This window comes from Natrix helvetica (assembly GCF_964273705.1).
Source record: "Natrix helvetica genome assembly, chromosome: 4".
In the NCBI taxonomy this organism is placed as follows: Eukaryota; Metazoa; Chordata; class Lepidosauria; order Squamata; family Natricidae; genus Natrix; species Natrix helvetica.
Window position 1 is genome coordinate 62,911,959 of NC_138550.1, and position 128,623 is coordinate 63,040,581.

At 41.1% G+C, this 128,623-nt stretch overlaps 1 protein-coding gene across 4 annotated transcripts; it reads right to left on the reverse strand.

The window, feature by feature from the left end:
- Positions 1-3,093: 3,093 nt before the first annotated feature.
- Positions 3,094-106,357, reverse strand: SYTL5 (synaptotagmin like 5). Of its 4 annotated transcripts, none has more exons than XM_081950236.1 (17): positions 106,191-106,357; positions 91,128-91,472; positions 59,265-59,477; positions 53,178-53,293; positions 50,779-50,914; positions 49,399-49,546; positions 48,901-49,030; positions 47,560-47,666; positions 45,554-45,646; positions 38,667-38,732; positions 36,527-36,705; positions 34,674-34,776; positions 26,226-26,387; positions 21,188-21,296; positions 19,534-19,669; positions 4,809-5,014; positions 3,094-3,768 (listed from the first exon to the last, which is right to left on the reverse strand). In XM_081950236.1, exons 2-17 carry the CDS (start codon positions 91,244-91,246, stop codon positions 3,626-3,628), a joined length of 2,166 nt encoding a protein of 721 aa, XP_081806362.1. In that variant the 5' UTR covers positions 91,247-91,472; positions 106,191-106,357; the 3' UTR covers positions 3,094-3,625. The 4 variants fall into 4 exon arrangements, with proteins under 4 accessions (XP_081806362.1, XP_081806363.1, XP_081806361.1 ...); XM_081950237.1 differs by lacking the exon at positions 106,191-106,357 and adding an exon at positions 103,132-103,151; XM_081950235.1 differs by lacking the exon at positions 106,191-106,357 and adding an exon at positions 102,195-102,272.
- Between the last annotated feature and the right edge of the window lie 22,266 nt (positions 106,358-128,623).

Here is a 128,623-nt window from a genome sequence, read left to right on the forward strand (position 1 = left end):
TTCCACAGACACCATTTCTTTTGTATAAGGCTTACACTTAACAAATGGGGCCCAAAAAAACACCTCCTGGCAAGGCAGCCTCGGCACCCATTTCTTCCACATCCAGTCCAACAACCCAACAGACAAAAATTTCATCATTCTTACAACAAGAAGGTACTGGAGAGAGTTCAAAGGACTTATCTGTTACCCAAATGTTCCAGGCTCTTACGAAGGGACAAGATGAATTGAAAAAAAGGGTGGCAGACTTTAAAGAACAGCTCAGAGATGTACAGCAGCAAACAACAGAAAATAAACAGAGAGTTGGTGTGCAGGAGGAGGTCGTGGTTGGGCTGAGGGAGGAGGTGAAGGCAATTCAGAAGGGGAATAGATAATTGGAAAATTTCATGGTAAGGATGGAACTTGAAAGAATGTCCCTTTTTCTCAGATTCCAGAACCTACCGGAGACAGAAGATGAAGATCTTAAGGATACTATGTGTACAATCTTAGCAGAATATATTAAGAGAGATAAAGAACAGTTGCGGTGGGATATGGATGTGGTTTATAGAATCAATTCAGAATATGCCAGAACACATAATGTACCAAGGGAAGTACATGTTAAATTTCTTAGGAAGACCACGAGGGATGTGGTTTTGGAGGCCCAAAGGGGGGGGGACCACTAAAATATAAAGATAAAGACATTGCCATTCTTAAACAAATTCCGAAAAAAAATAAGAGATAAGAGGAGGAAGTATTCCTCCTTATCAAAGAAATTATATAACAAAGGAGTTTGGTTTAGATGGTTATTGCCAGAAGGAATGTTGATCTTCTGGGAGAGAAACAGAATTAGAATCAATACAGTTGTGGAGGCAGAGGCCATCATGAAAAAACATAGTGCCCTCCTAGAGGACGAAATCATAAGAGGTAGTGAAAAAGGTGACAATACACAAGATATGAGGGAGGGAGGGGCTGTGGCTCAGCCAGAGGACAGGGGGGAGGGAGCAATATTGAAAAGACTCAGGTCACAAAAATAAATGTATTTGAAATATCATTGTAATTGTTGATATATTAGAAAGTGGCAAAAGAGATGATTGAACATATGGTTGATACAATGTATAACAAGATGCCGTTTTTTGCTTATCTTTTATCTTTTGTTTTTCTCTCTGTAAAAGTTGTGAGATTTGGAGAGATTTCTACTTTCAGCACGATGTAGCTGCCACATTTTTTTGTATATCCACCTACCCTTTCCTATAAATGTTTAAAAACCAATAAAATTCTTTAAAAAAAGAAAACTTCCAGTGTTGGAGCATTTACAACTTCTGGAGACAAGACGCTCCACTGATTAATTGTTCTGTCAGGAAATTTGAGGGACTCCTACAAAAATGAGTGGGTCAATCTAGTTTCCAAAGAGCCAAAAGGCACAACAAGAAACAATGGATAGAAATTAACCAAAGAGAGAAGCAACCTAGGACTAAGAAGAAATTTTCTAAGGGTGAGACCAATCAACCAATGGAATAGCTTGCCTTCAGAAGTTGTGGGTGCTCCATCACTCACAAGCAACACAGTTACAAGATAACTTGAAATCTTTACAGTCTAATACTGTAAGCTAACTCTTAAATGCTGAAAATGCAGGATCAAAATACATAAACATAGAAACAGCATTGTAACCCTATTCCAAATTAATAAAATTAATTCTGATAATTAGAATGTGTATTTAAAAGACATAAGAACTCTTGACAAGAAACACCTGCTCTGTAGTAACATTTAAAAAACTCCTTCCTTGGCCTAATCCTGTCAAGAACAAGGAGAGATTCAACCTAGAAATAAGGAGAGAATTTTCTGACAGTGAGAACAATCAACCAATGGAACAGCTTGCCTTCAGAACTTGTGGATGCTTCATCACTGGAGGCTTTCACGAAGAGATTGGACTGCCATTTGTCAGAAATGGTGTAGGGTCTCCTGCTTGGGCGGGGATTGGACTAGACCTACAAGTCTCTTCCAACTCTGTTAATCTGTATGATCTGTAAATTTCTATTGTTTCTGTCCTGACTGCATTCCTGAAATTTTGTTATTGCAATTAAGTATTCACCTGTCAAATGGTTTTTGGCTGTCTATTAACTGAAGGGAGAGAGAAGTAGAAGAAAACCTCTTTCACTTTAATGCCCCCCCCTGAGTTTTAAAGGGCTAGAATTTTTTTGTTGAGGAAATGGCTATGTGGTTATTCCTTCTTTTTCTTTTCTTTTCCTTTGGTTAATTACACATGAGCAGGAATGTCTGAGGTATGTGTGAGCTACTGGAATTGTTAGGCAAGCAGGCAGGGAGCCTTGAGTATTTGGCTGGTTTGCAGAACTCCACAAAAAGTTAACAAATGGTTCTCTTGAACTGGTACAAACCGGCTGAATCCTACCACTGCCTCTAACCCATGCCCTTTTGTTTATGAGCAGGTAACTTGAGACTCTCTAATTCTTTATTTTAAAACTTATTAGGAACCGCTTGAAAAAATTAGGGACATAATTACTCCTTAGAGCAGTGATGGCGAACCTTTTTTGGCTTGCGTGCCACAAGTGGGAGGAGCGCAGGGGGGTTGTGTGCGGGCATGCCACACCCATAATGCAATGCACGACCCCCCAGTGCGCATGCGCGCACAACAGGCATGACCCCCCATTTTTACATGCTTTTTCCACCCTCCCCAGGCTTCAGAGACTTCATAGGATCCTAGGGAGGGCGAAAAGAGCCTCCCCCACCCCCCCCCAGAGGCCCTCCGGAGGCTTCAGGGACCGTCCGGAGGCTTCCCTAAAGCCTTTGGAATGCTTAAAATGACCCTCCGAGCAAACCGGAAGTGACTTTCGGTTTGCTCGGAGGGTCATTTTAAGCATTCCGAAGGCTTCAGGGATTGTCCGGAGGCTTCCCTAATGCCTTCAGAGCGTTTAAAATGACCCTCCGAGCAAACTAGAAGTCACTTCCGGTTTGCTCGGAGGGTCGTTTTGAGCGCTCTGAAGACTTCAGGAACCGTCCGGACAGTCCCTGAAACCTCTGGAGGGCCTCCGGGGGGGGCAGGGGAGGCTCTTTTCACCCTCCCCAGGCTCTTATAAAGCCTCTGGAGCCTGGGGAGGGCGAAAAAAATGGCTTTTAAAAATGGTGAACTCAGCACCTCGCGTGCCCTGACAAATGGTTCCGCGTGCCACCTGAGGCACGTGTGCCATAGGTTCGCCATCACTGCCTTAGAGCATGCCTCCAATCCTGGCAATCACTTCCCAAGCTCATTAGACATATTTGAAATGGGATATAATGAACTAGCTTCAATGACTTTTCATTCATTCTGAGAATTTTTTTTGAAATAAGAAAGAAAAATCTTTGACCAATATTCTGTAGAGAGTATTAAATGGCCTCATTCTAACAACTCAGCAAATTGTGTTTTGGAAATGACTTTACTGATTTAGCCTGGGTAAATTAATACAAGAGCTACAGCATGGATTTAGGAAAGTGCTGAATGCATTCATAATCCATTTCAGAAAATTTAAATTCAGAGTAAAAATGAACTTCCTTATGTTTAGATGTGCAAATCATGACAGGACACCATTCTCCATTACATCTTATTACAATTTAAAATCACATTACTGTAGTGTCAGTTTTATGCAAACTATACTCCTCAGATACTGTGTTTCCCCATGCTGGATCTCAGCATTAATACACCTTCTACAGAATCCCCAGGACAATCAATCATTTTTTGCCAAAGAAGTTGCTCTTCTCCTTGAGAATCCATCCAGTCAACTTCTTTGCCATTGCTTATACCTGGAAAATTGCAAAGCATGGTGGTCAGCTGATCTTTTTTTCTTTTACATCAGAGGTTCATAACACATGATACTCCAGATTCACAAGAACTACAGCAACTTTTATCAAACTGTCATCTGTAGCTCTGGTTTCTACCATTGGTACAGTGTAAAATTTACGATTTAATTAAAAATGAGCAATGAGCAACTTAGACTGGAACAAAAGCAACAAAATATGAAACACGTAATAACTTAATGATATCTACATTACAAACTGGAAGCTGTTGCCCTTAAAAATAATTCCTAGACAATTCTTACAAGAATAGTGGGATGGAGAAAAATAAATCTAAAAACCCATTTGACTCTGGACATCTTTTTTGTATTAATTATAGGACAAGAACTTAGCAGTCCTTTTTATTGGGAATTCTAATCCGATTGATTTGCTTCTTTTATTATTATTTTACTATTTATTTATTCTTTTTAGCTTTGCATTTAGATCAACATCAGAATGAGTTATCATAAATATTTGTAATTCATACACAGAAAACATTTTCTGGGTCAGCAATCCAAAACTTTGCAAAATACCTGATTTTTCCTATCTGTTTTTTCCTATCATTTAAAAAATGATGAGAGTGGGGATTTATTGATATTTTTATCATTAGATTTCTATGCTGTCTTCCATTCAGACGCTCAAGGCAGCATATATACTAAGTTTTCACTTATTTTCCTCCATAGCAGAGTTGGATTGAGAATAAGTGAATGGTCCAAAGATCAAGCAGGGTCTAAAACCCGAGTCTTCTCCCTCCTAATCCAGCATCTTATGCATGGAGGGGTACATTTAAATTCCGAAAAGCCTTGCATTTACATTTCCCACATTTTTACAATATCTTTTCTGGAAGATATGGAATGTTTTTACTATGAGCCAAAGGCTGCAAGATAAAGAGCTAAACAGGCCTCTCAAGTACTGATATCCATTTCTAAATATAAGGTGTATTCTAAATATTTAATCTGCTACTCCATTTCAATTCCATTCTATCAAAGGGTAGGTCTACCCACACCTACCACTTCCAATACTCAAGCGAACACCACCCAGGAAAATGTTGCTGGTGAGAGATTCGTGGCCCCAAACAGTGAGTTCTACACAGACATTGTGTATATCTCTAGGGTTCAAGCCACTAAAACTGAACATATGATTCCAGTGGGGATTAACACTCTTTTTTATTACATGGGTTTTACACTTTGAAGATTTGTTGTCAGGAAGCAAGTATCTATGAGAGAAAAATAAGGAGAAAAAAAATAAGAATATAGAGGTTTGTTATGAATGTTATAATAATTATAATTGAGAAGATACTGATGCATCACTCAACAGCTATTTGTAATCTATACTCTTTCCCTCAAAGTAATAAACTATAAAAAAGATTTATCATAAGAGTTGGCCACTGCAAGATTCATTGAGCCCTTCTTATTTGGAAATTTTTTACTTTCTTAAATCAAAACTCTGACATGGAACAATATTATGATTTACAAATAATACATAGTCATGGAAACTTATTTTTAAATTATGATATTAGCATGTAGTAGGAGGTGAATTATGAATTTGGACCAGGAAAGCAAATACAAGATGATGTTAGCTGAGATTAAGAGATACAATACTATATCCTGATATATGAACTATTATTTTTCCATTTAAAATAAGGTACAAGGAAGTAAAGGTGCAAAAGTTCTAAAACTTGCTATATGATGTCCACGGGACATTTTTGAGAAACAAATAGAAGATAATATAAGTGATTAGCTGAATACCCATGCACTGTGCAAAAATATGTGATTAGACTTGATAATCAATACTTACAGCTTGAAAAATAATTATTACTTACAATCTCTCCCTCAGGCTTGCCCCACAGAATTCTCCCCTATCCTATCCCCCACTCTCCCTCAGGCTTGCCCAATAGAATCCTCCCCTATCCTACCCCCTTATCCCCCTCAGCCTTGTATGAAGTTTCCAAAGGATGACCTAATTAATTTACGAGCCTCGAGACAAAGTTCAAAAGAAATCCATTCATTTATTAGGATCAACATTTTGGCATGCTCTTCTGTGGAGCTGAAACTGATTTCCACTCAATTGTGTTTGAACTTTACCCCCTGTATCCTCTCCCTTCTGTCTGTGTCGAAAATCACATCCCTCAACAAGGTGCTAGGCAGGCTATGAACATGCACATTTCATACACCAGCTGTAGGAATATGAGACCTGACTCTGGCCAAAGGTATGCATGGAATTCTACTCCCTTTCCTCCCCCCTTTTCCTATGTCGACTTGATAGTAGTCATGGAAACACTTTACAAGTTGACATCCATCTCCTCTCACTTCCCCAAAACGACCTGTGTGAAACAAAACAATTTGAGTACAAGTGTACAATGTAACTTAGGGATGCATCCCTCCCCCAGGCTTGCTTGATTTTCTGCATGGAATTTTGCTATAAGGCAATCAGCCTGGATATTTCTACTTTTTATCCAAAATGCCTCTGATAAGCAGTAGCCCTTCCACTTGATTAAGTATTGGAGTTGTCTCCTTGAATCAACGACTCTTTGAACTTCATAATGGGTTTGGCCCCCTATGACCACAGGGCCCGTGGGCTCCCAGGGTAGTAGTCTCAGGGTGGATCCCATCACAGGTTTTAAGAGGCTACTATGAAACGCCAGGTGTATCTTCCTCAACAATCAAGGCAGTTTCAATTGCACTGTGACTGAGTTGATAGTCTTTACTATGGGGAATGGTCCCATAAATGTTGGGCCCCAGTTTCTTGCTAGGCAGTTTTAATTTCAAATATTTTGTGGAGAGGTAAACCTTTTCTCCCACCTGGAATGGCCGTTGTGGAGCCCGGTGTTTATCTGCATGTTTCTTATAGGTTTGTGCCACTTTAGCGAGTGCTTTCTTGACATTTTTCCAGGTTGCTTTTAGCATCAACATCCAATCAGTCAAGCTGACTGAGGAGGGAGGATCCGTTGGATACTCAGGCATTGGGACGAAGTCCATGCCACTCACTACTTTGAATGGCATGAGTCCTGCGCTACTGTGTACAGCATTATTGTATGCTACTTCAGCAAAAGATAAAAGGTCTGCCAATTGGACTGCTGATAGTTCACGTAACACCTCAGGTACTGCTCTACCATGGCGTTCAATCTCTCTGCTGCTCCATTGGTGCTCGGACGAAAAGCTGAACTAAGACCTTGAGATGATCCAATGGATGCAGGAACTCCTCCCAGAACTTAGCCATGAACTGGACCCCCCTGTCTGAAATAATTCTTCGAGGTACTCCATGCAGTTGGTAGATATGCTTAACAAACAGTTTAGCCAGCTTGTAAGCTGAGGGTAGTCCGCTGCAGGATATGAAGTGTGCCTGTTTGGAGAACAGGTCTATTACAATCCAAATCACTGTGTTTGACCCACTTTTTGGCAAATCTACTGTAAAGTCCATTGCGATCTCCTCCCACGGCCTCATTAGCTCTGCTACTGTTTGCAGCAGTCCGAGGGGTTTTCCCGGTCGTCTCTTCATTGTGGTGCAGATGGTGCAACTTTTCACATAACTATCCACATCTTTCTTTATGCCAGGCCACCAGAATTGCCTCTGGGCTAAGTGTAAAGTCTTTAGGAACCCAAAGTGCCTGCTGGTTTGGCATCATGGCTCCTCTGGAGAATTAGGGTACATAGGGATTCTGGGACATAAAGTTTTGTCCCCTTCCATGCAAGGTCATCTCTTTTGTTCAAGATGTGTTGGTTGTTTTGGAACCAGGGGTCTGCTAGCAGTTTGGTTTTGAGTCTTGTGGTTAGGTCGCTTGTGGTCTTGCCAGTCACGGTGTTGCCGCCTGGTGGTCACTTGGGCAGCTGTTTGAGTAGAGGGAAAGATGGCATCCACTATGTGCTCCCGTTCGCATTTGTACTGAGACATACAAAAGAGGATGCCAGATAGAAAGTTCCTCCCCCCTGGAATGTGCTTTAAAACAAAATCAAAATGGTTAAAGTACTGAGCCCATTGGACTTGCTTGGGTGATAGTTTTCGTGGGGCCCTAAGCATCTCCAGATTTTTGTGGTCAGTCCAGACTTCGAACAGTTTGTGGCCCTTTTCCAACAGGTGTCTCCAGGTTAGCAGTGCCCATCTCACTGCGAAAGCCTCCTTTTCCCACATGGCCCATTGTCTCTCTGTGTCTGTGAGCTTGTGGGAGGTGTAGGCGCAGGGTTGTAAGTTTCCTTGGTAGTTTCTTTGAGTAGCACCGCTCCTACTGCCACGTTGTTGGCTCTGCCTGGATCATGAAGGGTTGCTCGAGGTCAGGATGCTTCAGCACCGGCTCCGTTGCAAACATTTCTTTTAGTGTTTCGAATGCCTCTTGGCAGGTTAGTTTCCACTGTAGGGGTTTTCCTGGATGAGGTTTTGTTCCTGGGTTCCCTGTCTTCAGGAGGTCTGTCAGGGGTTTGGCAATCTTTGCAAAGATTTGTGAATTGTCTGTAGAAGTTTGCAAACCCCAGGAAGCTTTGTAGCTGTCTGCGGGTGCGAGGGGGTTGCCAGCCTAGGACGGCTTGTACTTTGGCTGGGTACATCTGTATTCCCTCATTTGACACTCGGTAACCCAGGTAGTCTAACCGTGCACGGTGGAATTCACATTTTGATACCTTGACATACAGGTTGGCTGCCAGAATTTTTTCCAGCACTTGGCAGACCAGGGGTATGTGGTTGTCCATGGTCTCAGTGTAGATAAGGATGTCATCCAGGTAGACCAGGATGCCCTTGTAGTGGTGCTCATGCAACACGTTTATTAACTGCATGAATACAGCTGGGGGCCCCTGCAGTCCGAAAAGCATTACTTTGAATTGAAAGCTCCCTAGGGGGCAGTTGAATGCTGTTTTTCACTCATCTCCTACTCTGATACATACTCAGTAGTATGCTTCTCTGAGGTCAAGTTTGCTGAAGACTTTTCCCTTGGCCAGGTGTGATAGCATGTCCTTCATGAGGGGGAGCGAGTATAGGTTGTGTATGCACACCCCATTTATCCCTCAAAAGTCCACACACAATCTCATAGTTCCATGTTTTTTTTCTTTGAAGAGGACTGGTGCCGCAACCAGTGGCTTGGCTGGCTCAATGAACCCCCTTGCTAGGTTTTTGTCTATGTATTGCGCATCTCTTGCATTTCCTGGGGTGTCATGGAGTACAGTTTGGGCTTGGGTAGTTTTGCCCCGGGGATGATTTTGATGGCACAGTCTGTTTCCCAGTGAGGAGGCAGATCATTGCACTCAGCCTCGCTGAATACTTCTGCGAGGTCCTGATATTCCATCAGAATCAATTCAGCCTCTGGGGTTTTGTCGGATGTGGTTGCCAGTTGTTCTTGTGGTCTCTTTTTTGGGGGGGGGGTTCCTGTGTGGGTGGTGTTTCTGCTAGCTGGTGTGGGAGGGTTTGGGGGCCCCTTGATATCCTAGGTCTATGGGTACCCCCTTGCCACCAGATGGCCGGTCTCCATTTGTCTAGCCAGGAAAGTCTCAGTATGACTGCGTCTGTCATTTTGATGGCTATTATGAATCAAATTACTTCCCAGTGATCTGCTAGCTCTAGCCTCACTGGTTTGGTCAGGTGGGAGGCATAGGCTCCTCCCATTAGGGACCCATCACCAGATTTGGTGGGCCAGTCTTTTTGCTCTGATCCCCAGCTTCAGGAGTGTGGTTAGGTTGATCAAGCCCTCATGCAGCCTGAGTCTATTAGCGCTTGAAAATCCCCCTGGTTTCCTGTTTTTGGGTCTGTGAGGTGTATTGGAAAAAGGAAAGGGTGAATTGATTCACTCACCATTGGGTCATTTTCTTCCTCGTTCTCACTGTCATATAATTCAGGCGACTGATTGCCTGGGGTTCCACCACTTTCACCTGAGGAGGAAAGGGCCTCTGCAGCCTGGAGGGCTTTCTCGGATGTGTTGGTGGTCTGTTTGGGGCTTCGTTCTGGTCATGCCCTGAGCAGTGGGTCTAGTTTTGGTTTTGGGGCTGGGGTTGGGCATGCAGCTGCCATGTGGCTCATCCCCCCGCATCTGTAGCATTTCAGTGGACTTCGAGGAAGGGCTGGTCTCAGGGCCTGTTGTGGTGCTGTGGTTCCCCATCGGCTGGGTGGTTTCAGGTCAGGTTGATTTCTCTCTTTTGTCTCCGGTTGCTTCTCATCTCGTTGGCGCACAGCCCGCTGTCGACTTTTGTTGCTATTTGGGCAATTTGCTTGTCCAGACTTGTTCTAAAAAAATTCCCCAGCAGCTGCTCTGGTAAAGGGGGTAGCCTTCCCATGACCTCCTAAATTCATGGATGTGGTCTTTGATGGGGCAGCCCCTCTGCTTTAGGTTGCTGAGTTCCTCTTCTGCATGTGGGTCCTCCTCCACCTCCTCAAATCTGTCCTCTAGCAGTTGCAGGAGGTCATCTATGTCTTGCAGTTGGGGGGCTCTCCTCTTGTGGAGGGCTGCTAACCATTCCCTTGCTTCTCCCTCTAGCCCCTCTGCGATGGTATTCACCATGGCCCTGGAGGATGCGTAGAGGTGCCTATAATATACTTGGTGGATATCAGCTGAAGCAAGGAATAGAGCTAGCTGATATGAGTCCCCATCAAACTTTCCCCTGAATTGGGGTGGGTCATTGAGCCCTACTCCTCCAACATCCTGTCGGCCTCTGTATGCTTGCGCCTGATATTCGGAGGGAGGGAGGGGTTTCCCTGTCTTGGGCAGCCTGCCTGCTGTGTGGGAGATGCACTGATTGCAATTTCGGGCTCTTTGCCCTTCTATTGGGTGGAAGAGGGGGTCTGCACTCCAGTCTGCGTCTCCTCCCCTCAACAGGATCAGATATCCCTCCCCTCTCTTTTGGGTGGCATGATGGCTCCTCATCAGCAAGGGTGGTCCGGTCAAAATCCTCCCTCTGTTGCTCTATTGCACTATCCAGGGATTCCATCTGGGGCTTTGGGAGCCTGGTTTGTGCCTAGTCCCACCTCCAGTCCACCTTGCCAGCTTGCTTGAGACCCTTCCCTGTATCTGGGGGCTAGGGTAAGGGAACTCTACTTCAGCTGCCTTAGAGGCTAATTTCCACCAGTACTCATCCTTTCTTGCTTCTGCTGCTGGGAAAGACATCGTAGCTTGGCTGTCTGGAGCTTTGATGTCTGGAGCTAGCTGCATACCTCCAGCTGCAATCAGTCTCTCTCTTCAGCCATGGTTGCCTGATTTTCCCTCCAAGCATCCCAAATATTGGGGGAGTGCTTTGGGAGCCTGGGATTCAAGAAACCCAGAAATCTTGATAGATTTTAAAAGTCAGTTTTGACTCTCTGTGAAGTTTCCAAAGGATGACCTAATTAATTTATGAGTCTTGAGACAAAGTTCAAAAGAAATCCATTCATTTATTAGGATCAACATTTTGGCATGTTCTTCTGTGGAGCTGAAACTGATTTCCACTTATTTGTGTTTGAACTTTACCCCTTGTATCCCCTCCCTTCTGTCTAGGTCATAAATCACATCCACCAATAAGATGCTAGGCAGGCTATGAACATGTGCATTTCACACACCAGCTGTAGGAATATGAGACCTGACTCTAGCCAATGGTATGCATAGAATTCTACTCCCTTTCCTCCCCCCTTTTGCTATGTCAACTTGATAGTAGTCATGGAAACGCTTTACAAGTTGACATCTTACCCCACAGAATCCTCCCCTATCCTATCGCCCTTCTCTCCCTCAGGCTTGCCCCACAGAAACCTTTCTTATCTTATCCCCTTCTCTCCCTCAAGCTTGCCCAATAGAAGCCTCTCCTCTCCTCTCCCCTTTTCTCCCTCAGCCTTGCTGACATAATCCTCCCCTATCCTATCCCCTTCTCTCCCTCAGCCTTGCCCCACAGAAACCTTTCCTATATTATCCCCTTCTCTCCCTCAAGCTTGCCCAACAGATGCTTCCTGTATCCTATCCCCTTCTCTCCCTCAGGCTTGCTACACAGAAACGTCTCCTATCCTATCTCCCCCTCTGGCTAACCCCACAGGATCCTATCCTATCCCCCTTCTCTCCCTCAGGCTTGTCCTACAGAATCCTCCCCTACCCTATCCCCATTTTCTACGTCAGGCTTGCCCCACAGAAACCTTTCCAATCCTATCCCCTTCTCTGTCTCAGGCTTGCCCCACAGAAACATCTCTAATCCCCTTCTCTCCCTCAGCATTGCCCCTCAGAAGCCTATCCTATCCTGGAGATGACTGGAAGTGCCACAGCAAGACACACTGGAAATTGTGGACTCTGATGAGTTCCGTGAAAATCTAGGCTAACAAACCATTGCTGTCTTGTAGGGATGGTGAAGAAGGAGCTGCATCTCGAGTGGCCAAGATCCTCGGAGGTCAGAGACAAGCTTTCCAAACCAGCGGCAATGGTGGCAGACATTGCAAAATGTCTGCCATGAAGCTGGGGCAACTGGACTAAGTATTGGTGCAGGAGTATTGTCTGGACAAAGTTATGAGATTGGGTAAGAAGATTTAATAACCTACTGATACAATCACTTAGAATTTGGAACTGGAAGATAATTTTTTGAGTTGAAAACAGTATTAACAGATAAATTGGGAACTTCTCGGAAAGGAAAGAGGTAAAAAAAACAGTGGTTTAAACTATCAAAACCCAAAGAGAACTGTTTGCTGTAAGCATTTTGGAGGCGGAAATGAAAAAAGGATTGGATAATCCATTGGCATAAAAACTTTGAACTCGGGATTTTGGAAGATTTTGTTTTTTAATAGTGGCTAAATTGATAATTGGAAACCTCACGGAAAGAACAGGTGGGGAAAACAGTGCTTAAAATACCATGACTGAGGGGACTTACTTTGTTTCAATGTGTTCATCTTAATTAAATTGGAGGTGGAAAATAAGAAAAATAACATTAAAAAAGAAGTTTTGTCTCCCCTTGGTTATTACTTTTATTTTTTGGGATTTAAAATAACACTTTTAAAATAAACTGGAGTGAAAGAATGGAGGAATGGCGCCATCTAGTGGAAGGAAGAAAATGTTACTTCGTAGAAACAAAGAAAGTGAAACTAAATACCCAACTTTGATGGGAAGTGGAATGGTGAGAACTTTTAAGGAGGGTTTGTTTTGTGCAGGCTGTTTGGTTTTGTCCCTCTGCAGCTGTGGAAGAAAGGGGGAATTTTCTTTTTTGTTGGAGCTGAACTGGAATATTTGAATTGGACTAGAATTGGTAAATAAGAAGAAATTGTGGACTTTAAATTGTAACAAACTGAGATATAACTTAAGAGGGAAAAACTGTAAATTGTAAACTGGGCATTATGGAGAGTTGGGAATTTGAAGAAATATGTGAGATTACAAAAACATGCGTAAATCACTAAAGTTGAAAAGAGACAATAACCTAGATATTAAGGAGAAACAAGAAATAAGCATGGAAGAAGGAGGGAATGAAAGTGGAAATATAGAAAAAGTAATAGAAGGAAAGGAAAATAAAAAACAGATAAATGATTCCACGGGGTTTCACAGGGCACAGGAAAAATGGAAAAGGATGAGCATGTCCCAACAAAGAAAGGAAACGGGAGTAAAAAATAAGGGAAGGGAAATGAGCAGATAGGCATAGAGAAGAGAGAAGAGAGAAGAAAGAAGAAAGGGGGCATACCACAAAAAAAGTATAATAATAAAATGAAAAGGGGAAATAGGATGAGGAGACAAAATAAAACACTAATGAGGGCACACTGAATGGCACAGCACAGAGCAATAAAAAAGATCTGGAAGGAAGGATACACAAATATTAAAAAGAAAAAAAGTAATCTAGAGATTGGGATAAAAAGCTCACTAGAAAGAAGGGGAAAGGATAAGGGAAGAATAAAATTGACAAGAGAGAGAAAGAAGATATAAATACACACACACACACACACAAACACATATACATACAAACAAACAAACACACACACACACACACACACACACACACATACATCCTACACCCCAAAATACAATTCACTATGGAAATAGAAGCAAACAACCAACTTCCCTTTCTGGAGGTCCTAAACAACAAAAAACCCAATGGCTTCCTAGGACACACCAACTTCTGGAAAAAAACACACACCAACCGCTACTTAAACGCACAATCCCATCACCACCCTCCACAGACCAACTCTGTAGCCAAGACCCTCATCTCCAGAACCAAATGTCTAGCTGACAAAGACCACCTGAAAACTGAACTACACACTCTCACAAATGTATTAATCTCCAACGGATTTCAAAGAAAAACAATTACCAACCTAATCCAAAGGGAGACTCCCCGCAAGAACCGAGACACAGAACAGGACAATGGCATCACCCTCCTCCCTTGCATCAAAGGCACCAAAGATAAAATCAGCAAAATTCTCCACAAACACAATATCAAGACAGCCTTCAACACTGACCAAAAAATAGCCAACATCTTAAGAAACCCCAAAGACAAAATCCAGCTAGAAAACCAAGGAGTCTACGAAATGCCATGCAAAATCTGTCCTGCAACCTACATAGGACAAACTAACAGGAGAATAAATGCACGCACCACAGAACACAAGAATGCAGTAAGAAAAAAAGAAAAAAACTTCCTCCCTTTTCCAGCACCTTAAAGCTACAGGACATGAAATTAATTTTGAAGGAACCAAATTAATCTCCAAAACTGAACACTTCAACAAGAGTATAATTATGGAAGCTATCGAAATAGAGAAACACCCCCACAACATGAATAAACGTGATGATACCTCCCACCTAGCCAGACATTTTGAAAACAGCCCTAGTTAACAAATGAGCCCCACCCACCACCCAGGCCGTTACAACACAAAACAACAATGGACACATAGCCAGCACCAGCACCAATCAGCACCAATCTACCAATCATGATACAACCACATATATATGAAATATGATATATATGTGTGTATATATATATATATATATATATATATATATATATGTGTGTGTGTGTGTGTGTGTGTGTGTGTGTGTGTGTGTGTGTGTTTGTGTTACATATATGTTAAATATATATATTTGTTTTCGTAGATTTTCACGGGTGTAGGTATGCTGGTTTTGTTGTATTCGGGTCTTTTCCCGTGTAAGGTTGAGATTGTCTTTGCAAAGACAATCTCAACCTTACATGGGAAAAGACCCGAATACAACAAAACCAGCATATATATATATATATATATATATATATATATATATATATATATATATATATATATATATATATAGCGCCATACCCTTACTGGGATTTGAACCTAGCTGATGAGAGCTAATTAGCTCGAAATAGATCTATACTAGTCTCCCTTTATTTATTTATCAGTACAAATACAACACAAATATAAAAAGGCAACATAAAAAATAAAAATATGGTTTTCTGCCTGCATGGTCTTCTGTGATAAGCCGAAGGACAGAAAGAGGGAGTAGTGACCTTCCTCCCATATTTAGGCACACCAGGGGTTGTAACACAAATATATATACTTACACCTTATACTTATACCAACCTTACATGGGAAAAGACCCGAATACAACAAAACCAGCATACCTACACCCGTGAAAATCTACGAAAACAAATATAAATATATATATTCATAGATTTTCACGGGTGTAGGTATGCTGGTTTTGTTGTATTCTAGTCTTTTCCCATGTAGGATTGAGATTGTCTTGGCAACATTTTGGCAAGATCTCACTTGCCATCTTCAGGCTGCTGTCGGCTAGGCTTAAAATGCGATCGGAGCTGCCGTCTTTCTGTAAATCTTGGTGGGAGGGGATGGGGTGCTGGCATTCACAACATGAACAACACGAATAAACGTGATGATACCTCCCGCCTACCAAACATCTGGAAACCAGCCCTAGTCAACAAATGAACACCACCCACCACCCAGGCCATTACAATACAAAACAACAATGCACACACAGCCAGCACCAATCAGCACCAATCTACCAATCATGATACAACCATACAACCAATCATTCCACTTACTGAAACAAAGCCATGTAAACTAAACAAAACCATGTAAACTAAATGGAGAGAATTGAAAGGAGAAAGGCAGAGAAAAGGAGGACGAGAGGGGTTAGGAAAGAGGGAAAGAGGAGGGAGAGAAAGAGTAGGAGAGAGAGAAGGAATGGAAAGAGGAGAAGAAGAGAGGAAGGGTAATTAGAGAAGAGAGGATGGTAGAGGGAAGAAAGGTGGTAGAGAGGAGGAGAGAGGGGGAGGAGATAGGGTGGCGGTGAAATAGGGGATAATATGGTGTGTGGAAAGTCGAAGAGCAAATGACAGTTGTTGTGGGTTGATGGTAAGAGGAATCAATATAATATTGGATAATGCAAAATAGTGATTATGGTATACTTGTGGTCACATATATGAAAATAAAAATAAAAAAACTTTTTTTTTTAAAAAAACTATCCTATCCTATCCCCCTTCCCTCCCACAGCCTTGCCCCACTGAAGCCTTTCCTATCCTATCGCCCTTCTCTCTCTCAGGTTTGCCCCACAGAATCCTCCCCTATCCCCTTCTCTCCCTCACGCTTGCCCCACAGAGACCTCTCCTATCTTATCCCCATTCTCTCCCTCTGCCTTCCCCACAGAAGCCTATCCAATCCTATCCCCCCTCTCTCCCTCAGGAATGCCCCATAGAATCCTCCCCTATCCTATCCCCTCTCCTAAAGGCTTGCCCCATAGAAACCTATGCTATCCTATCCCCCTTCTCTCCTTCTGGCTTGCCCCACAGAACCGTCTCCTATCCTATCACCCTTCTCTCCCTCAGGTTTGCTCCACAGAATCATCCCCTATCCCCTTCTCTCTCTCAGGCTTGCCCCACAGACACCTCTCCTATCCTACCCCCCTTCTCTGCCTCAGTCATGTCCCACAGAAACCCCTCCTATCCTATTCCCTTCTCTCCCCCAGGCTTGCTCCACATAAACCCCTCCTATCATATCCCCTTCTCTCCCTTTGCCTTGCCTGACAGGAGCCTCTCTTATCCTATCCCCTCCCTCTGGCTAGCTCCACAGAATCCTCCCCTATCCTATCACCTTCTTTCCCTCAGGCTTACCACACAGAGGCCTATCCTATCCCCTTCTCTCCCTCAGCCTTGTCCCCCAGAAACATCTCCTATCCTATCCCCTTTTCTCCCTCAGTCTTGTCCCACAGAATCCTCCCCTATCCTATCCCCTTCTCTCCCCCAGGCTTGCCCCACAGAAGCCCATCCTATCCTACCCCCTTCTCTCCCTCAGCCTTGCCTGATAGGAGCCTCTCTTATCTATCCCCCTTCTCTCACTCAAGTTTCCTCCACAGAATCCTCCCTTACCCCTTTCTCTCCTTCTTGCTTGCCTCACAGAATCCTCCCCTATCCTATCCCCTTATCTCCCTCAGGCTTACCACACAGAGGCCTATCCTATCCCCTACTCTCCTTCAGGCTTGCCTCACAGAATCCTCCCCTATCCTATCTCTTTCTCTCCCTAAGGCTTACCCCACAGAAACATCTGCTATCCTGTCCCCTCCCTCTGGGTAGCTCCACAGAATCCTCCCCTATCATATCCTCTTCTCTCCCCCAGGCTTACCACACAGAGGCCTATCCTATCCCCTTCTCTCATTCAGGCTTGCCTCACAGAATTGTCTCTTCTCCTATCCCCCTTTTCTCCCTCAGGCTTACCCCATAGAATCATCCATTATCCTATCCCCCTCTCTCCCTCAGGCTTCTTTCCAAATTCCCAGCCAGCAGGCCAGATGAATCATGTGCTGGCCACAACCACATCCAAGTGGCAGTTGGAACAGAGTTATTTTCAGGTTTGGAGGGGGAGTAGAACATCAAACTCCTTAGCATCAGAGTGTGTTAATAATAATATAAAAATATTAATACTTTGATGGTCATTTTCAAAAATCCTTTCAAAGTGAGCACCTAGAAGCCAAGGGGAACATACGTGCCACATTTCAAGTTTGTAGGCCTTTTGGTTCTGGAAATTTCGTGATGCAGTGTAAGTGGTTTTTGCTTTTATATATATAGATTACTAGCTGGGCTGGGTTTCAACCGGTACGGACAGGTATGGCTGTACCGGATGATGAAATTTAGTACCTGTACCCGTTGGTCAGGAGGCCCCGTACCGGAATGCTCCTTCCCGTCCTTCACTCTTTCACTTGCCCCGCCCATCTGCACCACGCTGCCAAAAAGTTCTCAGAAGACGAAAGAACTGGTAAGTGGCTGGGGGGGAGGATGTTGGGGAAGAGGAAAGAGGCAGAAGGGCTGCTAGAAGAGTGTGTGTGTGTGCAAAGGCTGTGGGTTTTAAAAAAACGTCTGAGTGAATCCAGGAAGAGGGAAGAGGCAGAGGGGATGGAAGATACTATAAGAACACATACTTCCAACCCCTCTGCCTTTTACCTCTTCCTGGATTCACTCAGACGTTTTTAAAATTCACAGCCTGTGCACACGCACACACTTCCAACCCCTCTGCTACTTCCCTCTTCCTGGATTCACTCAGACGTTTTTAAAACTCACAGCCTGTGCACACTCACACACTTCCAGCCCCTCTGCCTCTTCCCTCTTCCTGCATTCACTCAGATGTTTTTAAAACTCACAGCCTGTGCACAGCACACACTCTTCCACTCTTTTAAAAACGTCTGAGTGAATCCAGGAAGAGGGAAGAGGCAGAGGGGCTTGAAGTGTGTGTGTATGCACAGATTGTGAGTTTTAAAAATGTCTGAGTGAATCCAGGAAGAGGGAACAGGCACAGGGGCTGGAAGTGTGTGCGTGTGCACAGACTGTGAGTTTTAAAAGCATCTGAGTGAATCCAAGAAGAGGGAAGAGGCAGAGGGGCTGGAAGTGTGTGTGCTGTGCACATGCTGTGAGTCTTAAAAATTTCTGAGTCAATCCAGGAAGAGGGAAGAGGCAGAGGGGCTGGAAGTGTGTGTGCTGTGCACAGGCTGTGGGTTTTAAAAACGTCTTGTGTGTGCACAGGCTTTTGAGTTTTTAAAACTTCGAGTGAATCCAGGAAGAGGGAAGAGGGAAGCGGCAGAGGGGCTGGAAGTGTGTGTGTAAGGTGGTCAGTAATGTTGAAGACTGGCAAGGACAGCCATATTTCCTCTGTAAGTAGCTGTTTAGTTGTTTTATTGTACTTATTTTATTCTTATTTAAGTAGTAAGTGCACAAAATAATAAATTTCCTTTTTTATATCTTCTTTTTGTAGGTTATTCTTTGGGGCAAAGAATTCAGTGACATCGACCTGGCCACTCCCACCAGTCACATGACTGTCAAGCTATTCCCACCCGGTCACATAACTGCCAAGCCACTTCCACTCAGTCACATGACTGCCAAGCTACTCCCACCTGGTCACATGATCACCAAGCCATCCCGCAAAACAGGTCACACCTACAGAATAGGTTCTAAATTTTTTTGAAACCCACCACTGATTACTAGGGCAATTGGGACCAAAATTCCACTGCTAAGCAATGTGATCATAAAGTGTGACATGACATTACTGGCTCACTTAGCAACAGTAATTCTCAGTTGCTGTCATTAAACAGCAATCTTATTAAGCAGGGCTAATGATATCCCTGCCAGCTTTCCCATTGTCTTTGCTTGTGGAAACATCAGAAATCACAGTCACGTGTCTGCAGAGATGCTATGACAGCCAGAACTTTTTAGGACCTGTCATAACAACCCCCCCCCCTTTATTTGGTATCATAATTTTGAACAATCACTGAACCATTGGTCATAATGCAGGGACTACCAGTATTCAATACAGAAATACTATATGTCTACTAGCATACATAGCCAAAGACAGAATGGAGAAAATCACCCTTTCACAAACGTATCTGAAGTGCCTCCTGATTTCACTGCCATTAAATTCTTGGCTTCCTTGATGACAATTTCCAATATGCCTCCTGGTGGCTCACGTGAGGTTGATTTCTTTTCTTTCTTTGAACTCTTCTTTTCTTTAAAAGAAGGAAAACAAGCATGGAGGAATATCTGAATATATGAAGCTTCCATATTTTGCACTGTATGTTGTCCTAAGGTTAAAAATCAATACATATCAAACCATGCCTCTTAAACCACAAATATCTCTGTCCTATACAAGAAACAACATTTTATACGATGCAACCGTATGTACATTATTTGTCCCTCAATGATTTCATATAATTTTTAAAAATGTAACTTTTTAGAAACACATATGCTCATTAAAATATTTTTACTTAACATACCCCAGACTAATACAATGAAATTTAAGTGAAGATAAATGATTTGAAGAAAAAAATAGCTTCTGTAATTTCTAATATGGACAGAAACCATGAAAAGGAGTTGTTTGAAAACTCTGCACAGACCACATAAAAGCCTGCATTTTGAGGTCTTGAGGGTTATATTACATAACATGAGCGCTATTTCATTCTTGCATGAGTATCTAGAGTGGATTTATGTTCCAAACCAGATGCAACTTCAATATATATTTATGGCCCAAGACCAATCGCAATGGAAGACCAGTATATTATCCAATAACTATAAAAGAAAAATTTTAAATTGCAAATACTGTAAATCATAAAACAATTAGCAGTTTATAGTTAATAGCATGAATTAGGAATAGTATGAAGCCGTTTCTAACAGCTATGGCTATTGAGGAAATTTTGCAACCTTCTTAGAATTTTTTGAGTGGTTACCTAAGAGAAGGATAATGACCCCCTGGTCACAATGGCAATTAGAGTTATTAATAGTTGGACCTATTAAACTTGAGTTACATTTTTGGGACAGGAAAGTGATGCTTTTCTGTTTCTACAACATTCTATTTATTATATTTTAACTATGGATAGATGTCATAAAAATAATAAAAAGCAAAAAAGGTACACAATAAATCCTATCTCACAGAAGGTTTATTTAAAAAATGGTCAACACATCCCCAAATCTCTAACTTATCCTGACATCATTTTTTCTCCTTCCATTCAACTATGTCTGAAAAGTAGATTGCCTATGAATCTCAGAAAACTTCTCCCTGTTTCTCAAGCCTCTGCTGAATTTGGGTGGGCACAGCTGATCCACTTATCAGCTGTTCGCATGAATCAGTCAATCACACCAAAACCTGGTCACCCTAAGATATGCAGACACATGGGAATTTTGAGTAGAAATAATTGGCAGGCTTTTGCAGCATTTTGCATATAATGAAAATCTCAAGTCTTGTTACCCAACAAGATGACATTATAAGAAAATGCTGTTTAATAGGCAGCTAATGAATTTACAGCAAATCCTGCCCTTGCTTCCAAAAATGTATTAATAAAAATGAGTAACATAGAAAGATGAAATGATTTGTAGTTTCAAATTCTTTTAAAAAGTAGTAAACCAACTTGAACAGCAACAAATGCAATATTTTGCAGCATTGGATTTTTGTTCCTAATGCCTGCAGAAGATCAGGAATTAAAACAATTCAAGAAAACATTGCTGGATGCATCAACAGGATTTTTTAAAACCTTGAATCGCTCCTAGAGGAAGTGTTAGGTTTCTTTCAGGTGGGGTGTACCGTAAAGCAACAATTATTTCTCCTTTATACTGCAGCCCAATATCAGTGGCAATCTCCATCTAAAACAAGAAAGTAAAATAGAAGAAAGTCTTGTTTAATAAATATTCACCTTCACTTTTAGAACATGTTGCACATTATTTTAAGGTAAACTAATTACAGGCAGAACAATCTAAAAGACAAGTATACAGATGAAGATGAGCTTCAAATGACCAAACCCCTACCTCCTATACTCTATGAGCTTCCAGAAAAGAAGTAGGTAGGGTTTTTTATCTCTTTAAAATTGTCATAAAATTGACTTCAAGTCATTCAAAGTAAAGTTTTTCAACAGTTCTTTTATTGTGTTATTCAAAAAAAAAGCAAGGCAAGTGTGCAATTAAGCATGTGTGTGTGTGTGTGTGTGTGTACAGCTCAAATCCCTCTGCAACTCAGACTAACACAAGCACAACCAGGCCCCCACCCAAACAGAACACGCCCCCATCCAATCAGAGCACAGCCAAACTCCCATCCAATCAGAGCACAGCCAAGCCCCCTACCAATCAGAATACACCTCCACCCAATCAGAATGCAGCCAAGCTCCCACCCAATCAGCACAAACCCCCACTGGCAGTTAAAAAGAGGAACCGGCTGGGATCTCACATTGCTCCTGGAAGCACCAAGCCAGAAGCACCAAGCCGGAAGCAGCAGCCTGAAGATGATGAATGAGACTTCATCGAAACGTCGTGAAGATACTTCCAATTCTACGCGGGAGAAAACCCGAACAACCAAAGACATACATACAAACACCCGCGAAAACCTCAGAAAACACACACACACACACACACACACACACACACACACATATATATATATATATATATATATATATATATATTTGTGTTACAACCCCAAATACCAATGATCTTACTACAATAAGTTATGCCCAACAAGGCTATTCAAATAACTGTGCCCAACAAGGCTATTCAAGTTGCTGTAAGTATTGCTGCCCAACTAGGCTACTCATTCACACAATACTCACATACACTCTCAAAACAGGTGATCAGGCTGGATCAGGCTAGGAAGCAGACTCAGGGTGTCCCCTGCTCCAACAAGAGTCATCTCAAACTTCAGGATCTGGCTTCATTGCAGTCTTCTCTTTATACTTAATTTATTTACTCAAAATCCATTTGTATGGTATATCTTGCCCCAGCCACATTATGAACTTTATACCCTCACTGTTCGTTCCAAGACTCCCCCTGCATTCCCTAGGCCCACTAATGCATTGCCTGGTATCACCAACAATAAATCACTCATACATGCACCCAAAATCTCTCTTTATCAATAGTATAGGCATTCCAGCAGCATGAGTTTCCTAGTGAGTTCATGAACTGGCTAACTGGTTGCATAACAGAAGTTCATTAAAAAATCATATCATAGGCCTTCTCTATGCAGGCCTTTTATATTCCCAACTAATATCATATTTGTAATATATTTATAACATATAAAATAAAATACATAAAATATATAACAAAATGCCCAGTTCCTAGGTGTTTTTTTTAAAACAAAGTTTTATTGGTTTTTTTAGTGTTTTACAAAAGGAAAAGGTATGGGGAAAGTTACAAATTTTGGCAGCCGCAAACTGCGGTGTGTATACCCCCCCTCCAGACTCATGTTATACATTTGCATAGCATTCAAATATTACATTATAGCATATAGTCAGTGTGATAAATTCATTAATAATTTCAATCAGTTTATATCATGTGGATTTTCTTACTTATTTGTGTGATCTGAGCTTTCTTGATGTCGCCCCGTCTCCCCCCATTGGCAGCGCTCCGGCCCCTCCCATGTCTTGTGCATCTACTGGAATATCTTCTGGTTTTTCTAGGAGTAGTTTATTTTTTTCCATAAAGGCCTGCGCCTCTATGGGTGTATTAATTCTGACTCTTGTCTCCTCCCAGAATATTAACATACCTTCAGGCAGCAACCAACGAAACCACACCCCTTTCTGGTATAATTTATTCGCCAATTGCGAATAAAATTTTCTTTTCTCCCTCACTTTCTTGGGGATCTGTTTCAGTATGGTTATCTCCTTATCTTTGTATATCAGGGCTTGTCTCCTTTGTGTATTCAGAATTTCATCTCTTGTGCTTTTCCTAAGAAATTTAATATGCACCTCCCTGGGGACATTGTGTGTTCTAGCATATGCAGAGTTCACCCTATAAGCCAGGTCTATTTCCCACCCCATCTGTTGTTTTTCTTTCTGGATATACTCAGCCAAAATATTTGTCATGATGTCCCTTATGTTTTCATCATTTGTCTCCATCACATTTTGAAACCTAAGATAAAAAGACATTCTCTCAAACTCTATTTTCATTTGTTGGGTGTCAAGTTCTTTGTTTCCCTTTTGCACGCCTTCCACCCCCCCCTCATTTCAGCCGCCCCCTGCTCCAAAAGATCCAGTCTCTGTGAGTTCTTATTAATATTTTCGTAGTTCCCTCTAATTTCTTCTTTCATCTCCTTCAGTTGTTTCTTAATTTCCTCTTGTCCTTGTAGAAGTTGCTGGAACATTTGATGAAACTCCAAGTCCGTAGTTTTAACTTGTTTAAGGGCTGTCAATGTTGTTTGAGTACTCGGACTTGAGGTTGTAGATGTAGGGGCAGAGGCAACAAAGCCAGACTTTCCAGGAGGTGGTCTTTTAGATGTCATTGTTGGTAATAAAGGGTCCAGTCAGTATAGAGAGGAATCAATCAGAGTGGTAGAGCAGCCAAGAGAGTCCGGGGGGTAGAAAGACCAGGCACAAGGGAACTCTCTAATCACCCTGGCAGGGAACAGATGTTTTTCACTCCAGAGAGTTCAGAAACAAACAATCCACAAGAGAGTTTTCCAAATAACACGGAGACAAAGACCGGAAGCCTGAAGCTAAAAGGTGGAGTCAAGTTCAATTTTCATGAAGACAACGGAAGTGTGCCATCTTGCCCTGCCAACTTCGGGCACTGAGGCAACAAATAAAGTTTTCAAAATTCCAAGTTCCCAAAGCTTCCAGATCGCATTGTCTTAAAACCTGAAGGTTTAAATCTGAAGATCCATTTAGTTGGAGTGTGACCTCCTTGGTTTGGCTCTCCCCCTCCTCCTTCCCTTGGGGCTACGAGCACTTTTGTTTCTAGCCTCTTGTCCAAGGGGGGGGAAAATCCCCCTCCCCTCCAGCCACACCTCTCCAAATTAACAAAAGTTCCAATAAGCACAACTGACGATTTTTAAAGTTGGTAAAGGGTATGAAGAGAGTCTACACCTCACCGCATCGCTGCTGCAGCCTTCAGCATTCTTTTTTTCTTCCAGACAGCCTCACAGCGAAGATGCTACGCACCTCCCCTTCGCGCTCCCCGGTGCCTGGAGCGAAGCGAGAGCCCCCCGCCGGCCGCCGCCGATGCAGGGGTCCTCCCGCCGCACCGCTCCTTCGGCAGAATGCCTCTCCAGGGCGTCCTGTGCCCCCCAAGGGGTGGGGAGCCCACCAGGGATCCGCGGGGCAGGCAGTCTCTGCCCGTCGCCGTCAGCCGCCGGAACCGGAAGCCCAGTTCCTAGGTGTTTTGTCTCTCTCTTAAGACAGCTTCAACCACTGCAAAGCTTCTTCCAATCTGTCCATCATGTGCCATCTGTTTGTCTACTAGCTGAAGTAGAGAAGAAAAGTGACCAACTTTTTCATTGCAACAGGAGGATGCTTTTAAGACAGGCTTTCTTTGTAGGTGGCCATAAGGAATGCTAAGTTTAATAAAGAGTTTGGATCATTGCAAAAGTGGAGCTTTCCTGCAAAACCACTGCTAGTTCTTTAATTAGGGTAGAAATGGGAATTAAGGGGTCTTGTGACATTCAGCATTGTTCTGATATTTATGTAATTAATAGTATACCTTGTCACTTAACTCTAAGCTGTATGCAGACCTCAATAATATCATGATGGCTTTGCTATTCCTCAGTTTTTCTATCAAATTTATCACACTACTGTATTTTCAAATTTTAACAAAACAAGGTAAATCAGAAATAACTCAAGCATTAGGCTGGAGAGGAAACCAAGAAAAGGAACAAAGATGAATACATATTAGAACAATTAAATATACAGTGGTATCAAGTTTTTAAAAAATGAAACCACAACTACATAGAGCCACATATGTTTGGAGAAGGCCAGATGTTTCAAGAAAGAGATGTAATTCATATAACTAACTATGACATTTACCTGGCTTGAGTGGATGAATCCAGGTTCTAAAAAATTGTTATGATTGTTATGACAAATCACAAAGTAATTCTGAAAGTTAAGAATATTTTTTAAAATTTCTGTACTATCTTGTAAATCAAAGATGGGCAATAAATAGCCTTCCATTTCCCCTTCACCCCAGCCAGCATGACTGATGATGAGCAATTGTGTGATTTTACTTTCACAATATCCGGAGAATGATAAGTGAGCTAGAGGTCTTCCCCAAAAATAGATTTACTTGTCTTCACGTGTAGATGCCTTTTGTCAACAGTAACAGACTAAAATATGTGTTACAGGAATAATCCATTCCTTTTGGACTATAGATGCACAAAAGATAAAAAGAACAGATTTCACATATTTGATTGCAAATGGAATGATAAAACATGTGGTTTGTTGAAGAGAAGCAAACTGATCTTTCCAAGCTGCAGGAAAACACTGGCATCTGTAGTTTGATACAGACTTTTTGGGATACAACCTTTGTGGGATATACAATACTTCCTCAGTAGTTTTATTGTTGTGATGGCTTTAATTTCAAAACTCAAAGAACATTATACAGTGGATCCATCTTTCAGCTAAGTTGCCTTCAACTTCACAAAGCAAATGAAGTTATTTCCCCCCAGTTGCCTATTTGTACAGCTTGCTGTTTACAAACAAAATGCTGTCTAGTGTAAAGAAAAACCTAGGTTGTTGTCAATTCTTTTTGTTGCATGAATTCTAACTTCTTCATACATTTGCATGCTACTTCTCTAAACCAACAGGACCTTCTCACCTTGGGTTGAAGCATGAAGCATTCATCAATTTGATTTTCAAAGTTCCAGGAGTCCAGAGGAATCTCTACTTCTCCCAGAAAACTGTTACGCCCAAATCTGTCATAATGCCAGACAGAAAGTTGTAGAGTACGAGTCTCAAGCTCCGTGTGGCTAATGACATACTATTGAGTGGGGATAAAAAAGGAGCATATTGTTAAGGAAAATATTTTTAGGAACCAGTAAGTGAGAGTATGGAACTTCTAAGTATATCCAAAGGTATTAACAGATAATAAATGATGCAATATTTTCCCTTCCTGCTAATGCAATTCAAATTATGAAGGTGAAATGCATAAAATAGTAGTAACTGTGAGAGGGATCTTGGAGTTCTAGTGGACAACCATTTAAATATGAGCCAGCAGTGTGCAGCAGCTGCCAAAAAAGCCAACACAGTTCTAGGCTGCATCAACAGAGGGATAGAATCAAGATCACGTGAAGTGTTAATACCACTTTATAATGCCTTGGTAAGGCCACACTTGGAATACTGCATTCAGTTCTGGTCGCCACGATGTAAAAAAGATGTGGAGACTCTAGAAAGAGTGCAGAGAAGAGAACAAAGAGGATTAGGGGACTGGAGACTAAAACATATGAAGAACGGTTGCAGGAACTATGTATGTCTAGCTTAAGAGAAAGAAGGACTAGGGGAGACATGATAGCAGTGTTCCAATATCTCAGGGGTTGCCACAAAGAAGAGGGAGTCAAGCTATTCTCCAAGGCACCTGTGGACAGAACAAGAAGCAATGGGTGGAAACTAATTAAGGAGAGAAGCAACTTAGAACTGAGGAGAAATTTCCTGACAGTTAGAACAATTAATCAGTGGAACAGCTTGCCTCCAGAAGTTGTGAATGCCCCAACACTGGAAGTCTTTAAGAAGATGTTGGATAGCCATTTGTCTGGAACGGTATAGGGTTTCCTGCCTAGGCAGGGGGTTGGACTAGAAGACCTCCAAGGTCCCTTCCAACTCTACTATTGTATTGTATTGTAAATGCAATTTTTCTCCTGTAAATGTTATATGTCTTAAACTATAGTTCTTCCATCTCCTCCTGTATGTATATTGACTTTACTCATTATTAAAATAAACATTATTCATTATTAAAATAAACATTACTCATTATTAAAATAGAAAATGAAATGGTGATACTAAATTCTCCAAAAATGATAAAAGTATTTTTTATTAAGAAAGTTACTCTTTAAATTCCACAAGTGTTTCACATTTTTTTATCTTTCTTGAATTATATAATTTAAAACCCTTTAAAAAAAACAAGGCAAATAAATAAATAAATGAGAAGTCCTTGGTGCTCTCTGAGCCCAGAGAGAACCAAGAACTCTTCATTTCAACCCCAAGCTACAAATAATCTCCTTTAAATAAATGAATGGGAAGAAAATGCCCAGGAAATGCATGGGAGTGTCAGCTTAATGTCTACATTAGGCAAGATTCTCTAACAAATTATAAAGGAACATACAGACCAACCCTTTGTCCAAGCAGGAGACCCTACACCAGTGATGGTGAACCTTTTCGGCACTGAGTGCCCAAACTGGAATGTGTGCGGATGTGAGACCACCGGAGCACCGGAAACTTGAAGACCAGCCAGCTGGTCTTCATGTACTTGTTTTTGGCCATTTGTGGCCATTTTGGGAGGCTGTTTTGTGGGCCATTTTTGACCTGAAAAATGGCCAGAAAAACAACCTGAAAATGGCCTGTTTTTTGGCCATATTCAGGCCTGTTTTTTGGCCGTATTCAGGCCATTTTCTGGCCCCTGTGAAGACCAGCCGGAAACCAGAAGAGCAGCTGGCAACAGATTGTGTGCCATCACGGCCCTACACCATTTCTGACAGATGGCAGTCTACTCTCTTCTTGAAAGCCTCCAGTGATGAAGCTCCCACAACTTCCGAATGCAACTTCATGTCGGGGAGCACTTGGATATGCATACTGCAATTAGCAATATGGTTTTGTTGCAAACAAAAATTAGTGTGGTTTTGTTGCAAACAATTTGTACCAATGAACCATATTTCCTTCTTTAATAATAGAACTGCAGCTCAGTAGATTTATTTATTTATTTATTTATTTATTTATTTGACTTATCAGTCGCCCCCCTCTCCGCAAAGGGACTCGGGGCGACGTACAATCAAAACAAATATACAGATGTGGCATGGAGGAGGTGACATCAATGCTTAATAAATAAGATTCCAATAAAAAGCCACTAAGTTAAAATAAATAACAATAAATTAAAACAGTTAAAATAATTTAAAACTCCAAAATTTACATTTACCATAATTAAAATTGCCAGGGAGGTTAGAAAGTTCTAGTTTAAGCCAGGCCGGCTAGTTGGAACAGGTGGGTCTTGAGTTTCGTGCGGAAGGAGCGGAGATCGGTCGTTATCCTGATGTCTGGGGGGAGGTCATTCCAGAGGGCTGGGCCCATCACAGAGAAGGCCCTACTCCTGGGCGCCGCCCTCTGACACTGTCTGGTGGACGGCACCCGGAGGAGTCCCTCTCTGTGAGAGCGAATTGGTCGCAGGGATGTATGGGGCAGAATGCGATCCCGCAAATAGCTAGGTCCTGTGCCACGGAGCGCTTTAAAGATGGTAACTAACACCCAACGAACATTGGGAATGTTCTCAGGTTCTCAGCAAAGCCTTTGACAGAGTTCCTCATGGTATATATTTTTCTTAATAAAGAGACCACCCATAGTTGTTTTGGAATTGGATGACACAAAAATTTAAATAAGTAAATAATGGAAAATATGTAGTAGAAGATACTACTATTAGATGGGCTCAGTTGGCTGAACAGTCTCATTTCATTTTGGAGAGAAGAATCAAGTGGAATGCCAAAGTGATTGTTTTTGACTGCATGCAATTCAAAATGTTTATCAATGACTGAGATGATGGAACTGGATGACACAAGGTTTTGTGGATGATGCAAATATTGGAGAATGGCTTTAGATGAAACAGAAAATTCAAAAGTATCTAGACAAAGTGGATTGAAACAAATAGCCATATGGCACATGGATGAGTGATATCAAGGAAACTCAGGACTGAAGGCTAGAATGGGAAGTTGAAAAACATTCCTGAGAAAAGTAGGAGCAGATCACTTACATGCACAAACCAAAAACTAGTTGGATATGTCCAAAGAGTAATCAGAAACACAGATCAACTCAAGGACATCTTTGCCACTGTGTTAATTGGTTTGCTTAGCTGTGCTGAGATTTACTGCGCAGGTCACAGTTCTTATCTGCAAGTGATTTAGTGCGCCTGTTCATTCACATTCCTTAACTTTCTCTTCTGATCTTCCGTTCGCCTGCCAAGAAGGTGGGCAACATAGCTCTTGCCAAAATGTAAGATTTAGATAGCAAGTTTTGTATTTTTATTTTCTTTTATATTAAAAATGTTTTTATTAGATCTTGCTTCAGGTTTATTTTCGCTTTTTCAAAAGTATGCTACAAGGAATGCCAAGATCCTCACCTCCTTAATTCAGGGCGGAACCTCCCCCCTAACAATCTTTACCATGCAGGTACTGTGCAGCCAGTGGTGTGATTCAGCCAGTTCGCACCAGTTCAAGAGAACCATTTGTTAAATCTTTGTGGAGTTCTGCGAACCAGCTAAATAGTCAAGGCTGCCTGCCTTCCTGCCTAACGATTCCAGTAGCTCACACACATCTCAGACATTCCTGCTCACTTGTAATTAACCAAAGGAAGGGAAAAGAAAAAGAAGAAATAACTGCATAGCCATTTCCTCAGCAGGAAAATTCTAGCCCCTTTAAAACTCAGGGGGGGAAATAAAGTAGAAGAGAGGGTTTTTCTTCTTCTTCCATCAGCTAATAGCTCTGGGTGGGCAGCCAAGAACCATTTAACAGATGAATATTTAGTTGCGATAACAAAACCACAGGAATGCAATCAGCACAGAAACAATAGAAATTTACAGATCATACAGATTAACAGTGTTGGAAGGGACCTTGTAGGTCATCTAGTCCAATCCCTGCCCAAGCAAGAGACTTACACCACTTCTGACAAATGGCAGTCCAATCTCTTTGTGAAAGTCTCCAGTGATAAAGCTCCCACAATTTCCAAAAGCAAACTGTTCCATTGGTTGATTGTTCTGTCAGAAAATTCTTCCTTATTTCTAGGTTGAATCGCTCCTTGTTCTTGACAAGATTAGGCCATGGAAGGAGTTTCAAAAATGTTAATACAGAGCAGGAATTTTTTGTCAGAGTTCTTATGTCTTTTTAAATACATGTTCTAATTAGCAAAATTGATTTTATTAATTTGGAATAGGGTTGCAATGCTGTTTCTATGTTCATGTATTTTGATCCTGCATTTTCAGCATTTAAGACAGTGGTGGGTTATGACCATTATGCCCCGGTACAGGCGTACCGGTGCCTGCTGGGAGCACTGGGTACCGTTCCGGTACAGTGCTCCAGAGGGCCCACCTGCCCGCCTGCGCTCCTTACCGGTATTTGAGCTCTTTGGGGCTTCCGCGCATGTGCAGGGAGCATACGGCGCCTGTGCGACTCTCCGTCGAGCAGCTGGAGTGTCACGCTGGCATTGCAGAGTGTCGCAGGTAGTAAATATGCATGCACGTGCTGTGTGCGCATGTGCATGCATTGCACGTGTTCATGCCGGACCCCGTTGCACCATATTGGTTGCACCGGGATCCGGAACACACCACTGTTTTAAGAGTTAGCTTACAGTATTAGACTGTAAAGATTTCAAGTTATCTTGTAACTGTGTTGCTTGTGAGTGATGGAGCCCCTACAACTTCTGAAGGCAAGCTATTCCATTGGTTGATTGGTCTCACCCTTAGAAAATTTCTTCTTAGTCCTAGGTTGCTTCTCTTTTTGGTTAGTTTCCACCCATTGTTTCTTTTTAAAAAAAATCTAAATAATTTTTTTATTTTATTTTTAATTTTCAAAACAAACACAACACATCCTTCTTTACATACTGTAGAAAGTGTATCAGTTGGTTACAAAAAGGCTTACGTGCATCTCTTCCACAGTCAACAAATATAATTCATATTAACTCAGATAGTTATACATGTTACCGTCATCATACCTCCATTTTCATTTGACTATAATTGTTTAAATGTCCTTCATCATAAAATATACCAAGATTTAATACATAACCCCATACTGGCATTTCATTTACTATTTCTAAAATCCTCCAATAACACTGAATCCTTATGTCCTATTCTAGCTAAACATCCATAATATTTAATAACAAAGTTTTCTAATCCTTCTTTCCAAATCACTGTTTACAATTTACATCCAATTTCCTTATGTTGTACCCATATATATATATTATTTACTTTATTTACTTATCAGTACAAATACCACACACACACACACACACACACAAACATACACACACATACATACACACACATACATACATACATACATACATACATTATTATCATTATCCCTCCTTTATTTAACTATATCCTGTATCATAATATTTCCCCCCTAATATTCAAGACTTAACTGAATCTAACTTAATTCTTTTTTATTAACCTTTACATATGATCCAAAAGGATTTCTAATCTTCCTTTCCTGGGTACCATTCAATATTCATATCCAATTATTACTTATCATAACACTACACATTGTATACATTATTATCATTATCAATTATTTATTTATCTATATCTATTGTCACTAAATTTCACTAAGTTTCACTAGCTTTAAATTATACGCTTCCATCTGTCAACCTGTATCTTTCCAGTAGCAAAACAGTCTCATATCTTCTGCCGTTTGTGGTTTCAGTCCTCTAATCATCTCCTTAATCAACTTTGTATGTACTCCTCTTAGCAACTCTTTGCTTATAAAATCTCTCATGTAATTTTGATGCCCTTCTTCTGTTTCCTTAATCAGCTTATCTTTGATTGTCGGTAGTGGTATCAATGATATTGTTAATAAAATTTCTCTCTTTAAATCCATAAATTCTTTTGTTTTTTCTTCTTCTGTATCTTGCCATGTGGGGTAGATTTCCCCTCCATTTAATTCCTCTTTCAGTATTCCACTCTTTCCATTTTCAGAGAAAAACCAATCACCATAAATATCAGCAATTTTAATTTCTTTATATTCATTTTCCTCTTTGATTTTTAGGATTTTAACCACCACCACTTGATAAACATCTTCAACTTCTTCATCATATTTTGCTGTTAGATGCACTAAGTCTTCCAACTTTTTCTCTATTCTCTCATGTGTGTTTGATAATTTTTGTACTTCTGAGAATATCTTTTGCAGACTTAAAACTTCTTTTCTCCAGTACAAAATGTTTTATAGATGGCACCTGGCACCAACAAGGTTAGCTAAAATCTCAACAAATACCTCCCCAAAATGTTGGAAATGCGAATCGATACATGGAACATATAACCATTTATAGTGGACCTGTGAGGAGGCTAAAATTTTTTGGAAAAAGATCAAAAATTGGCTGGAGGCAATAACGGGGGTTAAAATAGAATGGAAACCTGAATTTTTTTTATTAGGAATAATATCTGCGAAATGCAAAAAAGAAATCCAGTATTTAATACTACATATAATTACGGCGGCAAAGATTGCTTTTGCCCAGAAATAGAAAAGCAAACTAACTCCAAGCGAAGATGAAATAATACGAAAGGTTATGGACTGTGCTGAAATGGACAAACTAACTAAAGAAATTCAGGGAAAAGAAGAATCAGAATTCTACCAGATAAGGGATAAATGGTATAGATGGATGGAGGAAAGAAACAAGAATCAATGAAGGAATATAACAAAACTCAAAAATAATAGTTATGAGTAAAATAAGAGAGTTATGAATGGTGAAATCCAAATGAAATACAATAGAAGGGGAAATAATATAAGGTGAGCGGTATCGATTGATAATTGCTATTAGAAAGAACAGGAAGCTCCTGTTTGTATTGCATTACGTCTAAGTTTTGTGTATGTGTATTTTACATGTTTGTTAATAAAATTGAAAAAATTGAAAAAATATAAAAATAAAACTTCTTTCTGCTGCTGAAATTGTGCCATTATCTCCAGCTAACAAACACTGCTGCTCTAGCTTAGAAGGTTTTAACAAGATTAAGCATAGATTCACAATAACGTTTCATTTTCACCTTTCTCTGGTTAAAGATATACTTCAAAGGGACATCTGTATGCTTTTCTTCTTATCACTATCTATAAACAAGCAGTGAGACCTTGAAGTGCCAAGCCAGGATAATCAGTGAGAAAAATAAAAGTACTTCGTTTCCAATACACAAACCTCCAGCCTCCAAGTAGCAGTTATTGTTGCAATGTTGCAAATTTTCTTTGTTTCTTTTTGTATCTTTTTTGTATTTCAAGTTAAAAAAAAGTCCGTTTCTTGAATGAGTTAGAAGAACACCCACAGTAATAAAAGAGGAGAATTTTTGTCCACAGTAAAAGAAATAAAAATAGAAGAAAACTTAATCCATTCGTCTTAAAAGGCTTGCATAAATTCCATCTGTGAAGATAGCATTTAAAAAGAAAGATAACCCACTTTCCAAAACCATTCCAAATTTAATTCCGCTGCTTATTTCTTCTGTTCTCCAATTTAAATTAATTTTAAGCTTTTTATAGGCAGTCTCTTTTAAAACGGTAAAAATTCCTCACCAGCTGGAAACACTTTCTCTTTCCGTATCCTTCTGTTTTGGAGCCGCCCTGACTTCATCAGCCTAATGGCTGGATTTTTTGTCACCAACTTGAAGAACTTCTCTTGGATCGATCAGGGACTTTGCGATGTCCCTGAGATCATCAAGATGTATTCTTCCTGTTCACTGTCTCTGCGGGACAGTTTAGGTCCGTTTGGACCACCCAATGGCAAAAGTATTGACTGCGATCTCAGAGCATTGAGATTGCATGTCGTCTAGTCGCGACACTGGCTCCTTAATCCCCATCCATTGTTTCTTGTCATGCCTTTTGGTGCTTTGGAAAATAGATTGACTCCCTCATTTTTTTAGGAGTCTCTCAAATTTCCTGGCACAACAATTAATCAGTGGAACTTGTCTCCAGAAGTTGTAAATATTCTAACACTGGCAGTTTTAAAGAAGAGATTAGATAATCATTTGTCTGAAGTGATGTAGGGTTTCCTGCCTAAGCAGGGGGTTGGACTAGAAGACCTTCAAGGTCCCTTCCAACTCTGTTATTCTATTCTAGTCTAAATATTGGAACAGTGCTATTTATTGTGAGTTGGACTAAGGAGAAATTGCCTAAGGGAAATAAAGTTGGCCATGTCCACCCAGTCACATGACCACCCAGCCGGTCATTAGGGCAGAGAACTAGTTGTTAAATTATTTGAATCTCACCACAGGTGCAGCATATAATAATTTAAACCAGCCAACCAGCCAACCAATAATTTTTCATTTTGATCATAAATAAAATATTTAATAAATATGATGTTGTCCCACTTCTTACCTTACCTTAAGCATTTCATTGAATTCTGGATCAGTGCTATTACTTTTGATTTTTGTCTTTCTTTTGCTCTGGCGAGACTTGTCTGGCAGAAGATATGCTTTGACATAACTACAGAATAAATGATAGATAATTTATCAATTTTGCTAAAAGTTACAATATTGGTATACAAATATAGATGTCCATATACAGAAAATTCTTATGTATAACACTGTCAAAATGAAATCACAGACATCAGAAAAGTTATACTTTATACTATTCTTGCTCCCTCATGTGTTGTGACACATCAGATGTTTTTGTTTGTTTTATGTAGCAAGAGTGTATATATACACACACACACTCCCCAAAAGTTATTTGTTACCTAATTCCATGTGCTAACACCAGAAATATGCAGGCAGAAATCTATTGAAAGACAGAATTCCATACAGACAATGCAAAGTAGAGGCTGGAGAACTGTTACTCTTCAAAGATTCGATTCACTACAAACTAACATTAGAGAAGCTCTGTGAGGTCCAGCCTATTCTTTGTCCCACACTGACCAACTACATGTAGCTGGGAAAGTTATAATTCCAGACTGGAGAGTGATGATTTTTTCCATTATTGCTTCTCAAGACCCTTGAGAAAGATTTTAACAGATTAACATATGACAGTCCAGTCTTTTCTTGAAAGCTTCCAGGGATGAAGCTCCCACAACTTCTCAAGGCAAGCTGTTCCATTGGTTTATTGCTCCCACTGTCAGAAAATTTCTCCTTATTTTCAGGTTGAATCTCTCCTTGTTCAGTTTCCACCCATTATTAAGATGAGGCATGCAGTCCATTTTTCAGAATGTAATAAATTACAATTGCTAAATGTAGCTTGCAGAAGCCTGTTGGCTGGAACTTTAGGGCTTGAGGAAAGTTTCTGCCTTACTACTCAGCCTTTTATTCCTTGTCCTCATTTCTTCCTACCATTTGTCCTTAGGCAGGTACAAGAGGCTTCCTTGTACCCAGAATTACTTTCACTTATAGTAAACAAGGAAGGAAGGAAACAATTACACCACAAAAGAATCATAAGAATTTTTCTTTCATTCTCCAGTCTTACTGCACTGAGATAAATCTCTTCCTGAAGAGCCTTCTATTATTTGCAAGAGAATGTGGAAGAAAAGCTATAATCCTCTCATTTTCCCCATCATTTACTTTTTGGGCAGGAGAAGAGAGAAAAATCCAGCTTCTTCCTTAAATTGATTATGTTTTTTCAGTTATAATTGTAGAGAAAAACAAAAGAACAAAACAATTATTCAACTCTGGTTACTTTTTATTGTTACTGAATCACACTACTACACATGCCAGAACAAAATTGCAGAGAATTATGGTCAGCTGACAAGCAGAACTTAAATTTGCATTTTCTAATTGGAAAGTCTTTAGGATTAAAAAAAGAGAAGTAAGAATGCCAGCACAAGGCATTTAGTGGTAAACATGGGTTTTTCATTTCACCAAAATTAAGTCTTTTCTCCCAGGCATTGTAGCACTGAAGTTATGAAACTGGAAAAATATTCATACCAGTTCACCAATCTCCAGATTGATTAATTTTATTATTAAACTTCTATGCTGCCCATCTCATCAAGCCAATTCTAGATTTCACCAACTGAAGCAACTGTAGTTTCTCAAACTTTTCAAGGACTAAAGATGATATGGCTCTTATCTCACATAAAGTAAAGCTTCAATAAGAAGATGGGAGAAACTCATGCTGTCTTTCACTTTTTTCAAACTCCAATCCAAATGTGAGCGTTTGATATTCTGTGGAAGGCAAATCTAACATGCAAACATAACTAGGATAGTAAATAAATAAATAGAAATTTAGTTAAAAAATGAGATTTGCTTACGGATCTGTTCTTTGTTTCTTTTCATCAGCAATGGCCAAGTTCTTGCATTTTTTTACAAGTATGTTAAGAGCTCCTGTTTTATAGCTGTAGCTAATTTGCAGACAAATTTCACCACTAATATTCACATTTCCATAGTCCCCAGTTTCACTGTAAATACTCATTGTACTGTTAATGCTGGTCTGAAAAAAAGAGGGTGATAAAATTGGTTGGTGGCAAAATTCAATCTCAATATCGCATTGAAGAAACGTACTTATTTTATTTTATTTTATTTGTTCAAATAGCTTAAATTGTCTTACTCAGTTCTCACATATATGCACATCTGTAAAATTAAGCTCAGAGATTATCCTAAACTCATCTGGTAAACCCATGGATGGAGACTTCAGTGCCTAATTTAATATTTTAACTCCAAAATAATTATTTATGTTTTTAATTAACTTCCTTAACTGATATATGTTGTGGTATATCTTACCTTCAGCAAAACATTTGAACAAGTACAGTTAATCCTCGATTCAACAACAATCTGTTTAGTAACTGGTATGACAGTGCTGAAAAAAATGATTTATGACTGATCTTCAAACTTACAACACTGCAATCTCCTCAACCATCTAATCAAAATTCAGGCACTTGGAAATCTTATTGTATTTACAACAGGCAGGATTCTAGCATCACATGACCACATTTTGCAACTATCTTAGCCAGATTCTGACAAGCAAAGTCAATTTGGGATTCTATATTTGTTTAAGCAGCAGTGGCAAAAAAGGTTGTAAAATCAGATGCAATTTATTTAACAACTGACTTGCTTGGTGATGCTAGTTCTGGTCCCAATTGTGGTAATAAGATGAGGACTACCTGTATCCATGACATGCAAATTAGCACACTGTGATCTGGATGGCACTCATGAGAATGAAATATATAGCTGACCTGAAAATCAGTAATGACCCCTAATCAAATTAAATGGTATCAAGTGATACCAAAAGGATCAGTCCCGAATCCCCTACAATTCAAAATTTTCACTAATTATTTGGATTAAGAAGTGGGAGGAATATTTATCGTATTTCAAAATGATACAAAAATGGGTGAAATAGCTAACAGCAAGAAGATTATATTATATTATATTATATTATATTATATTATATTATATTATATTATATTATATTATATTATATTATATTATATTATATTATAAATAACTCTGAAGATTGGAGAAATGAACTGAATATAACAGAACAAAATGTAAAAGAGAACAGTGTGATGATCTTCATTTCAGACACATAAATCAAATGCAGGATTATAGGAAGGAAGATACCTGACTTATCAAAAATCATTGCAATAAAAGATTTATTATCACTAGTTGATTGGAAATGATAGTTGTATAATAGAGTGGCAAATTGGGCAAGTGCAATGCTATGTACTTGCATCCACAGAAATATCATTTGCAACTCACAGGAAGTGATTGTTGCCTTCTACTTCAACAATCTCAGTCTGAACATCACACTTTAATAAGGATTTAGAGAAGCTGTAGCTGACCAATAAAAGTGCAATGAAGATAGTCAGGGAATTAGAAACAAACCTCATAAAGAGAAATTGAAAAACTTTTGTTTAGCTTTGAGAAAATACGGTTAAAGGAGGATATATAGCACCCTTCAAATACCTGAATAGATGCCACACATCACAAGGGTCCTACCATTCCAGAATGTAGGATACAGAATAATAGACTTAAGTGACAGGAACACAGATTTTGTTTGCATAATAGGAGGGAGGGAAAGCTTACAGTTTGATATTACTCAGAGAGTTAGTTAGATCCCCTTCACATTTTCACACAAAGGCTAGACAGTCTGAAGCTTTAATTCAATGAATAGGAGGTTGAACTTGAAAGCTTAAATGGTCTATTATAATCTATGATTCTATGTTCTCCTCCATTCAAATAATCTGAATAGATAGAAAAATTACTTCTCCATATATATTTCTATTACAAAATAAGAATTCTCACGTTTAAGGGTATGGTGATGTTACTGTTAGCCAGTGACTTAATGGAGGAATTATCAATTGACAGACATTTATTTTTGCTATTTATATATGTAGAAATGAAGCAGGAACAGATATGAGCTGTTGCATGCATCAAAAAAGTAAGAGAACGTACAGTATCACCATCTGCTTCTGGAACATTTAAGTAGTTCCATTTCTTTTCAGAATTTGAAGGAGAATTCTTTATGAGGGAGGCAAAAGGCAGAAGAAAGAAGAGCATTATGTTAGTACCAATAGGGATATAGAAATTCAACAAACATTTTGAGAAAGTAAAATGGATAAAGAAAAGATGTGACACTAGAAATATAACAACCAAACACCGTATGGAGAAAAGTGATTAGTAAATAACTCCCATTTATAGAGATAGACATACAAGAAATTATGTTATCTCTCCAATGATGAATTTAACCTTAGGCTGAGCACTTATTTTCCTTTTGCAGTATTATAGAAATATTCGGATAAAAACATTTTGTTATCACAAGGCAGATGTTTATCTGCCCACATACCAGCACTTTGTAGCTAATGTATTATAAACAACCATTTAAAATCCCTTAGAATATAAGATACTTAAATGCTGTAAATACTATATCAATTACACCACCTGCTAGTTGCCAACAAATAATTTACTTGCCAACCATCAAGTGAAATTTTGGTGTAGTAGTTAAGGTACTTGACTGGAAGGTGGGAAATTGAATTTTAGTCCTTCCAGAAGCGTGAAAACTAACTATCTGACTTTGGACTGGACGTTCTTTCTCAATGTAACCAACTTCATAGGTGGCTGTTGTGAGGAAAAGAGGAAGCAGAACTATATACACTGCCTTGAGGAATGTATAAAGGAGGGATATTTAATAATAATGACAACAACTTAATAGTGCTACCTTGAATGTTAAACTATTATTTGCTTAATATGTGAAATGTACAATCTTCTTTCTAGCACAAAAGGAAATTAATGATTGGGTCCTGATTTCATCCCCTTGATGAACTAGGCTCTACCCTATGTCTTCCTGAAACATGGGACTAATTCTTAGAAACTTCAACAACATAACTGAAACATCTTGTAATCCCCAGTTATAAATAAGCAAGCAAAAACTCTGTGGCAGCAGGACTACCAGTGCCTGCACCAACAAGTCACTCGCCAGCTGATCACTCTCTTGGACAGTCCTCCGGGAAGGAAACAGAGCATCATGCAGTGGAGACAGCGACTGGAGCGACAGGCGAGGAGGCAGCTGTGGCAGCGGGGCTTCTGGAGACAGTGCTGAACAGCTGCTCACCAGTTGATCACTCCCTTGCATGGGCCTCTAGTCGGGTTGCGCAAGGCCCTGAAGCATGCCCTCGGTTGCTGTTGCTGGATGTGAGAGGAGACCGCCACCGTCGTCTATTGGATGTTGGTTGCCTGGCGGGAGTGTCTGGTCAGCCAGAGGGTGTGGTCCCTGGACTATAAAGTACTCTGGGAGGTGAGCGCTGACTTTGCAAAGGACTGTGTTTCCTACTCATTGTGTACCAAGGCTGTGGCCTACTTTTAAGGATTAAAGTCTGGGTTACTAAATTTCTCAGTTGCCTGAGCGTGTTTGCTTTGGTTCTAACCCAGTCTGGCCTTGGACTTTTGAGGGAAAGTCAGTGCTCTTCATTTCCAATTGTTCCCATTGTTGTCTTCCACAGCCGTTAGGGTTGACCAGATAGGAGGAAGGAAACCAGTGCAATGGCTGAAGGTACGGTGGCTGAGGTGGAGCCTGATGTGGTGGAGGATGTGCGGCAGGGCCCCATATGGCCACCAGGGTATTGGCCCCATTGCAGGCTTCATTTGACAGGAACCCTGACCACATGGCCTTGTTTCTGAGTCAAGCCATTAGCCATTTAAAGTGGTATGCCCAGTTGTACCCCTCACAGTGGGTAATGGTGATGGCCATGATGGTGGTGTTGGAAGATGAGGCTGCTGAGTGGATAGCAGACTTTCACAGTGAGCATGCCTGGGAGTTGGAGAATGAGGGTCTTTTCATGGAGGCACTACGAGTCTGGTTTAAGGATGGGTCCCACGTGCAATGGGCAGAAGGAGAGCTCCTATAGTTATAGCAGAGGGGCCAGTCAGTGGTGGAGTGTGTCTGGGAGTTCCAGCAGGTCACTGGTAAATGAGAGCCTGTCTGGAAAGGTTGTTGATCTGTCAGTTCAGGTTGGGGTTGGACCACGATCTCCGCTAGGCCTGTGTTTACCGGGGTATTCTGCATCAGCTGCAAGAGTGGTTTCAGACAGTCATTGACTTGGATGCTGGGTTATGGGAGTTCTGTCCCAAGGGGGACATGGCCCTTGGGCCCCAGAAGGCTTCTGACAGAATAAGAACTCGGCCTGTCCCTAGCACCCCGGTCTCTACGGTGAGGCATGTTTGACCACTCCTATGCTGTTTCTGGTGTAACCAACTGGGACACTGTGCAGCTGAGTGCACATGCCTTTGTCACAGTAACTGAAGTCACCATCCAGCAGCTCTGGTAAGACCACAATGCCTCCCCGACAGACCCCTGAAAGGTCCTGGGGAGCACACCAGGCAGAGTCCTTGGTGATGTCCTCAGAGGAGGGAGAAGCAACGGTAGTGGGGAAGTTCCAGGCAGTGCTCTATGACAGTGAGGATGACAGTGATGGCTCAGAGGAACCAATGGTAAGTGACCCCATCCATCCATTCATCACTCCCATCACTATAGTGAGCCCCCAATCAGCACAGCATTGGAGGTATGGTGCACTGATAGACTCAGGGTGTACCCGGTGTCTTATCAGCCAAGTTATGGTTACTGCGTTAGGGATTTGAGTGAGAGAGATGGCCAAGCCTGTTAGGTTTGAGCAGGTGGATGGCTCGTTGCTGGGGGGGGGGTGTCTCCAGCTACCCACCTCATGCAGCCAGTACGGTTGGAGGTGGGAGAGCATTCGGAGGTAATTAGATTCATTATGGTGGCAACGATGACTGAGTCCATTATTCTGGGATTGGCATGACTGGATATGTGGGGCCCAACGATATGGTGGGAAGGTCGGTACAGGAAGTTGAGGATAAAAGTTGGGCCCAGGCTTCTCCCTATGAGCAGGCTCAGAAAGAGGCAGAGAGTGGGCTGGGGGGGGAGGCCTGGGGAGGTCCTGGTGGAGGCCCCTTCCCCCTTCCCCCAGGTCTACACAGACTTGGCAGAGGTCTTCAGTGAGAAGGAGTGTGAGACCCTACCCCCACACCATCCTACTGATTGTGCAATCGAACTGATACCCAGAGCCAAACAGCCTAAGCCAAAGATGTATTCGATGACACTGAAGAAGATGGGGGAACTTTGATGGTACATTGACAAGAACTTGGCTAGGGTGTTCATCCAACTGGCCCAGTTGTGAGTGGGTGCTCTGGAGCTGTTCAGAGAGAAGAAAGATGGGACCCTGCACTTATGTGTTGATTCCCATGAAATTAACAGGGTTTGTGTGGAAAATATGTACCCCATGCCTCTCATGAAAGATATGCTTGCCAATTTGGCGAAGGGGCATTTTTTTACCAAGTTAGATCTGCAGGAGGCTTGCTACCAAGCCGCATTAGACCAGGGGACGAGTGGAAGATGGCGTTCAATTGCTCATTGGGGAGCTACCAATTCTGGGTGATGCCCTTTGGGCTACAAGGGGCCCCAGCTGTATTCATGCAACTAATTAACTATGTGTTACATGAACACCTGTACTGAGGGGCCCTTGTGTATCTTAACGACATACTCATCTATACCACTACTATGGAGGAACACACCTGGTTGGTGTGGCAGGCGTTGAGGAAATTGCTGGTGGCAAAGTTATGTGTAAAACTCTCCAAATATGAGTTTCACTGAACTCGTCTGGACTATTTGGGCAACACTGGGGTGGAAATGGATCCATATAATGTTCAAGCTGTGTTGGAGTGGCAGGCACCCAAAATACACAGACAATTGTAGAACTTCCTTGGCTTCGCCAATTTGTATCAGCAATTCATCCTGTCATTTGCCAGGGTGGCATTGCTGTTCACTGACCTACTCGAATGAAGCCCACTTTAATGAAACCTTGACCTGGACAACCACTCCAGTGGATGATGAACTGCCAACAAACCTTTGAAATGCTAAAGCCCTATTTGCTAGGGAGCCAATCCTGAAACACCCCAACTCTGGGCAACTGTTTGTTATCCAGGCTGATGCCAGCGACGTGGCCATGGGAACCGTCCTGTTGCAGAGAAACAAATAAGGTCAGATGCAGCCTTGTGCACATACCTCATGCAAGCTCACTGACACAGAACACAATTGGGCAATATGGGAGAAGGAGACGTTTGCTGTGTGATTGGCATTGCTGATGTGGCAGCATCTTTTGGAGGGGGCCAAAGAACCATTCAAGATCTGGACAGACCACAAAAACCTCAAGGCACTCCAAACGCCATATTGATTGTCTCCGAAGCGGGTCCAGTGAGCACAGTACTTCCAAGGTTCCATTTTACTCTGAAGTACATCCTGGTAGGTAAGAACTTTCTGGCAGATGCCCTGTCATGGATGCCCTAGTATAAAAGCTGCAGGCAAGAAGTAATACATGCCATTGTACTCCCTTCCCAACAAGCAGCACAGGTGATGGTTGGAGGCCCAATTGATGGCTTGACACATGATTTACGGACCACATTACTGACTGACCCATGACTCCAAGAGAACCAACAACTACGCATTCAAAGGGATGGCTTCGCATGGAAGGGCAGAAAACTATACGTACCACTTGCCCTGAGGCCCAGGGTACTGCGGTGGTGTCATGACACCAAGTAAGTCAGCCATTTTGGGTTCCTTAAAACCCTAGATCTCACCAGGCACCAGTTCTCATGGCTGGGTATGAAGTCTGAAATAGAGAGTTATGTAAAAAGCTGTCTGGTCTGTGCAACCATGAAACCACGGCCAGGGAAACCCCTAGGTATCTTACAGCATGTGGCTGATCCCTCCCACCCTTGGGAGGAGATCGCCATGGACTTCATTGTAGAATTGCCAGAGAGTAACAGACACACCGTGATATGGACAATCACTGACCTTTTCTCCAAACAGGCCCATTTTGTGCCATGTTCCGCATTGCCTTCAGTGTGAAGGCTAGCAAAGTGTTTATCAGACATGTTTACCATCTCCATGGGGTTTTGCAACACATCATTTCGGACAGGGAGTGCAGTTCACTGCTAAGTTCTTGTGAGATTTCATACACCTGATTGGGTATATGAAGGCCTAAACACAGCGTTTTGCCCCAGTACAAATGGTGTAGCAGAAAGAACGAATGTCATGGTGGAAGAGTATCTTAGGTGTTATCACATCTATTAACAGAAGAATTGGGCAAACTTACTTCCATTTGCGGAGGTGGCCTACAATAACACGTGCACAGCAGTGACGTGCGGTGAGGTTTATGGCTGGTGAGGCACTGATGTCACCACAATTAGATTTACGGGGGGGGGGTGCAACTTCCAACAAAACGCAGCAACCGGAGAAAAGCAGCGAGGGGCGAGGAAGCTCAAGAAGCCTCAAAAAGTCCTGCCTAATAGTAGAGGGCGCTTTTTTGAGGGTTTTTTAAACAGTTAAGCAGAGTCATCAGCAGCTAGCTCAGCCTCGCCTCAGCTGTCGCCTGAGAGGCTGAGCTCGCTAAAGCCTCACAGCAAGCTCTCGTATGTTTTTTTTTCTTTTCATGATGATAGGTGAGGCTGTGCCTCAGTTACCTCACCTGACTGCATGTCACTGGCGCACAGTAGTACTGGTTTCACTCCTTTTCGGTGGTTCATGGGATGGAATTCGTACCCATTCATGAGTGGCACCAACACCCTCCTTTCCCCAGTAATCCAAGTGAATAGGCGAACAAGATACCGTGAGTGTGGAGCATTGTAAAGATGGCACTGCGCAAGGAAGCCGAGACCCATAAGGTTCAGGCGTACAAAAAATGGGGTTTCCACAAGCCTTTTCAGGTGGGTGACGAGGTGTATCTCTCAACTAAATATCTCAAATTGAAAGTGCCTTGCAAGAAACTGTGCCTGAAATACCTAGGGCCTTTCCCAATTGTATGGGTAATCAATTTCATAATTGTGGAATTGAAACTTCCACCTTTCCTGGAGAAGGTGCACCCTGTGTCCCACAGCAGCCTCCTGAAACCTGTGGAAGACTCCAATATCTGGACCCTTCCCCAGACGCCGGCTCCTGTAGGGTGGTGGTGGTATGAAATAAACTGAGTGTTAGATTTGCACCTTCGTAGGGGTAAACTGCAGTACTTAGTATGGTGAAACAGCTGCTTGGCAGCACTGAACAGCTGCTTGGAAGCTATTCGCTCCCTGCATGGGCCTCCAGTCAGGCCCCAAAGCATGCCACCGGTTGTGAGGTAGTGCCGCTGCTGCCGGATGTGAGATGAGGCCACCACTGCGGTCTACCGGATGTTGGTTGACTGGCGGGCATGTCCAGCTGGCCAGAGGGTGTGGTCCCTAGACTATAAAGTGCACTGAGTGGTGAGATCTCCCAGCACTGATTTGCAAGGGACTGTGTTTCAACTCATCATGTACCAAGGTTCCAACCTGCTTTGAAGGATTAAAGTCTTGGTTTCAGAGTTTCTAGGTTGCCTGAGTGTGTTTGCTTTGGTCCTAATCCAGTCCGGCCTTGGATCTTTGAGGTATTGGCTATATCCTTGCATCCATCAAACTAAGTGCAGTAAGCATAATAGTTGTATCTTGCTTAAATGGATTAGCTACCCTGGTCCCTCTAAGCTGCCAACATTCTGTGTTTATTAGAAGCTAGCAGGACCGACAATCATTCATGCTTTTGTTGAACAAAATTTAAAGTCTCTAAAAATCCAAATAATGGAAATGCCTTTTAATGTATCAGTACTAAAACAAGAGAACTGAAGCTAAAAATCAGCTGTGGAATGAAATACAACACAATAAAATATATTAGACAGGGACATGGTCCAAGTATCAAAAATCTAATATTCTGTAGGAAGAAACAGTAGAAGAAAGTCATGCATATGTATTTAATGGGGACTTACTGTAGAAAAGCCACTTGACAAATTACTTTGCCTTTTGGAAAAGCCAGAGGCTATAATGTCATCTATATCCTCTTCTGCTTCATTCAGATAGTCCTAATGGAAAAACAAGGCATATATCCACAATTAAGGAATAAAACAATATTTTATTAGGAAAGGGTTGAGTGGAGAACTAAACAGGAAAAACATTATCTTCTGTTGCTTTTTAAATAAAACCATTTATTCAGTATCTCATCCTGTTTCACCTTTTGTCTTTAACAGCATTTTAGTGTCTGAAATATCTCCAGTTATTGTGAACATCTAGCCTACCATACTTACCGTATTTTTCACAGTATAAGACACACCTTTTTTCCTCAAAAAAGAGGCTGAAAATCTGGGTGCGTCTTATACACCGAATACAGTATTTTTTTGCCTCTGGAAGCCCCGCCCCTTCACCAAAACGGCCATGCATACGCTTATGGAGGCTTTCAGAGAGCTCCTGGGGGCTGGGGAGGGCAGAAATGAGCAAAAATGGGCTGTTTTTTGCCCCCCAGCCCCCAGCAGCACTCTATAAGCCTCCATAAGGCTATGCATGCAATTTTTATGACAAAAGATGGCCCTATTTTCACGACAAATGGGACGTTTTTTGCTCGCTTCTCCCCCTCCAGAGCACTCTGCAAGCCCCCCCAAGGCTATTCATGCCTTTTTAAAAAAATGGGCCCTTTTTCGCAAAAAACGGGCTGTTTTGGGGAGGTTTGCAGAGTGCAAAAACTTTTTTCTCCTTTTGGAAAGCTCTTTAACTGATTGATGAGAATTACATTGATCAAGTGCTATGTCAGCAGAAACAAAGTGTTAGGTGCTGCAGATTGTCAGCGATTTCCTTCTCCAGCACATGGATAAATACACCTGGAAACATCTACCTGCCTACCTACTCTCTCTGTCTCCCTACTTATCTACTGTATTTCTCTCTCTCTTCCCCCTCTATCTACCTATGTACCTATCTACTCACTCTCTCTCTCTCACTACCTACCTACTGTATTTCTCTATCTCTCTATCTCTCTTTATTTTTCTCTCTCTCTCTCCCTTTATCTACCTACCTACCTACCTACCTACCTACCTACCTACCTACCTCTCTCTCTCTCTCTCCTCTCTCTCTCTCTCTCTCTCTCTCTCTCTCTCTCTCTCCCTACTTACCTACTGCAGTTCTCTCTCTTTCTCTCCCTCTCTATCCCTCTATCTACCTACCTACTTTTTTTCAATTTGCCTCTTCAAAACCTTGGTGCATCTTATACTCCGGTGCATCTTATATTCTGAAAAATACGGGAACAATAGCAGCTGAAACTCTACCTTATAATTACAAATTACACCTAAAAAGGTTTCATTACACACAGGCATTCAAACTGTGTCCCATAGTGTGGCTGATCCTTTCATAAACCAAGCTGAGGCTGTACAAAGATGGAAAAGTGAAGAAAAATACAACCCTCTGTCTGCTAAGACTGAAAGCCCCATGCAACTGCTTTTGTGGTTGTTAGACATGGAGAAGTTGCCAGTGATTGAGCTCCATTTTGTATTAAAATTATGTATTAAACTGTGTTCTGTTAAGCAGCTGCCAACTGCAACCCTTCACTTCAAAAGATAAAGCATGTGTTGACAGTCGTGCTTGGTGGAGATCTCTGGCTGGGCCAAGGGCTGAAGTTTGGGAGATTTCAGTAGAATCAGACTGTGTCATCCTGCTTTATCCTGCATGTAAATTAAATAAGGAAATGCAATCTGCTTTGTAATTGGATGCCTGGGGCCATTCATGATATTTCAGTCTAACTATTATACAAGGTTCTTGCAAGGTTACATTTGTAGTTATCTTCATTTATACCCACTACATTTTTTAAAATTTTATTATATATGTACTTTTGATATAAACTGTGACATATATATGAATTACTGGAATTAGTCAAATGAGAAGTTTATTATTACTGGTAAAATAAAAGAGACAAAATATTCTAATTTGTAAGTTTTGTATCTTTCCAGCTCACCACTTCATGGTCCAGTGCTCCAGGTACAGATTTACTTCTTAAGCTTAAAGTATCTTCATTTCCTTCTGAAAAGGATCCACTGAGATCTCTCTCTGATCTACTACGATCTGCAAAATATAAGGAAAAGCCATATATAGTATATTAGCAATCTATATAGAAGATATTATACCAAAGATGCTTTTTCAAGAGGCAATTTAACTTTCTTGTTTTTCTTTGAAGATGTTTTGCTTCTCATCCAAGAAGATTCTTCAGTTCTGACTGGATAGTGGGGAATGGAAGGATTTTCCCCATCATTCAGTCAGAGCTGAAGAAGCTTCTTGGATGAAAAGTGAAACATCTTCATAGAAAAACAAGAAAGTCGAGTTGCCTCTTGAAAAAGCCCATTTGGGACAACATGACTTGGATGTCTGAGAATCTCCATAGACAGAAGATATTGCAGTATATTTTAACTTATTTGTGTGTGAGATGGACTATTTATCTATTTTCCCACAACTTCTTGTTTTTATCCATCAATTTCCACTTTACCTGAAACCTACAGAAAGGATAAAATTTTTTAAAAAATAGATTACAGGAAGAAATTCAATGGTGATTTCATTTTTCTCACTCTTTGGAAAATCAAACAGGTAGAAGGAAAATGTATTTCATGCAAGATGAGTCTCTAATACATCTATCTAGTCTGTTGTTAGTAAGTGAACCGATTATAAAGGTGTATCTTTCATCCAATTGTTAATGCATATAAATGTGTTGAATAAAATTTAGGGAAGAAATGATCAGCAAAAACGAAAGTTTACAGATGTTTATACCTCATCTTTGTTTTAAGAATAATTATGACAGATACATAGAGATTTTTTCATTAAAGGGGAAGAACCATAGTTCTTACAATAAAGTGTGCATTTTTATGCAAAAGGTGCCATTTAGCCCTCTTCATCTTCAGTTCAGTTATATATAAAAGAATCAGGCAGCAGGTGACCTATGCCTGAAGAGGCACTGGAAATCAAACAATACTACACTAGGATCCAGATCAGAATTGCAAAAAGTGTACCCTATCATTATCCTTTGATGGTTTCTGCAATCACGACAGAATAGGTAAGCCAAAAATGTGGTCCATGTACTGTAGACTCCCTCCCTATCCTCAGTCAAACCGCATCTGTCAATAAAATCCTGAATTGATAGAAATTCTGCATCTCTGAACTAGAATGACCACAGTTGTCTGACCTGGTAGAAGGTTAATTCTTAGCAATTCTAACAACAATTAAAAAAAAAACATTTCCCAAGGGAAAAAACCATGGGAGGAAAAAACAATTCAATAGTACATCAAAGTATCAGTAACTGAAAGCTCACCAGATGTTAAAGATGTCCTAGAAATCGCCACAGAAGGTGTTCTAGAACTTTTCCTATGATGCCTTTTTGACAAATCTGCAAGGATACTTTCACTGATAGACATAACAATGTTGTTTTCTATTTCAGAATCCTGCTCACATAAAACAATATATATTTCATGTGTCACACATATAAGAAAACTTTTTAACATATGAAAACACACTAGTTACAGTCTAGGAAGCAAATCCCACCCAAATTCAAGCCAATAATTCTAACTTTTAATTGTTTGTTCAAATATTTCAGAATTTACTTTAAGCGTGATTTGTTGAACATAAAAAATAATCCAGAAGCAATTTTAGGAGTGTACACAAATATATTAAGACTAGCAATCCAATCTCAATTTGCTTTCTCTACCAATACTTAAAAGACTAGAGCAAAACAAGTAAACCTGAATTCTAGATTTGCCTGTATGAAGCAATTATTTATCAAACCAATCCATTTTTGCACCAGTCAACATACCCTGCTGTAGTCAATAGTCATGCTGTGCACACTCAGTGCTGGTGACCTTGGATGGAGTGGAGTAGAAGCATTGCTTTGATTTTCAGCATTTTTCATGTTGCCAGTTATGTGTTCAAGAAGATGACTATCTGAGGGAAAGGTGTTCCCCCTGGAGAAATTGCACTAAATTAACCTTCTAATTTATACAGCATAAATAAAAAAGGAAAAACTACATATCAGAAATGATGTTCCATCAGTAATTCGAATCTCAGACAAATACTTTAGTAGCAGGAGGACATTTTAATATTTCATCACCTGAATAGCAGTCCTAACACCATTTTGCTGATCTACCTATATCCAAAATCAAAGAGAACAAGCTCATTAAAACTTGCAATCTAGCATCTTACACATGTTTCAAAGTGCAGTATCCATGGTTAGGCAAAAAATAAAAATAAAGAAAAACAAGTTTCTAAAGTCACATAATAGATACTTGTAGAAAATCTTGGGAACTGTTTTTAACAAAGCCTTACTTAGAGCTACTGTGTTTCCCTGAAAATATGACAGGGTCTTATTTTTCTTTTCACCCACAAAATATGGTTTGGGCCTTATTATCAGGGGAGGGCTTATTGTTTTGGGGTTGCCAGGTGGCTGCTCTCTCGCGAGTGGGCTCCCAAAGAGCCGGGCACAGCCTCAGGGGCAAACGGCTGTGTTGCACTGTCACAGCTGCGCAGCCATGAAGTGACCACGCTCACGAGCAGCCATGAAGCGACCATGCTCACGAGCAGCCAACCAGCAAACCCCCTTTCCAGCCGGGCACAGTGCCATTCACTGACTAGGGGTATCGCCAACCGCATGAGTGCCTGTTTGCCACCACCCGGCTACCATGGCTTGGTGCCTTCGAAATGCCAGTGAATGGCGCTCTGCATGGCTGGAGAGGGGGGTTGCGCAAGTGGCTGATCTCTGCTCTCATAGTTAAGTTTTCTTGCTACCTATGATTTCAAGATTTAATTGCAGCTATCTCAGTATAAGTAAGACCATTATTGCCAACATGGAAGAATAAGATTAATATTTTTTTTCCAGAGAGTGAACTTCAAAACTTGTATATCAGCCAATTGGAAGAAACTATTTGTAAACTGAACAGTTTATATGACAAAAATGAGAAATGCTAGATGAGAAAAAGTTAGTGTTAATATTACTGAAAACACTTTTTAAGTAAAATTTTACTTTCAGCCATGTAAATAAAATGAAGATGACTATACATTTTTATGGAAAAGATTTAAATGCTTACAACTGAACTATACTTAAGATTTGTAATAATTTTTCATTCATAATAAAATAAAACTTTACTTTGTATTTTGGAATTATAGGAATATTTTACCATTTGATGAAATGATACTTTACCCTATTTTCCTAGGCCCAGTGAGAACTAATTTTGTCCCACTTGTAAATGAAGCTAACATATCTTGCTTTGATGTATCCTCTAATGTTTTTGGAGAATGATCTTTGAATCTGCCTTCTAAGAGTTCAGGGGAAGAATCTTAAAATGAAAGAAACAGGTTATGTTAACAACATGCCTACAAGCTGAAGAAATGATATTAAGTCAGTTATTTCACAAATGTTACATATTCCCTGAATAAGCTAGGACCACTGAAAGCAAAAGCATTCACAATTTGATATGTTTTTATTAGATATAGAGATAGATATATACCATATTTCTGGTTTATGTATGTTGTAATATTTTGACCAACCAACATAAATGAAAAAGTAGGAGATGGGTGTGGGAAATAATTGCAAGAAAAGAGAGCTATAGAGTTTAGGTACTGACCTACTCCCCATAGAATCATTTCATCATATGTCTATCAATAGAAGGCCAGAATATATATATATATCATAATATCAATCCCAAGCCATTGAAGCTTTAAACACAGTGGTGGGATTCAAATAAGTTAACAACCGGTTTGCCCAGGATCAGGTTGGCTGTTGTGCAGTGGTAAAATTCATTTTTTTTACTACCGGTTCTGTGGGCACTGCTTGGTCGCCATGACAGGGGAAGGATACTGCAAAATCTCCATTCCCACCTCACTCCAGAGGAAGGATACTGCAAAATCCTCATTCTCGGGGGAAGGATATTGCAAAAATCTTCATTCCCACCCCACTCTGGGACCAGTCAAAGGTTGTATTTGCTGGTTGTCTGAACTACTCATAATTTCCACTACCAGTTCTCCAGAACCTGTCAGAACCTGCTGAATTTCACCCCTGCTGTTGTGAGAGGTATGGCCCATCCCCACCCTCCAGCTCTGCTTACATGCGGAAAGAGCCTCCCATGTCAGCCAACCTGACCCTGGGCAAGCCGGTTGCTAAATTTCCACCCTTTGCCAAAAGGCTGTTTCTTAGGGTGCTTGTCTGCATGTTGGTCTTATGGCTGTTTCAGTCTTCTGGATGGGACTCTTTTAAGAGGTGAGGTTTCCGAGGAAGGGGGAGGGGGTTACCATAGAGACAAGGAGTTGATGCTCCCAAGAGCTCGTGTGGGAAGATGAAGAATTTGGGGGAAGTGGAGGGAGGGATTCCCTCTCCCCAAGGAGCTGTGTGTAGGAGGTGTTGGTCAGTCTGCAGGCAAAAGAGAGAGGGGTAAGGAATTAAGTTGGCAGCATGATTGAAGCTGGGCCCAATGTAGGGGAGACTGTAGGGTTAGTTTGCAGGCAAATTATTACCCACCCCTGGCTATCAAAGTGGATCTTGGGCACTGTGATGTGCTGCAATGGAGAAATGGACAACAGAATGGCTGGCACGACAGGAGGAGGAGGAGCAGGGAGAAGAAAGAGGGAAAGTAGTCTTCTCCTTTCCTCATGCCGGCCATTCCATTGCCCATTTCTCCATTGCAGCTCTGCGCAGTGCTCAGGATCCACTTTGATAACAGGGAGTGGGTGGTAGGTAATTTAACAACTGGTTTGCCTGAACTGATGTGAACTGGCTGAATCCCACCACTGTTTAAACATTATTAACAAATATGTTGTGCTAGACTCAAAAGTTAATCAGAAATCAAAGAGAAGTTAAGCATGCTTCATGTAACACAGGAAGAGTATAATCATTGATAAATATTTATTTTTGGTACCAATAGCTCTGTGTGATTATTTTAAGGTAGACTTATTCAATCTGATGCCTTCCAGATACATTAGAGCTACACCTTGCAGAATTCCCAGGCAATTCCAGTTGGGAATTATAGTCCCAACACATCTTGAACACATCAGATTGGGTAAAGATACTGCAATGTATATAAGAAACTATATTGTATGGATAACTTTATAAAGTGTACTGTCTTTGGTGAAATCTTCCTGGGTAAATGACATCAAAGAGTCTTACCATGTAAGATAGAAAGTTAGCTCATTCTATATTAAGCCTGACTATATAATTTGTTTTGACTGGCAACAGTTTTCCAAGATGTTGTGAAATATCTTCCCAGGTCTACATTTGCAAAGTTATATAGCACTTGGTTTGAAGCATCTTATTTTTACCAATAACCTGATGAGATAAGAGACTAGCATTCATTATAGTTTACTGAACTAATAATATATTTGGAACTCTCTAGATTAACTATGTTGCAAAAATGCAAAGAATAATTCAGAAAGCAGCAATACTTTAAACAGTTTGGGGCAGCTGTGGTCCTCCAAAGTTGCTCAATTATTCTCCCCGTATGCAATTTCCCACTGGCCATACAAGCTGGAGCTGTTGGGAGCCTGTAATTCAGCAAAGCCGCCATATGTTTATTTGGAAGTACATACTTTGCTTTCCTATTTTTTTACCTGGAGCTTTGCGAAGAATAGACTGCCGAACAATATCAGTTCCAAGGAGCTTGGACTGCTTGAAGCGTTTTGCTCTCTCTTCAAAGAACCATTCACCTGTTACTACCCTAAGCTGCCTGTATTAAAAAAGAAAGCAGTGAAATCACTCTAACCATTACTTCGCATTAACAGAATAACAGAGTTGGAAGGGATCTTGGAAGTCTTCTAGTTCAACTAGAAGAGGAGATCCTATACCAATTTAGAGAAGTGACTGTCTAGCACCTTCTTAAAAGCCTCCAGTGATGGAGCACCCACAATTTCTGAAGTCAAGCCATTCTACTGGTTAAGTCTTCTTACTGTTAGGATAACCACTTAGTCCTCTGGTTATCTCACCTATCCAAGACATTTTTGAATATTGCTTTAGAAATTACTAATTTCTATTGCTTTAGAAATTACTAAGACAATCCCCAATTTTTTGAAACAATACATCAAAATTTGTGCCATTCATTACACTAAACTACAATGTTTCATTACACGAAACTACAATTACACTAAACTACAATGTTACAAGTCCACTTTAAAAAGTAATTAATACTTGTTAATTATATGCAAATTATATGCATAAGTATATGCAAATATATGCAATTAAAACTTAAGAGTAAATAAAGGAAAGGATGTAGAAGAGTAGGCAGAGCTGGGTGTGTGTGTGAGTTAAACATGTTATCATCTTAGAGTCTTTACGCTGCTACCAATGATCCAAGTTTAGCGCCCCCCCCCCCTTGATTTCCTTTAATTCTTTTTTTTTTAAACAAAGTTTTATTGGTTGTTTTGAAAAATAACAAGGAAAAGGGGTGGTGGAAAGGTTACAAATTTTGGCAGTTGCGATGTGCGGTAGGTGCCCCCTCCCTCCATACTCATAGTATACATTTACACAAAATTCATTACAAAATAGCAATATATAGTCAGCATATGAGTTCAATTAATAATTTCGATCAATTTATATCAGCAAGGTTTTTTTTTTGTTCATTTTTGAGATCTGAGTTTTCTTGGTATTGCCCCATCTCCCCCCGCCAGCAGAGCTCCGGCCCCTCCCGTGTCCTGTATGTCTGTTGTAGGGTCATCTGATTTATCTAGGAGTGCTTTATTTTTTTCCATAAAGGCCTGCGCCTCTATGGGTGTATTAATTCTGACCCTTGTGTCTTTCCAGAATATTAGCATCCCTTCAGGTATCAACCATCTGAACCACACCCCCTTCTGTTATAGTTTCTTCACTAATTGCGAATAGCCTTTACTTTTCTCCCTCATTTTCTTGGGGAACTGTTTCAGAATGGTTATTTCCCTATCTTGATATTTCAAAACTTGCCCCCTTTGTGCACTCAGAATTTCATCTCTTGTAGCTTTTCTAAGAAATTTAATGTGGACCTCCCTGGGTACATTGTGTATTCTGGCATATGCTGAGTTCACCCTATATACCAAATCTAGTTCCCACCCCATCTGTTGTTTCTCTTTCTGAATATATTCAGCCAAAATGTTTGTCATGATGTCTCTTATATCTTCATCATCTGTCTCTACCACATTTTGAAATCTAAGGTAAAAGGACATTCTCTCAAATTCTATTTTCATCTGTTGGGTCTCAAGTTCTTTGTTCCCCTTCTGCACCCCTTCCATCCCCTCCCTCATCTTAGCCGTTCCCCCCTCCAAAAGATCTAGTCTCTGTGAGTTCTTGTTGATTTGGGCCTGGTTCTCTTTAATTTCTTCTTTCATCTCTTTTAATTGTCTTTTTATTTCCTCTTGTCCCTGCAGAAGTTGTTGAAACATTTGTTGAAATTCAGTCTCCGTAGTTCTAGGTTGCATCAAAGCTGTTATCGTTGATTGTGTACTGGGACTGGATGATGTAGATGTCGGGGCAGAGGCAGCAAAGCCAGGCTTCCCAGGAGGTGGTTTTTTACGTGACATTGTTTGTGAAATAAAGAGTTCAGTCAATGCAGAGAATGATCAGTCAGAGAGGCAGAGCAGCCAGGAGAGTCCAGGAGATTGAAGGTCCAGGCAGAGGGTGATTTTTCTAGTTAAACTGGCAATAAGGTGAGGTTTTTCACACCATGGAGTCCAAAGAATAACAAACAACAAGAGATTTGTCTGAGTAGCACGGAGACAAAGACCGGATGCCTGAAGTTTCAAAGGTGGAGCCAATTTTCACAGTTCATAAAGACAACGGAAGTGTGCCATCTTGCCCTGCCAGCTTCGGGTTTAGAGGCATAACAAAGTTTTCAAAGTTCAAAGTTTCCAGGATTTCCAGATCCTCATTGCATTATAAGGTTAAATCCAAAATTTGCTTTTAGTAAGAGCATGACATCATTGGTTGGCTCTCTCCCTCCTCCTCCCCCTTGGGCTGAGAGCAAAATTGTTTCCAGCCGCCTGTCCGAGAGGGGGGGAAATCCCCCTCCCTCCAGCCGCGCTTCTCCAAGCCAAGCCGAAAAAGAGTTTTTGAACTGCTGGCAACTTCTCCAAGTTAGAAAAGGGAATGGAAGGGAGTTTTCGCCTCACCGCACCGCAGCCGCATCCTTCTGCTCGCTTATTCTCTGCACAGCCTCGCAGCGAAGACGCCGGAGCGTCTCCCCATCATGCTCCCCAGTGCCTGGAGCGAGGCGGGGCCCCCCCACTGGCCGCCGCCGATCCAGGGGATCCCCTGCAGTGCCGCCCCTCCGGCAGGAGCCTCTACGGGGCGTCCTGTGCCCCGCAAGGAGTGGGGAGCCCACCGGGGAAGCGCGGGGCGAGCAAAGCTTGCCAGTCGCCATCAGCCGCCGGAACCGGAAGTCGATTTCCTTTAATTCTTATCTAGTGCCAATTTAGTGCTGACTGTTAGTTACTAGATTCTTGTTTACTGGCTTCAATAAATCTTCTGTGCTGCAACTTAATGTATGGTCCTCCTCCTTTGTAGTGTGGAGCCTTCTTGGAACTGTTGAAATACAGTCTGCTCAATGGTTCCGAGTAGGCTCCACACCAATTTGCACCACTCAGGTGACCCTGAGGACACAGATAAACTTCCAGGTGACTTTAAGAACCCACTAAAAATGCAAATGACCAGCTGTCTGCAAGGAGTATAAATCCTTCCATTCCCCACCATCCAGTCAGAGCTGAAGAAGCTTCTTGGATGAGAAGCAAATTGTCTTCAAAGAAAAAACCAGAAAGTCCAGTTGCCTCTTGAAAAAAGCACTTTTGGGACAAAACTTTGCTAGTATGTTTCAGTCACCAGCATCCCCAGCTTGTGCAAGTGGGGCTGCCAGTGCTGGCACCTGCTACTCACATACACACAACCGCCCACCTCTCACAGTTGTGAATAGGCCATGGCCCAGTAGTAGGCCATGACCCACAGGTTGGGAACCCCTGGCCTTATAAGAATCCCATATATATCAGTTGCTCATCTATTGCCTGAATTATGAAGGCCCATTGGCCATAGTACTAGTTCTAAGCTTTAGGGATTCTTGGGAAGAAACACTTTCCTCTATCTTGCATCTATGTCCTTTGCTTATTTTTCTATGCTAAGGAAGTGTACAGGAAAAATGTCAAGTGCAAGGACCCAGAACACTATAAGCTGATCAGAGTTCCTTCTTTATTGTTGCCTACCTATTTACAAGAATCTCACCAGATTATTTACATTCTCTTGGGAACATAGAGATAAATAAATTATTCAGAAATTCTTGGAGGTCTCTGTCACTTCCTTTCCTGCAAGGTCTCTAAACCCACCAGTCCTTTCTTCCATCACTCTAGCTGGAGATTCCATTACATCAAGTTAGGAATATTCCCTCATCTTTTCTCTTGAATCCTAGCATGCACTTTCAGAAAAATGGGGCAGCAGAATAAATAGCAAGGAGCAGTAGCAACAGAGCCAAGAGGCTGTGCCCACTAATGCCAAACTTTGAGCTGAGCTCCACTAGGCAACAATTGCTTTCTATGGATTTTATTTATCCAAATTTATATCTTACTGTGAAAGGACCTTAGTGTCAGTCCTATCAGATAGCTAAAAGAAACCAGAGGTTCAAATACCAATACCAATACTATGTCAAGCAATAAAGCCTTCAGGTCACGAATATAAACAAACTAAGGTTTCAAATGGGTTATTTAAACTAAATTAAGAGGAAGTGGTTAATCAAATTTGTGACTACAAGGGGTCCTGTCAGTCTGAACAAGTAGCCAAATAAACCCATTAAAATTAAACTGTTGCCTTCAGGGTTCTTGTAAAGCTCATCATACACTGTTATTAAACGATTCCTATGAAGCTGGAAATTAGTCTCTGAATAGAAGTTGGCAATATTTTTTTTCCCTGTTGATTGCCGCAAATCAGCTAATGAATGGGTGGCATTTTTTTTCTTTTAAAGCCTTCCCTCCCTCCCATGCACCAGGCTGTAAAAAAAGGGAGATCTTTCCAGAGATCTGATTCCTTGCAATGAATTTTTGGAATTAGACCAAGAACACAAGTGACCCAAGAAAATAAAAAGCAGTGGGTTGTGGTCATGTTGACTTTATCAGCCTTTGGTAAATGACTACTCTGAAATCATCAACTGGCCACTCTTGATTTAAGAAAGATCCCTTCAAGAAAACACTATAGCAGGGAAATTAATATTTGTGACTATGGCTATTATAAAGCATGTAATATATATCCTGAATAATGACTAATCCATCCAAGCTGCTGACTACTCAAATATATCTCATGTATTTTTATGGAATAAGGAAACCCTCTAGTATAATTAGGTTTATTTAATAAATAGGGAGAGACATGTGAAAAGCCAGTGTTTCAATTTGTTTGCATACAAAGTCTGTTTTGTTGAAACCTTAAGCTGTTTATTTGTAGCAAAAACAAAACAGACTTAATAAAGAACTTAATCTAGAAACCTTTTATAGGTGTAGGATAAAAATAAACAGAATCACTGTGATGATGAAACATCGGTATTACCTTCACTCAACCTACTACTGCTTATACTAAATGAAGGGAGTTTTATTTGACTTAGCTAGCATTTTAGAACTGTGCACAGCCTCTGAAAGGGACACTTCACCTGTTAGTTCCTGAAATGTTTTTTTCCTCAAAACATTGAAGCAGCTGGAAAATATCCCTAATTCTCTGCACGTGCATGAAGAAACATTTCTTTGGAACTGCCCTGTACATGTATGGAAGTACACCTGCAAGGGCAACAATCTTGGAAGAAGTCACAAGAGCCTTTCCAAGGACACAGATCCTTTCCCACTTCAAAGCAGCTGCCTCATTTGCTTTGACAGTTATTGCTTCACATAACTGGGTCAGCTACAATTGCACACATAACAGGGAGCTGGGAGTTAATACAGTTTAAATGTAGACCTCCACATATTACATTTGAGCCTGAAATCTTGATTGCTTCATTTAATGTCCACAATCCCAGCTCTCCAGTTGCAGTTATTAAGGGACTGTGCAGGTTCTTAAATGGACTATCAGGGAAAGGCCTGGATCTTCTGAGCCTGTGTACGTTATAAGTGAGACTTGATCTTTGATAATATGCTACACTATTTCTTTTGTCATTATCTTCATGTTCTGTTAAAAGATATTTAAAAGTGTTTCCATTGTTTTATATTAAAATATACAATAATGCTAATAATAAATAGATAATATCAAAACATAATTTTATTTGTGCACACTCCAAACTTTGAGATTTTTTTTATTCTAGAGATCTGCTACATCAACCATCCACATGTCATCTGAATACATTAAGAAAGCATGACATGCTTTGCTTTTTCCTGGTGCCGGGAGCCATTATGCTCTTATACAAGGTATTCTTACAGATAACCAAATGTTCTCAGTACTACCACTGCAGTCTGTTAAGAGGTTCTGAGTCATCACACCCACAACAATTCTTGAGTCCTTAAAGCAAGGTAATGTTTATTAGCAAGTCACTGGACATTTTTCACTTCAGTGCTGTTAACTAGGAAAAGTCTGACCTCAGATGAATGTCTTGGTTCAACAAATTAAGCCCCAAATGTCTTTATTCTTCATATCATTTCTAGCCTATTATTGATAATTATACTTTCTGACAAAAGTAAGAGATCAGAAAAATGAATCTGGTATTAGAAAGCAAGACTTACGCAATTTTATCACACACTGTGCACTTCCAACTGCCATCAGTTCCTAAAACATGACATTTGTTACAAACTCTCAGGCCACATATTTGGCAGTGGTCACCTCTGTCAAAAATTAAGCCCAAATTTTTCTGACAGCGAGTGCAGACCTTGCTGTTATCTTGCTGGTGATGCCGTCCACCTTTACGTTTCACTTCCAATAACTCATTCTTTAGTTTTCTAGAAAAGAAAAGAAAAATCCAGAAGTCCACAAAAAGATCTTGAAATATATGAATTTGCTGTTTCATTAATAGTCAAAGGGCTTATGCAAGACACAATTTGAGAATGGCATCAAAAACTAATGTGTACCTAATATTTTTAACCCTTTGCTTCCAGAGAACATAAAATATTCTATAGGGTGATTTTCTTTTTTACATAGCAGCTTTGCAATCAAAAGGGAAGACACACAAATCCCACTAAAGAATCCATCTAGCTTGCAGGTCTTCTGAGAAATGAAATGCTGGTATACCGGTATAAGGTATCAGACTGGTAGGGAGGAGACCCACGTTCTAGTTCATGGTTAATCATGGAAATTTCCTGGATCACTTTGGTCCATTCTCTGAGCCCAATATATCTGTTGTGGAGGAAAATAAGAGGAAGGAGTTCCATATATGCTACTTGAGATCCTAAATTAAAGTTGGGATGTGTGTATCATGTCACTTCAGTGTCAACTCGTGGAACTAGTGTCTGGCATTTTCTTGGGAGCATTTTCAGAAGTGGTTTGTCATTGCCTTCTTCAATGGGGTGTGAGAGAGTACAGGTAGTCCTCAACTTGCGACCACAATTGAGCCCAAAGTTTTGTTACTAAGTAAAACATTTATTAAGTGAATTTTGCCCTATTGTACGAACTTTTTTGCCACAGTTGTTTAGTGAATCACTGCAGTTGTTAAATAAGTAACATGATTGCTAAGTGAATCTGGCTTCCCCATTCACTTTGCTTGTAAGAAGGTCACAAAAGGTGATCACAGGATCCTGAGACACTACAACCACCATAAATATGAGTCAGTTGCCAAGTGTCTGGATTTTGATCACATGACCATGGGGATGCTGTAATGGTCGTAAGTGTGAAAAACAGTCTTAAGATTTTTTTCAATTGTAACTTTGAACAGTCACTAAATACACTGTTGTAAGTCGAGGACTACCTGTAATTGGCCCAAGTCACTTGGTTGTGTTTTGGATTTTTTGCCTAAGGCAAAAGTAAAACTCTTGTTCCCCTGGTCTCTAGCCTGCTACCTTAACCATTATAACTGGCTCTTACAAGTAAAATAGGCTGTCCAAATGAAAGAGATGATCATGCTAGATGATAATTTCAGTCCAGACTATTTGTTCTGTCATGGATACTATAAAATATTTTATCCATTATAAAACAAGCTCTGCTCAAAAGTAGTTATGGGCAAAGGGATGAAGCAAATGGATGTGGGACATGAAATCATATTAACATGGGTGGGACATGTATCATAATTTGATATCTTATAGCAAGAGACAAACTTTGTTCAATTTGAGTCAATAATCCAAGTGTGATATACTAACATTTCATTGCGTTAGTTAGAGCTCACTCCTGAATCCCAGAATATAGTTTTAGCCAAACACCCTGATATTCTGTCTCCACAAAGCAATTATGCAGATTCTGTAGAGATGCAGTTGTTAAGCATATACAGCAATTTGTGGCTCACAAAACACTTGTACAGTATGACACACATTTCCTCCAGAGATGGCAAATTCAGAAGATTAAACTTATGGTATTATGAGCTATACAAAAGCATTATACTTGCTGCAAAATGATAAGCAAACCTTCAGAAGAAAAATGCTAAAATACCCATTCTGTTATTTTTTTGGCACTATCTCTTTTAAGTCAAAACTGCTTTTTCATTCTATCTAATCTAATTCTGACATTCTAGCTTGGCACTAGCTACAAAAATAATCTTTTTTAAAGTTTATTTATACATTTTCACTTAACATACAGTACATAAGTGTTTTGTGAATAGTATATTGTCTGGGTCAATTTGCTTACGTAATAATACTTTTTCAGCTCCTAATTTCTATCTCTATTATCCAACAATTTATAAATCAAGTCCCATGTTCGAAAGTACTCTATCTTCTTTTTCTTTTATCTTTAATGTCAATCTGTCCATTTCTGCACAATCTAATATTTTTTTTAATTGCATCTTCTTCTCATGGTATTTCCTCATTTTTCCAATACTGTGCAAATACAATTCTTGCTGCTGTCAAAACATGTAGTATTAGATACAAATTCCCCTTATCATACTTTTCTGGTACTATACCTAACAAAAATATTTCTGGTTTATAATCTATATACAGCTTTAACATTTTTCTAAGCATGTATGTATTTTTGTCCAATATTTCCTTGCTTTCATACATGTCTACTACATGTGGTGGTATGTGCCCGGTGTCTGATTACATTTCCAACATTTGGCGGACATGTTTTTAAACATCTTTGCTAATCTTGCCGATGGTAAGTGCCACTTATAAAACATTTTGTATAGGTTTTCTTTATAGGTAGTTGCCATTGTCAACTTAGTTTCTCTACCAGTTTTTGCCATTTATCTAATTCTATAGTATATCCAAAAAATGTTGCCCATACTATCATTGTCTTACACCTGTTCATCTTCCATTTTTTTCCAAAAACTTTTTTATTTATTTTTAATTTTCAAAACAAACATAAAAATCCTCCTTCTTTACATCCTGTAGAAAGTATATCAGTTGGTTACAAAAGGTTTTTGTGCATCTCTTCTCTTCATCAAGTATAATTCATATTAACTCTAGTATCTTAACTCAAATGTTTATACATATTACCATCATCATAGCTCCACTTTTATTTGACTATAATTGTTTAAACGTCCTTCATCATAAAATATAGCAAAATTTAATACATAACCACATACTGGCATTTCCTTTACTTATTTATAAAATCCTTCATTAACACTAAATCCTTATATCCTATTCTAGCTAAACATCCATAATATTTAATAACAAAGTTTTCTCATCCTCCTTTCCAAATCGCTGTTTACAATTTATATCCAATTTCCTTATATTATACCCATACATATATATAGATTATTATTATTATTATCCTTTCTTTATTTGGCTATATCCTATATCATAACATTTTCCCCCTAATAATCAAAACTTAACTATGTCTAGTTTAGTTCTTTTTTATTGTTGTTATTATTATTGACCTTTATATATAATCCAAAAGGATTTCTAGCTTTCCCTTCACGAGTATCATTCAATATCCATATCCAATTATTGCTTATCATAACACTACACATTGTATACAGTATTATCATTATCAATTTTTTATTTAACTATACCTATTATCACTAAATTTCACTAGGTTTAGCTAGTAATTTTAAAGTATACTTTTCCATCTATCAACCTGTATCTTTCCAATAACAAAACAATTTTATGTCCTTTGCCATTTGTGGTATCAATCTTCTAAGCTTCTTCTTAATCAGCTTTGTATGGACTAGTCCTAGCAACTCCTTGCTTGTAAGATTTCTCATATACAGTAATCCTGATGCCCTCTTTCTGCTTCTTTATTCCACTTGTCTTTAATTGTCAGCAGTGTTATCCATATTTTTGATGAGTTTCATAGTCCATAAATTCTTTACTTTTTTCTTCTTCTTCTTCTATATCTTGCCCTTTGAAATAGATTTCCTTTCCATTTATTTCCTCTTTCAGTATTCCATTCTTTGCATTTTCAAAACCAAACCAATTACCATAGATGTCAGCAAGTTTAATTGCTTTATATTCATTTTCCACTTCAATTCTTTGGATTTTAATCCCCTCATTTTGCATTTGGTGAACCTCATCAAATTTTCCATCACGTTTTTCTGTTAGCTGTTCCAAAAATTCCAGTTTTTGTTCAATTCTCTCATATGTATTTGTTAGTTTTAGTAATTCTGAAAATATCGTCTGCAAATTTACAATCTCTCTATTTTCTTGCCATTCTGCCATCTTAAACAAAAGTGCTCTCGCTTGGAAGGTTTTTTTAAGTTAAAACATGGATTTACAAAAGCTGTTTTTTCTCCTCTTCTCTGGTTGAAAACACGCTTCAAAGGGACATTTGGCTTACCCCTATCGCTCTGTAACGAGCCATCAAAACAAATCGTGAAGAAAGGGAAAAGTTCCGCGTGAATACACAAAACTCCAATCAACAAAACCACCCAGCACGTAGCCCTTTTAAAATATTTCTTTTTTTATATCTGTTTTATATTTCAAATTAGAAAAAGAGGTCGAGTCTTTAAATGAATTAAAAAAAATACTCACAGCAATGAAAGAGGAAAGCTTTGGTCTATAAATCACAGAGAGTCACAGAAAAAAAGAGGTAGAAAAAGAAGACTTAATCCGCCCATTTTAAAAAGCTTGTAGGGATTCCATCCATGAAGATAGCATATTAAAAAATGGGATAGCCACTGTCCAGAACCGTTGCAAGTTTAATTTTGCCACTTGATTCTTCTATTCTTCAATTTAAATCAATTTTTAAGTTTTTATAGGCAGTCTCTTTTAAAACAATGAAGATTCCTCACCAGCTGGAAACACTTTCACTTTCCATTCCTTCCGTTTTGGGGCCGCCCTGACTTCATCAGCCTTGGCTGGATTTTTTGTCACTGGCTTGAAGAAATTTCTTTTGCTTCTTTCGGGGATTTTGCTATATCCCCGAGTTCAGCAAGACATATTCTTCCCGTTCACTGTCTGGACAGTTTGGGCCCCCCACAGTGGCAAAAGTGTCGATTGCAATCTCAGAGCATTGAGACCGCACATCGTGTCGTTGCGACTTCAGCCCCGCCCCTCCTTCATCTTCTATTTTTAAGCTTAACAAAAAGTTATAGTTTCTTTATTAACTTTTCATCTGCCCCTAACATTATTTGATCAAATATTGTTTGCTCTTTGTAGACGTCATATGCTTTAACATCTTTCTCGTATCTTGATTGTATTTGCATATGTGGCAACCATGATAAATCCACACCTTGATTTTGCAATTCTTCTTCAGTTTTAAGTTCCCCATCCGCATTGAAAATATCTTTATATGTTAAGATTTTTTTCTCAGTTTTACTACATTTGGATGTGTAAATGCTTCCATTGTTGAGAGCCAAACTGGTATTTTCATATAACTTTTTGCTTTCACCTTTTCCCATACTAACAGTACAGCATTTCTTATATAATGTCTTTCAAAATATCTATGAGTCCTATTTTTATCATATCATAAAAAAGCATGTGATCCTAATTGGAGGTCCTGACCTTCCAGAAAAAGTAATCTTCTGTGTCTAAGAGTTTTCCATTCTCTCACCCATGTTAATACAGAAGCTTGATAATAAAGCTCCCAAACTGGTAGTCCAAAGGCCCCATTGTTTTTAGATTCTTGCAACATTTTCAGTCTTATTCTTGCTTTTTTCCCTTGCGAAACAAATTTAAGAATTGTTGTGTTTTTATGGGGATCATTTGGAATAAAAAAGTAGCTTCGATAAAATGTTCATTTTTATAGTTGCAATTCTTCCTACCATTGATAATTGCAAATTTTTCCATTTCTCCAAATCTGCTTTCTGTCAGGCCTGTAATTATATTCTTTTTAGGATCTTTGGCCTGCCACACTTTCTTATAATTTTCTATGCTGTTTCAATAGTGTAGTAGTTGGGAGGGGGGAATAGAAAGGAGTAGGATTGTAGAATGGATTGTTGACATTCTTTTGTAGAAGCCAAGGTCATCTTTTGTCTCAGCACCTCGACACCTGGCCGGAAGAAGATGGGTGTACATGCCAGCGTGGAAGATGATGATTGGAACATGTGATGGATTTGTGGGTGGGGGAGAGATCATGAACTTTAAACTGGGTGAACTTACAGGATGTAATTCAGAGTTGAAATTTCCATAGCTGTACTAACATGCCTGTGGAATAAATTGCACCATTAAGGATGTTTTGCCTTGGACAATGATTTATTTCTGCATGGTATTTAGAACCCTAACATTATTTCAACTCTCTACTTTAAAAATATTTCACTAGCTCCCTCCCCCTATCAAGGGGGAAGGGCTGGTGATGGAAGATCTGGTGATGTGGGTCTCGGCATTCCCAATGCTGACCCGGACAGCGTAAATATCAGCGAAGAATAAATGAGAAGCTTTTGGTGATAAGAAGAGGAGTACGGAACTTCAAAGGCAATGGAATGCTGTTTCCAGTTTAATTGCATCTGGAGGAATGCAGGAGGAGACGCGACAAGACGAAGGAAATCTCAGAAAACTTCTTCAGCAAACTGTGAGTGCATGCTCCCCCTCCTTCCCCCCCAGCTTAGAAGCAAGATTGGAAAAAAAAACACCCTTAGAACGGAGGTTTGGGCTCCTTCCAGACAGCAATAAATAAAATGGCTTATCACCATGCAACTAGCTGGAAGAAAGATTCCCTTTCAAAATGGGAATTTCAAAGGAGGCAGGAAGAAGGAATTTTTCCAGCATCTGTCACTTGCAAGCCACCACAAATGGGGCTGCAACCAGTAAATGAAGCAAATTGGGCAGTAAATTGGGCTTTCCTCCCAGGACTTGGATGGAAGAGATGCTACTTACAAACTCCTTTGCCATCAGCATGGGGAAATGCTCCAAGCCAGCAGAGGGCACCTACTTGGCCCATAACTCCTCCAAGCCAGCAGGAGGGTACTTGTCACATAAAACCCCTTAGCCAGCCATCATTGGTTGAGCTGCAACCTGTGAAGCAGGCAACCCCGGGATGGGTCTTAACCCCAGGTCATGGATGGGAGGGATGCTAGTGGGCACATGCCCTCCCTCAGCAGATGGCACCATGGCAGAAAGCTGGGCAGTGGCCAACCGAGGGATTGACCTCCCCACCGGTTCCAGTCTCCCCTGCAAGGCCCAAAAAGGTTCTTACCAGACCTTCCTACAGAGAAGAAATCTCCATGGAAGATGGGATTACCAAACAGAGGCCTGCATTGTGGATGGCGGGAAAATGTGCGCCTGCAAGGCCCCAAGTGGTTCTTACCCCACCTTCCTACAGAGTAGCAATCACCAACATGGAAGAAGGGATTACCAAAGCCAGGCCTGCAAGATGGGAAGCGGGACAAGGTGCATTTGCAATGCCCCAAAAGGTTCTTACTCCACCTTCCTACAGAGAAGCAATCTCCACCATGGAAGAAGGGTTCACCAAGGGGGCAGCTGCAAGTTGGAGAGCAAGGCAGTGTGATGAAACGGTTCCTGAGTTTAGAGATGTAACTAGGTTCCATTCCTCGTGGGGCCCAATTAAATGCCACCATTGTTGTCAACTTGGCCACAGAGTGTCAGAGTGCTTGGCTCCAGCCCCAATGCCACAAACGTGCGCACCAACCACCACGGCGGTAAAGAGAGGGTCCCAGATGCCACCACAGAAGAGTCATCTGGGCCAACAACCTCTGGAAGAGGATCCCCAACTTAAGGTGAGGAAGTGTCCTACCAAGGGGGAGGCCTCGGAAGAGGAAAAGGGCAGACATTCTCCGGAGGAGGATCCCCAACTTAAGGTGACAAAGAGTCCAACTAAGGGGGAGGCCTCGGAGGGGGAAAAGCCTAAACGACCTCTGGAAGAGGATCCCCAACTTATGGTGACGAAGAGTCCTACCAAGGGGGAGGCCTCGGAGGAGGGAATTGCCGAAGAACAAATGTGTGTACCAGTCGCCATGGTGGTAAAGAGAGGGCCCCAGATGCCAGCACAGAAAAGTCATATGGGCAAACGACCTCTGGAAGAGGATACCCAGCTTAAGGTGACAAAGAGTCCTACCAAGGGGGAGGCCTCAGAGGAGGGAATTGCCGAAGAACAAACGTGTGTACCAATTGCCACGGTGGTTAAGAGAGGGCCCCAGATGCCTGCACAGAGAAGTCATCTGGGCCAACAGCCTCTGGAAGAGGATCCCCAATTTAAAGTGACGAAGTGTCCTACCAAGGGGGAGGGCTCAGAAGAGGAAAAGGGCAAACAATCTCTGGAGGAGGATCCCCAACTTAAGGTGACAAAGAGTCCAACTAAGGGGGAGGCCTCGGAGGGGGAAATGCCCAATCGACCTCGGGAAGAGGATCCTCAACTTCAGGTGATGAAGAGTCCTACCAAGGGGGAGGCCTCGGAGGAGGAACAAGGCCAGCCGTGGATGATTGGATCCAAGAGCCCAGAACCTACAGCACCTGCAGCAGAGAGCCCGGAACGGCCATGGGAAGAGGTCGCAATGGACTTCATCATGGAACTCCCAGACAGCAGTGGGCATAAAGTAATTTGGACTGTTATCGATTTGTTTTCTAAGCAGGCACACTTCATTGCTTGCTCAGGATTGCCATCCGCAAACGAATTAGCGAAAATGTTTGTGAACCACATTTATCGCCTGCATGGAGTTCCCAAGAAGATCATTTCAGACCGCGGAGTCCAGTTCACAGCCAAGTTCTGGAGAGAGGTCCTGAGATCTATTGGGTCCACACAAGAACTGAGCTCAGAGGTTCGTCCCAGCATGAACGGTGCAGCAGAGGGAGCCAATGCGGTGGTGGAACAATATATCAGGTGTTTTGTGGACTATCAGCACGACAACTGGTCAGATTTGCTACCCTTCGCCGAAGTGGCGTACAACGATGCGGTCCACAGCAGCAGAGGATTAGTGGGTTTCCAGATTACCAGTGGCATGGAAGTTATTACCATGCCTGAGTTGCCTAGAGAAACTCCTTCTTTCATGTCTTTTAGTGAATGGATGGACATGCTAAAGAAAGGATGGGAGAATACGAAGAAGGCTCTAGCAGTTGCAGCAGAAGCCTACCAGAAGCAAGATGATCAACGTCGCTCACTCCAAAACCCCTACCGTGTGGGGGACAATGTTTTTGTATCTACCAAATACATAAGATTAGAAATGCTTAGCAAGGAATTGGGTCCAAAATTTCTAGGTCCATTCCCAATAGTGAAGATAGTTAACTCAGTTACAGACTCAGCCTACCCAGAAGTCTAGGGGAAATTGACCCAGAATTTCATTGTAGCTTGTTGAAACCAGTAATTGGGTCTAACAGAAGAGCATCCACCCAAGCTCAATCTCCTCCTTTAGTGATGGAAGGGGAAACACAGTCTGAGGTGGAAAAAATTGTAGATTTCAGGCTGAATAGGGGTTGCTTACAGTACTTAGTGCATTGGAAGGGTTACCCTTGGTCTGAAGCTAATTGGGTAAACAGTGGGAACCTAAAAGTGGAGAAGTTAGTAAAGCAATTCAATGGGAAGTTTCCCGAGAAGTCAAGGGGTTCCCCTGGGTGGAGAAGAGGTGGTTAATTTTGTTATGTTAACTTTTATGTTATTCTCTTTGCAGGAAACGTTTTTCTTTTGAGGAGAGGCCGCCTGTCAGGCCTGTAATTATATTCTTTTTAGGATCTTTGGCCTGCCACACTTTCTTATAATTTTCTATGCTGTTTCAATAGTGTAGTAGTTGGGAGGGGGGAATAGAAAGGAGTAGGATTGTAGAATGGATTGTTGACATTCTTTTGTAGAAGCCAAGGTCATCTTTTGTCTCAGCACCTCGACACCTGGCCGGAAGAAGATGGGTGTACATGCCAGCGTGGAAGATGATGATTGGAACATGTGATGGATTTGTGGGTGGGGGAGAGATCATGAACTTTAAACTGGGTGAACTTACAGGATGTAATTCAGAGTTGAAATTTCCATAGCTGTACTAACATGCCTGTGGAATAAATTGCACCATTAAGGATGTTTTGCCTTGGACAATGATTTATTTCTGCATGGTATTTAGAACCCTAACACTTTCATTTGTTGTAGTAATCTCATACAGTTATCTTCTATATTAACTATCTGTAGGTCTACTTTTTGTTGTCAATTCACCTTTCTTTTTTTCTGTAAATTTTTTGACTAATATTTTTCTATTTATTTTCAGTCCTGCAACTTCTCCATATTCTTCTATTGTTTCCATTAATTTAGGGCCAGTTTCCAGTGGTTTTTCTAAAATAAATACTAGATCATCTGCAAATGCTTGTAATTTATATCTTTCCTTTTTATTTCCATACTTTGTATTTCAAAAGTAATCTTTGTCCTCTAGCATTTGTACTGGCACTGATAAGGCACTCTGAGTCACACATCCATCCATATGTTGAGGCCCAATTCACGTTACAAATACAACATTAATACTGCATTAATGGAGCAACAAGAAACTGTATTAATATTGGACTTCCGGTGGCGCCGCTGTCCTTGGAAGACGTTCCCTCGGGAACGCCAGCCCGTGTTTGAGTAACAAGCTGCTAGGATAGCATAAATCAGCTGTCCAGCAGTTTGAAAACCTCCCCCTCGGGAAAAGGGGGGGAGGTGAGCTGTCTGGCAGAGGGTAGAAGCACCCAGCGGCCCCAGAAGCAATTCTGTGGTGTGAAAGGAAGCCTGACGATCTCCTCATCACGGGACGCCTCTGCATTTGCAGAACAAAAGGCAGCGTCCACACCTGCAATTTTAAGTTTATTCTACATCTGAATAAGAAGCAGGCAGAGCAAACCAGGAGCTCAACAAATTGCAAGTACAAGCCTTAACTCCATAGATTATATCTCTTTCTGTAAACTTAAAAGGAACTTTTTTTTTAAAAAAAATGGCGCCGGAGTAATAAAGGGTGTGTTGAAAACGAAAGTGAAGTGGAAAACTGATTAGCACTTGTTAAGTGCCTGTTAGTGTGGCTGAAAGACTTCAAAGAATAGCTGGACTTTTTGGACTGAATAAATTGGCTGTTTGAAAGCTTGATCTGAATATTTTGAAATGGCCTCTAAACAGACAATATTCAATGCTTCAAAAAGTGCGGGCAGTTCGCCAGCGCAAACTTCAAAGTTGCAAACTTTATTACCTCCGGTGGAAACACAATCACAAACCCTGACACTGGAGGCTCTACAAAATAACTTACAAAATGCATTAAAAGAACAGGCAGTTGTCTTGGAGGGGAAAATTACAAGTGCCTTCAGAGATGTCTCTGATGAAATAACTGGAATTAAGGATTTAATTCAAACACGTAACCAAGAGATAAGGGAGGATATAGTTGAGGCACTTAAAGGATTATTTGGCTACGTGGCATCTCTTGATGAGAAGGTGGAAGAAATTAATGAGGTTAATACAAAGTTGGATAACAAACTTGTGGAGGCACAAATTAAAATTGATAAGTCGGAGGCGGACCTTACGATGATGCAATATAGAACAATGGAATTTGCCCTGAGGATAAGAGGGTTGAAGGAACATACTCAAGAAGACTTAAGAGAGATTTTTGCAGACGCTCTTGTCCAATTAACTGGGGAGCCAAAGGCCAAATGCCTCTGGCAAATTGACAATATTTATCACGTTAATTCATGGATTGCCAGACAAAGACAACTGCCAAGAGATATCGTAATCTATTTTGTCACCAGGAAAATTAGGAATGAAATATTGCAAGCAACCTACAAAAACAAACTGCAAGTGGCAGGTCAAGATGTGATAGTATTGAAGGAAATTCCCCCCAAAATGTTGAGATCTAGAAAGGACTATGCATTTCTAGTGGACAAACTTAGAAAGCGCCAGATTCAATACAGATGAGAGACCCCAGACGGATTGGTGGGAGAAAGACATCACCTCAACTCTGTTTGGAAGGCAAAAGATTCCTATAGTATGGTTCTAAAGGCAGGACGCCCTCCATCTCCAGGTCCCAAAGAAAGAAAAGAGACAGACGACCCCAGGCAGCAAGATAACCAGGCACAAATTGGGGTTGTGAGTTTGCTGCAGGAAACAGAAGAAATTATGGAACAGAGACAAACCTGTGCGGCTACCAAACATAAAGAACAAGAATTAATGTCTCAACAAGCCCAGATGGCAATTCGAGATAATATAAACATGAGCACAGAAGCAGTAGGAGGAGCTAGACTGAAGGTGAAAGATTTCCAGGCAGCTCTTAAAAAGCTTCAGTGTGCTAAAGATGACAACTAAATTTCTAACATGGAATGTCAATGGCTTAAATTCACCACAAAAAAGGAAAAAAATATTTCACTACTTGAAACAATTTAAAAATGATGTAATTTGCTTACAAGAAACACACATTAGAACACAGGTACCAGAAATATTTGATGAACGCATTTTGTAGCATCTGCTCTGGAGAAGAAAAACGGTATAGTTATATATTTAAGAAAAGACTTAAAGGCTGAATTAATTGAAGCAGACCCTCAAGGTAGATATATTGCAATTGAACTATTAATGGAAGGAAAGAAAATACTCTTAACAGGAATATATGCTCCCAATCAACAACAAGAAAAATTTTATAAGTTGCTTCACACCAAACTAACACAATGAGGTTACAGATCCTGCGTTTTACTGGGCGATTGGAATGGAGTACTGGATCCTGTTCAAGACAAGAAGAGGCTTTTGCAAAATACCCAAACACGAACAAGATTACCTAAATCTTTTTTTGATATGATGGATGACTTTGAATTGAGGGATATCTGGAGAGAACGGAATGTTAAAGAACGGGATTTTACTTTTTTCTCTGATAGGCACCAATCCCTTTCCAGAATTGATTTTATACTAATTACAAATGATTTTTTTCCCAGGGTAAAGAAGACTAAGATATGTCCGAGAACATTAACAGATCACAACCCAGTCTGGATGGAACTTGAATATGGAGACCAACCCAGGAGGTCTTGGAGATTAAATGAAAATCTATTTAGATATGAGAAAAATGTTACGGAATGTAAAAAACTATTGAAAGAATATTTTGCTTTTAATATGCATAAGGGGATATCAATGGAAATGGTTTGGGATGCAAGTAAAGCATATATGAGAGGCGTTTTAATAAATCTGAACAATGTTTATAGGCACAAAGGGAGAAACAAAGGGAATTAGAGGAAGAGATTTAAAAAAAAGAACAGGATTTAATGTCTAAACCAGATGATAAGAAGACAAAAGAGATAATTACTTTATTGCGAGGTCAGTTCAATATGTTAATGTCGGACCTGATAGCTACTAATTTTCTACATGCTAAACATAACACTTTTTATAATTCCAATAAATCAGGTCGATGGCTAGCATATATGTTAAGGAAAAAACAAAGATTCCGTAATATAGAGAAAATAGAATATAAAGGTAAAGAAGTTTTCCAACAGGATATGATTAAAAAGACCTTTTTAGAATTGTACACCAGACTGTACGCTGGTGACAAAATACAAGGGTCAGATATAGACCGATATTTGGAGAAAGAGAAAATTCCTATACTTACAGATGAGTAAAGGGGAAGATTGAATCAACTTGTAACTACAGAGGAAATCTTCCTGGCAATTAAGCAGTTAAAAATCGGCAAAGCGCCTGGCACAGATGGCTTGACAGCAGTTTATTCTAAAAAGTTACAACTAGAAATGATGGAACCTCTTAGGGAACTATTTAATAAAATTCAAATGGAAGGCAGGGTCCCACCTTCTTGGAAAACAGCTTTTATTTCATTGATTCCAAAAGAGGAACAGGATCTTACCCAGCCAAAAAACTACAGGCCTATTTCATTACTTAATACAGACTACAAAATTTTTGCTAAAATATTGGTAAATAGGTTAATGCCAATTGTGCAACAAACGATTCACAATGATCAGTCTGGTTTTATACAGGGAAGGCAAATGAAAAGTAATGTAAGACAAATCATTAATATAATGGAATACCGGGAAAATATTACCAAGTCCCGGCAGTGCTTCTATTCTGAGATGCGGAAAAAGCATTCGACCAAGTCAATTGGCAATTTTTAATAAAAATACTACAAAAGATGCAATTCGGAGAGCATTTCATGCAATCTATCAAAGCAATATACCAGAAACAGACAGCACAAATTATAGTTAATGGAGGCTTAACAGAATCTTTTAGAATTGAAAAAGGAACAAGACAGGGGTGTCCCTTGTCTCCATTGTTGTTTATCTTAACCCTGGAATTGTTATTGAACAGAATACGTGGGTCTGATGAACTACAAGGAATTAAGATTAGACACTATGAATATAGAGTGAGAGCATTTGCGGATGACTTGGTTGTAACTTTAACTCAGCCGGGGGAATCAGTTATAGGTCTAATGAATATAATTAACCAATATGGTCAAGTATCTGGGTTCAAAGTAAATCTAGGGAAGACAAAGATGATAGCTAAAAATATGACTACAACCCCCCCCCCCCAAAAAAAAAGAATTAGAAAGAGTAACAGGATGTGAGATAGTAAAAAAGGTTAAATATTTAGGAATTTATATTACAACCTCAAATGAGAAATTATATAAGTACAATTATGAACCATTATGGCATAAAATAGAGAGAGAAATGAATAATTGGAAAAAACTACAATTGTCTTTGCTGGGAAGGATAGCAGCAGTCAAAATGAATGTTTTTCCTAAGTTTCTGTTCCTCTTTCAAATGATACCAATACTTAAAAAAGACGCAAATTTGGAAGAATGGCAGAAAGGTATTAATAACTTTGTTTGGGCAGGAAAGAAACCAAGAATAAAACTTAAAATAATGCAAGATATACGTGAAAGAGGAGGCTTAAAAATGCCTAACTTAAAATTATACTATGAAGCAGTAGTTTTAGCAACAATTAGCAATTGGATTAACCTAACAGAGGATAGAATATTGAATATTGAGGGTTATGATTTGGTATATGGCTTGCATGCTTATTTAATATACGACAAGAAGGCCGACAAGATTTTTAAAAGTCATATTTTAAGGAATGCTTTATTACGTGTCTGGAAAAAATATCAATATAGGTTAAATGACAAGATACCTATGGCGGGTGTGGTGGTGCCCAGACACACTATAGAGAACATAAGTATAGAACAAAAACAAGATGTAACTACATATGCAGAACTTCTTAGTATGGATAGAGGTGTACCACAGTTAAAATCTTTGAGTGTATTAAGAGACGAAAGGGTAATTCAAACCTGGTTTTAGTATGGTCAGTTACAGGCTAGATGGAAAAACGACCAGAAATCCGGTATTATTCAAAATGAGGATAACTTGGTAAAACAAATCAGGGACCAGGGTCAAATGCACATAAAAAGGTTGTATAATGTATTGATAGAAATAGACTCAGAAACAGAATTAGTTAAAGATTGTATGATAAAATGGGCACAAAATTTTGAAGAACCAATAATGATGGAAACATGGGAAGAGATTTGGGTAAGAAATGTAAAATTTACACAAGCTCAGAACTTGAGAGAGAATTTCTACAAGATGTTGTACAGATGGCATTTAGATCAAAAAAGGCTAGCCTGTATGTATCCGAACCTACAATCTAAATGTTGGAGATGTGACTGTGCTGATGCCACGTACTACCATATTTGGTGGACTTGTAAAAAAGTTAAAGCATTTTGAATAAAAATATGGTGGGTTATTCAAAATATTTTGAAAAAGAGGATAAAGTTCACACTGACTATATTCAAAACAAATACCGGACTAAAAAATTTCAGCTTATGAATGAAGGCATAAAGAATGTTACAATTTATTCAAAGTTAGTTTAATAAAGGGGGAGTTAAAGCACAAGAATAGTAACATGTTAAAATTAGTTAGCATATGTTAGCGTATGATTGTTAAATGTTTATACCCTGTATTTTGCTCTGGGAGGTCAGGGGGAGGGGGGGAAGAGGGGAGGGTAAGGGGGGTGATAATTGTAAAATTTATTAAACATTTTAATAATAATAAAAAAAGAAACTGTATTAATATTATTTTTTCTAGCTAGTATCTAGCAGCTTCCATAACAAACCAAAAATTGCACCAAAATGATGATAGATATGACTTTATCATGTAAATGCCACCAATATCCTGTTGTATCCCAACTTTTGACATACGTTGTAGTATTTACATGATAACATTATTTTGCAAATTTTCTTATTTCTCCCCACTTCCAGCCCTATGCAGATCCCTATCCTAAGGGACAGAACCAAGACATTGTGCAAGTAAGCATGGATAATCTGGGGGAAGAGCAGATGTCCTAAAGAATATGATTTTTAAGCAGTAGCCTATCATCAATACACTTTTCCACATTCCAATACAACAGTGGTTCTCAACCTTTTCTTCACTACAGAACCCCTTTAAATAACTTTTGTGGCCACAGACCATGACACAGACCCTCAAGACCTAACTCAAGATTTAAATCATAACATTTCTTCAAGCCTTCATGGACTCCCTGTGAGAATATCATGGCTTCCCAGTGCTCCCCAGATACACAGGTTGAGAACCACTGCAACATAACATAGTTCAGAAGTGAATGGCAAATTGGAAATCTCAAATAAAATAAAAATGCTCCCTTGTCTCTCATACCCCTTTTGACTTCCATAAGGTACAAGTATATGTAAATAGCAGGCAAAATTAAGTTCAATAAAATGAAGATCTCAGGAGGGACATAAGTTCACCAGTGTAAAGTATGGATTAATAGAGTAATAATTAATAACTCATGAATATCCCAATGAAATAATGGCTACAATTTTAATTCAGTCAACATCCTAACATCCTAATATGGAACAGGTTCTGGTACTCCAAAGGAGAACTTTGTCTCACCATTGCCTCAGTTAGACCATTAATCCACATGTGATACTGTGACTATCAGCAACTATCTGGGATTGCAAACAAGACACTTTCTCAAGCCAATATGAAGATGTCAGAGGCTGCAATTTTACTTTTAATATATAAAACACATATGCTACCACTTAGCAATGATTATGCCTGCATCAAATTATTTGATTAACTGATGTCATTAGTCTGGAGCTGCTGCTGGAAACCACTGCTCAAATATGCTTCTCTTTTATTCTTTATTATGCAGCATAATTTATTAAATAAAAGATTCCAACTCTTCAGCTCTGTTTTCTGCAAAAATACTACTTTCTCTGTCAAATTGAAGTACAACCAGTGGAAATCTAGTACTAGAAATTTTCAGAAAAATATTAAAATGATCTAAAAACATCCAAATCCAACTATTCCATTTAATTTAAGTATTGTAGGTCTGACCTTGGCCAGGATATAAATAAATGAACTCTCCAATAATCTCAACAGTTACAGAAAAGAAGAATAAGAACATAATCAAACAAAAGAAATATAAAATTGATTTTCTTGATTAAGATTAAAACACAACGGTGTTACCTTTGGCAGCATTTTAAGGACTATTATGCTGACATCAGAAATGAAAAGATGATATGGATTTGTTTTTAGGTTTTACTATTACAATCAACATTCTTAAAAATATATAGGTACATCCAACAATCCTGCTCTATGGTCCTGCCTCTCCTTCCTATTCAAGAAAGCATGGATTCTCAAAACTTTAGCATTTCAAAAGGAAACTTTTATTGAAAGGAAGTGAATGCAAGACAATGCAAAGCAGGGTCTGAATTCCCCCAGGCAATTCCATTAGGATAAAGTGGTTAAAAAACCCTTCCCTTCAGTGTGATGTTGAATGAGCCAATCCACAGCCAACCCTAACCCCCTTTCAAAAAATGAGGGGATTACCTGTAAAAGAGAACAGAAAGATGAACATCATAGACAGTTAGTTCGGTTGTTCGAATACTTCAAGTGAAACTTTTTCAGCAATGCAGGGGTCCTAACATGTTTCTTAGCCACCCATTCATTCTGTGAGGGAGGTAAATGTCTCCAGGAGACTAGGTATTGAGCTGAACCCTGGGGTGAGGGAGTCAAGGATCTTTTTGATTTAAAAGTGTTGTTCCCCTTCCAGCATAATAGGGGTTGGAGGAGTGTCTGCTGGGGGCCTTAAGGGGGATGTAATTTCAGGTTTCAACAGGCTGCAGTGAAAAACTGGGTGGACCTGTCTAAGTGACTTGGGGAGTAGTAATTCTACCGTTACTGGGTTGATGATTCTAGTGATTGGGAGAGGCCCTATGAATTTGGGTCCCAATTTCTTTGAGGGTTGTAAGGATTGTAGGAATTTTGTGGACAGGTAAACCTTATCACCTATTTTAAATGGCTTTTGTTCTGTCCAGTAGTGAAATTCAAAAATTTTCCCTACCAGTTCTGTGGGTGTGACTTGGTCATGTGACCGGGTGGGCATGGCTTGGTGGTCATGTGACCGAGTGGATGTGGCTGCAGAACCGACTCACACACAATGTAAAAGCAGCTGGACTTTACACAAAATGTCCCCTTAAACAAGTAGGAACCTCACAGAGTCACAGAGAGCTCAAAAGCCAACTATCACACTTTACACAAAAATAACACAAAAGCTGCATAACCGACTCACACAAAATATAAAAGTAGCTGGACTTCACACAAAATGGCCCCTGCAACAAGCAGAAATCTCAGAGAGTCACAGAGAGCGCAAAAACCAACTATCACACTTTACACAAAAATAACACAAAAGCTACACAACTGACTCAAACACAATGCAAAAGACTTCACACAAAATGGCCATTGCAACAAACAGGAACCTCACAGACAATCAGGCACAGCTGATAGTCTTTTGCACATAACTGATAGTCAGAACTTCTTAAAAACTTTTTTTTAGCATTTTTTTACTACTGGTTCAAGCGAATAGATAGTAAAAAAAGGCTTTAAAAGGTTTTTTTAAAGCATAGCTGATTGTTGCACAGCTGTTGGAACTTTTTTTTAAACTTTGTAAAACATTTTTTTACTACCAGTTCGAGCGAATGATAGCATTTTTTACTACTGGTTTGGGTGAACCAAACCGGTAGCATTTCACCCCTGGTTCTGTCCTTTTGTCAGCTTGGGCATTAAAAGTGGCTCTAGCCTCCTTCAGGGCTAGTCTCACTACTGGCCAGGTGTTTTTAGTTGTTGTATCCACTTCTTAAGGGAGGGTATGGTTGGTTCTTCTACTGGTAGTTGTGGCATTGGGATAAAGTCCTGGCCAGTGACAACTCGAAATGGGGTGAACCCAGTGCTAGAGTGCACAGAGTTATTATAGGCAACTTCTGCAAAAGGCAGGAGGTCACTGCAGTTATCTTGTTGATAGTTAATAAAGCATCTTAAATATTGTTCCAGAACCGAATTCAGTCTCTCTGTTGAACTGTTAGTTTGAGGATGATGACTAGAAGTTAGGACCTGACAGGTTCCGAGAAGGTCCAAAAATGGTTCCCAAAACTTTGAAGTGAATTGGACACCCTGATCAGATATTATCCTTTGTGGGACCCCATGTAGCCAACTGATATGCTGCAGGAACAGTTTGGCAAGTGCCTTAGTAGTGGGGATTTTTTGGCAGGGAACGAAGTGGGCCTGCTTGGAGAAGAGGTCTGATGAACAACCAGATAATAGTATTTCCCGCACTTTCAGGTAACTCTACAATAAAATCCAGAGATCTCTCTCCAGGGTGCTGAAGGCTTGGCTACTGTCTGTGAAAGATTGGGGGGGGGTGTTTCCTTGTCTCCTCTTCTCCACTGTACAGATAGGGCAACTGGCTACATGGCTTTCAATTTCTTTCTTAAGAGATGGCCACCAGAAATGCCTTTTGATAAGGTGTAGGGTTTTCACGGAGCTGATGTGACCAGCCAGTCTGCAGTCGTGGCATGTTTGCCTGAGAGGAATTCTCTGACTAGCTGCGACATCTAATTTTCCTCCCACCCAAGCCAAGTCATCTTTAATTAAACAGGTGTTTTTATGGGCTAGGAACCAGTCATCGGTTTGTAGGGCTTTTTAAAATGCCTGAGTGGTAGCATTGTCCATTAGTGGTTCTTGAGAGGCTGGGAGCAGGGGTTTGATCGTTTCAGGTTTCCCACTATTAAACTGAGACTTTCTGGATAATGCATTTGCTAAAAGGGTTTTTTCCCTCAGGGAAGTATTTTAGGTTGAAATTGAAACATTTGAAGTATTGAACCCAGCGAACCTGTTTTAGGAAGAGTTTCTGTGGGGTTTTTAGGGCCCCTAGGTTTTAGGGACTCTTGAAGTCCAGACTTCATGCCAGCATGTAAAACACCTGTAAAACATCTTCTACAAGTTTTCTTTATATGCTCTTGACATTGTCATTTTATAATTTTGGGCCATAATTTTTGCCATTTCTCTAAATCAATTCCATGACCAAAATTTCCCCCCCAAACAATCATAGATTCTTTAACTTGTTTTTCTTCTAGTTTAACCTCTAATAAGTATCCATATAATTTTTAATCACCTTTTCATCAGTACCTGTCAGAATTTTATCCAAGTCAGTCATTTTATCATAAAAACCTTCTATTTTAACATCTTTATCATATCTAGAATGTATTTGCGTGTATGAAAACCAGTTCACTCTTATACCTTGTTCTTCTAATTCTTGCATAGATTTAAGTTCACCCTTAGCATTCAATATTTCACCAAATTTTAAAATAATGTTGCCTTTGAATCTTCTCCCAGTTTAATAACAAGGCCTCCCATATGTAATGCCTTCTGAAATGCCCGTGTTTTAGTTCCCTTATACCGTAAGAAAACGTGCCAACCCAACAACAAATCATGACCTTCTTCTAGATGAATCTAGAAGGTCATGACTTGCTGTTGGGATGGCATGCATACTTATGGTATAAAGGAACTAAAAAACATGGTTACTTTAGAGACCATTCTATAAGAGAGGCTCTGTTATTAAACTGGCAGAAGGTTAAGAGGTCGCACTACTTGAAAATTCCAGTCTGGATATCAACTATTGAAGCCTTTTCATATCCAATAATATTTAAAAGGGAAGAAGCAGTTAGATATGCTGAATTATTGAATGCAGAGGGTGAACTTAAATCTATACAAGAATTGAAACAAGAAGGTATTGAACTCAATTGGTACTCATATGTGCAAATACATTCTAGATACAATGAAGATCGAAAAAATGAGGGTTTTTATGATAAACTGACTGAATTAGATAAAATTTTAACAGGTAACGATGAAAAATTAATTAAAAAATTTTATGATTATTTATTAGAGGTGAAACTATATGAAGAACAAGTGAAAGGAACTATGTTAGCCTGGGGAAAAAACTTTGGACATGGGATTGATTTAGAAAAATGGCAAAAATTGTGGACTCAAAATTATAAAATGACAATGTCAACTGCATATAAAGAAAATTTGTATAAGATGTTTTATAGGTGGCATTTATCCCCATCGAGAATAGCAAGAATGTCGAAGAATAAGTCTGAAAAATGCTGGAAATGTCAACATACACCGGGCACATATTACCACATGTGGTGGACTTGTCCTGAAGCTAAGAGATACTGGACTAAAATACACATGTGGCTGGAGAAAATGATACATAAACATATAGACTTGAAACCAGAACTTTTCTTATTGGGAATAATACCAGAAACATACAATAAAGACTTGAAATATTTGATCATAAATGTCTTAACAGCTGCTAGAATTGTATTTGCTAAATACTGGAAAAATGAGAAAGTACCAACAGAGGAGGAAATTGTTCGGAAGATAATGAACTGTGCAGAAATGAGTAAACTTACATTTGAAATTAGAGAATTAGAGGATGAGCAATTTTATAAAGTATGGGACTTGTTTTATCAATGGTTGGATAAAAAAACTTGGAAGTGAATCTTTTCTTTTTCTTTACCCTATCTTATATGTAATAATAATAGAAAGTTATACTTAATGTTTTGAAAAAATCTCTCTCTTTTTTCTCTCTTTTTTTTTTCTCTTTCTATACATATTAAGCCTTTATTATGAAATAGACCATTTACTTATACGAGATAAGAATAATAATGTATTTAATATATAAGAGTGAGATGATTTAAATTGTTAGGTATGATTATGGCTGGTGACTATTTTATAATATAAAATGGAATAATGATGATGTAATGAACAATGGATGTGAATATAGATTAAAATATTTAATGATTACATGGATTGATAAATAATAATGGGAAATTAAACTTGGAGTTGAGGATGATTGGAAACTTTAAGATTAATGGAAAATAGAAATGTCTTATATGAAGTAATGAGTTTCTTTTTTTCTTTGACTTAATCTCCACTTTTATCTTTGAGAGAATGGTGATACAATTTTATAAAGACCTATTGCTACCTAGTACATAATTGTAGAGATAAAGAAATAAGGGTTGTCATAAAAGAAAGAATACTATGGTAACTTGAACATGCAATGCTCAATGAAATATTTAACTATATTTAATGGATAATTAGTGAACGCATTCTTAATTGTAAAAACCATCGCACAAAAACTTGTAACCAAAGGACATGCTTGATGAAAATGTGTTTTTTTTCTACTTCCCTGCTCTTGTACCTTATGTGTTGTCTTGTCTTTTTAAAGAAAAATAAATAAACATTTATAAAAAAAAAAAAAAATCATGACCTTCTAAAGTCAATAATCTAGAGTTTCTTAACATTATCCATTCCTTAACGCACATCAAGCTTGTTGCCTGGTAATATAACTCCCAGTTAGGTAGGCCAAATCCTCCTCTTATTCTAGCATCTTGCAACAGTTTAAGTTTTATTCTCGCTTTCTTTCCCTGCCAAATGTACTTCAATATTATTTTGTTAAGGTCTTCAAAGAAATCTTTCTCTAATCTAATTGGAATTGTCTGGAACAAATATAAAATCCTGGGTAGTATATTCATCTTGATTGTTGATATTCTCCCTATTAGAGATAGTTATAAATTTTCCCATTTGGCCAGGTCTGTTATAATTTGTTTAAGTTTATAATAATTCTTCTCTTTAAGTGTACTCCATCTTGCTGTCGAATATATCCCCTAATATTTAACCTTGTTCGTGACCTGAATCTTCAAAGTTTCCGCCAATACTTCCTTTTGTCTTGCTAGCATGTTCTTTGTCAAAATCTTCGTTTTGTCTTTATTTTCAAACCTGCTACTTTTCCATATTCCTCTATTTTTTCTTATCAATTTAGGTGTGGTTTCCAATGGATCCTCTAAAATCAAGACTAGGTCATCTGCGAATGCTTGCAATTTATATTCTTCTTTTTAAATTTCCATTCCTTTTATGTCTTTATCTTCTCTAATGTTTCTATTTAAGACTTCTAACATTAACACGAACAACAGGGGTGATAGTGGGCAACCTTGTCTTGTCCCTTTCCCAATATCAATGGAATCTGTCAATTCTCCATTTATCATTATCTTTGCTGTTTGTTTGTGGTATATGGTTTGTATGGTTTGAATAAATTTCTTGCCAAAGCCCATCTGTTCCAACTGTAGCAACATAAATCGCCAATTCACATTATCAAAGGACTTCTGAGCGTCTAAGAATATCAACGCAGAAATCCATTTTGATCAGGATGAATAAAGTTACTTAAGTATCTTTTGAATCTTTCTGCCAGTATTGAGGCAAATATTTTATAATTTGAGTTTAGCAGGGAAATTGATCTATAATTCTTAATTTGCTGTGGGTCGGTGTCCTCCTTTGGCACCAGTGTTATATAAGCTTCTGACCAAGATTTGGGTATCTTCATCTTTAACATGACTTCATTGATAACTTCTAACAATGGAAGATACAATGATTCCTGTAAAGTCTTATAAAATTCCACTGGTAGTCCATCTGGACCTGGAGCTTTTCCATTGTTTTGTTTTTTAAGGACTTCAACAAATTCCGTCATCGTTATATTACCTTCTAGCATCATTTCAGTTTCTTTAGTTATCTGGGGTAAATTTAAAAATAGTATATAGTTTGAATACTAACCATTTTTTTAAAATGTCAATATCAGTTTCACTCATGCCTTATTAATGCTTATTGTGCACCAGCAGTTTAAATTGTGCCATTAGGGTTTTAAACCGAAGCACACTATTTGTGTTAACGGAAGGCAAGTGCAAAATTCTTTCCCTACAATGTACAAAATTGTAAGAAAGAAAAAGTGCTAAGATCAGTTAATAGCCTAAACTATTTTAAATGCACACAGAAATTAACTAGAGCGCTTCCTATAAAATATTTAAGAACAAAGAAAAAAATGGATCCCAAACAATAGATTAATAGTTAATATTAAATACAGTTCCTGAGCTAGATAATGGGAAATATAATATTAGTTAGAATTAACAATAAAATAAGAATTTGTAAAAGAACTTATAACCTATGAACATACACATATTACCATATATAAGCAAAAGCAAAAGATATAACCATAGTTCATTCAATAATTTCAACAAAATATAAAAGGCTTGTGCTACAGTACTGTATAATTGATGTATGTGTATGTGTGTATAGGTGGAACATCATTCTAAAATAATGTTAGTGCTAGACACACCTATTATTTTGGGCAACGTATCCATTCCTGTGAAACCATGCATATTGTGCATGTGCACCAAAGGTGGTATTCAGACAGGTTCTGGAGAACCAGTAGCAGAAATTTTGAGATTGGGGAGGGAATGGGGATTTTATTATTATTTATTATTATTATTTATTTCTTTAGATTTCTAAACCGCCCCCTCTCCCAAAAAGGGACTTCCCTTGCCAGGCGCACAAAGCCACGCCCACAGAACCAGTAGTATTTTTTTTTAATTCCACCACTGATGTGCACATATGTTTCATATCAACAAATTTGTAATTAGGCTCCAGTTATCACAAAGAATAATCTTTTTTAAAAGTTTATTTTTTTAAAGGGTATATCAGACTGTTGGAGGCCAAAGCTGTTGTTGTGGCCCAGAAGTAGCCAGCTGAGTTGTTGGTGGACTCTGACAGCGATGCCCAATATGGGACTGCTCTGGAGGATGAAGAAGACTCTGGAGGGTGTTTGGAGTCAGAGCAGGGACTAGAGAGGCCTGTTGGCCACCAGGTGGCATCTGAGTCAGGGAGCAGTGAGGAGGAACAGAGGGAGGTTGTCCCTGATATGCGTGTGCGTAGAGCTGAGAAGAGAAGGGAGCAGCTGTGAAGAAGACATAGAAGAAAATAGGGACAGCTGGCTACTGTTGTGGCCCCTCCCAAAGAGTTTATAGGTGGAGTGAAGGGAGGGGAATCTTTGCAGGAAACAACAGAATATCCTAGAGTGGGTAAACTTTACGCGGCACTGGCTGACCAAAAGAAAAGAGGAATAGCACTATATGTCAAAGACACAATCCAGACTAAACTAATTTATCATGATGAGGAAGGGAGAATACTAATCGTAGAAATAATGTTAAACCAAAAAAAGGTGTCACTGGTTGTAATATATGCACCTAATGAAGGCCAGGAAAATTTCTATCATAGACTACATAGCATTATTCGAGAGATGGGAAATGAAAATGTTTGTTTACTGGGTGACTTCAATGCTATAGTCGACCCGAACTTTGCCAAGGTCATTCTTCCAAATGGCTGAAGAACTTAATCTGTATGATGTATGGCGAGAAAGATGTCCAGAGGGAAAGCAATATACCTTCTACTCGAATAGACACGAATCTTGGTCAAGGATAGATATGGTCTGTCTGCCGATGGAGTTAATTTCAGAAGTGAAGGAGATAGATATAGAACCCAATTTATGGGCTGATCACAATCCCATGAGGATTATTTGGAAAAAACAAAAGGGCAGTTATCGTTGGTTACTCAATAGATCAATTCTAAAAGACCAGGAATATATTAAAAGAGTCAACCAAGAATTAAGATTCTTCTTCAAAGAAAACGGACCAGGAGATACATCCATACAAAACTTATGGGATACAACTAAGGCATTTATAAGAGGGGTCACAATATCAGCCACAGCCAGGAAGAAAAAAAACTGAGAATCTAAAAATAAGAGAGCTGAAAGAAAGGTATAGAAATTTAGAGAGTGAACTGCAAAAGAAACCGCAGAACAGAAGTATAAAAGGAAATATGGAACTGATTAAACACGAATTGGCTATATTTGAAAAAGTGAAATTGGCACAATGTATAAAAAAAGCAAAACAAAACTTCTTTGAGAATGCAAATAAACCGGGGCGATGGCTATCCTATAGGTTGAGGAAGCAAAAACAAGAGAACTGGATCAATAAACTACAAGATGAAAAAGGCGAGATCTGCTACCAATTAGAGGAAAAGAAAAAGATTACCCAAGAATTTTATGAACAATTATATAAAGAAAACTGAGACCATACAAAGGAAGGAATATTACAGTATTTGGAAAAGTCAGATTTGCCAAAGGTACCAGAGGAGATTAAGGACATGTTCAATGAAGACATTAAAACATCAGAGATAACCGAGGCCATACAAAGACAAAAGAATAATAAAGCTGCAGGGCCGGATGGGTTGCCAGCGGAAATTTATAAAGAATTCCAGGATATACTTGTCCCAACATTGTTGGAAGTCTATAACGCTGTGTTGAAAGAGGCGAAGACACCGTTAGCATGGACGGAGGCTAATATTGTATTAGTACCTAAGGGGGACACAGACCAGGTGTTTATACAAAACTACAGACCAATCTCACTGCTAAATGCAGATTACAAAATCTTTGCCTCAATAATAGCAGAAAGGTTGAAAAAATTTCTTACATCATTCATCCATACAGATCAAAACGGATTCCTCCCCAGAAGACAAATTAAAAACAATATGAGAATTATGTTGGACATTCTTGAATATTATGAAGTGCACAATGAAAAACAAATTGCACTAATCTTTCTCAATGCCCAAAAGGCATTTGATAATGTCAACTGGGAATTTTTGCACCAACAATTAGAATACATGGATTGTGGGGATAAATTTATAAACACGATCAGAGCAATTTATACAAACCAAAAAGCCAAAGTAATAATCAATGGTGAATTAACACTAAGTATTGCAATCCAGAAGGGTACAAGACAAGGTTGCCCTTTATCCCCCCTGTTGTTTATACTAACCCTAGAAGTACTAGCCAGGAATATACGTAAAGAGGTACAGATAAAGGGACTAGAAATCAAAAAGGAGCAATTTAAGTTGCGGATGACTAGTGTTTGTGCTAGAAGATCCTATGAAGTCTGGTACGAAACTCATTGAGGAAGTGACAGAGTATGGGAAAATAGCGGGTCTAAAGATAAATATGACAAAGACCAAAATGCTGACTAAAAATATGACATCAAAAGCAAAAGAGGAGTTAATGAAGAAATTGGGTATCCAAATTGTTTAAAAAGTTAAATATCTTGGTATACATTTATCTGCGAGGTGTGTGACCATCAAAGAAGATAATTATACTAATCTGATTAATAAAACTAAGAAGGATCTAGAAAGATGGAAAAACCTACAACTGTCCCTGATGGGCAGGATCGCAGTTATAAAAATGAATATATTACCAAAATTTCTTTTCCTATTTCAGAATATTCCCATTAAATTAGAAAAAGGTGTCTTCAAGGATTTGAATCAATTGGTATCGAAATTTATCTGGCAGGGAAGAAAACCAAGAATAAAACTTAAGGCTATGCAAGACACTAAGGAAAAGGGAGGATTTGGCGTACCAGATTGGGAACTCTATTATACTGCGGCCATATTAACATGGCTAAGGGAATGGATAATGCTGAGAAATAAAAGATTACTCAAATTGGAAGGCCATGACCTCCAAGCAGGCTGACATGCCTTCCTCTGGTATGAAAAAGGATCTGCACACAAATATTTTAGTAGACATTACATCAGACAATCTCTGTTAATAATATGGAACAAAATTAAACATGACCACTATACCAAAATACCTATTTGGCTATCTACGATGGAAGCATACATACACCCAAATTTAATCAATATGGAAAATATAGTCACATATAAAGAGTTATTGAACAGGCAGGGGGAGATCAAAACCAGATCAGAATTGACATCACAAGGAGTACAAGTAGAATGGTGGTCTTATTTACAGATACAATCAAGGTATGCACAGGATAGGAAGAACGAAGGTATTGCCAAAGACTACACAATATTAGATAAACTGTTGATACAGACAGAAAACAGACTGATCAAAGTGCTGTATAGATTCTTGTTGGAATATAAACTAGAGGAGGAACATGTCAAAGAAACCATGGTCGCCTGGGCGAAAAATTTCGGTTACAATGTGGAATTGGCTAAGTGGGAAAAACTTTGGATACTTAATCAGAAACTAACATTGGCTACGGCGTATAAAGAAAATCTTTATAAGATGTTCTACAGATGGCATCTCCCCCCAGCACGGCTTTCCAAAATGTTCAAAAATCTGGCCCCAAATTGTTGGAAGTGTAAAAAAACACCAGTCACTTTCTATCATATGTGGTGGACGTGCAATGAGGCAAAAAAATATTGGAAAATGATTCAATCATGGTTAGAACAAATGGTGGGAGAACAAATTATGTTTAAACCAGAAACTTTTTTCCTAGGCATAATACCGTAGGGGTTTAAGAAAGATACATTTTATTTAATTATACATATACTAACTGCAGCGCGCATAACCTATGCACAGTATGACCACTCCGACTCCGCGGTATTGCACTGTTTTAAATGTAAAAATTATACACACAGACACACACACACACACACACACACACACACACACACATATATATGCTGGTTTTGTTCTATTCGGGTCTTTTCCCATGTAAGATTGAGATTGTCTTTGCAACGTTTCGGCAGGATCTCACCTGCCATCTTCAAGCTTGGGCTCAAAATGGGAATGGAGCTTCCGTCTTTCTGTAAATCTTGGTGGGAGGGGATGGGGTGCTGACTTTGTTTCAGTAAGTGGAGTGATTGGTGGAGTGATTTGGATTAGGTTGGTGATATATATAAATAAATAAAAGACCGGAGATTTGAGACTCTGTTATGACTATTGTAGGCTCAATGCTATCAAGGTGCACAATTGATATCTCTGCCCTTATTCCTGAAGTGTTGGAGCGGCTCAGAGAGGCTAAGGTGTTCACCAAATTGGATCTTTGTGGAGCCTACAATCTTGTCCAGATCCAACCCGGGGTGGAATGGAAGACGGCTTTCGGCATCAGATACGGGCATTTTAAGTACACGGTCATGCCTTTTGGGCTGACCAATGCCCCTGCTGTCTTCCAACATTTTATGAATGACATCTTCTGGGACCTTTTGGATCAGTTTGTCATCATTCATCTCAATAACATCTTGATTTACTCATCCTCCCAGGAGAGCCATCGGCAGCACCTACGCCTGGTCCTACAACGGCTCCGTTAGAATAGCTTGCATGTGAAACTGGAGAAGTGCCAGTTTTGGCAGTCCACCATTGAGTTCCTGGGACATCGCATCTCTCCCGAAGGCATTGCAATGGAGCCGAGCAAGGTGGAGTCTTTGTGTAGTTGGTAACCTCCTCGGCGAGTGAAGGATGTCCAGCGACTCCTCGGGTTTGCCAACTACTATCGGACCTTTATCCCTGGCTTTGCTTCCCTGACTGTGCCCCTCTCTTGGCTCCTGCAGAAAAAAGTTCAGTTTCACTGGGGGGGCCCTGAGGACCACGCGTTCCAGGCCTTGAAGCAGGCCTTCATGAAAGAGCCCATTTTGAAGCATCCTGATCCCCACCGTCCGTTTGTAGTGGAGGCAGATGCATCCGATATCACTGTGGGAGTGGTTTTACTTCAGGCTCATGCCTCTGGCGGTACCCTTTTCCCTTGCACTTATTACACGTGGAAACTCAATTCTTCTGAGCGCAATTATACAATTTGGGAGAAGGAGTTACTAGCCATTAAGGTGGCGTTTGAGGCCTGGAGGCATCATCTAGAGGGGGCCAGGCATCAGATTGAAGTCTGGACAGACCATAGGAATTTGGAATTTCTGAAGACTGCGGGGAAATTGAAGCAGCGCCAGATCCGGTGGTCCCTTTTCTTTGCATGGTTCCATTTCTGCATGACGTACATCCCCAGTGTGTACAACCAAAGGGCGGATGCCCTAATCAAGGAAACCTGAGTATTTGTGTGCCAAAGATCCAATTGCACCCCGGACAGTTTTGCCCATAGAGTCCTTCTCCGCAGTTCACGAGCCTGTGGAATTATGGCCTCAAATACGGGAAGCGCAGCGGCATGATGATTGGGTGGAACAACGGAAGGCAGAGGTGGGGCCTGCCTCCTCATGGACATTCACCGATGAACTTGCGGTACCGAGACAGACTCTATGTGCCAGCGGGCCCCTTCAGGGACTTTTTCTATCCCAGTGCCATGATAATCCTGTGGTGGGGCACTTTGGCCTCTTCAAGATCTTGAACCTGGTCTCCCATACCTTCTGGTGGCCCCGATTGTGACATGACGTACAATGTTACATCACATCTTGTGTACGGTGTTGGCAGGCCAAGTCAGCGACGGGAGCCCCTCCAGGGCTGCTCCAGCCATTGCCGACCCGGGAGAGACCCTGGGAGGCCATTTCTATGGACTTCCTGACAGACTTGCCTCCGTCTTCTGGATTTACCACGGTGTTCGTGGTGGTAGACATGCTGGCGAAGATGGTGCATTTTACCCCGTGTCAGAGATTACCGACAGCCCGCGCCACTGCCTGCATGTTTATTCAACATGTTTTCAGGCTGCATGGCCTACCTGACAGGGTCGTGTCGGACAGAGGAATGCAATTTACAGCCCAGTTTTGGAAAGGGCTGATGACGGCCTTGGATGTCAATATCTGCTTGGCCTCAGCGCACCATCCTGAAACCGACGCATGGACGGAGAAAGTGATTGGGATCTTGGAGCAGTACCTGCGCTGTTTTGTGAACCAGCAGCAAAATGATTGGGCGGACTACCTGGCAGTAGCAGAGTTTGCGTTCAATAACTCACAGCACACATCCACGCAGATGACGCCCTTCTTGGCCCTCACACTCATCGACTCACCGGTCCCCACAGCTAAGGACTTCCTGATGGAACTACAGGCGGTCCATCACGTGGTGCGGCGATATCTGGATAAAGCCAAGGAGGACTATAAGAGAGTCGTGGACAGGTCTTGGTGCATGATGCCAGCGTTGACTGTGAGCGATCAAGTGTGGCTGTCCACTAGACACTTTCCGTCCAACCGGCCGGTCAAGAACTTAGACCACCATTACCTTGGCCCGTTTCCTGTTGAAGCAGTCAATCTGGTCGCCTATCACCTGACTTTACCACGTTTGATGCGAGTCCATCCGGTCTTTCATCGATCTCTTCTTGTTCCTGAATGGCCAGCTTGTCCTCTTCACCAACCCGATCATCCCCAGCCAGAACCCCATGCCGATGAGGAACCGGCCGAGTACGAAGTTGCCAGGATCCGGGATTCCTGATGGCTGAAAGGATGGTTCCAATATGTGGTGGGATGGAAAGGCCGTGGGCCGGAGGATGTTACCTGGGAGGATGCGATCTCCATGCACGCACCTGCTTTGGTGTAGGCCTTCCATGAACTATTCCCAGCTAAGCCATACCCTGAGCGTCAGACCCGGGAGAACGGCCCTGCGGTGAGGGATAGTGTAGTGGCCCAGCAGCAGCCGGCTGAGCTGTTGGTGGACTCTGACAGTGATGACCATTATGGGACTGCTCTGGAGGATGAAGAAGACTCTGGAGGGTGTTTGGAGTCAGAGCAGGGACTAGAGAGGCCTGTTGGCCACCAGGTGGCATGTGAGTCAGGGAGTAGTGAGGAGGAACAGAGGGAGATTGTCCCTGATATGCGTGTGCGTAGAGCTGAGAAGGGAATAGCTGTGGAGAAGACATCATAGAAGGAAATAGGGACAGCTGGCTACTGTTGTGGCCCCTCCCAACCGTTTATAGGTGGAGTGATGGGATGGGAATCTTTGCAGGAAACAACAGTCCATTTTACTAGCCATTGAGAAAGGCTTCCGTAAATCTAATCTTGGTTTCTTGAAGATAGCATTCTAGACTCCTAGCCAAGGGGTGGCTTTATCTCCGTAATTAGTTGTGGCAGACAGCCAAGCCTGTGTCTGCATATTCATTAGAATCAGGGGACAGAACAGCTGTGCACATGAAAAATGAGCAAAATGGAACATTTATAATTATCGCTATTAACAATGATAACAGCCACACATTTCCAAACCAAGCTTTAGTATTTGGTGTTTTAAATAGTATATTTTTTAAAGATTACCTGATTCGTTTATCTTCCATTTTTTTCAAGTATTCATCTCTTTTTAATACTCCCAATATTGTTTCTCTTTCATGCTCTAATAAAAATGATAGATTGATTATTTCTGCATTGTTAGACATGTTCCTTCAATTGTTATATTCTTCAATAGATGTGTTTTCGGGCAGACAATAAGATGCAAAGTTTAAGAAACTTTCAAGTGCTACAGTTTCTTGTCAGGAGCTAATTCATATGTTTCAGATCAAGAGACTTTGGTCATTTCAATGATTTGAATGTTCACTGGAACTTTTGCTTGAATTCCTGAAAATGCTGTGAACTTCTTTCATCGATTATTCTAAATCATTTTACCTGAAATGAAAACAACAAAATTAAAATTAAATACACATTTACTTAAGTTGTTTCTTGAATGATTTAATGTTTTAGTAATTTCAAGACAATAACAAATGCCCACCTGTTTGTACAGCTGGAATATTTAATTAATATAAATAACATCTGAAATTGAATGACAATTAAAAACAAAATAGCTAGGGAAGTTATTTCAACAATTGAACATATTTCATTGCAGCATTCTGGACCTGCCAAAAAGAATCTTTTACATGACTCTAGCTAAATTTCTCATTCCCAGGAACAGACTCAGTTGAAATACTTGTTTTAACTGAACAAACTCATTCCTAGTGAATAGTGACCCATGGAATTGAACAAGGAATCCCAAGGCACCTGGATTCAAGTTGATTTCAGCAGGTCAACTGAGATGTGACTCTCAGTCTTCACAAGATAATTCAGTCTAACAGAGGTTGAATCATATTTCCTGATCTTCCCTCTGACTAAATAGGATTACAATATTTCTGTCTCCTCTAGACAAACTTCAGTTTGTTTGGCAGTTTTCAACACTGATTTAGAACTTAATCAGTTATCTTGATTTTGACTGAAAAAAGAAATAAGAGTGTCATTAGCAGGTACCTATTGCGTACCACCAATGCTTTTATATATGCACTACAGGGTGGATTTTGTTTTAGTTTATAGAATTCAAGTATTATCTGGGAAGATGAAACCACAGATATTGTATATCCGCAACAATACTGAATCCATAGTTCATGGACAGTCTTTTTCAGTACCATGTACAACAAGCTAACTATTGGAGGAGAAGATGGATGCCTAAGGGACATCACAAGCCAACAGATTTTGGATGAATGGGAATCTCCTAGCACTATCTTTTGAAATTATTCCTGCAACCTAACAAAAGCCATTTAGAAGTCAAATAGAACCAAGATAACTATGTTTGCTTTGTCAAGCTCTGTGAGATTATTCAACTAGTCTTTCTTCCATAAAAAGCCTTAAAGGCAGTTTGAAATAGATCTAAGTCAATTACCTAGATATCCATTTTCATCCAATGTAATCTACTTTCCTAGAATACTATAGAGCTATAATAAGATAAAGGTTCTCCTCGCACATATGTGCTAGTCATTCCCGACTCTAGGGAGCTGTGCTCATCTCTGTTTCAAAGCCAAAGAGCCAGCACTCTCCAAAGACATCCCTATGATCATGTGGCTGGCATGACTAAATGCCGAAGGCACACGGAATGCTGAACTAACAAAGGTGGTTCCTATTTTTCTACTTGCATTTTTACATGCTTTCAAACTGCTAGGTTGGCAGAAGCTGGGACAAGTTGCCTCCAGAAGTTGTGAATGCCCCAACAGCTTGCCTCCAGAAGTTGTGAATGCCCCAACACTGGAAGTCTTTAAGAAGATGTTGGATAGCTATTTGTCTGAAACGGTATAGGGTTTCCTGCCTAGGCAGGGGGTTGGACTAGAAGACCTCCAAGGTCCCTTCCAACTCTACTATTGTATTGTATTGTATTATTGTAAGTAATGGGAGCTCACTCTATTACAAGGTGCTAGGGATTCAAACCGCTGAACTACTGACTTTTTTGATCGACAAGCTCAGCGTCTTAGCCACTGAGCCACTGCATCCCATAGAGTGATAATACTGCTCTATAAACTTCAAGATCTTGCCAAAAATTATAATAATGAATTCTGTTAAAAACCTAATAATTTAGAGTACAGAATTTCACCACTACATTTGTATAAATAAAAAAAAATCATTCTGTATCACAAAGATACATTCATCATTTGCCATTGAATGTGTTCTCCCCAGCCAGCAAGGGTCAAGCATGATATAATACAACTCACCTCTGAAAAGAACCTGTCCATATTCTCATACTACATACATATTAAGTGATCTATTTTAGCTGGACAGGAACATACCAAATTTGCATCCAATGAATCTATAGGGTATGCAAATCACTCTGACTTGAACTGGATTCTCAAAATTAGCATTACAGGTACTAGTTATGACCACAATTGAGCCCAAAATTTGTGTTGCTAAGTAAAACATTTGTTAAGTGAGTTTTGACTTATTTATTGACTTTTCTTGCCATAGTTTGATTTCCAGAGCTTGGGGTATGAATTTAGTAGTAGAGGTTGTAAGCTTATCTTCTCACAGGTTTTATCAGTATATAAGGAACAAAAAGGGAAGGGCCAGCATGTAGCAGAGTTTAATGTGTGGCTAAAGAAGGGGTGTAAAGGGGAAGGCTTTAGTTTTATTAGTCATGATGCCTGCAGTTGGTCCAATGAAAAACTGAACAAAAGAGATGGTTTGCACCCATCCAAGAAAGGGACTGAGTTACTTGGCATTAAATTTACAGATTTTCTGCATAAACATTTAAACTGAACAGCAGGGACAGAGAATTAATTGATACAGAACATTTCTGTCCCCAGCAATTTAAAATTCATAGGGTTATCAGTGCATGGAACATAATGTTTGTACGGGTAAGATTATCACTTCTGCTGTCAAGCACAACCAAGCATTTAATAGTGAGTGCCATACCGTGTGCATGAATCATACAAGTGGCAAGAAAATAGGGGCAGTCAGGCATAACACAGGTTATGTAGACAGTAAACACAGGGTCAATCAAAATGGACTGAAATGTCTATACACCAATGCACAGAGCATGAGGAATAAACAGGGTGAATTAGAAATTCAAGTAAATGAGGGCAGATATGATATTGTTGCCATTACAGAAACTTGGTGGGATGAAACCCACAATTGGAACATACAGCTAGAAGGATTTAAATTATTTAAAAGAAATAGACCAAATAAAAGAGGAGGTGAAGTTGCACTATATATAAGAAATAACTACATTTCTACAGAAATAGAGCACAACAATGATGAGAACTATCTTGAATGCATTTGGGTCAATATTAATGGGGGGGAATGACATTGGCATAGGTCTATACTACAGGCCACCCAACCAAGCAGAGGAAGTAGATGAACTTTTTGCTAGTCAACTAACTAAGGTATGTAGGAAGCACACCACAATAATAATGTGGGATTTTAACTACCCTGATATCAACTGGGAAACAAACTTTGCACCAAGTGGAAGATCCCATAGGTTCTTAACAAACCTAGCAGACAACTTTGTTTCCCAAAAGGTAGAGAAGGGAACAAGGGGATCGGCCATATTAGACTTAATTCTCATTAACAGAGAAGAAATGATAGAAGGTGTTGAAGCTACAGGAATCTTGGGGGCAAGCGATCGTGCAATACTGGAATTCAACATTATGCAAACACAAGTAGTAGAACAAAGTCAAACTAGAGTCTTAGAGTTTAAGAGAGCTAATTTCAATAAACTTAGAGAGAGCTTGGGAAGGATTCCATGGATGAGAATCCTCAAGGGGAAAACAACTCAAGAAGCTTGGGAAATTTTGAAAAATGAGATTACAAAAGCCCAGTCTAGCACAATACCAATGAAGAAGAAAAATAACACTTCCCAAAAGAAACCAGCATGGCTGCATAAAGAACTCTCTGACAAATTGAAAGACAAAAAGGATAAATATAAAAAGTGGAAAGAGGGGGACATAACTAAGGCAGAATATCAGCAAATAGCCCGAGCCTGTAAAGATGAAGTGAGGAAAGCTAAGGCTCACAATGAAGAAATGCTTGCCACAAAAGTAACAATAACAAAAAAAGCTTCTTCCAACATGTTAAAAACAAGAAAAAAGTTAAGAAACAATTGATCCATTGCTGGGAGAAAATGGCAAGAAGGTGACAAGCAACAGGGAGAAAGCAGAACTATTTAACTCATTTTTTCATCTATCTTTACACAAAGGGGAAAAAATAGTCCAACCTACCAAAAACAGCACCATACAAATCAGATTAGGAACACAAGTTGAAATAGGGAAGAAAATGGTGAGCACCTGTCTACCCTGGATGAGTTCAAATCAACAGGACTGGATGGATTACACCCCAGGGTTCTGAAGGAACTGGCAGATGAGATCTCAGAACCACTGAACTATATCTTTCAGAGATCCTGGAGCACCGGGGAACTGCCAAGGGGCTGGAAAAGAGCTGATGTGGTTCCCATCTTCAAAAAAGGGAGAAAAAATAGATCCAGGATACTATAGACCTATCAGTCTGATCTCAATACCAGGGAAGATTCTGGAAAAGATAACCAAGCAACGAATTAGCAAGCACCTAAAAGTAAACAAAGTAATAGCCAAAAGCCAACATGGGTTTTTCAAAAACAGATCATGCCAGACTAATCTTATTGCATTCTTCGACAAAGTGATAAAATTAGTGGACCAGGGCAATGCCGTCGATATAATTTACTTGGACTTCAGTAAGGCATTTGATAAAGTAGACCATAACCTACTACTAGACAAAGTAGAAAAATGTGGGTTAGAAAGCATCATCACCAGATGGATTCGTAACTGGCTGATCAACCACATTCACCGTGTAGTCCTCAATGGAACTGCATCTACATGGAGGGAGGTATTGCAATGGAGTACCCCAAGGCTATGTTTTAGGCCTAGTACTCTTCAACATCTTCATCAATGATCTGAATGAGGGGATAAATGGGGAACTCATCAAATTTGCAGATGACACCAAGATGGCAGGAATAGCCAACACTCCAGAAGATAGGCTTAAGATACAGAAGGATCTTGATAAACTTGAATACTGGGCACTATCTAACAAAATGGAATTCAATGGTGAAAAAAGTAAGGTTCTACATTTAGGCAAGAAAAACAAAATGCACAGGTACAGTATAGGTGGTACCTTGCTCAATAGTAGTAACTGTGAGAGGGATCTTGGAATCCTAGTGGACAACCATTTAAATATGAGCCAGCAGTGTGCAGCAGCTGCCAAAAAAACCAACACAGTTCTAGGCTGCATAAACAGCAGGATAGAATCAAGATCACGTGAAGTGTTAATACCACTTTATAATGCCTTGGTAAGGCCACACTTGGAATACTGCATTCAGTTTTGGTCGCCACGATGTAAAAAAGATATGGAGACTCTACAAAGTGTGCAGGAAAGAGCAACAAAGATGATTAGGGGACTGGAGGCTAAAACATATGAGGAATGGTTGCAGGAACTGGGTGTGTCTAGTTTAATGAAAAAAAGGACTAGAGGAGACATGATAGCAGTGTTCCAATATCTCAGGGGTTGCCTCAAAGAAGAGACAGTCAAACTGTTCTCCAAAGCACCTGAGGGCAGAACGAGAAGCAATGGGTGGAAACTAATTTAGGAGAGAAGCAACTTAGAACTAAGGAGAAATTTCCTGACAGAGCAATTAATCAATGAAACAGCTTGCCTCCAGAAGTTGTGAATGCCCCAACACTGGAAGTCTTTAAGAAGATGTTGGATAGCCATTTGTCTGAAATGGTATAGGTGTCAGGCCTGCAGTTATATTCCTTTTTAGGATCTTTGGCCTGCCACACTCTCTATTATTTCATTATGCTGTTTTGTTAGTGTAGTAATTGGGAGGGGGAATAGAAAGGAGTAGAATTGTGGAATGTGTTGTTGTCATTCCTTTCTAGAAGCCCAAGGTCATCTTTTGTCTCCGCACCTCTGCACCTGACCGGAACCAGCTGGGTGGAGATGCCAGCGTGGCCGAAGAAGATTGGACCATGTGATGGATTTATGGGTGTGGGTATAAGATCATGAACTTTCAACTGGGTGGAATCCCAGGAAGCTTTAGATTTGGGATTCCACAGTTTGTTGCCAACATGTCTGTCTTATTAAATTGGAACTTTAAGGATAGCTCTGCCTTGGACTCTGATTTAGTTCTGCATGATATTTGGAACGCTGACAATAGGGTTTCCTGCCTAGGCAGGGGGTTGGACTAGAAGACCTCCAAGGTCCCTTCCAACTCTGCTATTGTATTGCTTTGTAAGTTCTTAAGTGAATCACTGCAGTCATTAAGTTAGTAACATGGCTGTTAAATTAATCTGGCTTTACAACCCACCCCCCTGCACACTCAAGTGCCTTTCGTGGAACATTGCAGGCTGGGAGCGAAAATGTGGTACTGCAGAATTTGCTAACTACATCCATTCATTTGATGTGATCCTGCTTGTGATAAGATATCCTTTTCAGGGTTTACGGCCATTTCGCTGGCCTCTATTAGACAATCTACGGCAGGGAGGCCTAAGGGTGGTCTAGCTTGTTTGGTCTCTACTTCTTTGAAAGTGGAGACAGTGGAACTACCCCCCTGTGGCTCTTTAGCTATGGCACTTTTAATTAAGAAAGGACGCAGCAAACTGTTAGTGTTCAATGTTTATCTTCCCCCGACGAGGAGGCAAGCCGATATTAAGGCTCAATGGGCACGCTGGAGAACTATATTACTTGTATGGAAACTAAATTCCCAGCGTTGTACATCCTTATAGGGGGTGACTTTAATGCCCGCGGGGAGCTCAAGTCCCCCCAGCGATAGAGGCACTCTACCCCCAAGGAACCCTCCAGGCCATAGGTCATCTGACTTCAGCCAGACATTCTAAGGATGAATTAACAAATTTTGCTGGCATCCAGATAGCCCTTCTAGCAGCCCAACACAACAAGATAATTCTTAATGGGAGTACCCTAGATGATCTGGCTGGCGAATTTACTTTTAGTTCCTTACGTGAGAGTAGTGTTATTGATTTTGTGCTGGTATCTCGACCTTTAAGAGAGGCAGTCTGTGCTTTTTATGTGGACTGCCTTACGGAGATCAACCACTACCCCCTGGTTACAATCATTGAGCTTTTTTCAAATATACATCTCCCTAGGGGCCCTCAGATATTAGATCCCTATGTGGCCTCGTACACAAGGAGGATCAAATGGTCTCCCAATACTGAAAGAAAGTTTCACTCCTTTTATCATCTCCAGAGTGTCTCAACTTGTATAATTAGGTACTAGCAAGTAGTGGCTCAGAGATAGTCTTGGCCTTTGAATCACTAATTAACAGTGTTCAAAGGGAGCTTGGAGCTGTCTGTGGGCCGAGTGGTCTATATCAATCATGAAGTAATACTTGGTTTGATAAAGATTGCTTGAGGCTTAGGAACCAGATTAAACGGGTTTACCTGCTCTACCGCAACTGAGGGGACAAACGCCCACCAGAGGACTACTACCGCCTGAAGCGGGAGTTCAAAGGACTAATTGCTAAGAAAAAGAAAGCTAAAGAGAGAGAAAAGTGGGATCTACTTCTCCTCTCCATCCAGCAGGACACCCGATTATTTTGGCAAATTGCTGCCAGCTCTTTGCCGGGCCATCAGGAACTCCCTCGCTGCTGCATCTCTAACAGAGACTGGGAAAACCATTTCTTGGCAATTTACCAGGCATCAGCAAGTTCAACCGTGCCTGACCCACAGCTGTCTCCTGTAGCCCCCGACTGGCAACCTGTGACCCATGCTGAGATCACCAAGTTTATCTCCGAACTCAAGTCAGGCAAAGCTCCTGACCCTGATGCTATTCCCCCTGATCTGCTAAAATCCAACCCTGAATGGTGGATTCCTCTTTTGGCAAGACTCTTTACGTATATTAATTCCTCTGGCAGGGTACCTTCCTCCTGGAGCTTAGCAATTATTGTGCTAGTTTTTAAACAAGGAAATAGAAACAACCCAGCTGACTATTGCCCCATAAGCCTGCTCTCCATTATTGGGAAATTATATTCTAAATATCTCAATCGCAGACTCCTCACTTGGGTTGAGGAATCCAACATTCTTGATGCTGAACAAATTGGGTTTAAAGCGGGCTGTGCCACACTAGATCACTACTTTGTCCTAGCGCACCTGGTCGACAAATATACTACTATACCAGGTGGCAAACTCTTCACTGCTTTCATTGACCTAAAGTCAGCATTTGACTCAGTCCCTAGGGGTCTGTTGTGGTCAAAACTGCTTAAAGGTTCTATTGACAGACATTTGTTGTTCTTAATTAGATCCTTGTACAATCAGACCTCCAGCCAGGTCAGGTGTGGTCTGCAGGGAGAACTCTCTAATCCTATCCCGATTAAGAATGGAGTAAGGCAGGGATGTGTTCTGGCTCCTCTTCTGCTTAATATATTTTTATCTGACCTGGCCGGATACATTGGACATATTGAGTCCCACGCCCTGAAGCTGACAACTACAAAGATCCCGCTTCTTCTTTACGCTGATGATGCGGTTCTCCTTTCATTGTCAAGGCCAGGACTGAAAAGATTACTTTCTGCATTTGGGTCTTACTGTGCTGAAAACCATTTGACTATTAACTATGATAAATCAAAAATACTAGTGTTTACTAGAGCCCGGAAATTGTATAACTAGGATATCAGTGGCAATGCTGCTAAGCAGGTTTCCCATTTTAAGTATTTAGGAATTCAATTTCAGAACACCGGTGCCTGGACTAGACATCGAACCCAGGTGCTGAACTCAGCCTCCTGTAGTCACCAGCAGATTTTAAGATTCTTTTATACCCAGGATGGCCAGTTCATTCCTTCTGCCCTACGTATTTATAAAGCCAAAACGTTGGCCCAAATCCTTCACGGTATTCCCATATGGATATGGGGCTTCAAGGATTGCATTGAAAGAATCCAAGCTGCTTTTCTTAGAAAACTTCTGGGTCTTCCACCTTGCGTTGGTTTTGCCCCGATGTACCTGGAACTGGGCATTCGATCGGTGGAATGTATGGCCTAGATTAACACCTTTAAATGGTGGTTTCGGGTGCTTTTTGTGGCAGTTCCTGGCAGCTACCTCTCCCTGGCATTCGCAGACTCCCATATTTCTCACTGGGAGAAAGAGCTACTGAAGAAACTTCATCTGCTAGGTTTTACGGAGGATGCCTTGGGAAACTACGACCTCAAGGATGCCCAATTTAGAATAGTCCAACGGCTTGTGGACATTGATTTACAATATCTACGAGCCAGAGCCAACAAAACTTGTTGCTCCCCCCTGACTCTCAACCAACTTAACAATTATGGATTGAGGATGGCTTCCTATTTTTATACTCTTACCACTCTTACAGAAGAGCTTTTTCCCTAGCTCGCTTTAATGTCTTGCCCTCAGCACTTTTGGATGGTCGTTTTTAAGAAGCTCCCAATTAATGAGCGGCTATGCCCTTGTGACAGAGCTGAGGTTGAAACAGCGGAGCACATCCTTCTATTTTGCCCCATGTATAACACAGACAGATCTAAGTTACTGTCTCTTCTTGAAATCACCCCCTCTAGACCTAATGGCTGTAATTTGTTTGTATATTGCCTTGGAGATGTCTCCATACATCACCTCTCAGGTTTCCAAATTTTTCTTAAGAGCTGTAACCATTAGAGGAGAACGCTGTAACTTCCCTTAGTTAAGCTCTTGGTGACTGACTGCTATGATACTATGATCAATTCTCCTATGTTTCTTTTGTAGTAGTCATGTTTTGGTCTGTGACCGTAAATAAAGTATTATTATTATTATTATTATTATTATTATTATTATTATTATTATTATTATTATTATTATTATTATTATTATTATTATAATATCTGGCTTCCCCATTGATTTTGCTTCTCAGAAGGTTGCAAAAGCTGTACACATGATATTGCAATTGTCATAAGTATGAACCAGTTGCCAAGCATCTGAATTTTGATCATGTGACCATGAGGATGCTCATAAGTGTGAAAAATGGTCATAAGTCACTTTTTTCAGTGCTGTTGTGACTTTGAATGGTCACTAAATGAACTGTTGTAAGGGCTATCTTGTATTTAAAATTTAAAGTCCATAAGACTCAAGATTTGATCTGAAAAATATGAAAAAGCATCCAAACCTGCATTTTTATAGGTTTGTGTGGGTTGGACTAGTGGATGAAACTAGTAGACATGGTAGATCTTTCCAAAGAAAGTAATTTTACAGAGTTTCAACCTTTTTGTAATACTTTTTCATAAGTTTCATAAGTGGGGTGGGGAGAGGCAGTATATTATGGGGAGAAGCAACGTTGTCGCAGCTTTGTTTCTCTGCACAGCACCTTGCTGCCCTGCCTTCCTTTGGAGGGGGCACACTCCACCAAAACACAAAGCGCCTTGCAAGTTTCCCTGCTGGAAAGTCGGAAACAAGTTTCTTCCCTTCCTTGTTGACTTTCTGAAGAAGCCAGCAAGGAAGATGGCAAATGGTGATCACATGATCATGGAAGGCTTGGCAATCCATCATAAGTGCAAAGAAGTTGCCAGGAGCCCAGATTGCAATTAGGTAACCATGGGGCTGATGCAACGATCTTAAATTTGACCATCTGCTATAAATCCATTCATTCAGCACCTTTGTAATTTTGATCAACAGGCTTTGAGTAAAACATTATATCTAACAACTGACACTGAAATTTCCCTTATTTTGTTCCTAAAGATCAAGAGCAGCACAGTAACTTAGCATCCCATTATAATAACACACACTTCAGTCTGATCTGTTGAGATTATAAAAGTACTTTAAGAAGCAAAGAAAAAAGTATTATTCAATTACAACATTCTAGAATAAACCTTTGATTATTTCACAGAGTGAATGATTTCTTATGCTATATTTCAAACAGAAATTACAGAGATTTATAACTTGGGAACATCTCAGTTTTATTCATTGCCCCAACAGGAAGTTAAAGTCACAGCTATTATGTTAAACAAATTAATCAAACCTCATTTCTTACTCTTATGTTCCAGAATAACTTGAAAAAGAGAAATATATAATTACAGGAGTCTATGAATGTATATGCTTTTAAATGAGAAGGCAAATGGCATTCTGATTAATCAAGCCTTACCATATCCAGGGTATAATAGCTGAAATGTTCCTTGTAAGCAACTTTACAGGGTACTGATACTGGTTACTCTATCCATTAACCTGAAAAACCAGCTGTTCTTCTATCAGGAAGCTATTTGCACAAAACACACACCCAATAGTATGATGCAATATTTATCACCAGCAGCCAATTATCAAACTACAAGGAAATACCTGCAGCACTAACCCTATTAATTTCCAAAGGAAAAAGGAAATCTATTGTGCATTATAAAAAACTAAAATGAATATGTGAAGTGGCAGCCTTTTAAGAATAATTATTAACTATCATTTCTAATTGTTAGGAATAAAGGAATTCAAAAATAAAATATAATGAAGGGAATAATAATAATGAAGGGAAACTTATCATTCTAGGAACATTTGTTCTATTGTAAAATTTTATTATGCTGTTTTAAAAGTATTTTTCTTTTAAGCATTTAATTGTTATATACCTCTGTAAAACATATACATGAAATCAATTATAACCTTTTTACATTATAAATCCTTTTATATAATCCTTTGATAAGAAAGAACACTGTCTCTCATGAAGAACTTTCACTCCCATCTTTTTGCCTACATTCCTTAATGCTAGAAGAGTTAATGTGTAACAGGTACATATAGATACGAGAGAAAGTAATTTGAGCAAACAAAGGAAATAGATAATTTAGTATCCTGATGTAGGAAATAAGAAAATTCAAAAATAAAAAGTATGTAGGTATATAGGTAGAAATATATATAAACAATATATAACAGAAAGAGATGTTCTTTTATTTGAAGACTGCTAGAAAGAGGCCCTGCTAAGGGAACATTCCTTAATGCCAAGGAGAAAGATAGGAAAAAGCCATGTTAGCAAAATACTTTATGGGCAGTTATGCGGAGGTGTTGATGAATATGTAAAGAGATTATGTTGTCTTTAAAGGCACCTCGGATTAGCTGTGATCAGTCACTGGATCTGATGTAGGAGGGGCATGGAGAAGGCGTAGAGATAGAAAACTATAAAATGTAATGCTTTTGAAATCTTAGGTGTGTTTCTTGGCTCAAAACTTCATGTTGAAGGTGTAGCCTGAAATTAACTGCACTTTGCAAACTGCTATTATTATTTTCTTTCAATAGAGTCTCTTTGTTTTCACTGACCCAGTTTTGGTTGGCTGAAGTCATTTCCAACATAATCGCTTAAGATGATTTTATGCCTATCTCTGTGTAACTATAAATAACTAACCACCAATCACAGATTGTCCTACTTCCTCCTAGGACAGTGATGGCGAACCTATGGCACGCGTGCCACAATTTGTCAGGGCACATGAGGCGCTGCTGAGTTCACCTTTTTAAAAGCTATTTTTCGCCTTCCCCAGGGTCCAGAGGCTTTATAGGAGCCTGGGGAGGGCGAAAAGAGCCTCCCCTGCCCCCCTGGAGGCTTCAGGGACCGTCCCTGAAGCCTTTGGAACGCTTAAAACCACCCTCTGAGCAAACAGGGAATGACTTCCGGGTTGCTCGGAGGGTCGTTTTTAAGCGTTCCGAAGGCTTCAGGGACCGTCCGAGGCTTCCCTGATGCCTTCGGAGCGCTTAAAACCCCTGGAGCCTGGGGAGGGCGAAAAAAGCATGTAAAAATGGGGGGGTCATGCGTTGTGCGCGCATGGGCACTGGGGAGGTCGCGCGTTGCATTATGGGTGCAGCACGCCCGCACTCGACCCCCCTGCGCTCCCCCCACTTGTGGCACGCGAGCCAAAAAAGGTTCGCCATCACTGACCTAGGATCTTATATATACTGTACATTGTGAGCAGAATTGCTAAAAGTATAAGGTTTGTCTTACCAAGGGGGCGGTGGACTGAAAAAGTTTGGGAACCACTGGTCTAGAACAATAATAAAGCAGTCTTTGAAAATAAGTCTAATAATTTGAACATTATATAGCATTTATAGTTATTGACTTACCTCCTTCCAACAAATAACAAACAGCCTGTTTCAGTTTAGCCTGATTGAAGAAAAAAAAATCTATCTCTGCCTCTCCAGCAATTTTCCTCCTTGTAGCAAACAGCAAGTTTCATTATCAATTTCAGTTTCAGCACGGGCCTCCCAATGATCAGCTGTTTCAGACTGCAGGGATTGCCATAGTCTATTGCCACCGCCGCAAGCCCCATTTTCTCCGTTTGCTGCAAGGAGGTAAATTGCTGGGAGGCAGAGGCCAAAGGGTGAGGGTGGGCAGGCGGGGCTACATTTCGTGTATAAGACACACCCTGTGCTCTTTTAGGGGGGAAGGTGCATTTTATACTCCAAAAAATACGGTACCTATTTTACCCCTTATAACCTTCCTTCCAAAATAAAACATGACTTTCCCATTTTTGGACTCTAGCCCCTTGACAGAGCACACACAGTCCACTGTTACAAATTCCTACCTTAAATGAAAAATTACTTAGGTGATTCCTATATGTACACATAAATTAATGTTATTTGTTGCTGCCTTCTGAGCATCCTTTCAAGGGATGAACCGTGGTGGCTCAAGTGGTTAGAGTGCAATACTGCAGGCTATTTCTGCTGATCACCGGCTGCCAGCAGTTTGGCAGATCGAATCTCACTAGGCTCAAGGTTCACTCAGCCTTCCATCCTTCCAAGGTTGGTAAAATGAGGACCCAGATTGTTAGGGGCAATATGCTGACTCTGTAAACTGCATAGAGAGGGCTGCAAAGCATTATGAAGAGGTATATAAGTCTAAGTGCTATTGCTATTAGACAGTACAGAAATACTGATTCTTCCTTTTAATAAATGTCTATAAAATTGGACTGTTAATATTTTCTTTGAAATTCCCTGTTTATTCAGTAATGTTTGCACTGATACTTTGCAGAAGGCTAAGGAGGCTCTATTCTGAAGTCTTGGGAATTCAAAAACAATTTATGCAATGAGTAAGTGATCCATACTCAAAAGTGAAAAAAATCCTTTTGGCATGTCAATTACTTCTGTCATACTACAGTTTCTATACTACAGCTCCTTTCACATCTCAAAGGCACTTCAGTTTTCAGAAACAAAATAAACCAAAAAGCCTAGCAAGGGCACACCATTTTTTGTTTTACTGCTCAGTAGGAGATTTTCTTTCAATCTTGAGTTTTCAGATTTTATCATTGCAAAAGAGTCATCTGCACAGTTTACTTTCCAAATTCAGTATGCAGGTGAAAGTGTCTGTCTGAGACCCCCTGTGTGTGTGGTGTGTGTGTGTGTGTGTGTGACAGATAAGTAGCATTGTAAAAAGGAGTGTAATTAATCACATATTAAACTCTTTTGAAGAGCCAACTTACAGCTCCTGCTCCATTGTGGGGGGGGGGGCAGCTACTGAATTCAACAGGATCAGTTTTGGGAACTGCATCTTTGCAAATGAATAAAACGTCAATAAAGGCATATTATCTTCACAGACTGAAACAAGAATAGCTGGGTGATGAAGATAACCACATTTCATCCTTATTTCCAAAGTAATCCTAATATTCACCACGGTTGATGTTTAATAGGCATCTACGCTCCCCCTTTCTGTCTCAAATCAGAACTGCCCGAAGGAAACTTGATTTGCAAAGATGGGGGGGGGGGGAGTAAACTACTTGTTTTCAGTTGTTCTCAATTGAAGGCAAGTATCTTCACCTTCCCGCACAGGATCACTCCAAGTCGCCTCCTCCCCCTTGCAGAGCACACTTTCCCCTCGCTACGTGGAAGAAAAGAAAAACACAAGTATAAAATGGAAACATCGACATCGACCCTCCTGCGTTTCGAAAGGCCAACTGTAAAATTCTTAAAGAAAAGGTGGAAACAGCCTGGAGATGATTAAAGGTGCTCACAGGTTACCTGCTTGTTCCAAATCAGCTACCCCACTCTTGCCCTTGACTGGCGAGACACCGTCAATTTGCACCGTCCGGGCTTGCGAGGGCGACATTCATAATCCTCCAAGGGCAGGAAACCGGCCGGAGGAGAGCCAAGTTAACACACCGTGAAGTCAGTCCTTGCTTACCTTTCCCGTGGCTACTGCTGCTGCTGTTGCTGCCGTCACACTGCCGGTTTACCTTTCTGTGCCTCTGCGTGCTCGCAAAAGAAGTCTTCTCAGCCATCCCACGTTGAAGGTCTTTCAGCTCTAACTCGAGAAAGGGGGAGGGGGAAACGAGTTACCACTGAAAAGGATGGATGTCTGTAAAACAACCTACGGAAAATCCGCCGTGCCAGTCCTGGCGCAGATCATCTTCTTGTCCTTCTCGAACAGGGACCCAAGTGGAGCCTCCTGCTGGCTCAGCTCCGGAAGCGCAGTGAGGTTCGAAGGGAGGCGACTCGCAAGGAAAGCTAGTTGCATGCCCTCCCCATTTTGCAGAAAGATGAGGGATGGAAGTGGGAGAGACTTCAAAGATAATATAAGACAATGACAGAAAAAGGGGACCAGAGTCCAGACTGACAAGCAGCGTCATCAAATATGTTTGCCCCGTTTCTGCACATGCAGTATGTTTATGGGATAAAGTGGTGATGTTTTAATGGTAATAGAGGATGTGACGAGGACTGAAAAAATAGGGAGTGCCATCGTGATCTGCCACTGTTGATATTAAATGATTTTCAAGGCTGCTATTTAATTGCACTGATAAAACATTCTGAAATGTCACTTTAGATGTCTCATATGAATAGGAAAACAGATGGATAATGCTCTTGGAACAAGTTGCTTCTGTTTTGGGAATATTTTGGATCATGTGGAGCTCCAGGCAGAAAGATCCATGTGAAATTGGGGCATTGCTGATGCCCCGATTTACATTTTCTACTATTTTATGTTTTTGCTTATCATGCTCTAATAAATCATAATTGAGTAGATTCACATTATTTACTAAATCATATGCCACAGTATATGCTAACTCCAAATTAAACAAGTCAAGCTCAACTCAGTGGAGACTTGGCCCAATTATTTTAAAGGATACAATTATATGGCTCCTTTTTTTTGTTTTTTTGCTTTGCTGTAAAATGTGTCCTGTTTAAAATAAAATAAATAGCCCTGTGATGCAGAGCTCATCAATTCAAATCAGTGTCTTCTCTACATTTTATCTGTTTTATCACAAAAGACATTGTATTAATGGTAGACTTTGTATGGACAAGTATAATGAAATATGGGACTCATTTATACAAAATACAGGTTAAATAAAGCATGGTACTTTGTGTGTGTGTGTGTTTATGTATGTGTATATATATATATACACACACACATACATATATATATATATGTGTGTGTGTGTATTTTATATATATATATATATATATATATATATATATATATATATATATATATATATATATATATATATATATATATATATATATATATATATATATATATATATATATATATATATATATATGTATATATATATATATATGCTGGTTTTGTTGTATTCGGGTCTTTTCCCGTGTAAGGTTGAGATTGTCTTTGCAATGTTTCGGCAGGATCTCACCTGCCATCTTCAAGCTGTGGGCTTAAAATGTGATCGGAGCTGCCGTCTTTCTGTAAGTCTTGGTGGGAGGGGATGGGGTGCTGGCTTTGTTTCAGTAAGTGGAATGATTGGTTGTGTGGTTGTATCATGATTGGTAGATTGGTGCTGATTGGTGCAGGCTGTGTGTGCATTGTTGTTTTGTATTTTAACGGCTTGGGTGGTGGGTGGTGTTCGTTTGTTGGCTAGGGCTGGTTTCCAGATGTTTGGTAGGCGGGAGGTATCATCACGTTTGTTCATGCTGTGGGGGTGTTTCTCTATTTCGATGGCTTCCATGATTAGTCTCTTGTGGAGGTGTTCTGTTTTGGAGATTAACCTGGCTCCTTCAAAGTTGATTTCATGTCCTGTAGCTTTAAGGTGCTGGAAAAGGGAGGAAGTTTTTTCTTTTTTTCTTACTGCGTTCTTGTGTTCTGTGATGCATGCATTTATTCTTCTGTTTGTTTGTCCTATGTATATTGCTGGGCAGATTTTGCATGGTATTTTGTAGACTCCTTGGTTTTCTAACTGGATTTTGTCTTTGGGGTTTCTTAAGATGTTGGCTATTTTTTGGTCAGTGGTGAAGGCTGTCCTGATATTGTGCTTGTGGAGAATTTTGCTGATTTTATCTGTGGTGCCTTTGATATAAGGGAGGAGGGCGATGCCATTGTCCTGTTCTGTGTCTTGGTTTTTTGGGGGAGTCTCCTTTTGGATTAGGTTGGTGATTGTTTTTCTTTGGAATCCATTGGAGATTAATACATTTGTGAGTTTGTGTAATTCAGTTTTCAGGTGGTCTTTGTCGGCTAGGCATTTGGTTCTGGAGATGAGGGTCTTGGCTACAGAGTTGATCTGTGCAGGGTGGTGATGGGATTGTGCATTTAAGTAGCGGTTGGTGTGTGTTTTTTTCTGGTAGATGGTGTGTCCTAGGGAGCCATTAGGTTTTTTGTAGATTAGGACATCCAGAAAGGGAAGTTGGTTGTTTGCTTCTATTTCCATGGTGAATTGTATTTTGGGGTGTAGGCTGTTGAGATGTGTGAGGAAGTTGTCCAGTTTTTCTTTTCCATGTGGCCAAATCACGAAAGTGTCATCAACATATCTAAGCCAGAGTTTGGGTTTGTGTTCAGATTTGTCTAAAGCGTTGGTTTCAAAATGTTCCATGTATAAGTTTGCAATGACAGGTGAGAGGGGTGATCCCATGGGTGCTCCTTCTATCTGTTTGTATCTTTGTCCATTATAGATGAAGTATGTGTTGGTTAGGCAGTGGTTGGTGAGGTCCAGGATGTGTTTGGGGGGGTTGTGTTTTTTCTGGATGGCTGTCAAGGCTTCTTTTATAGGCACTTGGGTGAAAAGGGATATGACATCGAAACTCACAAGTAGGTTGCTGGGTTGTATGTTTTGTTTCTTTATTGTTTCTATGAAGTGGAGTGAGTTTTGTACGTTTGAGGTGATGGTTTCTGCGTAGGGTTGGAGTTGTTTGGCGAGGAATTTGGCAAGATTCTGTAGAGGTGAGCCTATGGAGCTGACTATGGGTCTGAGTGGTGTTCCTTCTTTGTGTATCTTGGGGTGCCCATAGAGCTTGGGGCATCTGGAAGATTTCTCTCTGGGGATGATTCTTTGCTGGATCTCTTCACTGATGGCAGAGGCTTTTATTTTGGATTTGGTGGTTTTTTCCAGGTAGGTGGTGGGGTCTGTGTTTATAGGTTTGTAAGCAGGGTCTTACAAGTAGGTCCAACCAACTTGAGCCCACGCTTGAAGATGGCAGGTGCGATCCTGCCGAAACGTTGCAAAGACAATCTCAACTTTACACGGGAAAAGACCCGAATACAACAAAACCACCATACCTACACCCGTGAAAATCTACGAATATATATATATATATATATATATATATATATATATATATATATATATATATATATATATATATATATATATATATATATATATATATATATATATATATATATATATATATATATATATATATATATATATATATATATATATATATATATATATATATATATATGTTGTATTTGTACTGATAAATAAATAAAGGGAGACTAGGGTAGATCTATTTCGAGCTAATTAGCTCTCATCAGCTAGCCATACCCTTACTGGGATTTGAACCTGGGCTGTATTATATCTTAGGCAGGAGTCTTAGCCACTAAGCCACAGGCTCGCCTCCTTATCAGTTGAGCCAGGGAAATAGGTATGTATTTGTGTTACAACCCCTGGTATGCCTAAATATGGGAGGAAGGTCACTACTCCATCTTTCTGTCCTTCGGCTCATCACAGAAGACCATGCAGGCAGAAAACCATATTTTTATTTTTAATGTTGCCTTTTTATATTTGTGTTGTATTTGTACTGAAAAATAAATAAAGGGAGACTAGGATAGATCTATTTCGAGCTAATTAGCTCTCATCAGCTAGCCATACCCTTACTGGGATATACACACACACACACACACACACACACACACACACACACACACACACATATATATATATATATATATATATATACACACACACACACACAAACACACAACCCACTTACAGCTACAAAGCCAACACCCCACACCCACCCACCAAGATTTATAGAAAGACGACAGCTCCGACCACGCCTTACTCGCACAAGCACGAAGCCGAAAACACCAGCCTGAAGATGGCGAGTGGGACCTCGCCAAAACATTGCCAAGACAATCATGGTAGTCTTGTTGTATTTGGGTCTTTTCCCATGTAAGATTGAGATTGTCTTGGCAATGTTTCGGCGAGGTCCCACTTGCCATCTTCAGGCTGGTGTTTTCGGCTTCGTGCTTGTGCGAGTAAGGCGTGGTCGGAGCTGTCATCTTTCTATAAATCTTGGTGTGGCGTGTTGGCTTTGTAGCTGTAAGTGGGTTGATTGGCTGTGTAGTTGCATCCTGATTGGTAGATGGAGTTGATGTTTGTAGATTGGTCGGCTGTTTCGTATTATCCTGTGTGTGGCTGAGTGCTGGCTGTGCATCCGTTGTTCTTTTGTGTTGTAAAGACCTGGGTGGTGGGTGGGGTTCGTTTGTTGACTAGGGCTGGTTTCCATATGTCTGGTAGGTGGGAGGTATCATCACGTTTATTCATGTTGTGGGGGTGTTTCTCTATTTTGATAGCTTCCATAATTATTCTCTTGAAGTATTCTGTTTTGGAGATTAACCTGGTTCCTTCAAAAGAGAATAATGGAAGCTATTGAAATAGACAAACACCCCCACAACATGAATAAATGTGATGATACCTCCCGCCTACCAGACATCTGGAAACCAGCCCTAGTCAACAAACGAGCCCCACCCACCACCCAGGCCGTTACAACACGAAACAACAATAGACATACAGCCAGCACCAATCAGCACCAATCTACCAATCATGATACAACCACACAACCAATCATTCCACTTACTGAAACAAAGCCAGCACTCCACACACCCCCACCAAGATTTATAGAAAGACGGCAGCTCCGATCACACTTTAAGCCCAAACCCCAGCCTGAAGATGGCGAATGAGACCTTGCTGAAACGTTGCCAAGACAATCTCAATCTTACACAGAAAAAGACTCGAATACAGCAAGACCAGCATACCTACACCCGTGAAAATCTACAAAAATAAATATCTTACCTCTACGGGGAGGAAACCTTCCTGCTCACCAGATCCTATGAGAAACTTGATAGAAAGACAGCAGCTCCAATCACACTTTCAGTCCAATCCCCAGCCTGTTAGGGTTCTAAATACCATGCAGAAATAAATCATTGTCCAAGGCAAAACATCCTTTAAGGTCCAATTTATTCCGCAGGCAATTTAGCACGGCTATGGAAAATTCCAACTCTGGAAGTACATCCTCTAAGTTCACCCAGTTGAAAGTTCATGATCTCTCCCCACACCCACAAATCCATCACATGTTCCAATCATATTCTTCCACGCTGGCATGTACACCCATCTTCTTCCGGCCAGGTGTCGAGATGCGAAGACAAAAGATGACCTTGGCTTCTACAAAAGAATGTCAACAATCCATTCTACAATCCTACTCCTTTCTATTCCCCCTCCCAACTACTACACCATTGAAACAGCATAGAAAATTATAAGAAAGTGTGGCAGGCCAAAGATCCTAAAAAGAATATAACTACAGGCCTGACAGGCGGCCTCTCCTCAAAAGAAAAACGTTTCCTGCAAAGAGAATAACATAAAAGTTAACATAACAAAATTAACCACCTCTTCTCCACCCAGGGGAACCCCTTGACTTCTCGGAAAACTTCCCATTGAATTGCTTTACTAACTTCTCCACTTTTAGGTTCCCACTGTTTACCCAATTAACTTCAGACCAAGGGTAACCCTTCCAATGCACTAAGTACTGTAAGCAACCCCTATTCAGCCTGAAATCTACAATTTTTTCCACCTCAGATTGTGTTTCCCCTTCCATCACTAAAGGAGGAGATTGAGCTTGGGTGGATGCTCTTCTGTTAGACCCAATTACTGGTTTCAACAAGCTCCAATGAAATTCTGGGTCAATTTCCCCTAGACTTCTGGGTAGACTGAGTTGAACTGTAACTGAGTTAACTATCTTCACTATTGGGAATGGACCTAGAAATTTTGGACCCAATTCCTTGCTAAGCATTTCTAATCTTATGTATTTGGTAGATACAAAAACATTGTCCCCCACACAGTAGGGGTTTAGGAGTGAGCGACGTTGATCATCTTGCTTCTGGTAGGCGTCTGCCGCAACTGCTAGAGCCTTCTTCGTATTCTCCCATCCTTTCTTTAGCATGTCCATCCATTCACTCAAAGACATGAAAGAAGGAGATTTTCTAGGCAACTCAGGCATGGCAACAACTTCCATGCCACTGGTAATCTGGAAACCCGCTAATCCTCTGCTGCTGTGGACGGCATCGTTGTACGCCACTTCGGCGAAGGGTAGCAAGTCCGACCAGTTGTCGTGCTGATAGTCCACAAAACACCTGATGTATTGTTCCACCACCGCCTTGGCTCCCTCTGCTGCGCCGTTCATGCTGGGATGAACCTCTGAGCTCAGTTCTTGTGTGGACCCAATGGATCTCAGGACCTCTCTCCAGAACTTGGTTGTGAACTGGACTCCGCGGTCTGAAATGATCCTCTTGGGTACTCCGTGCAGGCGATAAATGTGGTTCACAAACATTTTCGCTAATTCGTTTGCGGATGGCAATCCTGAGCAAGCAATGAAGTGTGCCTGCTTAGAAAACAAATCAATAACAGTCCAAATTACTTTATGCCCACTGCTGTCTGGGAGTTCCATGATGAAGTCCATTGCGACCTCTTCCCATGGCCGTTTCAGGCTCTCTGCTGCAGGTGCTGTAGGTTCTGGGCTCTTGGATCCAATCATCCACGGCTGGCCTTTTTCCTCCTCCGAGGCCTCCCCCTTGGTAGGACTCTTCGTCACCTTCAGTTGGGGATCCTCCTCTGGAGATTGTTTGCCCTTTTCCTCTTCCGAGGCCTCCCCCTTGGTAGGACACTTTGTCACTTTAAGCTGGGGATCCTCTTCCAGAGGTTGTTTGCCCAGATGACTTTTCTGTGCTGGCATCTGGGGCCCTTTCTTTACCACCATGGTGACTGGTACACACATTTGTTCTTCGGCAATTCCCTCCTCCGAGGCCTCCCCCTTGGTAGGACTCTTCGTCACCATAAGTTGGGGATCCTCTTCCAGAGGTCATTTAGGCTTTTCCCCCTCCGAGGCCTCCCCCTTAGTTGGACTCTTTGTCACCTTAAGTTGGGGATCCTCCTCCGGAGAATGTCTGCCCTTTTCCTCTTCCGAGGCCTCCCCCTTGGTAGGACACTTCCTCACCTTAAGTTGGGGATCATCTTCCAGAGGTTGTTGGCCCAGATGACTCTTCTGTGGTGGCATCTGGGACCCTCTCTTTACCGCCGTGGTGGTTGGTGCGCACGTTTGTGGCATTGGGGCTGGAGCCAAGCACTCTGACGCTCTGTGGCCAAGTTGACAACAATGGTGGCATTTAATTGGGCCCCACGAGGAATGGAACCTAGTTACATCTCTAAACTCAGGAACCGTTTCATCACACTGACTTGCTCTCCAACTTGCAGCTGCCCCCTTGGTAAACCCTTCTTCCATGGTGGAGATTGCTTCTCTGTAGGAAGGAGGAGTAAGAACCTTTTGGGGCATTGCAGATGCACCTTGTTCCGCTTCCCATCTTGCAGGCCTGGCTTTGGTAATCCCTTCTTCCATGTTGGTGATTGCTACTCTGTAGGAAGGTGGGGTAAGAACCACTTGGGGCCTTGCAGGCGCACATTTTCCCGCCATCCACAATGCAGGCCTCTGTTTGGTAATCCCTTCTTCCATGGAGATTTCTTCTCTGTAGGAAGGTCTGGTAAGAACCTTTTTGGGCCTTGCAGGGGAGACTGGAACCGGTGGGGAGGTCAATCCCTCGGTTGGCCACTGCCCAGCTTTCTGCCATGGTGCCATCTGCTGAGGGAGGGCAGGTGCCCACTGGCATCCCTCCCATCCATGACCTGGGGTTAAGACCCATCCCGGGGTTGCCTGCTTCACAGGTTGCAGCTCAACCAATGATGGCTGGCTAAGGGGTTTTACGTGCCAAGGACCCTCCTGCTGGCTTGGATGAGTTATGGGCCAAGTAGGTGCCCTCTGCTGGCTTGGAGCATTTCCCCATGCTGATGGCAAAGGAGTTGGTAAGTAGCATCTCTTCCATCCAAGTCCTGGGAGGAAAGCCCAATTTACTGCCCAATTTGCTTCATTTACTGGTTGCAGCCCCATTTGTGGTGGCTTGCAAGTGACAGATGCTGGAAAAATTCCTTCTTCCTGCCTCCTTTGAAATTCCCATTTTGAAAGGGAATCCTTCTCCCAGCTAGTTGCAAGGTGACAAACCATTTCATTTATTGCCGTCTGGAAGGAGCCCAAACCTCTGTTCTAGTTTTTTTTTTTCCCCAAGCCTTGTTTCCAAGCTGGGGGGGAAGGAGGGGGAGCATGCACTCACAATTTGCTGAAGAAATATTTCTGCGACCTTCCTTCGTCTTGTCGTGTCTCCTCCTGCATTCCTCCTGATGCAATTAAACTGGAAGCAGCATTCCATTGCCTTTGAAGTTCCGCACTCAGCTTCTTATCACCAAAAGCTTCTCATTTATTCTTCGCTGATATTTACGCTGTCCCGGTCAGCGTTGGGAATGCCGAGACCCCCATCACCAGCCCCCCCCTGCGAGGGGGGGTGCTAGTGAATTATTTTGAGAGAGAGAGTTGGAATAATGTTAGGGTTCTAAATACCATGCAGAAATAAATCATTGTCCAAGGCAAAACATCCTTTAAGGTCCAATTTATTCCGCAGGCAATTTAGCACGGCTATGGAAAATTCCAACTCTGGAAGTACATCCTCTAAGTTCACCCAGTTGAAAGTTCATGATCTCTCCCCACACCCACAAATCCATCACATGTTCCAATCATATTCTTCCACGCTGGCATGTACACCCATCTTCTTCCGGCCAGGTGTCGAGATGCGAAGACAAAAGATGACCTTGGCTTCTACAAAAGAATGTCAACAATCCATTCTACAATCCTACTCCTTTCTATTCCCCCTCCCAACTACTACACCATTGAAACAGCATAGAAAATTATAAGAAAGTGTGGCAGGCCAAAGATCCTAAAAAGAATATAACTACAGGCCTGACACTCAATCTTACACAGAAAAAGACTCAAATACAGCAAGACCAGCATACCTACACCCGTGAAAATCTACAAAAATAAATATCTTACCTCTACGGGGAGGAAACCTTCCTGCTCACCAGATCCTATGAGAATCTTGATAGAAAGACAGCAGCTCCAATCACACTTTCAGTCCAATCCCCAGCCTGAAGATGGCGAGTGAGACCTCGCTGAAACGTTGCCAAGACAATCTCAATCTTACATGGGAAAAGACCCAAATACAACAAGACCAGCATGCATGTATGTGTGTAAATGTATGTATGTATGTATGTATGTATACACGCACACACACACACACACACATGGGCAGCCGGTTGAGCTGTTGGTGGACTCGGACAGTGATGAACAGTATGTGATTGCTCTGGAGGATGAAGAAGACTCTGGAGGGTGTTTGGAGTCAGAGCAGGGACTAGAGGGGCCTGTTGGCCACCAGGTGGCATCTGAGTCAGGGAGCAGTGAGGAGGAACAGAGGGAGGTTGTCCCTGATATGCGTGTGCCTAGAGTTGAGAAGAGAAGGGAGCAGCTGTGGAGAAGACGTCATAGAAGGAAATAGGACAGGTGGCTACTGTTGGGGCCCCTCCGAAAGAGCTTATAGGTGGAGCGACGGTAGGGGAATCTTTGCAGGAAACAACAGTCCACTTTATTAGCTGTTGAGAAAGCATTCCATAAATCTAATCTTGGTTTCTGTATGAAGACCCCATTAAGACGGAGATGGCTACCCAGAGATCACTTTCGGTCCCTGAAGGTGACGGATGCTGCCGTCCACTGATCATCTCCCCGATGGGCTCCTTTTAGGAGCACAGGCGGTCTTGGAGGGACCACCGTAGGGCAGCTTGCTGGAACCCCCAGAATCGGCGGTAGCCACGGGGGGTTTCCAGCTTCGCCTCAGGAGCCTGGGGGGGTGCATAGCACAGCTGTGTGCCTTCGCCAAATGGATTCCGGAAGGAAATAATCAATTAGAAGTTGCAGTAGAAGTGCCGGAGGTGAGAAGTTTGCTCTAATCTCTTTTAACACCATTTAATTGATGAGCAACAGCTTTTTGCAAGTTGTGGATTCAATCTATTTGAAGTTGCAAGATTGGAGGGGGGGTTTCACCCCCCTCGGGTAAAGCGGCATTTGGATTATCTCTCGATCTCGGAATGGAGAGAGAGAGTAAAACATTGAATTACTCACTTGTACTAACTATGTGAGAAAGATTTATATCACAATTGCAAGAGGTGATTCCTGAGCTGTATTAAAAGCTTTATGGAAACTTTGGATGTTTTGCTCCCTGGTTCCCTGTGAAAGGGGGAGCCAAGATGGCCCACTTCCGTCTTCTTCTTTGCTCTTATAAATGAAACTAGCCTTTTGAAACTACCTTTGAAGAAATTTCTGGCTTTATATTATTATTACCCCCCGAAGGTCTCCTGGAGCCCCTCCTGTTTTGTGGTCTTTCTAGATTTGGATTATTTGATTTTCTTCTTTTGGCTTGGAACTGTGATTAAGGATTAATTTTCACTTCTGGGCTTGTCTGCTTCCACGGCATCACCCAGCTGTGCATTCCACAGATGCCATTTCTTTTGTATAAGACTTACACTCATCTCTGAACTTAACAAATGGGGCCCAGAAAACCACCTCCTGGCAAGGCAGCCTCGGTGCTGATCTTCTGGGAGGGAAACAGAATTAGAATCAATACAGTTGTGGAGGCAGAGGCCTTCATGAAAAAACATAGTGCCCTCCTAGAGGACGAAATTATAAGAGGTAGTGAAAAAGGTGACAATACACAAGATATGAGGGAGGGAGGGGCTGTGACTCTGCCAGAGGACAGGGGGGAGGGAGCAATATTGAAAAGACTCAGGTCACAAAAATAAATGTATTTGAAATATCATTGTAATTGTTGATATATTAGAAAGTGGCAAAAGAGATGATTGAACATATGGTTGATACAATGTATAACAAGATGCTGTTTCTGCTTATCTTTTATCTTTTGTTTTTTTCTCTGTAAAAGTTGTGAGATTTGGAGAGATTTCTACTTTCGGCACGATGTAGCTGCCAAAATTTTTTGTATATCCACCTACCCTTTCCTATAAATGTTTAAAAACCAATAAAATTCTTTTTTAAAAAAAGACGGAGACAGCTACCCGACATCTGAAGACTCTGAAGCAGGGCCGGGCTTCTTTGCAGGACTACATCAGTGAATTTAGATTACTAAGCCAGGATTCATCATGGAATGAGGCAGCCCTAATGGACACACTTGAGGATGGGTTGTCAGAAGAATTGCAGGATGAGCTGGTGCGTGTGGATAGGCCACCTAATTTCAATGCATTGGTCCACCTGTGTCTCCAGATTGATGCTCGGTTGCAGAGGCGGGGAATTCGCCACATGTCCCAGGAGAACAGGGTGGTTCCGACTATGCGTGAGACTCCAACTCCATGGGAGGAGCCCATGGAATTAGGTGCAGCCAAACCCCGCTTGTCGATAATGGAGAAAGGCAGACGACACTTAGGGGGGTTGTGTTTTTATTGTGGGGAACCTGGCCACATGGCAGCCTTTTGCCCCAAGAAGAGATGATGGGCATCAGTTACTGGACCTACCCCCCAGCCCCAGAACATTTTGTCGGGGAAGGCCCCCCCAGACCAATCCATGGGAGATCTTGGGTCAGGCATGCATCAATTCAGAGCCATACTCAGAGACAGTGACTTGCGGGCCTCCCCGACACCTGATCCTGGCATCACAAATAGTCCTGTCCAGTAGTCTGCAGGGGATTCCGGTGCATGCTCTGGTGGACTCCGGGTCTACAATGAACTTCATGGATGAGGTGTTTGCGACCTAGTATGCGGTCCCTCTGAGTTCAGTAGATCCTCCTATGCTTGTGGAGACCATTGACGGCGGGGTGCTTCTGTCTGGGCCTATCAAGGCCATCACGCAACCCTTGCACTTGGTCATCAGGGCTCATGAGGAAGCCATCCAGTTCTACATTACCTCTGGCCTGCATTTCCCTGTGGTCTTGGGTTTGGCTTGGCTTTGGGAGCACGACCCACAGATCTACTGTTCCCAGAACCTTGTTACCTTTCCAGCCTTGTAATGTGTGGACCACACCCATCATGTCTGTGCAGGCCAGCTGCTGAGTCCACCTGGGGTGTCTTTGCCTTCCGACATAGCAGATTTCCGGTGGTCCCTTTTCTTTGCACGGTTCCATTTCCATGTGACGTACATCCCCAGTGTGCACAACCAAAGGGTGGATGCCCTATCAAGGAAACCCAAGTATTCGTGTACCAAAGACCCAATTCCACCCCGGACAGTTTTGCCTGTAGAGTCCTTCTCCGAGGTTCACGAGCCTGTGGAATTATGGCCTCAAATACGATTGGGTGGAACAACGGAAAGCAGAGGTGGGGCCTGCCTCCCCATGGACATTCACTGATGAACTCTTGCGGTACCGAGACAGACTCTATGTGCCAGCGGGGCCCCTTTGGGGACTTATTCTATTCCAGTGTCATGATAATCCTGTGGCGGGGCACTTTGGCCTCTTCAAGACCTTTAACCTGGTCTCCAGTATCTTTTGGTGGCCCCGATTGCGACATGACGTACAATCTTACGTCACATCTTGTGTAAGGTGTTGGCAGGCCAAGTCAGTGATGGGAGCCCCTCCAGGGCTGCTCCAGCCATTGCCGACCCAGGAGAGACCCTTGGGGGCCATTTCTATGGACTTCCTGACATACTTGCCTCCATCTTCTGGATTTACCACAGTGTTCATGGTGGTAGACATGCTGACGAAGATAGCACATTTTATCCTGTGTCAGAGATTACCGACAGCCCGCGCCACCGCCCGCATGTTTATCCAACATGTTTTCAGGCTGCATGGCCTACCTGACAGGGTCGTGTCGGACAGAGGAACGCAATTCACAGCCCAGTTTTGAAAAGGGCTGATGATGGCCTTGGATGTCAAGATCTGCTTGTCCGCAGCGCACCATCCCAAAACTGACAGAGGGACAGAGAAAGTGATCGGGATCTTGGGCAGTACCTGCACTGTTTTGTGAACCAGCAGCAAAATGATTGGGCGGACTACCTGGCAGTAGTGGAGTTTGTGTTCAATAACTCACAGCACACATCCACGCAGACGACGCCCTTCTTGGCCAATGTGGGCTATCATCCTCAGTTCTTTCCCCTCACACCCATCGACTCCCTGGTCCCCGCAGCTAGGGACTTCCTGTCGGAACTACAGGCTGTCCATCAAGTGGTGCGCCGATATCTGGATAAAGCCAAGGAGAGAGAGTCGCGGACAGGTCTCGGTGTGTGACACCGGCATTGACTGTGAGCAATCAAGTGTGGCTGTCCACTAGACACCTTCTGTCAAACCGGCCGGTCAAGAACTTAGACCACCATTACCTTGGCCCGTTTCCTGTTGAAGCAGTCATCAATCTGGCCGCCTATCGCCTGACTTTACCACATTCGATGCGGGTCCATCCAGTCTTTCATCGATCTCTTCTTGTTCCTGAATGGCCGGCTTGTCCTCTTTGCCAACCTGATCATCCCCAGCCAGAACCCCGTGCCAATGATGAGCCAGCTGAGTACGAAGTTGCCAGGATCCAGTATTCCCAATGGCTGAAATGATGGTTCCAATACCTGGTGGAATGGAAAGGCTGTGAGCCAGAGGATATTACCTGGGAGGATGCAACCTTCTTGTATGCAGCTGCTTTGGTGCAGGCCTTCCATGAACAATTCCCAGCTAAGCCACACCCTGAGCGTCAGACCCGGGGGAAGGGCCCTGCGGTGAGGGATAGTGTTGTGGCCCAGCAGCGGCCAGCTGAGCTATTGGTGGACTCTGACAGCGATGAACAGTATGGGACTGCTCTGGAGGATGAGGATGACTCTGGTGGGTGTTTGGAGTCAGAACAGAGACTAGAGAGTCCTGTTGGCCACCAGGTAGCATCTGAGTCAGGGAGCAGTGAGGAGGAACAGAGGGAGGTTATCCCTGATATGCATGTGTGTAGAGCTGAGAAGAGAAGGGTGTCAGGCCTGCAGAGGTTCCATTAAGAATCTTTGCCCTGCCACACTCTCTCTTCTAGCTTCATCTTTAGTATGGACTCTGATTTAATTCTGCATGATGCTTGGAACACTGACGTCATAGAAGGAAATAGGGACTTATAGGTGGAGCGACAGGAGGGGAATCTTTGCAGGAAACAACAGTCCACTTTACTACGAATGAGAAAGCATTCATAAGTCTAATCTTGGTTTCTTGAAGATAGCGTTCTAGGCGCCTAGTCAAGGGGTGGCTTTATCTCCGTAATCAGTCATGGTAGACAGCTAAGCCTATGTCTGCATATTCATTAGAATCACGGGACAGAACACACACACACACACATACACACAGTTAAGTATTATTATCTAGTTTGGTAATAAAATGTCTGAAAGCTCAGAGAGCACTAAGGAACCCGCAGTACAACCCTGAACTACAAATATTCTCATCTATCAGTTATATAAGTGTATTAGAAATTTATATATGCTCACATAATATTTGCATCAGATAAATAAATGTAGAACAGCCACTGTTTATTGTTATAAATATATAACTGGTGTAGGTATGCTGGTTTTGTTGTATTCGGGTCTTTTCCCGTGTAGGATTGAGATTGTCTTGGCAACGTTTCGGCAAGATCTCACTTGCCATCTTCAGACTTGGGCTTAAAATGCGATCGGAGCTGCCGTCTTTCTGTAAATCTTGGTGGGAGGGGATGTGGTGCTGGCTTTGTTTCAGTAAGTGGAATGATTGGTTGTGTGGTTGTATCATGATTGGTAGATTGGTGCTGATTGGTTGCCAAGACAATCTCAATCCTACATGGGAAAAGACCCGAATACAACAAAATCAGAATATATATTTGGTTTTCTGTTATATTTTTGTCACCTTTTTAAAAATCACATGTAATGCATTTTGGTAAAATATGTATTTTATTATTGTTCTGTGTCTATGAAGATTCTCAGTCACCCAGGTCATGGTTGTTCCAAAGCTGCTCTTTTCAACAGGCAACTGAACTTTTTGATTTTTCTTTGAAGTCGTTTTGCTTCTCATCCAAGAAGCTTCTTCAGCTCTTACTGGATGGAGGGGAATGGAAGGATTTATACTCCTTGCAAACAGCTGGTCATTTGCATTCTTTTAGTGGGTCATTAAAGTCATCTGGAGGTTTATCTGTGTCGTCAGGGCAAAATGGGAAAGAAAAAGAACGTAAATACATCAAGGAAGTCCTCAGAACATATGGCTATCCCAAGTAGGCCTTCACCAAATGTCAAAAAAGACCCTACAGGAGTTCTTCTGCAACAGACAATGTCAAGAACAATGAACGGAGCAACATTGTCGCATTGGTGGATGATCTCTGGAGGGCCAGAGATAGGGGTTGTTCCTCTATCCTGGTCCTATTAGACCTCTCAGCAGCTTTTGATACCATCGACCATGGTATCCTACTGCGCCGGCTGGAGGGGTTGGGGGTAGGAGGCACTGTGTTGCGGTGGTTCTGCTCCTACCTCTCCGACCGGATGCAATGTGTGTTGGCAGGGAAGCAGAGGTCGACCCTGAGGCCGCTCACTTGTGGGGTGCCGCAGGGGTCGGTCCCTCGCCTCTCCTGTTCAACACATATATGAAGCCGCTGGGTGAGATCATCCGTGGTGTTGGGGTGGGATACCATCTATACGCTGATGATACATAGCTGTACATTTCCACCCCAAACCACCCAAATGAGGCCGTCGAAGTGATGTCCCGGTGTTTGGAAGCCGTACAGGTCTGGATGGGAGACAACAGACTCAGACTCAACCCCTCCAAGACGGAGTGGCTGTGGCTACCGGCCCCCCGGTTCAACCAGTGTATTCCATCGCTGGCCATCGGGGGCCAGCAACTGGCCCCCGTGGAGCGGGCGTGCAATTTGGGCGTCCTCCTAGACACCCGGCTGTCTATGGAAGACCATGTGGCAGCCGTGGTGAGGGGGGCGTTCCACCAGGTTCGCCTGGTGCGCCAATTGCGCCCCCTATTGGACCGGGATGCCCTCCGCACAGTCACTCATGCGCTGGTGACGTCCCGCCTGGACTACTGTAATGCTCTCTACATGGGGCTCCCCTTGAGATGCACCCGGAGACTGCAACTGGTCCAGAATGCGGCCGCGTGGGCAATCATGGGGAGAACGACGTTCTCCCATATAACACCTCTCCTGCGCGAGCTGCACTGGCTCCCTGTGGTCTACCGGGTGCGTTTCAAGGTGTTAGTTACCATCTTTAAAGCGCTCCATGGCACAGGACCTAGCTATTTACGGGATCGCATTCTGCCCCATACATCCCTGCGACCGATTCGCTCTCACAGAGAGGGACTCCTCTGAGTGCCGTCCACCAGGCAGTGTCAGAGGGCGGCGCCCAGGAGTAGGGCCTTCTCTGTGATGGGCCCAGCCCTCTGGAATGACCTCCCCCCAGACATCAGGATAACGACCGATCTCCGCTCCTTCCGCAAGAAACTCAAGACCCACCTGTTCCAACTAGCCGGCCTGGCTTAACTAGAACTTTCTAACCTCCCTGGCAATTTTAATTACGGTAAATGTAAATTTTGGGGTTTTAAATTATTTTAACTGTTTTAATTTATTGTTATTTATTTTAACCGAGTGGCTTTTTATTTGAATCTTATCTGTTAAGCATTGATGTCACCTCCTCCATGCCACATCTGTATATCTGTTTTGATTGTACGTCGCCCCGAGTCCCTTTGCGGAGAGGGGGCGACTGATAAGTCAAATAAATAAATAAATAAATAATAAATAAATAAATAAATAAATAAATAAATAAATAAATAAATAAATAAATAAATAAATAAATAAATAAATAAATAAATTGTAATTCTGTACATTGCAGGCATATCAGAAAAGTTCAGGAGGATCTTCAACTAACATAACATATGTTTACACTTCAAACTGAAGAACTAAGGTAGAAGCTTATCCACCCAGACAGAAACTGACCAATGTGGTAGATGTAGTACAATGCAGTGAGCCATGTGCAGATTGTGTACATTGGGGAAATGAAACAACCATTTCATAAATGCATGGCACAACATAGAAAAACACATCAGGACTAGATTCAGCAGTCCATTTGCATTTAAAAGACACAAGCCACTCTTTTGAAGACAACAAGTCCATATTGAAAGTTGGTTTGAAAGAGAGGTCAAAGAAGCCATCTATGTCTAAACTGAACAGCCCTCTCAACAGAGTGGGAGGGATATGACATCAACTATCTCCAATCTACTACACAGTCCTTTCAACAGTTCCAATAAGGCTCCACACCAATTTGCACCACTAAGGTGACCATGATTTCACAGATAAACCTCCAGGTGACCTTAATGACCCGCTAAAATAATACAAATGACCAGCTATAAATCCTTCCATTCCCCACCATGCAGTCAGGGCTGAAGAAGCTTCTTGGATGAGAAGCAAAATGTCTTCAAAGAAAAACCAGAAAGTTCAGTTGCCTCTTGAAAAAAGGACCTTTGGGACATGATTCGTTTGGGTTTTTCTTTTCTTTTTTGGCTTTATTTTAAAAGCAATAAAATAAAAAATGAAACACATTAAGCCATAGTATACAGAGTTTGTTTTTGGTCTTCTATAGGATGTGAGCTGCACTATGGTTTAAAGTTTAGTATATTAACTGCTGTTAATGCAATAAAATGCTTATGGAAACTGGATTTTTATGAACATCATCATATACTGTAAATTAGATTGTAATTATTCCAATTTTCAGCTTTTATACTAGAACATTAAAACACCAACTCTGTAATTGAAGGATTGCTCCAGACATTTATACAGGAAATGGCTAAATGCTATGAAGAAAAAGTGAATATATTTTTAAAAAATCATCTTCCAATGTACAACTAGTTGCTTAATGACCATTCACATTTATGATAAATATGGAACAAGTGCTTTACAGCCCATAAAGTACCACCTGACTGCTGTAAATGGTTGCAGTACCCCTCACATGGTCATATGATCACATGCTAGCTGCTTGGCAACCAGTCACCTTTACAACCAGTCACCTTTACAACTAGGCATGGTCACATGAACTGGAAACCAGTAAAAATCACCCATTCTAACAAATGGATTCACACTTACAACTGCCACATTCATTAGCAACCATGGCATTCGCTTAATGTCAGTCACATTTAAAGCTTGTAAAATCACTTCCAGTCATATAGATGCCTTGACTTATGACCATAATGGCTGATGATCATATTTCTAGTCATAGTTGGGTTAGTAAGTCAAGGGCTACTTGTAATGCTTTTTAACATTTGTTCAGCCATGTATGTATGTATAGTTGAGAGCAGGGTTGGGCTCCTGTACTGGTTGGTACTGTTTCACTTCGGGCACACTTTGCAGGAGCACGCTTTGAACAGGAGATGCCAATCAAGAGATGCGAGGTCAGCAGCTGTGAGATCATAGTTGGCTTTTTTAAAGTTATAATTAGGAGTCCCATTACTATGACCCTCTTTGCAAGGACTCAAATTGAGTCAAAAGTCAATCATGCTGTGGTCACTGTTTGAAAAAGGTTCTTTAACTTGTAGTCCATAAATTGAGTTTAGTGTTAGGGTTCTAAATACCATGCAGAAATAAATCATTGTCCAAGGCAAAACATCCTTAAAGGTCCAATTTATTCTACAGGCAAGTTAGCACCTCTATGGAAAAATTCCAACTCTGATGTACATCCTGGAAATCCACCCAGTTGAAAGTTCATGATCTATCCCCACACCCACAAATCCATCACATGTTCCAATCATCATCTTCCACGCTGGCATCTACACCCCTCTGGTTCCGGTCAGGTGTCGAGGTGCGGAGACAAAAGATGACCTTGGCTTCTACAAAAGAATGTCAACAATCCATTCTACAATCCTACTCCTTTCTATTCCCCCCTCCCAACTACTACACTATTGAAACAGCATAGAAAATTATAAGAAAGTGTGGCAGGCCAAAGATCCTAAAAAGAACATAACTACAGGCCTGACAGGCGGCCTCTCCTCAAAAGAAAAACGTTTCCTGCAAAGAGAATAACATAAAAATTAACATAACAAAATTAGCCACCTCTTCTCCACCCAGTGGAACCCTTTGACTTCTCGGGAAACTTCCCATTGAATTGCTTTACTAACTTCTCCACTTTTAGGTTCCCACTGTTCACCCAATTATCTTCAGACCAAGGGTAACCCTTCCAATGCACTAAGTACTGTAAGCGACCCCTATTCAGCCTGAAATCTATAATTTTTTCCACCTCAGATTGTGTTTCCCCTTCTATTACTACAGGAGGAGATTGAGCTTGGGTGGATGCTCTTCTGTTAGACCCAATTACTGGTTTCAACAAGCTCCAATGAAATTCTGGGTCAATTTCCCCTAGACTTCTGGGTAGACTAAGTTGAACTGTAACTGGGTTAACTATCTTCACTATTGGGAATGGACCTAGAAATTTTGGACCCAATTCCTTGCTAAGCATTTCTAATCTTATGTATTTGGTAGATAAAAAAACATTGTCCCCCACACGGTAGGGGTTTTGGAGCGAGCGATGTTGATCATCTTGCTTCTGGTAGGCTTCTGCCGCAACTGCTAGAGCCTTCTTCGTATTCTCCCATCCTTTCATTAGCATGTCCATCCATTCACTCAAAGACATGAAGGAAGAAGGTTCTCTAGGCAACTCAGGCATGGCAACAACTTCCATGCCACTGGTAATCTGGAAACCTGCTAATCCTCTGCTGCTGTGGACCGCATCGTTGTACGCCACTTCGGCGAAGGGTAGCAAGTCCAACCAGTTGTCGTGCTGATAGTCCACAAAACACCTGATGTATTGTTCCACCACCGCATTGGCTCCCTCTGCTGCGCCGTTCATGCTGGGATGAACCTCTGAGCTCAGTTCTTGTGTGGACCCAATAGATCTCAGGACCTCTCTCCAGAACTTAGCTGTGAACTGGACTCCGCAGTCTGAAATGATCCTCTTGGGTACTCCGTGCAGGTGATAAATGTGTTTCACAACCATTTTCGCTAATTCATTTGCGGATGGCAATCCTGAGCAAGCAATGAAGTGTGCCTGCTTAGAAACCAAATCATTAACTGTCCAAATTACTTTATGCCCACTACTGTCTGGGAGTTCCACGATGAAGTCCATTGTGACCTCTTCCCATGGCCATTTAGGGCTCTCTGCTGCAGGTGCTGTAGGTTCTGGGCTCTTGGATTCAATCATCCACGGCTGGCCTTTTTCCTCCTCCGAGGCCTCCCCCTTGGTAGGACTCTTCGTCACCTGAAGTTGGGGATCCTCTTTCAGAGGTCATTTGGGCATTTCCCCCTCTGAGGCCTCCCCCTTAGTTGGACTCTTTGTCACCTTCAGTTGGGGATCCTCCTCCGGAGATTGTTTGCCCTTTTCCTCTTCCGAGGCCTCCCCCTTGGTAGGACACTTCGTCACCTTAAGTTGGGGAACCTCTTCCAGAGGCTGTTGGCCCAGATGACTTTTCTGTGGTGGCATCTGGGGCCCTCTCTTTACCACCGTGACAATTGGTACACACGTTTGTTCTTCGGCAATTCCCTCCTCTGAGGCCTCCCCCTTGGTAGGACTCTTTGTCACCTTAAGTTGGGGATCCTCTTCCAGAGGTCGTTTAGGCTTTTCCCCCTCCGAGGCCTCCCCCTTGGTAGGACTCTTTGTCACCTTAAGTTGGGGATCATCTTCCAGAGGTTGTTGGCCCAGATGACTCTTCTGTGGTGGCATCTGGGACCCTCTCTTTACCGCCGTGGTGTTTGGTGCGCACGTTTGTGACATTGGGGCTGGAGCCAAGCACTCTGACGCTCTGTGGCCAAGTTGACAACAATGGTGGCATTTAATTGGCCCCCACGAGGAATGGAACCTAGTTACGTCTCTAAACTTAGGAACCGTTTCATCACACTGCCTTGTTCTCCAACTTGCAGCTGCCCCCTTGGTAACCCCTTCTTCCATGGTGGAGATTGCTTCTCTGTAGGAATGTGGGGTGAGAACCTTTTGGGGCATTGCAGATGCACCTTGTCCCGCTTCCCATCTTGCAGGCCTGGCTTTGGTAATCCCTTCTTCCATGTTGGTGATTGCTACTCTGTAGGAAGGTGGGGTAAGAACCACTTGGGGCCTTGCAGGCGCACATTTTCCCACCATCCACACTGCAGGCTTCTGTTTGGTAATCCCTTCTTCCATGGAGATTTCTTCTCTGTAGGAAGGTCTGGTAAGAACCTTTTTGGGCCTTGCAGGGGAGACTGGAACCAGTGGGGAGGTCAATCCCTCGGTTGGCCACTGCCCATCTTTCTGCCATGGTGCCATCTGCTGAGGGAGGGCAGGTGCCCACTGGCATCCCTCCCATCCATGACCTGGGGTTAAGAACCTTCCCGGGGTTGCCTGCTTCACAGGTTGCAGCTCAACCAATGATGGCTGGCTAGGGGGGTTTATATGCCAAGGACCCTCCTGCTGGCTTGGATGAGTTATGGGCCAAGTAGGTGCCCTCTGCTGGCTTGGAGCATTTCCCCATGCTGATGGCAAAGGAGGTGGCCAGTAGCATCTCTTCCATCCAAATCCTGGGAAGAAAGCCCAATCTGGTTTTGCTTCATTTACTGGTTGCAGCCCCATTTGTGGTGGCTTGCAAGTGAAAGATGCTGGCGAAATCCCTTCTTCCTGCCTCCTTTGAAATTCCCATTTTGAATGGGAATCTTTCTCCCAGTTAGTTGCAGGGTAATAAGCCATTTCATTTATTGCCGTCTGGAAGGAGCCCAAGCTTCCGTTCTAGGCTTTTTTTTTCTCCAAGCCTTGCTTCCAAGCTGGGGGGAAGGAGGGGGAGCATGCACTCACGTTTTGCTGAAGAAGTTTGGCCTGAGACTTTCCTTCATCTTGTCGTGTCTCCTCCTGCATTCCTCCAGATGCAATTAAACTGGAAGCAGCATTCCATTGCCTTCGAAGTTCTGGCACTCAGCTTCTTATCACCAAAAGCTTCTCATTTATTCTTCGCTGATATTTACGCTGTCCCGGTCAGCGTTGGGAATGCCGCGACCCCCATCACCAGCTCTTCCATCACCAGCCCTTCCCCCTTGAGAGGGGGAGGGTGCTAGTGAATTATTTTAAAGGGGGGAGTTATAATGTTAGGGTTCTAAATACCATGCAGAAATAAATCATTGTCCAAGGCAAAACATCCTTAAAGGTCCAATTTATTCTACAGGCAAGTTAGCACCTCTATGGAAAAATTCCAACTCTGATGTA

What these genes read in the sequence shown, in the direction of transcription:
- SYTL5 (XM_081950236.1), bottom strand. Translation starts at nt 91,246, where the DNA reads ATGTCTAACAATGCAGAAATAATCAATCTATCATTTTTATTAGAGCAT. An exon ending in TAGGACATCTTTAACATCTG is followed by an intron (nt 47,667 to 48,900) that starts GTGAGCTTTCAG and finishes TATATTTTGCAG; the next exon opens with ATCGTAGTAGATCAGAGAGA. An exon ending in TCGCTTGAGTATTGGAAGTG is followed by an intron (nt 3,769 to 4,808) that starts GTAGGTGTGGGT and finishes GCAATTTTCCAG; the next exon opens with GTATAAGCAATGGCAAAGAA.